Source organism: Platichthys flesus, chromosome 21 (genome assembly GCF_949316205.1).
Source record: "Platichthys flesus chromosome 21, fPlaFle2.1, whole genome shotgun sequence".
Taxonomy (NCBI): domain Eukaryota; kingdom Metazoa; phylum Chordata; class Actinopteri; order Pleuronectiformes; family Pleuronectidae; genus Platichthys; species Platichthys flesus.
This window is the reverse complement of record NC_084965.1, coordinates 19,928,373-20,072,551: the sequence shown is the minus strand read 5'-3', so window position 1 is coordinate 20,072,551 and position 144,179 is coordinate 19,928,373. Positions and strand designations below refer to the sequence as shown.

Sequence of the window (144,179 nt, the reverse complement as noted above, 5' to 3'; positions counted from 1 at the left end):
AACAACCAGCTCTAATAGGCTTGGGCTCCTCTAGAACTCACTCAGTATTGTTTCATAACTTGTAAAGAAATGTTTTTACTTCCAAACCAATGTTCATGGCTCTGGCAATGTTTTGCTGGATTTGATTTTTTTACGTCTTTTCTAGGACACTTTATATACTCAGACCCATATTTTGTGAATGGATCTCAATGGGTTTGGTGGTACATTCTCAGCCCCATCAAGAGGCCAGGCTTTGGTTAACTGATTTGAATGTCCCTCTCATCAATAATTCAGTTTGAGTGAACAAAGTGTTAAGTGGCTTTTTGCGGAGAACGGAAGGGATGGTAAAAAGTGGAGGGGCTCTTTCCACAATCACTGACGGTCTTTGAGATTTACAGAGCTGGCCCCCGCCTCTACAGCACTTGTTATGCAAATGAAGGAGTAGATGCATAATGATTTCCTCCTGTAACTGTTGGTTACCAAGGAAATATGGAAGGCCCACTGTCTTTCAGTCATTTGTGTAGAAAACAAGATTAGTGCTATCCCAAAGTTTTGCAGTGGAGTTGGCAAATTTAGTTTTTCAAACAAATGGCATGCAGAGATACAGAGAGCAGTTAGTACATGATATTGCCTCCTGGTGTCTCATGGGTTAAATGATGGTGATGTAGGAAAAAAGCTAAACGATTCTGGAGCATATTTAATAAATGCACTGCTGCTCCTGTTTATGCTGACCGTGTCTCAATGTCATCTGAGCCTTGCCAGAGAACATTAGTGTGCTGGTTGTTTCAGTTTTGCAGCCTATCTCTCTATTGGCTCTGACTAGACCTTTACTAGTGGCTGTTAATCGAAAATAATGTATTGGTGGTGATTAGTTATGTTTGATCTCTTCCCTCTTTCCTTGGGGTGCAACTTCTTCCCTGCAGTTTTTCTCAGTCAGTGGCAGATTGTAGTGCAGACTGTGCATACTTGCTCTTTATAAGGGGTCCCTATCATGCACACTCAGTTGCCAATTAGTAACACCTAGCTGAAGCTAATGCAAAAATCACACAGTTAAAAAAAAAAAAAGATGGACACTTAAATGAATGGCAATTATAGCTGTACTAATAAACTGGCAGTGTATATTACATGATGCAACTTGTACGTTTGCTTTTGAAATTATGCTTCCCCCATGTTTTGTTTCAGAACACTGCAGAAAAATCATATTGCATCTCTAAACTTGTAAGCCAAAGTCTTGTTCTGCCTTGTTTTTTAGTACGTGTCTCTGTCAGCCATACAGTGCCACACTGGAGACCAGTGGCTGATGAGCAGAACTGATTGGCATGTATACTGCTGATGGGTTCCTCTCAGTAGAGAAAGAAACAATGTTTTTATCCCTGCCTTGTTGAGTCAGGACAAATCAGCTCTTAACTAATTTCTTCCTCTACTAAAAGACTAATCTGAAGCGTCTGTGGCCTTAGTTTTTTCTTGCTGTGACAAGGAGCAGAGAAGAAGGTTCAAAGAGAGAGCTACATGTGAGGGATCCCTCTCCCAGGACGGACAGAAGAGCAGGTGTAAAGGAGGACATCAGCAAGATAAAGGTTTTAGCAGCATTGATAAGGGTACACATTTCGAAGCATAACTGAAGGGCAATTAATTGATGGATTATTGTCAGTAATAGTTAAGTATCTGAGGAGAAATACTGTGAATCAAGCAGACCTATGACCATATTATGTTTGGAAGCAGTCCTCAACTGTTTCAACAATTTGTCAAAGAGGACGGCTACGGATATGCACTCTGCTCTGTTTTGTCTTTGTACCGTGGCAATACAAGATACATTTATTGGTCCCACACACATGCATAGACACATGACATGCAAATGGGGGGAAACTTGTCCTCTGCTTTTGACCCATCTGGTGAACACAGGAGGACACACAGAGAAGTGGGCAGCCATGCCCGGTAACCGGGGAGCAGGTGTTTGGGGAGTAAGGTGCCTTGCTCAGGGGCACTTTGACATTGGGGTAGGGAGAGTCCTCTTGGACTTTTTAACAGATCCAGGTTTTGTCCACCCAGGTATGTTTGTGTTGTCACTCCGTGGAGTCGAACCAGAAACCATCCAGTCTGATTATCTGCCCATAGTCCAATGCCTCTTCCAATGGTTAGCTATAGGCCAGTATTGCAGTGGGGGACAAGTGCACAATCTAGTTAAAGGCTGAAGGAAAGATAAATGTTTTAAGTTTGCTTTTAAAGATATTCACTGAACTAGCTTCTCTGATAGCTAGCAGTAATCTTCTCCACACCTTTGGGCTGTAATTTACTAAATCCGCATCTCTAATTTTCTTTTGGCTGTTGTTGGGAACCTTTAATAGACTTGCTGCAGATGACAAACATGTTGTAGTACCTTGCTTTATAAAAAATATTATTGCTCCAACACATTAGATTGTCGAACAGTCACTTGTAATGAGTTAAATCCAATGTTAACTCAATGTTAACAATTAACAGAATGAACAGAACAGACAGATTTTATTTTGTCTCGATACACAATGCCTAAACTAGCCTGGATGCCAGACGAACTTAGCCCCGCCCACAACATTTGAGGTCGGGAAGTCGGTCTGGAGTCGCTCCGTTGAGAAGAAATTATGTCCGACCGGGCCAATCAGATTGTCAGGGCGGCCTTTAACCTCGATCGGGAAAGCTACCTCGATCTTGAGCGACACCAGCCACCCCGCACACGGTCTGTTCAGCCTCCTACCCTCTGGAAGAAGGTACAGGAGCCTCCGTTGCCGCACCACCAGACTCGGAAATAGTTTCATACACCAAGCTGTCAGGAAGCTAAATTCTCTCCCCTCACTCCCCCCAGCCATACCTCTAGTCTGACTGGAGGCTTAAATCCCCCCCAAAAAACTAAAAACACTCAGGACTCTGCAACAAACTGTCTCTTGTACTTCTTGTACTGTTTGCACTTTATGACTTAAATCACTACGTTTACACTTTTAGAGAACCTTATGCTGCTGTACAAAAATTCTGTATGTTTACTTCTGCAACAAACTGTCTCTTGAACTGTTTGCACTTTATCACTTATATCACTACGTTTACACTTTTAGAGAACCTTATGCTGCTGTACAAAAAATTCTGTATGTTTACTTCTGCAACAAACTGTCTCTTGTACTGTTTGCACTTTATGACTTAAATCACTACATTTACACTTTTAGAGAACCTTATGCTGCTGTACTTAAAAAATTCTGTATGTTTACTTAGTATTAGGAAATGTCTTGTGTTATCTGTTGTGCCTGTGCACTTTATATGTCTCACTGTGGTAGAGTGGGAAACGTTGTATCGATTCCTTGTATGTTCTGAACATGTAAGAAATTGACAATAAAGCTACTTTAACTTTAACTTTAACTTTATACGATGATGGACAGATGATCAACGGTAACGTTATCAACCACGTCATCAAAGTGCCCTTGGGTTGAATTCGTTTTCAACAAACATGCCTGCCGCTGGAGAGCTGAGATGTGTAGATGCTGCCATTGAGTCTGTTTTAGAAGACATCGACAGCGCATTCATTTTGAAAGAGGAACAGAGAACGTGGAGGTGACGCCAAAGCACCGCACTAATCCCTATCGCGCCGGCGCTTGGCTGTTCACACCGGACACTGAAGCGACGCTGAACCGCCGGGCAGCGCTAATAATATCACCCGTTGATCCAGTAGATTAAAAGCATATACTTACTTGTTGCTCCAACATTAAGCAACAGCCTCCAAACATTTGTCTTTCTTGGTGTTGTCTTTATACAACATGTTCCGAGGATCATACAACTCACTGTACTTCTCCACTTCAATTATTAATTTAATGTCATCCATGGTGAAGAACTTCAATGTTTGCTCCGTTAAATGTCGGGTGTCGGGGGTAAATTACGTATTCTCCACTCAAGCCTATGTGGAGAATACGTAGTCCCCCCTCTCTCTCTCTTTTTATCTGTATCACTGCTTGTGTGGCTGTAGTGGATGGGCAGAGGGGGACATTTAATAATGTCATTGGTCAAATTAAAACTCCAGGACAACAGAAGGGGACTTCAAAGTATGGGATGCATATTTGATCATTTATATCATATAAAATATGTCATCAGTATAGTTTAAGATTGTTTTTCAGTGTGTTTCCTGGTGTGATACATTCGAGTCAAGCGCAAAAAATAGACTCGACGCCGAAACGATCGCTGCACGGCGCGAGGCAGCCTTGGCGCAGCGCGGTGCTTCAGCCTCCGGTGTGACCCGCACAAAGTTTTAACATGGGAATGGATGGGAGCCAGCTGTTATTTAAGGCTTGGCGCTGCGCTGAAGGGTCGCTTCGGCATCGCTTCAGCGTCCGTTGTGAACCCTGCATAGTAAATAACTCACAATGCATTGCTTAACACATGTCACATACTACGTTGCTCTGATTGGTTGTAGGTCTATCCAATTGAGCGAAGAGGAATTTTATTTCCTGGTCAGTTGAAACACGCCCCATAATCACAGCCCAATGGAGCGGTCTCAGACTCACATTCTGACTAGAATTGTGAGTCTGACAACGTCAGGCTATGCCTTAACATTTTGGTTGCTCATTAAGATTCCTTGTGATCAAGCCTTTCACACAGAAAACAAAGCAGCATTTGAAAACAAGGCATCAATTTATGAGCTTGTTGGTGTGTGCCTGATTCACAACTTCCAGTGGAGGCTAAGACGTTGTGGCTGGCACAGAGCAGGCAAAGCTTTAAGCCTGTTTTGTCCTAATTGTGTGCCTCCAATTTGCTCATATAGAAACAGACATACTTAGTTCTACCTCACATGATATAAACAGCAAGACAATTCTGTTGTTCATTAAAAATATCATTTTCATTTTCAACAATCTCCATTGTTTTGGAAAAAAGTTTGATCGGGGATATAAAAAATATTAAAGTCCATTTTACTGTTACAGTTTTAGATGCACACTTGTTAAATACTAAAGCAGTGCTTGGTTGAGTAAGTTTTCCTGTTGAAACACTGGAAATGTGAGTAAATATCAGGCACAGCATTTAACATGTAACAGGAAATGTGGAATCAATAAGCCGGAATCGATAAGCAGAATCGGAATTGGAAATCGCTATAGTATAAATGACACCCAACCGTAGTCAGAACTGTCACTTTCTCTTGCAGGTCCACTCACATTTTGTTGGGTTGGATTTGGAGCACTTAAGGGATAATCGCACCTGTCCTGGTTTCACTGTGGTGTTATGTATTGTGGGCGGAAAACAATACTTTGCAAATTTTGGCCTTTTACAGTTTTTTCTCTCAAGACCACATATTCCTTTCCTCATGCAATCTGTCATTTAAATAACATTTGAGAAATGTTTGATTGACTGTCAAACATTTATTAGTCCAACGCATTCACAAGCTACATAAATAGGAATATTGCTTGTTTAAGCTCTAGTGTAGAACATTTTATCTTATTAACACTTAATTATGTGCATCCAGCTGTCAAATAAATAGAATGTTCAATACAAGCTTCCACTGTTTACTGACTGCTAACACATGCTTAATCTTTTTGCTAACAGACACCACCTTTCTTAGAAGTCCAGTCCAGCTCTGTCCATTTTTTCTAATGTACCAAATATTTAAAAAAGTCTTTGGCACTTGAACCACAGCTGTTTTTCTCCTCCTCTGTAATCCAGACAGAAGTCGGCAGCCCGGCCAGAACACGGCCATTTATTTCAGGCCTTCTGAGAAGGCTGGGTTGAGTCACTGCTGCAGCTCAATGGGGAATTCTGGTTTTAGGGAAGCAAACAACATCAGACAGTATACAATTTTAATCAAGCTTTATTTTACTCAGAAGTCCCTGTGTTTGTTTGTTAAAGGACTAAAAGCATTAAGTACATTATCTGGTGATTCAGCATTCAGTGCCCACAAGGTTTGATTTGACTACTGTGTTCAGTGTTTGGTGTTCAGCCTTTTGGCGCCTTGACCACACTGCTTATCTTACCTGTGCATCATGGCTGCCTTACTGAACTGTTACAGCTTACAGGTGTTTATGTCTATACCTCTTCTCTAGCAATGCCACTGTCAGTCTCGACTTTCTACATTAAGTTTGCCTTGGCCATTAGTAACAGACTGTGGGATTAAATTTAATCATCTGAAAAGCAAATACTTATACACTATAGTTCAGAGTTGGAGGGAGATTGTGCACTGAAATACAGCCCTTCAATTTGTGTTATGTTAACTTTAAGACATTATATAACCTATATTGACTGTCTGCCTTTAATTTCTCCTTTAATAACATGCAAATAGCTTAATACGCCAAAAATGGCCTCCACGCTGATGATATGTCACTGCAGTGATGCTGTTCTAGCTTATTAACATAGGCGCCCAAAGGAAAGTCAGAACTTTCTGTGACCATCACACACTTTATGTCATTGATGTTCCCACTGGGGTGCTTCTGGTTGCTCCTTTTGAGTTTCTCTCCTGGTGTTAACTCTGGGCAGGAATCTTTGATCCACTTGTCGTATCTTATGGCGAGTTTCACCTGCATATGTCCATCTTTCTCTCTCCCGTCTTCCTGTACTGTCCTGTATAGTGCTATGAGTGGTCATCAAGACTAGAAAAAGTGCTATATAGACCAGAGGTCTTCATGAGGGGTTCCGCGATCCCTAGGGGGTCCGCAGAGGTACTGCAGGGGGGTCGCAACATTTTTGGTTGATAGACAATTTTTTATATATTTTTTTCAACCAATTTATTTCATACAAATCAGTGTTAATTTCGTTGACGAAAACGATGACGAAATATATTCGTTAACGACCCTTTTTCCATGACGCAGACGAGACGAAGACGTAACGAAAACGGATCTTTGAAAATAAAAACTATGACTAAATCTATTTTTAACTTTCGTTGACGAGACGAGACGAAAATGTTGGTGGTTGACTAAGTCACAATCATTTTTTTAACATCATCGTATCAGGCCGTCATAAAGTATCAGGAGCGGCGAGTGAGTCTGTGTGTCTGTCTGTGTGTGTGTGTGTGTGTGTGTGGGTGTGTGTGTGCGCTCCCAGATAGCGCACCGGTCCCGAGGCTCCGCCCCCCCGTCCCGCTCACTCGCTCAGAGACACAAGATCAGAGCTAGTACATGTGAAGAAGCCTCTCAGTGACCGACTGCTTCTTAACTATGGAAACAGTGAAAACACAGAGTTTCTAAATATATATTTTTCAGCTATTAGGCTGCAGCTATATGTTTTTATAGAAAAGGAGTTTAATGTGGCTATTAAATGTGACTAAAACTAGACTAAAATGGAATTTGTTTTCGTTGACTAAAACTAGACTAAAATGTAATTGTTTTATTAGACTAAAACTCGACTAAAACTAAGAAGGATAAAAATGACTAAATGTGACTAAAACTAAAATGCATTTTCGTTAAAAGACTAAGACTAAGACTAAATCAAAAATAGCTGCCAAAATTAACACTGATACAATCCGAATGTAAATATGTTTAAATACACATTAACATGCATCCAACATATTGCAGGCGAAGCATAAATGGAAGCAGAAGACGTTATCTGTCAGTCAGCAATGCGCACACTGCGGCTCCTATACCTTGCACATGTTTAAAATAAAAACATGAAAATGAACCTGTGTTTTATTTGAATAGCTTAGTATTGATTTCACAATAATAGGGTAGCTATATTTATACCTGGCACTAGGCCCAGTTTCATACCAAACACAATTTTATACAATATTTATAGTATGGGGGTCCCAGCTCCATTTTGCCACCAGTTTGGGGGTCCTTGGCTGAAAAACATTGAAGACCCCTGATATAGACCATTTACCATGCATGAACCATGGGAAAACCTGTCCCCTGGCTCTGTAGCTGCTGCTGCTGATGCTGAGCAGCGTCTCCAGCACCATGGACAACCAGCTGGCTGTGGGCAAAAACTCTGGTCCAGCCTACAACGACAAGTCAGGGAACAACATTTATCGGGCGCCTTCATCGCTGGAACTTCACCACTGGAGGAACCCGTCGACTTACCTGCACAGCCTCCTACTGAAACCATGTTCTTTTGTTTGGTGAGACTTCCTCATCTTTTTGCCTTTTCACACATGGACTCTGTTCTATCTATTGTAGCTTAATCAAAGGCCACAGCATCTGTAAGTTGCTGATGCTCTACTCATAATCACGTAAAAGTAGTTTTTACCATGTCATTATCGATGCAGGCAACAAGTCTGTTATGTGACAGAAGTCATGGGAGCTGTGGTTCCAGTCACAAAATGAAGACCACGTGATCCAGTTATAAGGTTCAGTAGTAGTGTACAGATTTGATATTTTGCTAAATATTGCTCTCAGAAGTCAGAATATCAACGTCATTGTTGAAAACCAACTGTGACCTGGTGCTTTCAACAGTCATCTAGCAGGATATACTTGAATTTGGCATCTATCTAACACAATCAAATACATATTTAATAATAAAATAAAACAAATCAAATCAAACATTTATAATTTACAAAACACACATATAACTCAAAATCATCAGTGTGGTAAAGTAAACTTTTAATGAAGTTTAAGAAGTGGGTGAGAACTGACACCAACTTCGACACTTTGTTCTTTTGTCAAAAAGATATTCTCAAAAACATTCCCCAAAACTGCTACAGTGCTGGTCTTCAGAGCAGTACCACCAGTGTGCTTATGGGACATATTAGTGGGAATCTGCTGAATTTATAAAAGTGAAACGCAGTGATTCGAAATTGTGTCCTTTAACACTTTAGCAGAATAATCAAAGATAAGTGCAGTTTACTATATGGCACAGCAGGGGGTGTTGTTTGTCTGTACCCTTTTTCATCTACCCTGTGTCGTTCTCTGAATGATGTGTCAAATTGATTGATTCCGGACATTTTTTTGACTGGTCACTATAGAAATTGACATGTTAGCCTACATGCTGTGAAGCCTATACGATTTATTATTCAATGATGCTGCTGATTGACAGTTAGTGGTTCAGTGCCTTGTTCATGTTGCTGAACCACAAGCAAGTGACACTTTACAGATGCTGAGTTTTATGCTCCACTGCTACTGCAGAGCCACAACAATAAAAGGAATAAAATAAAAATAAAATACATGATTAAAACATTAAATCACAAAACATACTTGGTATTTATTAATTGGCAGCGAAGGTCAGGTTGGAGCTACAGTACAGTTTATAAAGGGTTCCTCGACAAAAATGTCATGAAACAAGTCTTTAATAACTAGGAGATAATTTGTGGGGATGTCATTGTAATGAAGCACATACTTTAGTTGTGAATTGGTGTGTGCAGGAACACAGGCCCTGCTGCCCCTTTTGTTTTTCACTTCAAAACCTTGGTTACAGGACAGTGGAGTCTTTGTTTCCTCTTTACTGCTGTCGTATCTATAATACTGTGTGAGGAGGACCATGCTTATGTTTCGTGAATTAATGCCTACAGGTGATTTAAAAAAAACCCAGCTGTATAAATAGGCAGGGGGAACATTTCTAGGTTTCATAAAAAAATAAAATAAATAGGAAAGAAGTCAGGGTTCGTGTGCGTGTGTCTCCCACAGTCTCCATGTCCAGAGTTCAATCCATATATAAAAATCAATTCAGTCTCCCCCACAACCCAATCCCAGTTCAGTTTAATCCTGTTAAAACAACGAAATACAGATAATCAACGTCTTGCCTCTTCCTACTGCACTAACATTCACCTGAACACTTTTTTGTTTTAGATTTGTGTTTTGGTGTGAATAGGTCTGAGCTGAGAATTTGGCTGACTCTCTCCGGAGTTCATGTCTAAAGATCAACTATGACATAATTTTCTGGTTCTTTGAGACTTTGTGACCATGATGTAACTTATTGTACCATACAATGAGGAATAATTTCTCATCAAAATAAGCGCTAGGTGTTTCCAAGAGTATTGGAGATATCTTGTTAAATATGTTTTCTAGACTATATTTTTGTTGAGCTAGAACTCTGACCTCCAATGGTTAATCATCTAGAGCAGCGGTTGCCAACCCGTCAAATGGCGATCTACCGGTCGATCTCGCAGTCTTCAGTGTCGATCTGTGTGTCTGTTGGTTACACGGCAGCAGGTCCGCTGCTAATTTATCTACTGCATTGCTTTCAAAACAAGTCGGTTTATGTACTAAACTAAACACCAGGACGGGTCTTCTACGGTAGGAAGACGAGCATCTTCCGGTCTGTCGATAACAATCAAAGCCCCGTAAGAACATTAGATCAGATGAATTGATTCAGAAAGTGAAACGCTGGAGCGCTTTTAATTTGAAATGGGTTCGGGAAGTGTTTTAAATACGTTTGTGTCAGAGACAGATAAACATTGTGTTTTACAGAAGAATAAACAGAGAAAATTATCTTTCACCTGAGTTTTAATGTTCATCTGTTGAAATTATGTTACAAACATAAATGGTTGCCACACTTTCTGTAGGCATTTAAAAATAAAAGCACTCCTGCGTTTCTGTTTACGAAATTAATTATTTAGATTTTATTTTGAAATATTTGCAGGAGCAGAATATGCACAGCTTCATACTGTATAGTACTGTTTGCAGTGTCTGAATAAGATACCCCCCTCTGTAACACTGCTACACAACTATAAATGAAGAGTTTTGTAGTTACCACAACACAACACCCCAACACAGACAGGATGATTTATCTTGTTTTTAACTGATGGCATCATATCAACTTCAGTTCAGTTCTTCTCTCATGTCAAGTTTAATTTCGTCTTTGAACATTTGTAAGTCTTCCTTTAGTTCAGACTTGAGTTCGCTGATCTGCTTACTTATAGTTTCAAGCCCTTTGCGTACCGCTCCCGGAGTTGAGTCGCCGCCATGTTGGCCCTCATCTCCCCGCATGACGTCCTCGGCTTGTTCTACACGGTGGGAATCATTTACCGCTGTATCTTGCGCCCCTTTACCTCTGCCTTTCTTTCCCCCCATCATAATCTTAAAAGAGACCACTTCGTTATATTTTAATTAAGTTAGCGGGGGTTAATAATACGGAAGCCCATTATTTGTTTATAAGTCATTCATGATCCAGTTCGCATTATTCTGGAGAGTTATGTGGAAACCTGAAGACTCTTGACATCACATACACTGAGAATGGACTTTTCAAGTAAGTGTTGGGACAAGGGTTTAAACTTAAGAAATAATATTCACATATTTATATGTTATAGATTTTATAGAAAGGGAGGAGGAGAGTCTTTATGGAAAAACACATGGAGTACATTTGTGTCTTAAAACATTTTTGGACGAACATTTCTTCAGGTCTTTGAACAAACGACCCCTAATCCCAGCACATTTGTCTTATTGGAGATGGCCCTGAATACTAAGTGTGAATTGTGTGGTATAAGATATTGGTACATAACTATAAACCGAGAGGAGAGGCGGTGGACTAGTGGCCAAATAATTGGACTATGGGTAGAAAGTTACGGACATCGGACTGGAAGGTCGCTAGTTCAATTCCTCGCGGTGATAATACAACATACCTGCCAGGACAACACCCGGATCTGTTCCTAAGTCCAAAGAGCACTCTCCCTACCCCCACTGTCTAAGTGCCCCTGAGCAAGGCAACATCTGCTCCCCGGGCGCTGTGCATGGCTGCCCTCTGCTCTGTGTGTCCTGTGATGTTCACCAGATGGGACAAAAGCAGAAAACAAATTTCCCTACTCTGCATGTCGTGTGATTGTGTTTGTGGTCAATAAATGTATCTTAAATCTTAAACCAGAAATTAGAGAGGTAATGCATTAAATATATATAACTTAATCTGGTTCTATACTAAAATAAAATATCAGTGCAGACAATGCTGTGTTGCCACATTGTTAGAAACTGTATCGATTGCCTTACCAATTGCTTACCCACTGCTCCTGACACTAAAGACTTATTTCAGGTAACAGTATTTGCACACTCAAGTTCGACGAGGCAGAACATACTTTCTCCCCCAACAGTAGTGATATTAGAGCTGATAGTTATTATCATTGTGAATATGTCTTTCAGGACATAAGCTGTTTTTTAATTCCTTTTACATTCTGTAAAAAAAAAAAAAAAAGGCTTAATGCACTTCCTAAGTCCAGGCTGCAAATTCATTTCAAGCTCCTTTAACTGGTGGACAGCTGAGTAATGAAATTAGTAATGTATTATTTCTATCCATGTTTTACCCAAGAGATTGAAACTGTTTGTGTGAGGTGTGCGTGCAGAAGGAAAAGCTGGCAAGACTAATGCAGTCTGCAGGGAATCACTTGCAATAATTGGCTGCTGCTTCTTTCCCACACTGTGTTATTGGTATTCCAACCCAGACATCTGGGGCCTGCTTTCAATCGTCCCTCCCTTTGTGTCATGTTTCCATGGTAGTGTCCTCTGGAGGCGAGACTAGCTAGGATAACTGAAAGGACTTTATGTGTTTGTGTTTCTGGATTTAACTCAATGGCAAGATGACTCGTTTGGTGTTGCACTTACTGCACTTAAAGGTTTTGTATGTTGTTCGTATGTCATGGATATCTGATTTTTCACCTGTTGGAGGCAGCAAAGATCAGACTATATCCTGGAACAGGAGGGATCCGTCTAAGGCTGTAAGCCTGCAGTTGCTCCACAAGATCACATGACCAAGCTTGACCCTGGGATGACCAGGACTAACATTGGGTCGGGACACACACACATTCACGCACTCACAGTGAACACACTCTCATTCTGTGTTGAGGAGCTGGTTATGTTATCTTTGTGTTCCCTTTTTTACATCAGCAGTTAGTTGATATTCTGGTATTCTGACTTTGAAATGAAATGAATGAACTGCAGCTCAATAGCCATGTTAGTTTTTGTGATGTTCCTCATGGCAAAGACACAATATTGCCTCTTTAGTCTTGTGTAAGCATTGAATGCATGCCTTTGTTACAAACTGGAGTGCTCTGTTTTTACTGCAGGCTGTGGACAGTCAGCAATGCAAATGAGCTCAGACAAACTCAATGGTAAATGATGACCTTTTCACTTATTCACATTGCCTGACTTAAACAAATCTTCATGAAAGCTTTATTGTCTTTTTGAACATAAAGTAATTATTGTTTCCACCATAACCTTCCACTGCTTCATGAATACTGACAGTGATTTGTATTTAGTATTGGCAGGATTAATCTGGTTCCTGCTGGACAAAACTGAATAACAGTTGACGCCTCTGCTTGTAGTTTTCTGTGCTGATTCAAATACATGTCACAGTGAATTGAAGGATGATAGGATAAAAAACTGCGATTTTACATGTTTTTTTAAATTATCACACAATAAATTAATACATAACATAATGTTGATATTATTAGTTCACATTATTTCTGTAAAATATATATTTATATATACACTACCGTTCAAAGAGTTTTTTTCAATGAAGATAACATTAAGTTAATCAGAAATACACTCTATACATTGTTGATGTGGTTAATGTCTATTCTAGGTGGAAACATCTGTTTTTTAATGAAATGTCTACAAAGGTGTATAGAGGCCCATTTCCAGCAACTATCACTCCAGTGTTCTAATGGTACATTGTGTTTTCTAATCACCTTAGAAGACTAATTGATGATTAGAAAACCTTTGAAAACCCTTGTGCAATTATGTTAGCACAGCTGAAAACTGTTTAGCTGCTGAGAGAAGCTATAAAACTGGCCTTCCTTTGAGCTAGTTGAGTATCTGGAGCATCACATTTGTGGGTTCCATTATACTCTCAAAATGGCCAGAAAAAGAGAACTTTCATGTATGAAACTCCCCAGTCTATTCTTGTTCCTAGAAATGAAGGCTATTCCATGCGAGAAATTGTGAAGAAACTGATAATTTCCTACAACGGTGTGTACTACTCCCTTCAGAGAAAAGCACAAATGGGCTCTAACCAAAGTAGAAAGAGAAGTGGGAGGCCCCGGTGCACAACTCAACAAGAAGACAAGTAAATTAGAGTCTTTAGTTTGAGAAATAGACGCCTCAAAGGTCCTCAACTGACAGCTTCTTTAAATGGTACCCGCAAAACTCCAGTGTCAACTTCTAAAGTGAAGAGGCGACTCTGGGATGCTGGCCTTCTAGGCAGAGTGGCAAAGAAAAAGCCAAATCTGAGACTGGCCAATAAAAATAAATGATTGATATGGGCAACAGAACACAGACATTGGACAGAGGAAGATTGGAAAAAAGTGTTATGGACAAACAAATCAAAGTTTGAGGTGTTTGGATCACACAGAAAAACATTTGTGAGACTCAGAACAGTGAAAAGATGCTGGAAGCTTGCCTGACGCCACCTGTCAAGCATGGTGGAGGTCATGTGATGGTCTGGGGCTGCTTTGGTGCTGGTAAAGTGGGAGATTTGTACACGGTCAAAGGGATTTTAAATATGGAAGGCTATCACTCCATTTTGCAATGCCATGCCATACCCTGTTGACAGCGCTTGATTGGAGCCAATTTCCTCCTACAACAGGACAATGACCCAAAGCACACCTCCAAATTATGCAATAACTATTTAGGGAAGAAGAAGGCAGCTGGTAAGCTGTCTGTAATGGAGGGCCAGCGTAGTTACCAGATCTCAACCCCCTTGAACTGTTGTGGGAGCAGCTTGACCGTATGGTTCGCAAGAAGTGCCCATCAAGCCAAACCAACTTGTGGGAGGGGCTTCAGGAAGCGTGGGGTGAAATTTCTACAGATTACCTCAACAAAATAACAGCTAGAATGCCAAAGGCCTGCAATGCTGTACTTGCTGCAAATGGAGCATTCTTTGACGAAAAGCAAATAAAAATCATTATTTATAACCTTGTCAATGTTTTGACTATATTTTCTATTCATTTCGAAACTCATTCGATAAGTAAAAGAGTGAGTTTTCATGGAAAACACAAAATTTTCTGGGTGACCCCAAACTTTTGAACGGTAGTGTATATATGCATGTGTTTCCTCATGCTTCGGTAAAGATCTATTTACCATAGGTTACTAATTTCCTGTACATGGCATTTCTGCACTGTAGTGTTATTTATCAGCAGAGTCACTGCCTTTGTCCAATAAGCTATTATCAAAATATTTTTTGACCAGGCTTATCAATCTGCTTACTGTTCATCATCAATGAGGATATTGTTGATTACATAATTGCAATTAAATGAGTAGCTGCTGCAACTAAATTAATGGATCGGACCACCATTTAATGAATAAATCCATTAGTTTGAAGAGTTAATAAGTAAGTCCACTCTTACTTAATTAGATCTGATACTATAAGACATACATTCGTCCAGGTGCTCTTGTAAGTATCCACAATATGGCTGCCACCATGTGTATGTCACTTAGCAGCAGCGTGTGGGTTCTGACTCTTATGAATGATTGAGGGGCTGATGTAATTTGAGATGGCTGGCTGGTTTAGATATAGGGCGCCTATATCTAAAGTCTGGTAGATATAAGTCTGGTACTCGTCGTTGTGATGCAATTGAGTGTCCAACATAAATAGTAGGGAGTAGTGAATGATGCCATGTTTGCCGGAATAGCTGGGTTGGGATGGGATGTCATGATGATGTCATACCAATTGACCTACTGCTTCCTCTCTCTGTCCTCCTCAGACTAGGAGTCATCCCCATCGATCTTTGCTGTATTTACAAATTAAGAAAATATGGGATCAGTTCCCCAATCATTGTAGCTCACTTATTCTAGTAACAGTGTTTTGTTATTAAAATAATTAAAATCTTTATTCTGTGGCTGTAATGCATCCTGATAGTTATATATCTTGTTTTTGGAATAGTTTTTTATGGAACCCTTTTATGTCCAGAGGTAATGTGATATGCAGTTTCACTAATGTTGCCACTTAAGACAGCTAAATGTCCCTTATATATTTATCTCATGTCAGTTTTTCAGCACAGCAGAGCTTTAGTGTACACCAAGGTATCATATTCAACACCAGGGACCACCCTTACCCCCCTCCTTTACTCCAAGTACCCTCCAGGACAGAGATCAGGTTCCTCCTCTGAGATACAAGACAGTGGGTGACATTCTGGGAGTGACCTCAGATAGCAGTCAGAGGGAGGAGGGGCAGTGATGGTGATGGAGGAAGTGTTTGACTCTGGGAAGATAGAAGGAGAGGAAAGTGAGAGAACGATAGTGATTCCTAGACTGCCAGCATTAATCCTGCATACTCTGCCAGAGGTAAGTTTTGAATGTGACTTATTTTGAAGCTCTGTAAAGAAACAGCATTAATTATTCATACTGGACAGATTTCAGTTTAATATTGTGTCAGTTAAAATAATAATTAATTTTGAGATATTGATGTATGTAACTGCATGTGAACAGGTGGAGTGGAAGTCAGGTTCAGCTCAGGGTGTGGTGAGGTGAACGCTCGGTCAAAGCTGGTGCAGTAGAACGAAGAATATTGTTCCCTAGAAGAAGAGAAAGATGACCCTTGTTCTTTGAAACAGTGTGTATGTTGGTGGGATGTGTGTATATGTGTGAACTCAGTGGAGCCCTGCTGGCACAATAGAGAGCTGTCCCCAGGGCCCTGACACATCAGGGTGGCTGCAGCACCCACGTCCACATTCCCTCTATGCTGGTGTGGCTGGATCTCTCGACTAGGCCATCAAGATGAAACACTGGCTCTGTGGAGTGTTACAACGCAGCATGTGGTGCTGGAAACCAAAAGAGAAAAGAGTTGGGGCAAACAAGGTTAAAGACATCTATATGCAGGTATCCTGCATGTGTGACAGGTTATTTATTACACGTGTTGGTTCTTGTAGAAGTAAAACCAGTCCTTGTGCTTTCCCCAAGCTTAGTTGTGCAAATAAAAGCACAATGTGCATGTGTGAAGAGAAAAGGGAAACCCATCTGTGTGACTTTCTGTATCGCTACTCAGATTCTCATTCACAGGAATGGGACAGACTTACAATCAGACGTATGTGGGTCAATGACGTTTAAGGATTTTTAACAGGCCAATTTTAAAATAGAAAAAAAAATTATATCTATTATAATTATTCAAAGATTAGGAATGTTGTGTACACATAAAATCATATAACAATTTCAAATGATTGGATTTGACTGTTTTTTCATCTATATTAATAGACCGTGGCCTAAAAACATGTCATGTGGTACGACTTTCATTTATCTTAAATTAATTAATTTCTTTAATATTTTTAATTTTTCAACAATATAAACTCATAAGTAACAAAGTAGTTGCATTTCTTTTGAGTTCTTATAGAGTTCTTGTAGTGAACAGATTTATTTTTCTGGTAAAGTGCAAACATTTATGATAAAAAAGACAAAACAATATTAAGCAGTGATCAGTGATTCATATTTCAGCCACAGAAATGTTATATTTTAATTTTAATTTATTACCGGACTTGGTATTATTGGTCACACCACATGATAAGTGGTCGCTCCAAATTATATGAAAACCTCCTATCGTTTAAAAAGATCAATAAACAATAAATTCCATACAAAAACCAGATTTTTGTGAATGACACACTATCAGTTTGTGTACAGCAGTGGTCACCAACATTTTCAATCCAAAGATCTCTAAACTCTAAACTTAAGCTGAGATCTGACCATCCTGAAATCTTCCAAAAAACCCACTTACGAGAGTAATATTTATTATTTTTTGCAATTTCTGTTAAATGGTTAATGAACGAGCACAATTATACACTAAGAAACTCAGTTGTAAAAGTATGTCTGCTTTAAAATGGTGGCAGAAGTGTCAAAAAGAAGTCTATGGCACCGGTGTGCTTTTAGCTGTCTCTGTATTTGATCGAGTCGTGTGTCTTCTTCATCTCATCTCCTCGGAGGAGTTTACACTCACTCACACACACAGGCCCTGGGCTGGCCCTGTCCCCTCTCACTCATACACTGACACATGGACAGTAAAGCTGAGCTGAGAGAGGAGAGGTGGTGAGTGAATCTGTAGATGTCGAACAGTGAAAATGAAATTTGGAATACAAGGTTTCCACAGCAGACTAATACAAAACTATTAGCCCCTCTGTTTAAGTATCAGAGCAGAAGTAGTGGTTAGTTTGGACCGTGTCAGAGTCCCTGTCTGGGTGTCCTCCCTCCGCTCACCTGCTGACCTGCGCCCACTTTACACTTTAACTATAAACACCAACATTAATCACAAGTTATTAGGACCTGAACAATATTGAGGTTTACTTTGTGTTTGTTCGATTCACTCCAGAGTTCACGGGACACTTATTTAAACACATCTAAAATGTGACGAGCAGAAAACACACACACACACACACACACACACACAATATTCTAGAGGAAATGCTGGAATACTTACCAATACAATACAAAGTTAAAAGCTATTCTAAATCATAACCATCCCATCCTGTTTACTGAGCTGGTGACATTTATCTTGTGCCAAATAGTTAATATTTATTCATGTATAATTTTGGCTAACAGAGCAAGAGATTCCATTTCATTTATTGTTTTGGTTGTGGTTGTTCTTTCATTTGTTTAGTATATTTTCATATTTTAATTCTCATTTAAACATTCGGGCTGAATATTCTTTAGAATTAAGTTAATTGCTCTTGCAAGATGATGCTTTATTAGCATTATACCAGTGGTATATGACAATGATTGCGGGGGCAAAATATTGTCCAACAAAATGTATGCATTATTTGTGTAGGACTCTAGTCTGTTTTATTCTGCTTTTCACAGCAGCTGCAGGAGGGAACCTGCCTGTTCCTATTAACCCCTCAAAGTTGATTTACAGACAATGGTCCATTCTAGAAACAACTTTTTAATCTTGACAGTTAATCGTGTGTTCACAAGTGTCAGTTTCCTATAATAAAATGTCTCGAGGTGGGGAGTATATATCTATTCTAGGAAGCTGCAGACAGACACTGTGCCCAACCAATGATCGCCAATGCATGTGTTCAGTAAAACTGAAATAGGTTTGTTGAAATCCTGTTTAAGTATATCCTACACTCAGGTGTTCACAGGTGGATCAATATTTAAGTAATATTAACTAAATATCCTGAGTTAACAATTGACCCCTCTTTGTTCAAAAGGTCACATCACCTGTGTTGTTTTGAACTCAAAATATTAGGAAGGCCCAAAGGAAATTGTTATAGGGGACATATTATGAAAATTCCACTTTTGTAGTGCTTCTAGACATTATTTTGGGTATCTGGCATGTCAACCGTCCCAAAAACTCTGGAAAAAAACAACTCGAGCGATTTGTTGTGGTTCCTCTATTTCAGAAACTATGTGTTAGAGTGCGTCAAATGGAATTGCGACCGAAATAGACGTCATAGTCGCAACATGCCCATTTAGTACATTCCCCCAGAGCTCTATGCACTCCCCCACTACCACTCGACCCACCCCTAAATGGACCCTCCCACTTTATAGACCGTCGGTCCATCGTTGTACAGCCGCCATTTCATTCTTGCAAGCCTTGGAAACACTTGGATAAGCTAACTAGCAGCATGAATCGGTGGTCGGCTGCAAACATGTCTTCATGTGACTCCAGCTTCAGAAGACACAAGATTGAGATGGATTGAGTTCATATATGATGGCAACGTTCCTGCCACCACTTTGAATCGGACTGTTTTATCAACCTGGGCCAATATAACGCCGGATTCTCTAAAAAGGTTGTTATTGAAAGAGGGGTCGGTGCCATTTTTCCATCGCAATACTGAAGACGAGGGAAATGTAAGTATTTTTTTTTAATAATTAAAGCATGTTGTGCCGTGTGTGTGAGGGGGTGGGGGGGCTAGTATGTAGTGGTGGGGGATAGAGAGAGACCTTACAGGAGTTTTCATTTTCGACTATTAATAACGTTATTGAACAATTAATCGAGGACGGCTGGCGAGTCTTAGCGAGAAGACGGAGTCCATGGTGAACGGTGTTCGCACGGCAGGTTAGTGAGTGTTGTGCATTCCACGGGCTTTTCCCCCCCTCCGCTCGCGTGTGCCTAGTAGTTGCTGTAGCTGGAAGTTAGCTACGGGCGCCGGCCGTAAGTAGCTGCTACGGGGCGCCAGCCGTTAGTAGCTGCTACAGGGCGCCGGCCGTAAGTAGCTGCTATGGGGCGCAGGCCGGCAGTAGCTGCTACGGGGCGCCGGCCGTCAGTAGCTGCTACGTGGCGCCGGCCGGCAATAGCTGCTACGGGCGTCCGCCGTCAGTAGCTGCTACGGGCGTCCGCCGTCAGTAGCTGCTACGGGCGTCCGCCGTCAGTAGCTGCTACGGGCGTCGGTAGTAGTGGCTATTGGCGCTATAGCTAACTTCCAGCCCAGTGCTGCCGTGGGAAAAAATCAGTGAAACAGTACTCCAGGGAGGACATGCAAGCGGAGGGGGGGGGGGGGGGGAGTGTTGAGAGCACAACACACACAAACCTAACTTCCAGCTACAGCTGCTGCTACGGGCGCTCGTTCAAGATACTGGAGGATGTTGTTGTCATAATGTGCGGGTCTAGAATGATTATTCATTACCAGCCCTCAGTTACTTCGTCATGTCATTGATTGGGTCTCCATGTTAAAGTTGTAACAGCATCTCATTTGTTGTGACTCCATGGATACTGAATGTCTGTTTTATCATAGGCACACAGAAAAATGTGCTGCACTGATGTCGGTGTTGGGACCTCAGCTGTAAGAGACCTCGCTTGGAGGAGGGAGAGGACAACCCAAGTTGTTGCAGTATGGACTTCGGAGAGCCACAGGATGCTACCTATGATCCTGATGACTTGATCACAGTCTTGACTGAGTCAGCAGATGTGACGTGATTGACTCAATATTTAATCTAAACATTTCAATAATCAGATGGATTACCATCCTACACTTTTTTAGCTGTTGCAGCCTTTTGGTGAAATCTTTGTCGTTCTAATATAATGGAATCTTCCAACCCTGTTCATAAGACACCCACAATTGTTGTCTATGAAAACTGCCCCCTGGAGCTGTTTGAGGTGTGTCCTGTGTGTCTGCGGGGGGGCAGATGTAATATATGAAGGGCGAGTACACAGCAAAGCCGGTGAAAGCAGATGCAACCTTCCGTGATTCTCACAGGCTCTATTTAAAATCCAAACATACAACAGTATGTGAAACATAAATAACATATCAATTAACTGCTGCCTCCAAATGGTCTTCACGATTAAAAGACAATTTATTTATGGTCTTCACGATAAATAGAATAAAATAATTACAAAATAATTATAAAAAAAAAAAAAAAAAAAAATACAAAAAGTGCAAAATGTCCAACTTTTTTCCCCAATTTGTATTACAGATAACGTGGATAACCTGTTGGACCTCATCTTTCACGAGGTTTTTCAGGACCCGGCCCCATATGTGAATGAGGTGATTAGGATCTCAAAACCTGAGGATCTCTCTGCCAAGTATAGCCTCAACACCAGCTAACAAAGCTTCTGCACGCCAAATACCTGTAACGGCTGAGCAAAGTTTACATTGTATTTAGAGAATAAAAGGTGACACACAAATATAAAGTGTTCCTTTGTTTACAGTATGGCTACTGATGGCACAAAGTGTATTTTTGTAATCAATGTTTTTATTATACTTGGTATTTTTTTTATTTATTACCTCTGTCCCAGCCAGTACATTTAATAACTATTTTTAAAAAGCTCTGGCAATCTTTCTGACAATAAAAGTTTATAGAAGCTGTTGTGTGCTTTTAATGTTTGATATATAACATGTCAACAATTGACACGTGTAAGATGAGCAATAAGCAAAGTAATACACAGGGAAGAGTATGTATTTTATTCCTCAGTCATAATTTTATTGCAGAAATGACTGATATCTCATGCATAAAAAAAAAAAAACGTACTGCTCTATTCCTCTTGGACATAAAGGCCCATAATCTGCCCTATAGATGTTGTATGCATTCTGTAGTGAGAACACATCCAAACACATGTCCCTCACCTCCATGAGAGGGGGGAAGGGTGAGAAGGGGGAGGGATGAGAGGGGTGAAAGGGGCAGGGGTAAGATGGGGCGGGCTGAGAGGGGGGCGGGGCCCTCAAAACAGGTCGATCTGAGGAGGTCTGTTTTAGACAGAGTAAAAAGGTGCTGTTTTAAATGATCCTTGTGGTATTTTTACCAAAAAATGCTACAGACATTTCATTAAGACCCCAAGGAAGCATATCAACTGTGGTGAAATGGGCATAATATGTCCCCTTTAAATGTGGCTGTGGAGCATCTTTCGGGAATTTTCTCACATATGTTATTAATATTAACTTGAACTTGGATTTCAATTATAATTTTTGTAACCGTGAACAAAAAGTTTGGGCATGCGTTTCAAACCAGTCGGCATGTTCGATGGGCTCCCAGCTACATATCCGTTTGCAGTTGCGCAATGGTTGGCATACGGCTTTTGAACGATCCACTTGTCTTTGTCCGCTGTCATTAAAGTGACTGTGACACTGAAGTGTTCACACACAGCATACTTACATGACGAGGGAGGGTCTTCAAACTTCTGTTCGTATGCAGTTGCTATGACCACAACCCTAAAACACCGGTCCTACGTTTCTTGTTTTTGAAGCCCGTCCTTCGCAGATGCCGTCTGATGGTTATTGGGCTGCAGTCAGCACCAGTAATGGCCTTAATTTGGGACGAGGATCGTCCCGTGTCTTGACGGACAGCCATTCGGATCCTCAGGCTCAGCGCCGGTGAGATTTTTTTGGGTCTACCACTTGATATTTTTGTTCCATAACCCTGATGATCTTTTAAGAAATGCAAAAAGACTGTCTTACTGCGTCCAACCTCAGCAGCGATGGCACGTTGTGAGAGGCCTTGTTTATGCAGTTCAACAATCCTACCACGTTCAAAGACGGTGAGCTTTTTTGCCTTTGCCATCAAGAGATCTTCACAGTGTGATTACTTGACAGGAAATAGTGTTGTGTCGTTCGTGAACGATTCGTTCGTTTTGAACGAATCGTTACAAGGACTCGGGAGTAACGAGTCCTCTCAAAGAGTGATTCGTTCATTTTCTCGTGGCCGCGCATCGGGACTGTTGCATAGGCTGCTGCAGGTCACGTGGAAAATGATCCAAAGACTCGTATCCGGCAGATGAACGAATCACTGATCCGAAGACTCTGTTGGCAGAAGAACGAGTCACTGATCTGAAGACACGGTCGTGAGGTGAACGATTCGTTCATCTGCCGGGTACGAGTCTTTGGATCATTTTCCACGTGACCTCCATAGGATCAGAAGAGGAAACAGATACCTCATTCCCTATCGCGGGACCGCTGTTAAAAAGCAGCCCTGACTGACAGCTTTTGTGTGGCAGATCATATTTTTTTCAAGAAAACCCCTCTATTATATACAGTAAAACATGACAGTTTGTATGGTTTTAAATTGTCATTTATAGTCACACTGGCATTTAATTATCACGGGAAATAATTACACTGCACTAAACTGTAAGTGTAAATGTAAAGTGAAAATAACAAAACCAGTCATTATGACTTTTGAATAGGGCTGAACGATATGGGGAAATAATCTAATTGCAATCCCCCCCCCCAAATATTGCGATTAAGATTTAATTTGCGATTCTTTTATTTTATCCTCTCTTTCACCCCCAAAATAACGTAATGAATGATTTAAATATGACCAACACAATATTAGATACTGTACAATATTCTTTCCCACATTTTTATTCAACTGCTCATTACAGAAACCAGAATAACAAATCGGTGTGCATTTAAGTAATTTAATCAAAGTCATTTTAAGTATAAACAAAAGGCATGCACTTTTTAAAAAGTGTGTGCTAATTTACCATCTTGAGAATTTTTTTTTTTTAAATTTAGGTGTCTTACTGCTCTCAAGTCAGTAACATTTCCAGTGTTGGGAAGGATACTTTCAAAACGTATTCTGTTACAGAATGCAGAATACATGCCAAAAAATGTAATCTGTAAAGTATTCCGTTACATTAACTAATCTGAGTAACGTATTCTGAATACTTGGATTATTCCAAATTGAATTACATTTTATAAGTGTAGGAATGCGGCGTTGTTATAGTCAGTGGATCAACAGCAGTTTAAGCTCTGTGTCCGCGGATGCGCCGGGCCAGCTGGATGTGCTGGCAGCGTGCGGATCAGCAGCTCCGTAGACCCCCGTTCATGTCCGGGTGGACGTGCAGCGGTATGGAGGCGCCGGGCCGCAGCAGGAACAGCTGAACACCTCCGTCTCGCAGATGTGCATGTAGGTGACTGGGGGGCTCTGGAGCCCCGCCGCCCCGGAGCTCGGCTTGCTTTTCCGAGGAGCGATTTTCCCGTCCGCCGCCCGCACCGCGGTCACCGGTGAAATGAGCTCTTTCTGTGTGGCCGACACGTTGGCCGAAGACTCTGTGGGCAGATGAACGAAACACGCCAGGAGTTGAGCGATTCGTTCATCTGCCGGGTACGAGTCTTTGGATCGTTTGCAGTAAACGGAGCCCCTCCCCAGAAAGCCCTGCTCCTAAAGCTCCTGAAACTCCACATCAAGTCAAGAGCAGGCTGGGCTAAGAGGGGGGCCTTAAAGAGACAGGAGACAGGAGTGTCTCAGACAGAGGCTGAAAGAGGGGCTGAAGCATGGGAAAGTATAAGGAAAGTACTCATTTCCTGAATTTGAAAGCATATAACCCTATTAGTTGTAAGCATCACAGCAGTGAAGAGAAGAAACTTTAATCTGCACATGACTTACAGGTGTGCATGTAGAGGTAGGTTGCGACCTCTGTCTGTCATGGCAGTTACTGCAAGTGAAGTTGTCTGTAAATTCCTACTGTTGCAGGTTAAGAGTGACTTGGATAAAGGGCATGTTCCTTAAATTCAGTGGTTAGTGACATCACAGAGGGAAAATTTGAACATTGGGTATTAAGGAAAAGATGCATTTTTCTAAATTTTCTGAGTTTTAAGAATAAATATCTCATGGGGGAATTAAAAAAAATCCCAGCATGAGATATTTAAAAATTAAAATCCTGGATGCTGAAGTGCTGACTGCCTCTTACAGAAAACAATTGCATGGCCCTTGTTTGATTAATTGTGGTGAATAGTACTGTGCCTCAATCAACCACTCCACTATGTGGTACAAAGGGAGCCTGCTAAGCCTTTAAGCTTCTTTTAGACACTCAACTCTAATAAATTAGCAGAAAATAACATGGCCACTCTGTGAATGGAGCATGTCTGGATTAACCAATCACTGCAGTTTTTCTTGTTTGGTTGTCATTTGGCCTGATGGGGATCAGACTTTGGACAGACAGACAAGAAAATGTTTTGTTACTCAGTGATATCAGTAATAAGACAGTCTCATCAAAATGGAAGATCACTGGTACATGACACTTCATATTCTTGTTAGAGCAACAGCCCTATTAAGTCCATATCCTTAATTCAATTAAGTCATTTATTGTTTGGGAAATGTTGTCTTTTTTTGTGCCCATTTCCATCACTAACTAAAGTGTGTTTCTGAAGAGTTTAGTTCATAAATGATTCCTCACAGAGCCACTACCTGGCCTGGTTCACTTTGAAGATGAGTTGTGTCATAGTTTTTGTAATTCAACATCATTAACATCATATAACAGGATTTGTATTTTACTGTTGGAGGATTTTGGACCATGTAATAGGTGTGACGGGAATTTTACCATTTGGGCATTGATTGATGGAAGGAACTACTTTGATGTATAGAAAGATGAGCAAATGCAGTCCCTTAGGAATCAGGGTGTTTTGCTTAAGCAATTGATGGTTATATTACTTCCTAACTTACAGGGTCACTTAACAAACACTTCACAGGGAGGGGGATGTAAGTGGGTTGTAAAACACTGATAAGCGATCTTTGAAAACAGATGTTTGACTCGAGGGGCGTGAGACCAAGTAGAAGACAGGATACTGATTACCTATTTCTAAGGATCAAAGAGGTTAATTGATAACATGTGTTCCTCTCCAGGAGGAGCTTGTAACTGTATAAGAGGGATGTGTGTTCTGTATGTCATTGCTCATTGTATGAAATCTTTGCCATGGTCTTGTACAATGATGCCCATCTGCAGATGCTGAATTTAACTACCAGAAAGAACAATTGCAATGACTTGTGCTTGACTATAGAGAAAATTCTACGACATAGGTCAACCTTTATTTGTCCTATTGATAGTCCCAAGCCTACAGAGTATTTGAAAGATTTCACTAATCTTTACAGTCTAATGTTAAACCGCTGTTCACCATTGTACATATACATATTAACGCTTAGTAAACCATTTAATGGTTGGAAGTAGAGTGAGGTTTAGGGCGACCTAAACAGGTGATATCGTGATTTATCAATTCAGAACCTGTTAAATCATACATACAATCTATGGGATAACAATAACACTTAATTTAGATCAGAATAAGACATTTATACAATACTTACTTACAATACTAGTATTATACTATCAAAGTTTGCAGTTTGACGGACAACCTCATTTCATAAGGTATTGTGCAGACTGGGCATCTATTACTGTACAAGCATAGAGCTGTTTCCTAATGTGATTTGGCTTGCATTAAGGTAACTTGTCCTTAAGCTGTCTTGTCATGCGCCCTGCACTGCCTAAAGTTGTAGCTCTGTATTTATAGCAGCTCTTCTTAGTGTCTTCCCTGGATCTGTAATTAAGACTAAGAACTCTTAGCCCAACTGGTGATCATGGAAGATAAACACAGCAACAAAGAAAGAGGAGTACAGGGGAAGCTATGGACATGGAGTATCAGGGAAAAGAAGAACCTGTGAAGAGTGTTTGAACTGTGTGGTTATGTGTGTGAGCATATGTGTCAGAGACGCCATGGGAGCAGTGCTGAGATGGCTTCCCGCTCGTGTCTGTGCTCTGTTGCTGGAAACAGCTGAAGCACTGAGACACTGGAGAGTAAGTAAAGTGCTGGCTTTGAAGGATTTCATTCAAGAATTGAATATGTGCTGGTTTGAATTGTGTGTGTGTGTGTGTGTGCACGCTCGTTTTATGCTGAAGTGAGCCTACCTGTTTGAGGTCATTAATTCTTAATCAAATCAGTAACAAGTTGAAACACACATTTTTATTTCTGTTCAGAAACAGTTTTGTTTGATTACACATGCCCTCTCTGTTTTGTAAGTGTTAAAAAATATAATAAATGCAATACTTGAAATCAGATTAAAATAAAAGAAATTATCCTTGCAAAGACTAGTAAATTCATTTTTTGTTAAGCTTGCAACTACCCACCGTGTGCAGTGAATTTTTGTTTCCAGCTGGAGTTACGTAACTGCGGTTCGGTACACACACGGTACTCATTATACAGTGTGTGGGTGGGAACAAAAAATGGTTCATATGTCACTTCAATCAAAGAACCTAAACCATCACATAATTGAAGACTTGTGTCAATGCTCATATGATACAGTGGAGTTTTCTCCTAGGCACCAAAGAACTTGACTTATTATATTTATAGCGTAATGATCGATTCATTTGTTTAATTTCATTGAAATTATTGGTAGCTTGAATAACACTCTATGTTGTTTTTGAATATTGTTGTAGATCTTATGACTTTTTTTTACTCTAATGAGTAGTTGTTAGGGTTCAAATCAGTGATTTGCCTTCACAGGGATTTTTCCTTGTGTAGCTCTTACTGACTTTATGAGGATTAGCTTTATGTGCTTTCTAGAAATTGACTCTATCCACCATTATTATTGAACTGATTTAAATGTCCCCCCCCCTTCTCTTTACTGTCTCCACAGCCACAGGAAGCGCTTGAAGACTCCCCCCTTCTTTCTGAAGGATTAGGCTTAGAGGAGGGGGATTTGGGTGCTGACTCCTTGAAAGGGTGCGAGAGAGGTAAAGGAGGTGGTGACACATCGGATGAGTATTTTGACTCTCGCTCATGGCACAGTGACACCTTGTCGGATTCAACTGCAGACGGGGAGGACTGTGTTGTTACTCTGCTAGAACTGGAAGACACCTACAATGATCATAAAGGCGGTTTCTTCCAGACTGGGCAAAACAAAGCCAGAAGGAGAGAATTATTGACCGCCAAGGACAGCCACAGAGATGCCACAGAGACTTCGGTTGGACAAACCAGTTGTAGCAAATTGAAAAGCCCAGAGAACCATCTAGACTCTTTTACCTTAGAGCTCAGCACCAGAAACCTGTGCTCAGTTGAGACCCGACCCTATCCAAGTAAAGAGAAATTAAAACTCAACTTGCTCAAGCAACATTCCAGTTTACAGTCTATTTCCACAGACTCTCAACCAAAGGGTTGCACAGAGCCATACAGTTTACATGTACTGAGCCAACACAATAACAAGGTAAATACTCCAATAGACAGCCAGGATGTAAAGCTCCTTGCACAGCCAGAAAATAACAAATCCAACAGACTGAATGAATCCATAGAGTTCAAAACATGTATGATACACACAGATGCAACAGAGGAAGGAACTGTGGAGACACAACAAGACGAACAGCAGGAAAGTCTAGAAATCAGCAATTTTCAGGATGTAGTACATAGTATTGAACAGCTCAGTACAAATGTTGGAGAGAGAAACCCAGGTCTAAATAAACGCAACAGTGATTTTATAGATAAACATCAAATTTTAAAGCATCAGAGTATAATCAATGAAATCAGTGACAATAGGAGCTTGTGTAAGAGTGTGGGGATATTTAATAATCAAACACCTGACAAAATACAGACTCAATATAGCAACAACACAAGCATAGCAGATTCAAATTTCATAGATGGAATTAATGCAAGAAAAACTGACAGTATTTGTCCACCAGCATACCCCCAATCTGAGAATAAATACACAGACTCTCAGATAAGAACAGAAAACTTGGCAGTTTCAAACAGCACTGACGCGTATGGCACAAAGACAAATAGGGTATCACATAACATCAACTCGAATCTCATTGGCAAACTCAATACACAAATCAATGTATTGGCAAACAAGGTGGACATTAGCTGTTCACAAATTCAGTGTGATGAGAGCCCCAACGGAGGGCTGTCGGAGACCCACCCTCAAGTTTGTAATGGTGTTACAACATCCCATGATAAGACAAATGTTTCAGGAGTCTGCTTCAAGGCGGAACAGGGTGGACTTGTTGGCAATGTTGCAGAGGGGAGAATATCACTTGGAACAATAAATGAAATCTGTACCTCCATCACATTTTCCACAGAGACTACAGCCTCTTTGGATACCTGTGCCACTGAGCAGACTATTGCTCCCAAATTTCCTAAAGTAGCTTCACCTGTCCCACCGGTTGAGGTAGACAGGGAGGAGTTCACACGGAGGGAACAAGATCAAAAGCAACCTCAGATGTTACAACTATCGCAAGGTCAAAGTCAAAACCAAAATTTAATCCCCAATAAGTTGGATCAGGGGAATGCTGGATCAGAAATACCTTTTTGCAAGCAGCTCCATTTAGTGGACAAACATTTGAAGAGGGCTCAGTCAGTCTCTACAGAAGCAGTGCCTGACTCAACTCAAATCCAACGTGACACTGTTGACGAGTCTGAGGAATGCCTGTCTTCTCACACATTTTCAAATAATTTCCTGTTTTTATCTGACAAGCAAGAAGCAGAGAAGTTTAGAGGGGAATGGGTGAGGGTCGGATCCCCCTGCTCTTTTCACTGGCCAGCCAAGGAATTGGAGGGGGAGTACAGTTATGTTTGTCCTGACCCGAAAAAAGTGAGTAAAGCAAAGAGTAAAGTCAGTCTTTCACAGTCAAAACTTCGCAAAACTGAGCTCTGTGAACACAGTGAGCTGCAAGTTATTCCAGAAGTCCTTTCCAATGATGCAGAGGTCTACTTTCATACACAACATTTGCCTTGTAAGATAGGGGAGACATCAACACATCCTGGAGAGAGTGAATCTATTGAGTACAGAAGAAGAGAACCCCCAGGTGTAGGTCTAAAGCCAATTTCTCAGACAAACATACAAACCCCTGCAAGCACAGTTTCTAGTCAATGCAAGCAAGTTCAGTTGGATCTGAAGATCCCTGAAACTGTTAGTTGCCCAAAAACACCTATTTTCCTTCTTTCAGACTCTAACAATAACAACAAGGGCAGTAGAAAAGGTGTACAGAGAGGGGAGGGTACAGATTGTTTCTTAGGGCGAGCACAGAGCAAGAGTAATGACAAAATAATTTACCCACTGGTTGAGCCATCAACAAATGCGATCCTTACATTTGTGCGAGGTGTAGACATACCCCAGACAAATTCTGAGATGTCAGTTTCCTCACTAGATCACAGTTTCAACTGGAGCAACGAGGAATCAAAATGTGTACAAGGAAAAAACTGTAATAGCCTTGTCCATTTAAGCCTGGTCCATGCAAATCAGCTACAAAAACCTGAGACAGAGAAGAGTACAGAGAATAGTGTAGTTTTAAAAAGACTAATGCTCAAGCATTCCAGCTCAGAAAGGTATGAAGGCCCTAAGCCATTGAGTTCAAATGTGGACTGTCAAGTTAGAGAATACAAGCTACCAGGGGACCACAGCTTACCTAATACAAGAGGATGCTACACGTCTGAATCATTAGAGCGACATACACTGGCTGTCAAGTGCAGAGGGAACACACAGGTATGCTTGCCAGCTTCACAGCAAGAGGTGAAGGAAGTCAGATTTTCACACCCTGATGTAAGTCTCAACCTACTTGCTGTCCGAAGTTTAGAACCAATTTGGGAGGCTGAGCGTTTACAGGAAAACTGTGGCACAACAGTAGATGAGTTAATAGAAACAGAGAAAAAACATGAGAAAATTAGGCCTGCTGAAGTAGATAGGGATATTGTTACCCTTTCAGAGGACATTTTCAGCCCCTCTGGTCCACAACACCAGGCAGAGCAGAAGGAAATATCCTTGGCCCCTGCTGAGGAAGAGCCTGAAGTGACAACTACAACTCTCCTACGCAGTAGCGAAAAGCACTATAGACCTATGACTGTGGCCTATGATGCTGTGTGTTACACCTCAGGTAGTAGCAACAGTAATATTTCAGACAGAAATGACCATCTAAACAAAATGATAAAAAGAAGAAAAACAAAAGGCTGTCAGACAGAAAATAGAGGCTCTACATTTTCTGTGTTTGCTAAAATGCCTTCTTTTAGGAAGGCTAAGGGCTCTAAGTGTAGCAGAAGTGAAAATATTCCCCAAGAGTCACCAGATGGAGAAAATGATGACCTCATGTCTGAACAAGGCCCAAGGAAGGACAACTCAGATGATGAGGTTTTTGTCAGAGGTGACATCATCAACCAAACAATCCACCAAATTCATTCCTCGGTGGATTACGAGGTAGATGAAGAGAGCTGCGACTTCTTCAACTCTACTCCACAAGCACATCATGTCCGTCATCTAATCGGCCAAGGGAGTAGCCAGGTGGGCAATGATGGATCAAGCCAAGACAGCCCCCTTCTTGGGCAAGTTGAGTCCCCAAATGGGCTAAACAACAAGAGGAGCAAGAGCAATGACAGTTTAAACATTCGTATGCGCTTTGCACAAGCACACAGGTCTCTTTCCAGTCTGTTTGAGTCCCGTTCCATGGATAAAGAGAATGAGGAGCAGGCCACTGTGTGCATTGATCTGGATTCGGTTAAAGCCAAACAATCCTGGAGGAAGCTAAAAATGCCCAAGGAGGCTGAGCTTCTGAAAAGAACTCTGTCGGCGCCAGATGGAGAATGTAGTAACACTTGGCAAGAACTTGGACACTTTATATCTTCTCCACTCCTGGACAGGCTTAGCAATCCAGTGTCACCATCCTCCCTCAGAGCCCTTCGCCACACAGATCCCATATCCAAACGGGGAGTTCCACAAGGGAATGGAAACCTCCATGGGTGCAAATCTGAGGGCCAGAGAAGAAAGTGTTTACCTGGCCTATCGCAATTTTCAAATGACTCTGCAATTCCACATCTCAATAACATCAGCCTTGTTTCACCTTTGAGCCCCAGCTCAATAGCCGCCCTTACCCACCAGCCTTCATATCCTTGGAGTAGGTCCCACCAAGTTGCTAGTGAGGTCTTGACTGAAAGCCCCCTACGGCCAATGAGCCCCAAACCCAACAGTCCTAGGCCAGTAGCTCAACGTAAAAACTTCTGTTATCCTCACTCATCAGGGGCCAGTTCTGTGTGTTCTAAAATTCTGGGTCAGTCAGTGAGCTTGGAAGGGCTGACAGACCCCCCTGAGAGACCTAAAACCCTAAAACCCTCAACTAGCCCTTTAGTTGTCAATCTCAGTCTTCTGGATACGGAAGAGCACAGAATAGACAGCCAGTCACACATCAGCCTGTATTCCTTTGGCTTCATCAGTGAATTAGAGGTAAGAGGAAATCAAATATATTCAAAAGAAATGTGCAACAAAAATGCTACATTTTGAATGATGAATGCAAATGTTTTTCTGTGATCACATTCAAATTTCTGATGATTGTGTTTGAATGTTGTAAATACTTCGTGCTTTTTGTATATTAAATACCTCTACAAAGGTAGAAAGACCAGGCCTTGTTCAACCTCTATCAAGATGACAGCCAAGTTCCAGCTCCTCTGGAAATGTGTTTCTTTTCCACTTTCAACTTACCCACACTAACTCGCTTTGAAGACCAGTAAATCTCTTGCTCTGAATTGAATAGTGTTTGTGTTAATATGTGCCCTAGGGTGGTTGCCAGTGTATCGTTATCTGTCAGTATCTGGGTTTGGACAGAGAAGAAGTCCCTCTTTCTTTGTGGCTCTCAGTGCAGAGGATGACATTGGGTAGAGAAACAGCAGTGTCATTTCTTTCTCCCTCTCGACTTCCAGAAGTGTGGTCGATTCTGTCAGTCAACAGGCTGCCATTATCTTATCCCGCTACCCACTCCCCCCCTCCCCTTGTGGCTTGCATTGCACATGACAAGAATATGGAATATGCCGATGCAGGCTAATTCAACCACTAGGAGCACTAAAACTTTAAGCTTGGTTGGATAAGTAGACTAACCAAACAAACAAGTTGTTTGGTTATCTAATGTTTAATTGACTGACAAACCTAGACTACTGCAAATAGGCATATTTACAGATCTCATTCCTGACACAGCATGTTGACGCTGATGGCATTTCCGACTACGTTGCAATGTAATTGGACAAAATAGAATACTTGGTAGCTTTCTATTACTTTCGGATGATTTGGCATCGGTTTGATGGATAGTTTTGCATTTATGTGAGTTCACTAAATGTTATACCAAACACAATTGTTATGAATCATAAATAATACAAAATCAGTGCCACAGACGAAGAGTGCAGGGGAGACACTGCATATTTGATGGGAGTCATGAAACCAAATTTTGAGATATTTCCCTTGTTTTCATTGTTACACCTCCATCGGTTTGCCACAGGTATTCTTGAGCTAGCGCCCTGCATGTAATATGCAATAAAATTACAACGAAATGGCAGGAATATGAGACTGAAGATGTTAGGATCTCTACAGACTTTACTTACCAGCCTTATTTCAGTGAAAACAAGTATCTGTCAAGTATATTGCATACTTTTCCTCTATCACAAGTTATGATCACAACTTAACCACAGCTGTACACATACCATGAGTCACAAAGGGAGTAGAGTTTGGATAGAAAAGGCGACTTTGACTAACTAGTTAACCGTTGACTCAAAAGGGCTCTCAAAATGTTGGTCGGCCTGCCAGTCAGTCCAGAACAAGAAAGCTGTTGGAGGTGGAAAGCGAAGGGAAGGCCTCTATTGTTCTTGGCAGGCTGAGGAATGGCTGCTGGTTGGATGTGGGCCATGAAAGAGGTGGCCGGCAGCAAGAGCAAAACTCTTCAGATGACCTCTGGATTGAAGAGCAAAAGAAATACAAACGCAAATTGGCCAGAGTCATCAGAGGAAGCCTTGGCCAGCTCAACACACTGATATCTGAAGACATGGACAAAGTAAGATGTGGTCACATTGCTGTTAGCTGCCAAGACAAAGATCCAAACATTGGAAATCTTTGTAATCTTCACCTTCTTCCCACATTGCCTTTCTTTTGAGAGTCTGGTTTTCCTGGATAGTCTGTTTCTCTCTTGTTGCTTCTGTTGGTTTCTCTTGGAAATTAAACTTAATTCTGTCCTCACTTTACCTTCTGTTTTATGCATGAAGTAATATATTTTTCTTTTCTTCTGCCCTTAATTCATGCATGCCAGATCATGTTGTATTATTTTCTCTACTTCTCACTCAGTTATATTGAATAAGTGATTATGTAATACTCGTTTATGTCTAGGTGATCATTAGCCAGAAGGCAAGCGACTATACTGATCGAAACCAATCCTCTTCCATTTACACAGTCTGATGCTGGAGTCACCTCAGGGCCCATCAAGGCTTTCAGGGAGATGCCGCTTAAAGCCCACTTCTTCTCTCAGAGCACTCCCATTGGACTTGACTGCCTGGGCTGGAGAAGACGCATCGCCTATACCTGTAAGTAGCAAGTCTGGTTCAGTCTTTTATTTAGGATTTTGAACCCTTTACTCTTTCCTTGACCTAGGAGTCTAAATGGAAATCAAAATTTGTAACCTTTGACACTCTGCATTCTAGATTATTTCGCCAGTCAGAAGGATTGTCATGCATTTAATTCATGTGGCTAGCTGTGTAAGATTTGCTTTAGATTTGGATTAAACTGATAAACTCAAGAGAAATTACAGAAATGTCTACTTTGTCACAGTTTCCTATTACCTTGTTTTAGCATGAACCATGAGGAGACATTGCTTGGTTGATATTATGTGGGGTCAGTGATCACATATTCAAAATCTAAAGGTTTTTTGTTGTATTGTTTGCTATTTCATTTTAAATGTTAAATGGTTTTGTATTTATATAGCGCTTTTCTAGGCTTGATGACCACTCAAAGCGCTTTACAGTACAGTTTTACATTCACCCATTCATACACACATTCATACAGTGCATCTAATCACAGCACTTAGATATTCTATGGGGGGCCATGAATTGTGTTTTCATGTTTGTTGCATTTTCTGTCTAATTCATTACCATTTGTAATGATACAGTTGACCTCATATATTATTATCAGAGGCAACTTTTTGACATTTTCAGTATAGGTTTAAACTCAAGGGGCAACATCCTGGGCTGAGCGATGAGGCCAATACGGAAGTGTAAAAAGCTGCAGATCACTGGGTGGCCCACAGAGGGCCGGCTCCAAGAAACAGAAAGTCCCATCGACTCCCATGTTAAAAAGGACTTTAGAGCAGAATTAAACCTGTTTACAGCATGGCACAAAAATTGGTTTTAGTCTCATTCGCGAGGTTCTTCCTTCATGACAAATCTGAGGGGGGTGAATTTTGTTGTAACTCCCTTGTTTACGCGATAGAGAGGTTTGAAATTAACGTGACGCCACAGTCAGTGTGCTGACTGCCGCTCCTAGCCTGCTGCCTGCTCGGCTCTGCCGGAGCTAACAGGCTAACCCCCGGTCAGTTAACACCACCTGAGACCATTTAAAGGCTTCCACTCACACATCGGATGAGTAACACGGTTTGATGCTCTGCTTGTTCTCCTGATGGACAAGTTAAAGGCGTCTGCACTCCCGTTTCTGCGGTAAGAACAGTTTAGTATTTTATTTGGATGTACTAGAAGTGATTGTTAGCTTAGCTCCGCTAGCCCGGAGGCAAGATACCATCATTAATGGCGATGCGAACAGTACTTATTACCGACACACACCGACATGAGCAGAGAGAAGCGTTAGAGTTTGATGATGAATCTTTTAAACTGAGAACACTGTGTGTGTCCGGAGAATAAGCTCCTGCACGTAAGATATCTGATGTTATGTAAAGTTGTTTCACTCGCTTACCCATTTGACTTCACTACGTTACACAGATTCTTATTCTGCAGAAACAGATTTACTGTGGTCAGCAGAAACCCGAGTATTTAAAGTCATATCTGCATTGTAAGAGCAGCTGTTAAAAGTAGCATTACGTCTCCTAACGCTCTTTATTCAGAGTAATGGTGTTGATGTGTTGTAACGTGTTACAGTGAAAACTAAACTTGTCTGCTACCTTCAGTGTTTACATCGTTAATCTCGGGCAGACTTCACTAAATTATTGTGTTAAATATAAATCAATTATAGAAAGTGTAACTTTACTAGAATGGACAGTCTCATAGAGAACCTGAGGCTGATGTCCACCACATATTTCCTAAGCTGAAATGATTTTGATCTGATGTACTTTGAAGTAATACACTTTTATTTTTACCAACCTGGCACATGTATGACTTTCGATATCTGTGTATTTGCATTGAATGTTCCTCTAGGCTGTCCAACATGAGACACAACTGGAATCCAACCAGACTGAACCCTGAGTCATCACTTCAACACTGACTCCAGGTACAGACCTGTTTTCATTACTTACAAACAATCAAAGCAAAGTATTGTACATAATACATAATGGATAAAATAATATATGCAATACTTTTAATGTGATAGAACTCCATTCTGTACATTCATTGTATTGGTAGTGCACAGTTTAATCCAAAAGCATATTCAAATACATAGTTGAATATCCACAGAAAATAAGGATACACTTTGTTCTTAAGTAACACTTCTTCTAGAATAATGCCATACTTTTATGTTTCCTATCATTTTATTAGGGACGGACGAGCCTGAAGGACACAGCTGTGATGACCATGTTCTGTCTCTTATGGCAAAGAAGAAAAATAAAACACTGTGTTCTTATCTAAAGTGTATCAAATCATAAAGCAAAAGATAAACGTTGTTCTAATAAGTGTGAATTTTTTTAACAAACCATAATGAATATAGAAATTTACTATTATCCATGACACTTAGCAATGAGCCAGTTCTAAACAGTTGCAGGCCATCTTTAGTGAAGGAAGGAAAACATGAAGCTGGTGCTGTCGTCCTCATGTTGATCAGCCTGAAGCTGCCGATCTCCATCATGTTGCTTTTTTGTGTTGTGTATGAAGCTCCACAGATTTCGGACAGAACCGATGTACTGCGCTCTGGGTTTGTACCCTCATGGTTAAATGCACATATTTTAAGTCGCTTTGGATAAAAGTACTGAAATAAATAAAACATTGTACGAATAGACAAAATGTCTTTCTACCTCATCTGTAATATTCAAGGTGATAATCTCCCACAGAGCTGGAGATTATAATCATATCTAAACTATCTAATTCACTTGAAAATTCCATAACAGGCTAAATAAACGAGTTGCAGTAGTAATGGTGGATATTACAGCCTGTATCAGAATATTTGTGAAACATGGTTTCTATCACATGCAACTTACACATGTAGCCTAATGATATTAACTTTTTAAAATAAAAAATCAAGTTACAACCAAACACACGACTCTGTAGTTAACTTGCTTCAATCTGTTCATTAGACATGTTAAATAAATAATACAATTTATAACAATTACATATTAAAAACCACTTGAAAGCATATGCTTATGATGATAGATAAAGCAATAGGTTTTGTTGTTGTATAGTTTCAAGGTTACTTACCTCTAGTTCATGGTAAAGATCGCGACCATCCGGCTGGGCAGCGCTAGCCGTTAGCACCGAGGGTTAGCATGTCGCCGGTTAGCCGTAGCCTAAGCTAACCAGGCCACTAGAGCTCTGCTGCCGTCGCTCAGCTGTCAGTCTTCACTCACGCTCCTCGTCCTTGCCCATTGATTGGTTAGCCAGGAACTAGGAGGAGTCAGCATCGGCAAGATGGCGCAGGGGGAACGCCTCCTAGTAGCCTCATTCTCACTCTGCAGAAACCAATGGGTGACGTCACGGACCCTCCGCCCATTTATATATACAGTCTATGGTTTGAACACATAACAACTCCAGTTCCTTGTTCAACCTGCTGGCTGCAGTACATTCTAACTTTAACCCAAGGCTCAGACAGCCCCTCCTGTTATACAGATTCATAAAAACATATTATAAAAGGGAATCAGGTTATTTCAGGAACATTTTCATTTTAATGGGCCTTTTATTACACAGAAAGGACATACATTTCTATATTTATCAGACTAAATAAAACAAATAGTAAAGTACCTCTCATCAGCACTATGAAACATGTCTCTTGCACATATTTTGAGTAGTTGGTTGTTGAAAATTCAAAAATACTGGCTAATACATTGCCTGGTTTTTTATAAAAATTCAAAAATATATGATACATTTCTAAATATATATATATATATATATAGTATATAATATTTTTTAAATAAACACAATCGTCGACTTTTTTAAATACATTTCCTCACCTTTTCTAAACTTAATGTCCGTAGTTTCAAATTGATAATGTTTTATTTTTTCATCATTAAGGTGGAGTTCTATCCACCACTGCTACATAGAGCTGGTCACTGTTGATTCAAAGTTTAGCAAGTCACGTTTAGCAATGTGCATTCCCCGAACATACAGACAGACATCTATTTTCTGAAATAATAGATGGATTCAGCAACCAGGTACTGCTGCATTTGACCAGTTTGTACCATTCTTCTTTCTAGATTTTGTAAAGTTTCATCAAGTTAAATTGGAAGAGTCTATGAACTACCATCTTTAGGTCTCTACACATATGTTTTACCGGGTTTAAGTCTCAGCTTTGGCTGGGATAGTCAATGACAGTCAAGGCTTAGTATACACAGGTGGCAGGTGTTTCTTTCTAAACTATGTCTTACCAATGTTAACCACAGGTGGACTCCAGTCAAGTTTTATTCATGTCTCCAAGATTAAGTAAAGACAGTACTCTAAATTGTAGACAGGTGCATCAGCAAAAGTCAGTATTTACTTTATACTTGTATATACACGTAAATGAGAGATTGAAATATTTGTGCATGTTTGAGTGTGTGCCCTCAGATGCATGCACAGAACTTGTTTTGCAATTGAAAAGTGAAGTAAACACGTCACACAAGACACAGGGTGTAAGGTCCAATGTCCATCACAATATGGCATAAAATCGATCCTAAATCTATATCCTATTGCTGTAACATCACTAAGATTCTGTTTGCAAGCAGTTGACAGTTTATTAGGTCAACCTAATTAAAACTAATGCATGGGGAGCCTTGGTAGGGATGGTTGGTTGTTTCTGAAACACTCTTCACGTCTGGCATTGTTTATTTGGACGTTGCTTTGATGAGAAGGCCGATGGGAGGAGGTGGGACATATCGGTTGCAATGTCGCCTTCTCTTGCTAGCTTCTCCAGGTTAGGCAACCCCACCTTACATTACATTACATTTAGCTGACGCTTTTGTCCAAAGCGACTTACATATTTAGAACACTCAGCATTTATGAGGGGCCATTTTAGGGATTCAGTATCGTGCCAAGGACACTTAGGCATGCAGATGGGAAAGAGTGGGATTCGAACTGGCAACCTTCTTGTTGCAGAACACCCGCTCTATCCCCTAGTCCACGCTCTCCCCGTAAGAGACTGTGAAGTGTTGATTCAACTCAAAGTTGATTTTGAATGCTATCATTTGTACAGTTATTTAATTGCCGTGTTGTGCTGAAAATATGTTTCCACTCTTTTGTTAACCCACTTTTTAACATTGATAGCACACCAGGCTAAACCTTTCTTATATTTAGGCCAAGTAATCTGGCAACTGATTGCGCTTGGTATCCAAGGGGTGCAGAAGTTATAACCACCTTGCTAACACCCACATGTCCTGCTACAATACATCAGTATGTGCTGCTAACTGGACTGCATTTCTAGAGCACTTTCTTGTCTTCAAAACCACTCAGAGTGCTTTACATTACAGATTACATATCACCCATTCACTTACACATTCATACATACTCGCAATCTATGGGAGTCATGCACATTAGGTCATGCACACTAATAGCCTCAGCCGCAGCTTTGGATTCAGCCATCAGTTGTTCTTTGATAGAACTTCATGGGCATCACTTGAGAAGGAGAGAGAGGATGGCGCCGAGGAAGGCTGCCGTGTCTCGCGCTCTCCCACCTCTGCTTTTTTTTAACTTTTTTCTATCTTGTTGTTATTTATTCTACTTTATTTTGCATTGTGCACTCCGGTAAAGCGAGCCCTATCATCATATATGATAGAGAACAACTTCTGTCCATCGGGTTTACGGTAAAAAACAATTTTTTCACCGCCACCAACAACAAACAAAGAGACTACCCATGGCGCTGTTTACCTGCGGTACCTGGAACACGGAGGCGACGACGAAGGAAACGAGGGTCGCGGGCAGGCGTCCTGGTCCGGCTGAGGAAACGTGAGAACCGGCCTCCTCTACCAAGAATTCTTCTGGCCAACAAGCTGGACGAACTTCGTAGCAGGATGGCTTTTCAACGGGACATTACGTTTTGTAACATGTTGGTTTTCACAGAGACTTGGCTCGACCCCTCGATCCCGGATTCCGCCATTGTTCCTGAGGGGGTCTCCATTCACCGCCAGGATCGGACAACAAACTCGGGGAAGAGCAACGGAGGAGTTGTCTGCTTCATGGTGAACAATCTGTTCGGGTTGGATGTGTAGATTATTTCATCGGGCTGTACTCCGGACCTGGAGCACCTCATGATGCCTTCCTATAGGCAGAAACTCAAGCGTGACAGACCGGTGACCATTCAGCGGTGGACCAAACAATCAGACTCGACTCTTCAGGACTGCTTCAGCATAACGGAGTGGTGTGTGTTCCAGGATGATGACATCAACACGTACACAGACGCGGTCATCTGCTACATCAGCAAATGCATCGATGACGTCGTACCCAGGATTACAGTAAAAACATTTCCCATCCAGAAGCCCTGGATTAATGGTGACTTCCATGCTAAACTCAAAGCACGGACTGTTGCCTACATCTCAGGGGATCTGGAGGAATACAAGAAATCCAGGTACGCGCTCCGGAGTGCCATTAGCAGTGCTAAGAGACTCTACACGGACAAAGTGGAGTCCCATTACAAGGGCTATAATACTAGGAACATGTGGGCCAGACTGAGAACCATCACAGACTACAAAGCCAAGACCAGCAGTACTGATGTAGTGTCTGCATTTCTCCCAGAGGATCTGAACACTTTTTATGCACGCTTTGACAGTAACTCCCCGGCTGTGGAGATTGATGAGGCCCAGGAGGATCGCTGCCCCCCGTCATATCTAGGGCAGACGTGTGGAGATCTCTTAACCGGATCAACACACGCAAGGCACCTGGAACTGATGGCATCCCTGGCCGAGCTCTCAAGGTGTGTGCAGATCAGCTGGCAGATGTGTTCACAGACATCTTCAACCTGTCACTGCTCCAGTCTGTAGTCCCTGCATGCTTCAAGAAGACCATCATTGTCCCTGTTCCCAAAAAAACTAAAACCCTCTGCCTGAATGACTACCACACCGGTAGCACTAACTTCCATCATCATGAAGTGTTTGAGCGGCTGGTCCAACCATTCATCACCCCCTCCCCTGAATCTCTGGACCCTCTTCAGTTTGCCTACAGGTCAAATAGGTCGACTGCAGATGCCATATACCCTCACCCTCCACACTGCCCTCTCCAACCTGGACCAGAGGGACACATATGTGAGAATGCTGTTCATCGACTACAGTTCAGCATTCAACACCATTGTGCCCCTGAAGCTTGTCACCAAGCTCAGAGACCTTGGGCTCAACATAGCCCTCCGTGAGTGGATCCTAAACTTCCTGACGGGCAGACCACAGGCGGTGCGGATCGGCAGCACCACATCCTCCACCCTGACTCTCAACACCGCCAGCCCCCAGGGCTGCGTGCTCAGTCCTCTCCTTTACTCCCTGTTCAAGCATGACAGCGTGGCCACCCACAGCTCCAACACCATCGTGAAGTTTTCTGATGACACCACTGTCATAGGCCTGATCACCGGCGATGATGAGAAGGCCTACAGAGAGGAGGTAGCTGCACCGCCCTGAACCATAAGGCTTTACAGCGGGTGGTGATGTCCGCCCAGCACATCACCAGGACGGCACTACCATCCATGGAGGACCTCTACACCCACCAGTGCAGGAAGAAGAGCAGCCGGGTTACAGATCCCTTTCACCCCAGCCATAACATTTTTTGCCTGCTGCCGCAGCATCTGGGCATGCACCACCAGGATCAGAGACAGTTTCTTCCCCGAGGCCATAAGACTTTTAAACTCCTCTGAACTGCAATAACGCCATCAAACCAGCACCGTGGCATATTTGCATATTTGCACTATTGCACAAATTGCACTATTGTTGTGTTATTTTATTTCTCTCTTCATCTGTAATTATATATATTTATATATATATATATATTTTATTTTCTATTGTAAATTTCGATATTCTATTTTATACTATTTCTATTGTATTACTTGAGCATTGATAGAAGGGAGCCTGTGACTCAAGCATTTCACTGCCATTAAACAGTTTGACAAAAAAAATCTTGAATCTTGAGATTGTGTACTGAATTTTAGCAGCTAAAAATCTGGTGTTTGCTGACCTCTGCTGGCCTAAGAAATTGAAAACCGTTTTGATACACGTATTCATTCATACAAGTTTCAAAATGTAAATATTTTCTAATTTTGTCAACCATCTGTCACGGTATAGATGTTTTGACCTAAACACACGGCCACTTAATCTAGGTAAAAAAACAATAAAATCTAATAATTATAATTTTGTATATGATTTTATATGTACACAACATCCCTAATGTTTGAATTATCATAATAGATATTTTTTCTATGTTAAAATTGGCCTGTTGAAAAAATTATACGTCATTGATCCGTCAATAAACCATTATTATTTATAACTGCTCATTACAGTCAAATATCGAATGATTATGTCCATTAACTTCATCTGAAAATATGCTATGTACAGTAACTCGTTGTTGATGCTTTAAAAACCAACATACTGTGTGTGTGTGTGTGTGTGTATGTGTGTGTCAGCGTGTGATTGTGATGGGGTGGTGGTGGGGGGGGGGGGGGGCTGGACTGAGGGAGGAGGGAAGCTTGTTCTACCAAGTCTCCACCTTAATGGATCCTGCACCATTAGTGAGCTGTTCACACTGTCGCTGGAAGGCAAATGACATGGTTGAGCTGCACAAATCCCCCAACAGGACCCCCACTGATGTCAGCCGAGAGCGAGAGCAGGAGAGAGAGAGATAAAGAGAGAGAGAGAGAGAGAGAGAGAGAGAGAGAGAGAGAGAGAAAGAGAGAACTGTGTGAGTTAATGTGAGAAAATGAAGCAGTGTACAAATGGGTAGAGACCCAGAGAAACAGGAGCGCGGAGGCAGGAGCTGTATGAGAGCCTTATCCAGAGCAGAGAGATGACGGGAAGAGTGGAGCTCTGTTAGAGCTCTCCTGTTCTGTGCATGGGAGGAGGAAGCAGCAAGTTGACAGCTTAAGCTTACCTCAGCGAATAATGCAGCAGATATCAGCCAAGAGGCCACCTCCTCCTCTTCCTCATCTTTTTCTGCATTCTCTCCCTGCCTGAGGAATAAACCACCTGCCATCCGCTTTGCGTCTTCTTTATTTCCACTTACCTCTCTACTGTCCACTTCCATCTCCCCCACTGTTGTCGTGCATCCAGATTGGGATGCGGACCCAACCGGGCTCGGAGGGGGGCGTGCCCCTGCCTGGGGGTAGCTGTGGCAGCAGTGGCAGCTCAGGACTGTCGCCAGGCTCCGACTCAGACGGCGGAAGCCCAACAGGCAGAGTGGTGGACAGCATGTTGGATGGAGGTCATGGGGTGGGTGGATGTATGGGTGGAGGCGGCAGCTTAGGCGGCACTTTGAGGGGGGTCCTGTCGCGTTATTGGAGCTTGGAAAGTCTGCACTCTACCACAGGTAAGTGCTCTGCATAGATAATACAGGTCTTAGCTGAGCTGCTTCAAAATCAATAGATTTCATAATGTATTTTGCTCGAAATATCGTCACCTTTTTGTGCTCATGGAATGAGCACATAAGTCCACTGTATGCGACCACGCATGCACCCCAGTAGATTGACAAAATGCCATAATGCTACTCAGTTATTCAGGGTAGGATTGAATGTGTGTTTGTGTGTGTGTGTGTGTCTGTGTTTGTGGATGCGTGTATCATACCAGCTCGTCAGCCGACACCATGTGTTTGTTTGGGTTGGTTACTAGTCATTCACAAATAGACATATCAACACTTTCCTATGGTGGTAATGTACACCCTTGTTCTCCAATGTTGTACTGATGGCCATCTGGTTGCATGTGGGGGGGCTGATGGACAACCCTGAGCTCTAAGGACTAGAGCTGGTTATCATTTGTAATCTTTTTGAAATTAGGGCTGAGACTTTTGAGTTAGTGTTTTTTGCTGAAACAATATTGTGAGTTGGTTGTTTGAAACTGACTGCAAAGAGATGGTAGGAGAAAGAGAAACAAGGAATGACAAGTAATATTGTTTCACAGGGATAAAAGTTTGCAGTTACTGTAGTTAATTCCTGGCTTCATATTGAATCCATCTCTTCACCTTAATTCATTGATTTGGGGGAACAAGTAGTGAGTGGCCTTGTTTTTTGCTTTCAGATTAGCTGGCGTGAATAGAACAGGATGACATGTGTTGCTAAAGTTGTTGTCACTTCCTTGTTATGTCAGTATATGTCAGCAAATAGCTGTAAATTCCAAGGGGACCAGAGTTAGTGGATGCGGAGTCGCTCTGGCTCATAAAGCATATAACTACTGACAAGGAAACAAGACACTGTTAAAAACATATTACAACAATGATTCCGCTCTAGCGATCACGTTTTTGTTTACAGCACTCCGACACAAGCATCAGCTTTATCACCACAAACTCACTTGACGTCTTCTACACATTAGGCACCGCTTTTTCATTCGAATATATTTGTCTTCTTTTCCAATCTTGGGTCTGCTGCATGTTCTCACATCGACTTGTACCAGGGGGCCAGGTTGAAAAAGTCCACAAACTCTGGATGCTCTCCCTTGGATATTTGCGTTCAGACGTTCAGGTTATAACAGAAATAAATAACTATTTCAGTTCTGTTCAGTACAGCATCTTTAACACTTGGGTACATAAGATTAAATCAGTATAACCCTCATTACATCATACACTCATTACCCACCAGTAATGCATTAATAGATTATGTGGTTTCCTGACTTTGATCTACCAAGCCCTTAAGCACAAAAGCTGCCAACATAGTATCAATATATATAATTGATTGTGACAACATTTTATAAAACCCCTTTACTTAGACATAAATATTCCATAGGTATTATGTCAAAGATTACTTTGTTCCACCCAACTACTGTTGGACGATGGACACAGTGGAATTTTGTTTAGTTAAAAGCCAAGGACATCTGACCCTGCTGGACATTGTGTACACACAGTGGATGTACACTTTGTCTGTGTAACATTGATGCAGTAGCAGTGAGTATATGGCCCCCTCCTCTAACTTTCCAAATTAGAATTTTTTAAGATTTTCTTTCATCCCTTGTATTATTAAAGTGTCTTTGGAGTTGCATCTAGCTTGCTTGCACTCAGTAGCCCTAACTGTCAGCCTGCTTTTCTGTTGCTGCCATGTGACTTTTTTCATTGCAGCATTCTGATGTAGGACCAGGCTGAATGGAAGACAAATTGGCCTTCAGCTCAGGACTTTGTGCAGCTGTGAAATGTTAAGCTGGCAGCAGCAAAATCAGTGGAGGGGAGACATATAAGCTCATAAAACTGTGGCATTAAGCCAGGATCTGCCTCGTTGAAAAGGCATCGCATTAGCTTTAACATGACTCCTAGTTGTTGTTGTTGCAGCTTCAGGGTATGTGTATGTGTGTTAAGCTATAGTGTTCTACTTGTTAAAGATTATAAGAGTATGTATATTTCAGGGAGGAGGGGTGAAGATGTACAGTAGAGTGGGAGTAGGCTTGACTACAGCACTGTATATTCCCTCTTGAATATAAGCAAGTGTTTGTTCAGTCAGAGGTGGACTAACACACATACTTGTTGGTATATGGTAAGTATTACACACTTGTAATGAAATGTTGTTGTCACACGTAGCTGTATCCTTTACCAAGCACAGTTTTTTTCCCCCGGGCAGCTACACTCTTGTTTACTTACAGTAGCAGCAGAAACATAAATATGAGCTCATAACACAGAACTCATGGTTTGCCCCAGTTGTGAAGGGGCAAGGATGGAGACTGTCCTCTTCAATAAACTATATCACTGGCCAACGGTTCATGTGTTTTTGGGTTGAGCTACAGCTGAATGTCTTTCATGCCATGGTCCATCAGGAACAGCGACAGAAGGATGATGTTATATCAATGTAAAACCTTAGGGCGAGTAGGTCAGAGTGGATGGTTGGGATTATACAAAGCATGTGACTACGACATTAAGGACCTCTGTTCACAGCCTGTCTCTAACAGTGACTGTTGCCTCCTGAAACAGGATAATGGTTAAAGCCATTATGACTCCTGGTTAAAGCCATCATCATGTTGCTGGAGTCAAATTTTTTCAGCAATATGATATCTGATGATCTGATGATATATATGTCAATAGGCAAATATAGACAAAATTACAATAGAAAAAAAATGTATAATTGTCCAATGCAACACATAAGTCAGGAGGGTTTGTTGAAGGCAAGATTTTTCATGTTGTTAGATGATTCAACAAAAACTTTGTTTAAAGAAGACTATAGGTTCCTGTAACTTAACAAACCTAACTCAAAGTGGTGCTAGAACAGTAAAAATAAAATAACAGTCATCACAGACTCATCCTACTACATTTATCACCACTGTATGTTTAATATAGTATCCAAAGAATGTCTGTAATCAATTTAGTTTATTTTGAAAGTCTTGGTTATATTGATTACAACTGATTAGCACATTCACATTCACATAGCACATGCACATTCACTGAATTCTTCACTTACAGTGAAGAATTCAGTGAATGTGCTGAAAAGATATTCGTTAGTTAGTAAGCAGATGAATTTTAAAATGTTTAGCTCATTTTGAATCGCTTACTTGTATCCTATATCTGAATCATTACTATCGTTGACTGTTTTAGAACCACAGTAACCATCACAAAATGAAGGCTGCTGAATCATTGACATTATATTAATAAAAAATTCATCTAGTGAATTCAGTAAGATTCTGAATTCCAACCCATAGCTCCTCATAGTTCAGGTGTTAGGCTTTCTCAGAGTAAGGATTCAATCGCAGACCAAGATGCAAAAAATACTTATATACAAAATAGAAAAAACAAGGATCCAAAAAGGCAAAAACACAAGTGCAAAAAACAGAGATTCCAATTCAAGAACAGAATTCCAAAAGGGAAAAAACACAGAGGATCAAAAATCAGAGTCTAATACCATACCAGGTAAAACAGGGCTCTAAAACGGTAGAATCTTTACGTAGCTTCTCACAGACAAACAATAACAATCCAACAGTGGACAACTGAAAGACTCGGCTTATATAGAAGGGAGAACAAAGACAAGACATAGGTGAACAAATCAGGCAAACACTCAGGGTGACGATAGGGAACAGGTGAGGGAGAAAAAGGCTCTCTTCTAACAATGCTCAAGTAATTACACACTATACAATAAAATAAGAGAAATAGAATAAAATAGAATATCAAAATAGGAAATAATGTATATATATCTAAATATATATGAACAGCTGAGGAGAAAATAAAACAACAGAAGTGCAAATATGCAAATATGTCACGGTGTTAGTTTGATGGAGTTATTGCAGTTCAGAGGAGTTTAAAAGTCTTATGGCCTGGGGGATGAAACTGTCTCTGAAGCAGAAGGCACAAGGGAAAATGCCTTAGATTGCCGGGATCTTAACACCCGGGGTATTGTGATATAGCCTCTGGGGACTACCAGTGGTGCTTTAGTTTTGTGTTATATCTATACAGTATGTTTATGTTCAAAAGAAAACCTGAAAAAAAGCACATCTTGTTCACCAAAACATTCTTTCAGGAAGGAACCAAGTGGTCAGTAAGGATCAGCATAACATCTAATATTAATATCGGTTGAGTAACTTTTGTATTATATCTATCAGTATAGAGTGTAACACACATGAACAAATCTAACATCCTAAGCATTGTGAGTGTACAGAGCTTGGTGAGAGATGAGAGTATGAGCAGCATCCAGTCGTGTTGTTTTGGCCCTTGACAGATAGGAGAGGGAGTAAAGGGGGGTTCTGGTTTGAGATTTTCACTGATGCAAATTAGAAGAAAAGTTTAATCTGATTCACATTGTAAGATTTTTTTTCTGTTGGAAAGAGCTAGATCAAATGGAAAGTCTCCTATGGCTGTGAGACAGGGGGATGTTTGTCTCCTGCTTAACGCTGAGTTCCTGTGACAGATATTAGAACACACACTCTCTCACCCATTTGACCATCCTTTGCCTTAAAAACAGTGTCAGTTCTCTATAGTATTGGAAGGTTGTTTCTTGAAGAACTTGCCACAACATCATGATTTTAAGATCAGGGCTCTGAGAGCGCCAACACCGTTTTAATTGAAAAAAAAATTAAATAGCCTTTGACTGTCTCAAGACAGCAATGATTCAATATTGTAGATGGTCTGAAACGAGGTAAGACACTTTGCTCTAAATGTACAATAGTGCCTTCAGTCACTAAATGTGTCTCGCAGTAGCATTAATTAATATGTTTATTTCCAGTTATAATAGTCTGCCAAAGCTGTCATCTTTAATGACAATTGTTGCGTTACATTCAAAATAACTAATGGGTTAGCTCCCATTCAGAAGCAATCAGTCAGTCAATCAATCAAATGTATTTGTATTGCCCACAACTTGTCTCATTGGGCTTTAATAAGGTTCGACAACAAGAGTAAGGAAAAACTACTAAAAAACATTTTAACAGGGTAAATAGAACGTAGAAACCTCAGAGAGCCACACGTGAGGGATCCCTCTCCCAGGAGTATTCACAGCCTTGGTTAGAATAAACAGTTTGTAGCATAATGGAAGGTAAATTAATTGATGGATTTTTGTCAGTAATGGTCGAGTATCTGAGGAGAAATATTATATATCAAGCAGTCTTGTTGTAGGCCACCATTAAGATCGGATGCAACCATAGTTCACAATCATGATGCATTGCCGCCATCAGGATTCACCGTCAGCTGCTACCTAGATCGTGGTCAATCTAGGTATCTAGTTACCATCTTTCATCATGAAGCAACTCCCTCAGACATCCAGCAATGATGCATCATGTTCCTTGCAGGGCTTTGTCCTCCCTGACCGAAAACCATTTCCTCGTCTTGCTCTCGGTGCAGCACAGCCCCAATAACAATCAAATATTTCAAATAATGCTACAGAGGTCACATATATGAACATGTTTGTGACTGGCACGTGCTTGTTTTACCACTTCTCTATGTTTGCGCTAGTGAATTAAAGTAAGGCCAGCTGGCAAGTGTGCAGCACACTGGGCCTCCCACCTGCACTCAGACACACACACACTCAACTGTCCGCATCTGTGTGGCAAGAACGGTAAGGGGAGGAGGGAAAGATGTCTGAAAGCATCCATCACAAAAAATGGGAGACAGGGCTCTCTGGGAAATAGGTCGCTGCCGAACAGCAATTCAGCCTGAGGCATCTTCATGTTCTACCTCTGCAAAAGTTACTCAGTCGTGATGGGACAGTGGAAACAAAGAGCAGTGCAATGGCAATGATTTCCACAGTTTCATCCCCTACTTTGACATCCAATCCATTATTATACCTAAGTCTCAGTCTGAATCAGACCAAAGAAATAAGTTTGAATATCATTCAGAGAAATTTGTTCACTGCGGGTAAAGATGTGTATAGTTCTTGAAACTGAGATACCATCAGAATGAGCTCCTGAGTAATTTTCCTTAAAGAGGTTTCTGTGGCTGCCATGGTCACAAGGCATTGCATCACACTTATAAAACATCAGCCATCCAATCAGCTGCAAACCTGTTGTCAAGTGCAACTACCTGCTGTCATGGTGCTGAAACAGCTGCTTGTTATCTGAGAGACCCCTGCATGGATATATTTAATATGTAAAAACATTCAAGATTTCCATGGTAAATTATAGATTTTTCTTATTTCTTAACCAAAACTAATGTTTTTGTTTAAACCTAAAATAATGTGTATTTCACAACAATATTGTTTTTTGTATTCAAATTGTAAAACAAGAGCCAGGGTTATAACATTTAGGGGCCCTTTCAAGACAGGTCTATGGATTTCTTCTGAGATTAGCTTTTGAGAAAATACCCAGATTCCTTTTGCATTCATTATTTCTCAATGTCCAAAATATTTAACAGGCCTCTTCATTCTTTAACTGTCACTTTTATTGGACAACTGACAATTTTCTGGCAGAAAAATATTATAGTAACTATTTATCATGTCTGACTAAAACAGGTGCATATGACATGGGCACATACGCCTTGTGAAGTAGCCTACGGCTGGGCTGACCCGTTTGACATTCCCCTGTATACTGTCTCATCCTGTTTCCTGTCTCTCTTTCAGTGGCACTAGCCAAAAAAATAAACTAAATAATATCTTGCTGACATATGCTGCGACTGATGCTCAAACGTGTTTTTGCCCTCTAACTTGATGATACTATAACAAGATAGAAATGGATTCAGGTTTGATAATATCCCTTTAAACTTCAACCCTTTGCGGGACAATCACCCTAAAGAACATCTTGCACAACATATTCCCTCCAGATTCTGATAATTTACAGCTGAAGTTGTCTAAAGACAATCTAAAGTACGACGATCAATGAAGTCTACTTAACAGCATTGTTGTCTCCAAACAGCTCATTACATCATGTGTGAGGCGCATGTTGTGCTCCATAAAGAGATAGAACGCTGTGGTGGCTGGTGTTCAGGGGGAAATGATGTCATGCTGCAGCCGTAGTGAAAGGTTTTTCCACAAATCAATAGTCTTCAGTGAATTTTATGATAAATTAAAGCGCAAATTAAAACTGAAATATTGGAGCGTTGTTTTTTTCTTTTCATTTCTTAATTATGAGCACTTGAAGCATTAGAAGTGGATTTTTACAAGATAAGGATAAAACTGTATTTACATAATGTCCATGGTTTATGAACAATTATAAGGTATTGTGTATTTCTTTTAGTTTAATTTTCAATCTTCGTTTCTGTTAGAATAATTTGAGGACACCTGTACGAGATAGTGTCCATTTGGTGTAATGGAAGGTATTAAACTGTTTCAGTTATTGCATCTACCTCACCTAACTCATAATTAACCAGCCCTTTTTTTAAATTTCCAACTGGTACAAAGCCATTTTAACAGCATGGACATGGGAAGTGAGCATGCTGAAGATGCTTAAGAGTGTCCCTTGTAACATATGTATAGTCCTTTATTTGTTGAGTAGTAAAGTAGTAATACATCTTGAAAAATATCAGTTATCAAAATTGTATCTCCAGTAATGGTAGATCAACTGCATCTGGACTTTTTTTGCAGTCATCAACAAATCAACAGTTTAGTGTCCACACGGCATATGTTCTTGGCAAAGCCTCCAATCATCCAGTGATTATGAAGTTTGTGGATCAGGAACAAAGGAGGCAGCATAGTGATATTGTTGCAGAGCAGAGGATGTGAAAGTGTGCGGTGAACATTACTGTAACCATAGCAATCAAGATATTTGATCTCTGGTGTCCTGCCTAAAAACAGAAGGCAAGCAGACTCTGAGAATGTCCGTTATGTCAGACAAGATCCTGGTCATTTCAGACTCTAGGAGATCACACCTTGAACTTGCTGAGACTTAATCTGAGAGCCAGGAGTCTCTGACGCGATATCGATACTCAATACCATTTTTGTTTCCACAGAAAATTGCAAAAAATGAAGACAATAACAATTACATCACTGTTTATGAATAGCAGCTGGTAGAGAAACGTCAGACTTTTCAGACACAAACAATTGTGTTATCCCATTAAATTAAGAATATTTGTTACGGTTAAAGACGGGCCGGACTGATAACGTTTGCTGCCTAGCTCCCACATTAGCAGCTGTTCTTTGTTGTGCATGTAAAAGTGGCCATAGTCCAGAGCAATCTGCACAGCTAATGAAAGGATTGATCTCTTCAGAAAGATTTGACTTCTGTTGGCTGTTTAAAACCTGGACATGTCAGCAAGGATGTAAAAATCGCATCACATGCAGTGTGTGCAACCCAAAGCATCCAACAATATTCCACATTACAGCTAAGCTCAAACAATCTGATGAGCAACCAACAGCAGTGCCCTGGTATCTCAGCAGACTTGTGCTCATATTTGGGCCGGGAAACAAGACTGTGTTCTCTCAATTGTACCAGTACAAGTCATGGCAACGAGTAGAAACAACATCTTGGAAACATATGCTTTCTTGGACCCAGGTAGTTCAGCCACCTTCTGTACAGAACAGCTAATGAGGAAGCTGAATTTAAATTGCACAAAAACCAACATATTTCTTAGTACCATCGGCCGGGAGAACACTGTGGACACTCTTATACTGACTCAACTGGAGGTCTCAAATATAAACGAGGAAAACATTTTGATCTCCCAGACGGTAATACTAAAAGGGCATGCCTGTGACCAAAGACACCGTTGTGACTCAAGATGACCTCAGAAGATGGCCTCATCTTAAATAGATCAAAACTCCTTATATTGATGCTGAAGTGGATTTGCTGATTGGCACCAACGCCGCAAAGCTTCTTGAACCATGGGAAGTTGTCAACAGCTGTAACAATGGACCCTATGTCGTCCAGACCCTACTGGGGTGGGTTGTGGAGGCTCCACTTAGGGGAGATGAGAGTGATTCTAGGAAGAATAGTTGCCCTACAGTCACTGCCAACAGCATTTCCACTGCCAGAGTGGAGGAGCTGTTGATTGCTCAGTACAATCAATACTTTAATGAGAAGTATTCTGATGAAGTTAGGATGTCAAGGGAGGATCTTAGGTTTCTACAGATAATGGAGGAATCCATTTAACTCATAGAGAACCAAAACTGCACCGACCTGCCTATCATCCCAAAAACAAAACCCTGAGGGTAGTGTTTGTCTGTGGAAACAGTTTCAAAGAAACATCCATGAACAATCAACAACTACCAGGACGGACCTAACCAATTCCCTGTTTGGCATCCTTACAAGGTTTAGACAGGAACCAGTTGCTTTAAAGGGGACATATTATGAAAAATCTACTTTTGTAGTGCTTATACACGTTAATTTAGGTATATGGCATGTCTACCGTCCCAAAAACTCTGAAAAAAAATCCACTCCCGCAATTTGTTGTGGTTCCTCTATGTCAAAAACTATACACTAGAGTGCGTCGAATGGGATTACAACCAAAAAATATGTAATTTTCCTACCATGCCCATGTAGGGAGTACATGGCCTTGGACCATCCCCAACCATCATCTTACCGGCTCCAGGGAGAGACGGCCCGGCTCCCCGGGACGACAGGTCAATCTGAGGAGGGCTGTTTTAGACAGGGTGAAAAGGTGCTGTTTTAAATGATCCTTGCGGTATTTTTACCAAAATATGTTACAGACATTTCATTAAGACCCCAAGGAGCCATATCAACTGTGGTAAAGTGAGGATACGATGGGTCCTTTAATGTCAGACATTTAAGCAATTTTCCATCAGGTGAAGGTGAAACATGTCAACTTCATCCGCTTTCTCTGGTGGCCCAATGATGACATGAAACAATGGAATGAATTTCATTGGAGCCGAAAGGGAACTGAAAGAAGCCCTTGAAAACTTGAATCACAACAAGATTCAGAGTGTTTCAACTGCAGAAGGGAATAGACCAGAGCTTTAATTTCCCTGCTGGATCTCATCATGGCAGGGCATCCAATCACAAAGTTTTCTGATGATCCAAACAGCTCACTCCCAACCACATCTGTTGTGCAATAGTAGGAGAAGATTTGACGTTGGCTAATTATTAATAATCATGAAATATGATTATTAAAATAAAAATTATTAAAAATAATTAAAAATTTTAAAGCTATTAATTAAGAATAGTAAAACAATTAATTAGAAATGATACGGTTATCCATTAATAATAGTTAAAATAATTAATGAAAACAATAAAATTATCAATTAAGAATAATACAATCTGTAATCATTGCTTATTGTCGCGGGGCACCACCCTGGTTACAGGGACCAACAATTCAATCTTTAAATATCAGTCTCAAATGATATAAGTTACATTAATAATCTCAATATTTAATATTAATGATTATATTATAAACAATGGTTTAAGTTTGAGCACAGGCTATACTAATCCAGCTGTATTCACATACATATGCACAAATAATCACAGAAATAGGAATACTTTCATTATAAAAGTATTTATTAAAAAGGGGAAATAAAGTTAATGTTATTTCAATGATTCTTCATTTAACAAACTCCAATATTTCAAAGATGGCAACAACAGCAGCAGCACTTATCACAATTGGAACCACACAGGTGATACTTAGTATCTGTGTATGTGTGTCTGCCTGTCTGTGTCTGTGTGTGTGTGTGTGTGTGTGTGTGTGTGTGTGTGTGTGTGTGTGTGTGTGTGTGTGTGTGTGTATAAGAAAGAGAAAGGGGAGTGGCTATGGCGTAATGACGAGTTCACGTGGTGACGTCGTCTGGCCGAAATCAAGATATTACGTTCAAGTAATTTCAAGATGGAGGTTTTATGACCTTTGGGACGACATGAGGTCGAAGACAAGATGGCAGTCGGTCGCCAGTTACACAAAGGACTATTTCTTTTATTATTTCAAATAATTACTAATTTCTTAAACTGCACTGTTTTATTTTTGTATTTAACGCCTAGTAATTTCTTTTAGAAGTTTTTTGTATTGTTTTATCTTGCTTTACAATTTGTCACGATGTCTTGTATTTTATGAAAAGCACTTCGAATTGACTTGTTGTTGAAATGTGCTTTACAAATAAACTAGCCTTTCATTGCCTTGCCTTCATGTGCCCATCCCCCTGTTCCACTCCTGTTCTCTTTCTCACCCCCCATTTGTCTGATAATAATGCAAGGTGTGCAGCAGCAGGAGGGGGAGGAAGTGGGAATGATGAGGTATACAGACCTGAAAACAGAGTAGGAGGTTGTGTGTATGTGTGTCTATGCTTGTGCCCTTGTACTGTATACATTGTTCTTATAGTTCCCATATATGGCTGTTAACACAGACCCAGAGGAAGAACGCGGCTCAGCCTGGCACTCCCTTGCACACTCTCTCCGACCCCCACCCCACCCACTCTGTCATCCCTCTTCATATCACTTGGTCAGAGCCTGGACATCCTCATCAGTGAAGATCAGTCACAGTTGCAGAGTCCTCACTCTCCAGTGAAGGCTGTAAATGTTACTCTCGTTCTCTCTGGAATGATGTGACCAGTGATTCACACAGTTATTTCAAGACACAACTGACTTTTGCTTCATGATGGACACAATTTGGTTGTGCCAACTGAAAATAATACATTTTGAAATTTTTTTTTTTGGAAGTTACTGCTTCCTTTTCATACCTTTGCATCCAAGGGCAGCTGTGGCACAGGAGTTACACTAACCAGAAGGTTGGTGGTTCGAGCTCCATCTCCTCAATTCCAACTGCTGAAGTGTCGTTGTTCAAGATACTTAGCACAAAATCGCCCCTGATGGTTGTGCTGGCCCTGTATGAATCTAAGTATGAATGAGTGGATGTCAAAACATATTTCTGAATTGTGTCGATATTATTTCCATTTCTGTGCAGTCTGCTCTTTTGGCTGATCTAGTCTGTTTGTCATTTACTAAATGCAAGCTCAACTATTTCTGCACTTCAAACATCTTTTTTTATCAGCTTGGTAGGTCACATTTGAAGCAAGGCCCTATCTGCTTAATAGCAGGTTTAGGGATTTTAGATTTATTTATACAATTTCCTAATTTCAGTTTAACATATGATTGATTATATAGCAAGACAATACTTTTCAGGACAATAGATGGATGTTGGTTTTACTGACTATATATGCAAAGATGTATATGGATTGATTACAGTCACATGTTGTGTCTGTTTATTCTATGACATCAGCTCTGGGAGGAAATTAAACTTTAACGTAGCACTTTAGTCTGACCTCAATAGGATGGATTTGAAAGAGCTGTTCTGTTATTTGGCCCTAGTCACAATTAACATGGAGAAGGACTCTTGTTTTTTTTAAATAAATTAATCTAGTATTTCAGATGTTAGGGTGGCTGGCCATCTGCCTGTCTTTTGGTTGAGATTGATACATTTAGAGAGGGAGAGGCAGGTTAGAGAGAGCAGGAGAAAAGACAACATTGCAAGTTCAGGATGTAACATGTTACTGATGTTATTTGTAATTCTAGCAGCCGGTGTTGAGCATGGATATAGGGGCATTGGGAGACTTGCATTCACAGACTGCAGAAATACCTGCAGAGAGTAACAGGAGGAAATGAGAAAGGTGAGAAAGTAAAATCTATGGTAAAGAGAGCCATGAAAGTAAGGAGTAGAGAGGAGAAACCTCACATTGCTGCTTTTCCACATGCAGCAGACACACTGCCTGTGTGTACAACAGACATACACGACACACAGCAGATCTGTAGCGCAACCGTTAAGTGCTGGTCACACAGGCACTGTTGCTGCTAACATTGGATCTAAAATGATAACAAGACGTTTCGCGACACACATGCACCCAGGAGGGCATGCTAAAATAGTTTGTAATGTAGTCAACATTTTTATATTTAGCAGCATTCTGCAAAGATGTGAATTACGATTTTGGCATCTGCAGTGGAAAGAAAAGTTTAGCTGTAATGTAAGTGAAAAAAGATAATGAGAAATCTTACAGTTGCCAAGAGTAACAAACTAATGCCTGTCTGGCATCAGCCTTTATCGGCACATATAGCTGGATATCATATGGAAATGAAATCCTTAATTAATTCAACTGCACACAATTTGGCCAAGGAGTCAGATATAATGATAATAAGAGAGGGTCAATTACAGAACCCTGGGGTACTCCCTATTTTGGATGAACATGTTGGTACACACAACATATCCCAGCTCAAAAACCTCATTAACGATCTTGTTTTAGTAGGTAGACATGCAACTGAAACCAGGGGACTATGTTTAATTGATTGGTGTAATTTTCAACGGGACCTATTGCTGCAGTGAGAGAAGCTAGGATCACTCGTGATTGCTTGCAAAGAGCAGTTAGAATTAAAGGATCAGTGGGTTGAGTGATAAATACATTTGAACCAATGTTAAGAGGACAGGCTAGTATCTCCACAGGGTGGATAAGAAAGTGGTCAAAGATAATTTAAGTGATGGGAGAGACAGTCAGATTAGACACCTTTATCCCACAAGAAAGAATCAAGTCAATAGTGTTGCCACTGTGGTAAGTTCGTTCACAAGAAAACTAAATGAAAACCAAACTATCAAGTAAGAAGGGAAAGGGTCTCGGGGGTTTGGTGAATATTGAAATGGTTGAAGTCTGTTTAATGGTGGAGGTAGTTTATGATAAAAATAGTTTTCATTCTACTGCCTCAAAAAAATCAAAGGAAACATTAAAATTGTCCGTTGAATTGAAAATATACATATAGATCAATCCACCCCGCATCTTATCCAGTATCCAAAGCAAATAGTTTAATTATATTTTCAGATGGGAATGCTTAATTTTGTGATAAAATAATATTATGTTTTAGCCAGTGTTAATTTTGGCAGCTATTTTTGATTTAGTCTTAGTCTAAGTCTTTTGACGAAAATGCATATTAGTTTTAGTCATATTTAGTCATTTTTATCCTTCTTAGTTTTAGTCGATGAAAACTCAGAACATTTTAGTCTAGTTTTAGTCGACGAAAACTAAATTACATTTTAGTCTAGTTTTAGTCACATTTAGTAGCCACATTAAACTCCTTTTCTTCCCTTCTCAGGCCCAGAGACCCTGTGTTGTGTCTACAACTGCCAAGCTTGCAGTACTTAGGTTGTCCATTAGATATCCCTACCAGCATAGGTCTATAGCAGGGGTCGGCAACCTTTACTTTCAAAAGAGTAATTTTGCCCCCTCTTCCCCCAAATAAAATTTGTCTGGATAACAAAGCTAATAAAGTTTAATATAGTTATACTATACTAAATTATAGTTAGTTGCATTTACGAAATTATAGAACGATAATAAAGAAAACTCTTGACACTTTATTGCTATTTGTTACAACAAAGGAAAACACCGGACACTTATGAAGAGAAGAAAATACACAGGCAGGTGTATGCCTAATTTGAAATAAATTAAACACAGACCTTTGTAGGGCTATTTGAATAAGAAGTACCCTATTTTGAAATAAATAAAAACATATTGCTGCAGCCTAATAGCTTAAAAAATATATATTTAGTTTTAAATGTGAAAACAAAAAGGGAGAGCAGGTCAGACTGGAGGCACACAGATACCGAAGCTCGGTACAAAGCAACTGCAGCTTCTGCTCCGATCAAGAAGCTGCTGCGCTGCTCTCTGAGCAGCTGAGACCAGAGAAACTCTGTGTTTTCACTGTTTCCATAGTTAGGAAGCAGCCAGAGAGCAGCTCCTTCACGTCAACGAGCTCTGCTCTCAACGTGTCTCTGAGACAGTGAGCGGGGCGGGGGGCGGAGCCTCGGGACCGGTGCGCTATCTGGCGCACACATACACACACATCCAGACACACACACTCACGTGCCCGCTACTGATACTTCATGACGGCCTGATACGATGATGTTAAAAAAATTATGAGACTTAGTCAACCACCAACATTTTCGTCTCGTCTCGTCAACGAAAGTTAAAATAGATTTAGTCATAGTATTTATTTTCAAAGATCCGTTTTCGTTACGTCTTTGTCTCGTCTGCCTGAAACATGCTTCTGCGACTGCGTCTGCGTCTATTCACGCCACTGTGGCGCAAGACTCGTTGTCATTCATGCTTCCCCAACCAGGGCCGGCCCTAGCACATTTACGTAAACGTATTATAAAATGATTTATTTCTTCGTCGAAGTTGCTTGGACACGCACACTCTAACCATAAGCCTTAATGTGCTAGCATGTTCTGACAACAACTTTTGACACTTTTTTATGTCAAAGTATTGGTTTGAGATATATGTTATGGGTGAAAACGTGAAAACAAAAAGGGAGAGCAGGTCAGACTGGAGCCGGACACAGCAACTGAACATCGGTACAAACCAACCGCAGCTTCTGCTCTGATCAAGAAGCAGCGGCGCTGATCTCTGAGCAGCTGAGACCAGAGAAACTCTGTGTTTTCACTGTTTCCATAATTAAGAAGCAGTGAGTCACTGAGAGGCTGCTCCACGAGAACGCGCTCTGCTTTCACTGTGTCTCTCTGAGCGAGTGCGCGAGGCGGGGGGCGGAGCTACGGACCGGAGCGCTATCTGGGGCGCGCACACACACATACACAGACACACACAGACACACTCACTCGCACGCTCCTGATACTTCATGACGGCCTGATACGATGATGTTTTAAAAATTATTGTGACTTAGTCAACCACCACCATTTTCGTCTCGTCTCGTCTCGTCAACGAAAATTAAAATAGATTTCGTCATAGTTTTTATTTTCAAAGATTCGTTTTCGTTACGTCTTCGTCTCGTCTTCGTCATGGAAAAAAGGTCGTTAACGAATATATTTCGTCATAGTCTTCGTCAACGAAATTAACACTGTTATAAAGGTGCTCATATTTTCGGACCTCTTCCGACAGGAGTTCTTCGCGGTTGTCCATTCTTCTTTTTAAAATCTTCCGTTGTTTCTGCCTGTATCATGGGGCATGAAACCGGAAATGCAGCTCCAGAAGGGATGTAGAGCAGACCAATCACAGCCTTGCGGGCTGAGTGAGCTTGCGGAGCTTTGCCGTAAATTTTAGAAAAATGGGGCGACGCCCGTAAGCACGTAAGAAGGGATACATAAGCAAAACTAGTAGATGTATCCCCTGCTACATTTCAGTAAGTTCTAAAGGGATAAATAACACAAAAATGAAAGTTCACTCATATTCTCTCACTCCAACGCCGATGGAGGGTTGGGTGAAGTATTTGAGTCCACAAAAAATGCTTTTGGCGTTGCAGCCCAATCAGATACAGTGGAGGATAGATAGAAGAAAAAAACTCCATACTGCTCCTGTGTCGTCATCCAAGTGTCTGTAAGACATTCAAATTCGACTGGAAACAGCATTATTTCCCCCATTACTACAGTTACTGCAGCAGAAGTTACTGCAGCAGTAACTGGGAGGAGGACAACAGCAGGCATTTAGACTGAAAACATGGTGCCGTGGGGCCTGGTCTTCTGGGAGTTGCTACAGGGATTTTGGAAACATCTATTTTATAATAATAATATTATCATATTTGTCAGATTCTTCCGCGTACCACTACAGAGAGCTTGCATACCACAGTTGGAATGTGTAACATAGTTTGAGAACCACTGGGTTAGAACATCTCCAGAATGGCCAGTAATGAACAAAATTAAATCCCTGCTCACAACAGTGAAATAAGCACTACAGGAAAAGCCAGCTGTTCAAAGATGTAAAAGAAAAATTAGAAGAAAGCAGTTGTCACTCTTACAGAAAACCACATGCATCACAGGAAGCATCAAGCAGGGACAGATGCCTAACCACAACTCCCTAAACCTTATTCTAAAATAAACCCTTTAACAATTCCTCAACCCCAAAACAGCTCTTTAAAGTTATCAGGCCAAAATCTTCTCACTTGCCCAGAATATCCACACTACTAACATCTGACACTTAAACTGGTTCTGATAATGATCAGATAAATTAGAGTAAATGCACTGCTACCCCACATAATCTGATGGCTTACCAAACTTGGCAACGTTCAGGACAACATTATGTGGCAACACAAACTGACCTCAGTAACAAAAAATACCTAAATTCCTTACTTCACACTTAGAAACCAAACTTAAACTCTGGACCTGCCCTAAATATTATGTTTTCAATTTCATAGTAGTAGGTTTAGGTTGTTTTCTACTGTTTTCTTCCCTGGATAAGTCAATTGTGCTTCAAATGAGCCTGTTGATAGGACAGACTCTTTAAACCAATATAATGTGTGTAACTGGATAGATGAAGGTTTACCAGAGAGAGATGCTTTGGGTTGTCCAAATGATGCTCAGTTAGTTGTTACCTAGCATGTTGGGGATGACTCCATGATAACAATTGGGACATTTTCAATTACATTTTTGCTTGCACAGTCATTTGCACACAAACCAGATATATTTTGATAAAAATATGAATTCTGGTTAGTGGAGCAGAATTTATCCACTGCTGGAGCTGATCCTCACATTTAGAGGTGAATTGAACTATTGAAAAGATTATCGGTTGAGTTTGGAAATCTAAGCTGCTTTATTCTGCAGTGTTTTAAGGTGATGTCATTCACTGGCTGTAATTAATCCTCTCCGGCCTGTTAATCCCAGTGAATGTGAGGATGTGTGCACACACCGGCAAACCAGCTTGAGGTTAAGCTGAGTGGGGATGAAATCCTCTCGACTCAGATAACTCGGACAGTGTTATCATCAGGTCCAAAACTCCAACCTGCCACATGCTCCGATCATCCACTTCATTATCCACTGTCATAAGAAGAGCACAAATAATCCTCACATAAGACAGATGCACTGAGCTATTCTGCCTCAGTTCAGTCAGTCACAGTCTGAAAAGCTGTTTTTAACCAACATTGAATCGCTTTCTCCCTTAGCATTAAAGACATTTGTCCAAAATTTCTACCTATTGTTTGAATCATTTACTCACCAAAGTAACTGCAAAGCTCTGGAGCAGTTGTAGAAACGGACACTTCTACTTGCAAGAGAAAATTAAAGAGATGCTTGTTTATTTGGCATATTTGCAAAAAAAATAATTGATGGGGTAATGTGTTCTAATTACAACACCACAGAGCGACATTCAGAGATTGCACCCCATTATCAAAGTCACTTTCTGTCACACCCATTCATTATAAGTGCACTATACTAAAGAAGTGGTTTAGGATAAGGGTTACAAGCGCTCATCCAAAATGCTTCTCAAAGTCCCCAGCAATACATCAGCTAAGTTTGACATCAATCAGCTAAGAGGTCGCAAGAAATATGCAGGACAAACAATAAAGTGAAACTAATCAATTTGCCAACAATGTCTCCACACCTATTACTTCCAATTATTTTCAAGCCTTCCATGCATAAAATAAGTGTTCTACATTTCTGACAAAATGTTCTTAATATCCTGCAAGACCACATAGCACTGGTCTTAAACTGGGTTGGCTGATTTGGGGCCTTGGGGATAGAGGACAGTTAAAGGGTCATCACGCTTCCCACCAGTTATCTGCCCTAAGCTAGATTGAAGGGGGTGGGGGGGGGGGGGCAGGGCTCTCCCCCAACTCAAGGAGGACAACTTGTCCCACTGTTACTCTTTATAACAGCAAAAATAACACAACAGAACTGAGACTGCTTCCACCCCTTGGTGGAAGCAGTCTTGGTTCTTTTGATTAATATTAATTTGGGGTGTTTATGAAGCTACAAAGTGTAGCCATTAAATCCACCATCAGTGTAGTCTATGTGCATGAGGTCTGAATACTTTAGATTAGGGTTCTTAAGGTTCCTGAGGTTTCTAAGGTTTCAGGAAAGGAAAAAAGTCGAGCGAAGATTCTCTCTCTTAGAATAATATAAGCATGAGACATAGGCTAATTGGAGATGTTTTCTTTGTCAGAGATTCTCTATTTCCTCCTGTGTTTACTTGTGTTCTGTTGACTTACCATATAAGGCATGCAGTGACGCCTGGTAGTCATCACTTCATCATCCTTATAATTCTTTGGAACTGGAATGCTCACAGTGAGCTGCCAGAAACAAGCCAGTAAGTTTTCTCATTCAAGATTGATGGAACGCTTAGTGCCTTACATCACAGCATGTTGGAGTTTTGAATGGGTCACTACTGCACTGCATGTGCAAACGAGTGAATTTGGGACTTCATATAAACCTGATAATTAAATGTTATGGTTAAACAACTGTCTGTGTTGTGTAATCTAATGTGTGTATAAAGTATTTAGCTTAGACAGACGTCAGTATTTCAACTGCTAAAAAAAAAAATGTACAACCAAATGTACCAAAATCAGTGACAAGATCAATATATCACCCATTGATAAAGTACATAATGACTCATGATAGCGTTTATAATTTAGGATGATCCAGTATTCTCTCTGCCTTGGCTAATCAACAGTTTGAGTCAACAGAAAGCTTTGTACAATGTTATCGAATAAAAAGCCTCTCCGAAAATTACAACTTTATATATTAACAAAGATGGTGTGCTATTTTCATTTCGACAACAAATTCAGATTGCTGGGATCAATAAACATTTCTCCTTTGAGCATTGTGAATTGAGATTCCACTTCTGGCTTGGCCAAAGCCAAATCTTAACTTTACCTAAGTTACCTTAATTTCTAGAAAGAGACAATGCTCTTTTTATTTGAAAAGAGCTATGGACCTACAGGGGCAGGTTAAAGAATGGTAATTACTCTTAATAATTGTAATATATCTGATCCTATTTTAGTAGGAGGTTTCCTTGTTTTGTGAAATGCTTCAGTTTTAATTTCCTTTTGATTTAAACTCCAGTCCTTCCTTCACATTTAGCCGTTGTCTCAATTAATTCAAGAGTATTTAAAGGTATATTAAAGATATATATTATAAATACACATATATATAATTAGTTTTTCTTGACTGAGAGCAACATGTTGAAATGTCAGCTGAGTCCTTTAGCTAAGGGAATGGAGTTGATGTTTGGCCTGTTTCTAAAATAGTACACAAGCCCCAATGTGTGAAAGGAAGACCTAGAAGAGAGTGCTGTGAAGAGTGAACGTACAGAAGTGAGTCAGACAGGGAGGATCTCTGCTCATGGGCAGAGTATGGAGGGTCGAGGAAATGTTTCAGGGGCAAAGAAGCCAAAAGGTCTGGAGGTAGAGTGAGCAATCTCATCAGGATGTTGAATACAGACATGTTGGAAGAGGCTTACAGGATGAGGAGCTATCCCTCTCACTACCACCATGTATGGTCAGAAGTTGTTTAGCAAAGGAAAAAAGGGAGGGTGACGTGATAGGAATCCAGGCTTCCTATGATTGACAGATGTGTATGAAGCTGAAGCACCTCTGGGAGTTTCCAGTATTTGACATTGGGTTGAAAGGGCGAAGACAAATCAGCAGCGCTCACAAAACAAATTCTATTCAAACTTTCTATTGTACTCAGTATGAATGCTTCTTATAGTATTATTACAAATTTCTATCACCGGATGACTGAAATGTGCCCCTAATGAGAGATTTCACCAAATTGTTTATACAGAGATATCTATACTCTACATATCACATCTCTGTATATATTTGGGCATTTTATGATACGTAATTTGATGTCAGGTATCCAATTCTGCCAGAAAGGGTCTTACCCATTTTAACTTTCAATCATTTAAATTTCCAAATAAAAAGGGGTATTGTTTCATGTGCATCTAGTGTGACAGTATCATTTAACTATTGTGTGGCAATGATGGGCTCTGTTAGTAGTAATGACTTCTACTTAATGCAATCTAGTTTGACAAATTTTTTAAGAAATGGCTTGTGGTATCACCAGGGGTTTAACCACTAAGAAGGGTGTAGGGCAGTGCGTCACAGAAGCATGGAGAAGTCAGAAAAGGGTTTCAAACAAAGTCTGGTTTATTAAGTAGCAAAAACAGTCTCTCCGGAAGCAAAACATAAAGTTCATCAAACTATAATTACATGTCCTCCATCCACTTGCTTCTCACGTGGTTCCTTTCCAAAGTCTTTTCGTCCACGTCTCCTGCTGCTTGCTTCCTAGTTGTCTCCACTCCTTTGTTCTCCCCCCCACACCTGAGCTCAAGCTTTAATGAGGCCAGAGATCTTGGCACCTCCCCCAGCAGTGCCTTCTGGGAGATACAGTCCTCCCAGCAGCCATCTTGTGGGGAGGTAGCCTCTGCCAGAGAGAGGCACATAATTGTTCTCTATAACACGCCCTCTTGTGATGCCACAGGCCATAACATAGTAGTTGAAATACTTGAAATAGTGATAGTCTCATGGATTATAACTGTGGGTTATGGGTCTAATACATCTGACACAATCTTTACTTCACCTTGGTATTTTCTATTGTGTCCACCCTGGAACAGCATGATTGGTTTGTGTGTAGCTCCTCGCTATCATATCTTTTAACAAAAGAAATACAAACAAAATACACTTTATTTACTAATTTAATGAATGTCACGGCTGGGGATAGTCTGCTTGGTTAACAGTTGATCTATTCTTGCTGTGCAGTTTGACTATCTCTGATATAGTATGCCATTAAACCTGCTATCTGATTATGTTTGAGCCTATGGACTTAACATTTTATATGTTCCCTGTTTGGTGTTTGATTTGAGTTTGTGGACTGGAAGTCCCATCAGAATCCAGGCAAACTCTAATGAGGCAAAAATGCTGACGACAATGCTTCTCCCCTGCAAACATTTGTCATTCTGCTTGTTACAGACAGAAAATGATGTCTTTGTCTTCATACTGATTCAGATTTCTCTGGAATCAAGTAAGGGTCAAATGCTTTTAGCTTGCAGTTTTATGCCACCTTTTTTGAGCCTGTTAAAAAAGCATTTGTGTGTATTTGTAAAACAAAAGAATTCTCACAAATTCAACTTTGTGGATGTGTATTAAAGTTTTGCCGCTGTAGAAATATAGATTTTGCAAAAGGATTTGTCTGAGGTACAGTATAAGGCTGTATTGGGCACTAGTAGAACTGTTTGAGTAGTTACATTACTGAGAATGTAGATTTCTTGAAGACATTTCCTCTCTGACCCAAATGGCCTTTTCTGTAATTGACTGCTAGGGAAATCCACTCACATTTCCTCATCATTCCAAAGGTTTTCATCCATGACCACAGCATTTCTCTGAACATTTTCAGTCATCCATGTCATAGGATACAAAAGGTCAGATTATTTTCCAGCAGCCCGTTAATTGAAGAGGTTATTACATTGCTTTGTGCACTAAAAAGCACTGAATTGTCCCTATCTGTATCCTGGAAACCTGAATAAAAGAAAGCTGAATAGAATGAATGTTAATTTTTTTCAAAAAGGATGCCTATTTCTCTTGTCCTAACAAAAGAGTAGACTTATTTTATCTGCAGCCGCAGAAATATCCTTTATCTGTCTTCATGACACTTGCATTACATATGCATACAAGACTGTTGAGGCATTCTGCTTTAGAATTAATTTTGTTAAACGGTAATAAAATGACAGGTAGTAAATAATTGTCTCTGGATGACACCAGTCAGTGTAAAGCATCATGAACATGATAGCCTATACTGTTCTGCAGTCACACCTCCATATCTGTCAACACTGCAGAGTGTGTGTTTTCTCTCCCCGCATCTCCCTCTGTAATTCCACCTCAGAAATCACTGGCTGAATTCTCCCCAACACAATTTATACAAAGTCTGCCTGGAATTTCAATAAGCACCAGTGTGACACACTCAGCTAGTTTTCTGTACTGCACCATATGGCTACAGAGCAGAGAAACGTGAGTGTTTGTGTGTCTCTGTGTATCTCACTTCTGTTGTGCGTTCAGTGCTCTCGGTGACAGTGTCACCTGATAACCTCACAGTGGTGTCTGTGCTGTGGCTTCAAAAGCAAAATAAATTTTAGTGGAGATCAATAAACAGAGAGAAACTGGTGCTTGTGCTGCACATCGATCCCATCTCTGTAATTCATGGCCAGACAGACAACCTCTTAGCTATCTAAAATGATGCTGAATGAATCTACTTCTTCAGATACCTGTGTCTGTACTATTATCATTTAGATTTGAAAGTTCCTGGAAGTAGAAATTCTGTTCAGTGACAAGTTACTGTGCTGTCTAATGTATCGTCACTTTCAATTAGGCCTTATTGCTGCCTGTAATTATTTGAATCCTATTGACACAATTAGCATCAAAATACATGCTGCCAGAATGAAAGGGGTTCTAAAATGTTATTTATGAATAATGTTGGAGTCTTTTTGCAGCTGTCAATAGTAACAGTTTTAAAAGTCTGATAGATATTAGCCTGCTGATGAGAGTAAAATGCTGTGGTCAAAGTCTAGACGTTAAGAAAACAGTAGGGAAGACATAGTGCTCAGATGTAATCCTTTCACTGACATTATTGACAGAATAGAGAGCATATCAACAAGGTTTTATTTTCTCTTGGCCCTCTGTCCACTCAGATATATCTGGTGTTTTGAATATCAGTGGCTGTACAGGTTGGGGGAAAAAGATAAATATACTGGCACTTAGATGCCAAAATCTGCCATCTCGTGGTGTATCCAAAATGTGACAGCATTTGACATGCTCAACTCCAATGACAAAAGCTTGTAAACACACTGCGAAAACTGAGAGAATCACAGGGTCAGAGGGTTAAGTTTCACTGATGCTGATTGTGGCATCAGATTCTTCAGTGGTCAATGTGTCCTCCATGGCTACCATGGTGTGAACGACCCCAAAACCTAGCCCTCAAAGCCGGACTGATATGGATTTATATATATACTAAACACAAAAGCAACTAATTATGTAGAATATTTGAAATATGTACTTTTTTTTCTGCAAGAAAAATCATATTGATGCATAATAGTCATTTTTTCATCCTCCAGACAATAAATGGGACTCTATTTCAGTTAGAGTTCAGTGAGAGATGGTTCCTCACTAATGATAACAGGATGCTTTGTGTGGGTATTTAGCTCTGTAACCGGGTGTCATCCTGGGCAGCTGTGGTTCAGGGGAGCGGATCGTCCACTAACCAGGGGGTTGGTAGTTCTATCCTAGTATTTCTGTTGAACAGACAAGGTTACAGTTGGTCTTTGGATCAGCCAATTTTCCCCCCTTTTTTTTTTAACTTGGCTCACTCTGTCACTGGACCTGCCTGGGTATTTTGCTGTAGGCATTGTAGGAATTGACATCCTGCTGTTCATGTTGTGCATGAGAAAAAGCTTAACAGAGTCTGTGGAAAAAATATTCATGAGGAAAAGATAAATAATCTTTTAGGCAATTTGTTTGTCTGTTTGCGCTGTAATTAAGGGTAGGTCCTGACACACTAAGCCCCGAGCCGGCCCTGTGTAGCTAAATGTCAAGAGTGTTCAGCACCATTGGTTCTATACAACCAACATGGTAAATTTGGCCAGAATCCTGAAATAGTGGCAGAGGCAGCCTAGTAACCAGTGGTACCCATTTTATGTTTCTCTTTTTTTACTTATGTGAACTTTTACCCATGTTATTTTTTTTGTATTTCTTAGTTGTGAGCATTTATTTAAGCTAATGTTTATGTTTGTCTAGTTATCCCCTCAGGATGAATTTGCAATATTTCATTGAGTCAGAATATCCATTTGTTTAGGGTCCAAATACATGAAAGACTAATTCCCCTAACCTCAGCTGATTGCCTGAGTACAGGTTCTGGCCTGGGGGAAGACTGGTTTAAGAGGATATGATCTTTAATAGAATGACCTGACTTGCTGCCTCATCTTTATTGTATTACTTCCATTCTGTTGTCCAGTAAAATATTTTTTTATTATTATAAGTGACCTAGATTCACTTCTGACACTGCTGCTGGTGACTTATGAGTGAGAGAATACTAACAAGAAAAAGTATAACAAGTTCCCCTAAGAAATTGTGGTGATAGTTCCATCTTTGAGAGATACACATGAGTCTAATTAAGTGGGTTTCTCCCAAACCACCACCAAGAAATTTTCAACATTCAATGTGGGTGGACAGCTGATTTTAAAATAGTCCTCCTTCATGTAGCAAAACATTTAGATCGTGAGAAGCCCTCCAAGGTCACCCTGAAGGATCCAATGAAGGTGTGTTTGTGTGTGTGTGTGTGTGTGTGTGTGTGTGTGTGTGTGTGTGTGTGTGCGTGTGTGTGTGTGTGTGTGTGTTTGCGTGTGGTTGTGTGTGTGTCTTTTGGCAAATTCTGCTGCCGAGCTTTTGTTTTTTTTTGCTGTGCACAGATGCTCAGGCTGCAGGTTTGCTGAATAATCACATTCAGAATGAAAATTTCCCTAATTTCTGACACATTATTTCCAAATTCCAGAGTCTGATATTCTTGTGCAGTTTTGTTCTAGCACACTTTGAGCTATACGGTAACAAGCAATTGATTTTGATGATTGTCTTTTGTCCACGTTGGCAAAGATGGATTAAAGAGTACAGCTGGGTCCCAGTGGAGGGCTAGACTTGTAACAATCAGTACTTAAAAAATCCTCCTCCACATCCATTAGTTGAGGCGAGAGATTCAAAGCTTGAGGTATCAAAGAAAATTCAATCTATGAATGTGTGAGTGTGAAGTCTAAATATCTGCCCACTGAACTGTAGGGAAGTCACAGCTGAGGTTCTGCCCACTAGGCGTCTCTGTCACCTTGAGGAGAATTTGGCAACATGCTTGACTGCAATTCGTCACTTCCTATAATAGAGGAGAAAGGCAGTGGGAGTGTCACTATGTGCTGAGGGGATGGTACAAGATGCACTTCATCTGCTGAGCTACCCTTATGTATACAAAGAAAATAAAACCCCATATAAAGCGATTGTCACTTAGCTAATTGAAAGGAGAGCAATATGTCATTTTAAAGGATAATTCAGGCTGATTACTAATTGATAATAACTTTAAAAGAAAAATTCCATCAGTTATGATAAAATGCACAAGCAATTACAGTACATGCTGAACACAGTGAAACGACTGTAACAAGGGCTTACATGTTAAGAAAGCAGCTAGACGACCTGTCAGGTCAGAAGCCGACCTTCATTTGATCCACTTCATTAAAACCACTTTCAGTGTTGTGCAAGTTCAAACTTGCTTAAAGTTAATTTTCTAAAGATGAAAATAAACTATAGGTCATGTTCATAGTTCACATTCCCAAAAATAAACTAGTTTACATTCATATCTACCATTTTTTTACGCCTTTAAGGGGCAGATACAGAAAAACACCCCTCTCGCTTCCTATCTGGGCACTTTATGCTGGCCAAGTGGTTGAAAGCATTCAGCGGTATGAGGCTGGCCAGTCACGTGGAGCCGCTAGTAGACACGTGGCACGCTGCAGTACAAACACTAATGAAAATGGAACCATTACGCTTGAATTCCTCAGTCATCAACGCGCATATATAAACACACTTGTGCCATTGAATGCTCTATATGCAGACAATTGTGATCCACTAATGTGGCTAACCCACATCCAGAGGCTCAGGATAATTAAATGCTACAACCCAAATTCATCCACTAACAAGCTTTGCCTCAGCTCCCTGCAGTGACACACAAATTCACACAAAATCCACTGTTGTGTGGTGTCATCAGCATCTCAGCCATAACCCCTACTCTGGCTTAAGGACATGTTGACGAGTCAATGGAGGAGCAAAAAGGAAATCAAGCAATAAAGTTTACCCTCTGTGCTGTGAGTGACTTGATGGTCTCTGGGAGGCTGCTTTCATACAAATGGTGACACTGATTGATTTGTATCTCTGTGGATAATAGAATAGCAGCAAGTCACCATTACATTCTGCCCAATTTGTCAGTTTCTATTAATCAGATGATTTACTCATGCAGTTACTGTACATGGCATGACATCAAATAATAAATCATTTGAGAAATAGAGGACAGTATCACAGTGATTGTAACAAAATGTAGTTTTAACCCTGTCAGTAAGGAAAGAAACAAGAAATGTCTCTCTTTAAATAAATTGAACCAGCAGCTCATTCTCTGAAAATATTAGTTTGAATTGGTGTTAGATGTTCAATTATTCAATAAACTAGGAAATGTCAGTCAAATCAGATGAACCACCAATCACTATAAGATTCACGAAATGAAAAGGATTCGAACAAATTAAGTGAGACCAATTAATTCTGAGTAATTGTTTGGCTTTGTGGTCATGCAATTTTGGATTCATATTCTTATTTTAAAGTGTGTTTATTCAGCAGCATTCCTGTGTAGAGGAAACTGCCACAAGGCCCTGACCAATAAGCGACTACATGTCTGATGATATTGGTCATTTGACTAATTGTAATTTTTCGTAATTTTGATTTACAAAAATACAATATCAAAATTAATTAATGTTATTTATAGAATGCTTTATTGTATTCGAATGATAAGCTCAATCAATAAAATGGTTTTCCAGCTGCATACTTTTAAAAACTTACCCACCAAGAGAAATTAAAGTGTTTATTTGTTTATTTATTTGTTTATTTAGAAGGATCCCCAATAGCTCTACCCTAAGACAGAGCTACGTTTAGTGGGGTCCACATTTAGAACATACATTCAGATATCAAACATTTAAAACAAACATTAAATACCAATATCAAACATTTAAAACATACGTTACATTACAAATATCAAAAGTTAAAATAAATAAAAAATAATGATCATATAATATTACAGATGTAAATAAATTATTTAGTGGTTATGCAATTTTACCATTGTCATGATATAAAACACTGATATATCTACTGATATATCCCATTACATAGAAGCGAACACTGCAAACCATGTAGTGAGTGTTGATAAGAGCAAGGGCTGGAGGTAGAGGTCTGTGTCCCACAGAGCTTTGTCTCAACATCAAGTCTGTCTGGGATCACATGAAGTGACAGAAACAATAAATAGCCAAATGTTCTCAGAGATGTGCTGTTTCAAATGAATGCTGGTCATACTGAACATTTGATTTCGTTTTTATTTCTTCTCACTTTAGTGAAGATACTAACTATTTGTGTTACTGGGTATTACTGGTTAGGAACTGTTAGGCAATATTGTAAACCCATCCAAGCTTTTTTTTCTTCCTGGGGCCCCACAATGTCTAGTTCAGACATTTATGGCGAGGTGCTTTAATGTGATGACAGTGAGTTGTTTTACGAGTCATTGGTTTTCTGTAGATTGACTTAATTTCGCTGATTTACTTGAGCTATAAAATACCTTTTCCACTGCAATAGCATGACTCGGTAGACGGAGTTATACTGCAATTATTGTCCTTCTGTGACAATTATGTTTTTAACTCTTTAATCACCCTTGTTACTCTTGTGTCTAAATGTTTATCTTGATTCTCTTATTCAACGTGTTTAATATAATATGAAATTCAAGCCATTTCTATTTAAAGAGTCCCCGGTTAGCAGTGTAGAGCAGTGTTTTGTTGAAGAATTAATGTGGTGTCCCTCCTTTCACCCCTCCGTGCTACTGTAAGCCAGACTGCAGAATCCCACTGTGCATGAATAAAGGCCAGTCAAACCTGTAGCTTCTCCATGTTTCTACATCACATACAACCAGTCTGGGTGTACCACACTGCCCCCATGAGGGCAGCACCCGTAATTACCATGATTCCTATGGCAGCAGTGAAGGTAATGTTAAATACGTAGTGTTACACATTGTGTAGGATTCTGTTGTAAGTTTTCACTAAAGAGGACGCCTTCAGTATGCTGTGCCATATGTTAACTGTACAGGACTGCTTATTGTCCTCTACTTCCACCTGAGTGTATGTATGCATCCTCAATAGCTGAGTCGAGTTTCCAACTGCATCTTTTTTTATCCACATTGCCCAGAGGGCTGTTATGTGTTCTTTCATTATATCTGTCTCTGTCTCCACGGAGATTTGTCACCACGGATACATCCTCTGTGGCAACAGCTGTCGGAGAGGCAGCTGAGGGTGACGCCTATGATGAGGTGTGACAGCAAGTGTATTTTTAGCTTCTCAGCCAGGTAGCCAGAAATGGTGAGTTCAGACACTTCACAGGATGTTTGTAGAAAGGGAACAAGCACAAGGGCTGCTTTGTAAAAGACTTACATTAGTATGGAATGAGGCTGGAGATTGTGCCCATTTGATTTGTTTTAACAATGTTTCAGTGTGCCAGCATTCATGTGGTTTTCATCATATACTTCATATGAGACATTCGTGATTTCCTACTGGACAAGGTTGGACTGTCAAAAACAGGCCAGAACATGTTTTTATTGCAAAACTGATTTCCAGTGCCCATTGTACACCCTGCTTTTGTGTGCTACCAGGGATAATGTTATGTTCATGTGGGAATGCAGCGATGGGAAAGATCTCCATGGTTACGACTTATAAGTCATTGACAGGGTGCTGCTAGGCCCCTGAGTTCTCTGATAACAGTTGAGTAAAAACAGAAGTTACTGAATGCATATATAATAGTGATTAATCCATTGATTGATTTTTTTTAATGTGTTTAAAATTGTCAAAGATAAGTAAAGGCTCCCCTCATGAGTGATGTTTTCATGGCTCTAATTATAATTCAACTAGTAAGAGACAGTTTACAGTGATGGACATATGTATTAAGAATAATGGAAAAACCCAATCTGTACCATATATAGCAGGCTTGTTTAATTCAATTAAATTAAAGTGATTAACTGATACTCTATTCCGCCAAGGGGATTATGTTTTTGTATGTGTTGGTTTGTCTGTCTGTAGACAGAGGACAGATTACCACAAAATTTGGTGATAGGGTGCAGTATAACTCAGGGAAGAATGCATTCAATTTTGGTTAAGATCTTCATTGGGATGGGTCAATAGGTTTGTGGTGTTGGCAGGCCGTTTTTCTAAATTTTAGTTAAAATAATTCATGAATCTTAATGAAAATTGGCATATTATATAAATTACATATTTGTGAGGCAGTTGTGTGCAATTTGGTGCAGATCTAAATAAAAATCTGGATCTAGTGAATGTATGTACGGTTTCATAAGGCAGAGGTATGTGCTCTTCTCCATGCTATTCTAGTCATTACGCTTTTTCTCATCATTAATTCTTGTGTGGTTTGTTTTGATGAAGAATATCAGTCAACTAATTTAGCAGCCACAATTTTAGGCTTGAATTAAAAACTCAGCAGATCCTTTGCAAGTCAATTAATCATATTATCTTGTCATTGTTTCTTCTGCCCCTGCCACCTTTCCTCCATGTTCAAGCGGTGGTTATTCCTGACGGCGCTTCAGAGAAGGCAGGATTTGGGGATGAGCTTGGAAGCGAAGATGATCTCCTGTATGAAGACTTTCGCAGTTCTGGACATCGTTTTGGACACCCAGGAGGGGGCGGAGGGGAGCAGCTAGCCATCAATGAGGTAAGCAAAATTAAGATGCAAACAGTTATTCTGACAGTGCAAGTATTTGTCCTTGATGTAACTACTTTAGGGTACCATGATTTAAAATAAATAATGATGGCTTTAAAATTGTTAATTATCGTGTTTAGGTGAAGATGTCTACATGTGCCTTAGGCCGTAGAGCGGATCTTCTTAATCCCCGTCCCCAACATTTCGCATATTCTTGAAATATTTTTGAAGTCCAATCTTCCCCTGATGGCAGTATGTGCTGTGACTAAATGCTATGATTGGTCTCCTCTCGCCAAATGTAGTGGGGAAGTGTCTGTAACCAGATCATACACTGTATTTTTACATGGACAACATGACATCACCATAAAAGTGAAGCCAAAACATCCTGATTGCCCCATGGTTGTAGTATAGGTCAGAAACCCCACCTCTTCCATGTTAGCAGATGGGACAGTGAACAGAGACATTTCTCAAAGACGGTTTCCGTCATTTTAGGTAGTCCTATTACAATTATGGCTGGGCTGTCCGACATCATGTTGCTGTTGAATCTATGAATTATTAATATTGCAATTACTATATGAAACTCTCTTGCTGATTTATTGTCACATCCTGTCTGTTCCAAATGTTCTCATTGCATATGAAACAGCCCTAGTTTAGACTAAATATGGCCGGACTTCCTTTCTTCCTATGACGTACTTTCTTATTAGGTACTAATAGCCATAAAATACAAATAAAATGTTTATCCAAGTAAAAGAAAGAACTTGTTGAGTGTATTTACAATATGGACAAGTATGCACAAATTGTCTATGGCTTTACAATTCCAAGCTGTATGGAAAAGGCAGTTTTGATTGCCTAGAAATCCCAGAAAACCCGATCAGTACTGGTAGCTAGAGTGAATTGTTTATGGCAATGTTCAGGTTATAACTAAAACAACATAACCACGCCATTTGAATTGCCTGATAGCAGGCACAATTTGGCCCCATTATCAGTAGTTATGCAGGAGATTATTTTTCCTCTATCTTCCAGTCAGGTATGGTCCCATGCAATGCCTCTTCCAAGTCGTCAGCTTTTTTGTCAACATTTCGATTCCAAATTCCACTCTTTACAGACAAAATGTGCTGTCAACGACATGCAAGGCATAATGTGGCAGGTTGACCATATGTCAGTTGCAAGGGCCCATATTTTATCATCCAGCACTGCTGAGATGTTGTTTTGCGATTTTGGGACTGTGGTCTTAAATAAAAATGTTCCACCTGGCAGCTCTGCTTGTCAAATGTCTGCTGAAAGTTAACAAGTTACAGCATCAGTACACTGCTTCCGTCTTTCACTGTCACACTTGTACTTCGTAATTTTTGCTAACATTAATAATTAGTGTTATATCTTGTTTCTACATCACGATCACTACTGCACAGACTGCACCCTTTGGAAGCCGCATTTGTAGATCAATTACATCAGCAGCGTGACTAGGCTGTCTCGATTCGAAGGCTCCTCCAAATGCACCCGACAAATGTGTCCTTCCACCCCAGAGCAACAGAGGCTCCACCAGGTGGATCATTCCCGGCCCAACACATCCCATAACTGATTGCGCTTCAGTGATTAACTGTTTTTCAAAAAGAGGTAAGGGAGGCAAAAGGCGAGACAAAACTGCAGAAGAATTTAATTTAACATTCAAATGGTAGAACTCAACCAAACAGCTTACGGTACACATGTTAAAAAAAAAAAAAAAAAATCTTTTATAAACCAAGGAAAATGTTCTTCTTTGTTGCTTGGTAACGGCTGTAAGGGTGGGATAAGCCAGTGACGTAATAGGAGGACCAGACTGTCTCATTCCGGTTCGTCTGATGCTGTCTATGCGGCTGTTAGAGGATCCCGGGTTACCTGAAGGATGCAGCCGCTGAATTGAGACACACGCCCTTCTGATTCAGATATCTGCCTGATAAAGTAGAGTATATGGACTGATCTTTAAACTCCAAGTTGTTTACTGTTGTAAGTGAAACAAAGCCTGGTCACAGCAGAGGATTGTAAAGAGCGCTCTTGGCCTCTTCACAAGTGCTCTGACGTTGCTGGATTACTGGTTGTCATGGATACCTACTCTGGTTCTGTTTATGCACAAATTCAGTAAAATGTGATTTAAAGAGACAATCTGTTTACTCACAGTGTGACACTGACAATAAATATTTGATCTCTGTATATATTTGTCATGTTGAGGCAATCTGAGTTTCCTGTTACCAAGCTAGATCTTGTTTAGGTTTTATACAACCTGAAATGAACACAAACTAAAATAAACAATTGAATATCCAAATACTGGTAAAATAATCTCTTACAGATTTCAGATACAAAATCTCTTTTTACATCTGCACTGCATTCACTTGGTTGACAGTGACTGATCAGATCATTTCTCTTCTTCTCCTTGACAACCAGAGAGAGTCAGCCCTTTGCTGCCATCCAGTGGGTTAATGGATGGTTGCTGTCTGTTATATAGGAACTTGAAGATTGTGTCTCAACAAAAAGGTGCTGTGTGCTGTTAATAAAATGGCTTCGTTGCTGTGGAGAGGAAGGCTCAGTCAGTGGAGATGGGTGGGTGTGTGTGTTTTGTGTTCTCAGATTCTAGCTACCTTAACATGGCTCTTTTCTCCCTTTTATATTCGATTCCATTTTATGTTTAACTCTGTATCTTTGGATTTAACCTTTGGTTAAAACCGACAATTCAGGAAATTTATCTTTTTATACCTCCATGCCCACAACAGCTAGTGGCTGGAGGCATTATGTTTTTCGATTTTTGTGTCAGTCTGTCCATTTGTCTCATTCCCTTGAATACAATAATCAATAATGCCTTGACTGAGTTTCCTCCAATTTTGTACAAATATTCCCTTTTACCTAAGGATGAACTGATTCGATTTTGGTGATCAAAGGTCAACATACCCAGGAAATGTTTTGCTATCTGGTTTCACTGAGTCTAACCTTGGTTTGCCCTGGATAACCTGTACTATACCGTTCATTATCAACAACCTCAGTTAAAGCTTGCTTTACCATCCAGCTAAGTGTGTTCATATTAAAGCTATGGCCATTAATTACAAGCAGTGTAATTTTAACCATGAATTAAGTTCTTAGTACGATCTGAGGATACATTTTCATACTAGAGGTTTAAAGCGATATAGAAGTACACACACACACACACGTAAACACAAGAGCTATTAGCCTTTTCCCTTGAGGTCTAGACATTATTCTGCATGGCCTCCATCATCCCTCTCCCTCTGTCCCTCTCATCCAAACAACCCCCCCCCCCCCCCCCCCCATCAGTATCCCAGAGGTTGCTATGGTCCTGCCCCAACTAGTCTGGTATCCAGGATACGCTGACACATCTTGCATTCCGATTGGCTGTTGGCTATGCAAGGGTGGGTACACAAAAAAGATAGGGAAGGAAGGGGAAAAAAGGGCGATCCTGGTATTCGATAGATGGCTGAGGCAGCACGGCTCCAGGGACTACAACGAGCACCATTTTATCAGGAGCTTAAAGGAAAGAAAAGGTGTTCAGAGACTGAGCGATAGGTGAGAAAAAAAGCGAGCCAAAGGGAGAACAAATGGCTGGTTGTTTCTGGAGGTAGAACGACTGAGCATATGTGTGGCTTGAGTGAGAGAAGTACAAGCCAGTAAGAAAAAAAGAAGAGGGAGGAGGATAGAAGGAGGAATGAGCACGAACCGGAGAGATGCAGCTTCACGTATTTTGTCTTTCATCCTGACATCCTGACCGTGAACGAGAGAAAAGGAACGAAAAGGAAGAGAAGGACAAAATTGCTGGAAGACGGAAAGAAGACAGAGAGGGGAGGGCCCCTTTCCTCAAAGAGGAGAAAGGGAGTAAAGGAGGAGAGAGGGATGCTCAGCACGTAACCCACAAAAAGCTTCGCAGAGCATACAGCCATACAGGCTGACACAGATAAGCACCCAGCCTCCACCGGCAGGCTGGGGCCAGAGGCATCGGCAAAGTGGCAGGAGAAGCAGAGGAGGAGACCGCTAGACCTGAGCGGAGGAGGAGATCAGCAGAGGACAACAACGGAGATAGTCGGGGAGGAGGACGAGGTGACACTGTGTGGTGTGGAGGCTCAGCACTGAGGGAAAGGCGTCGGGGGAGGGGCGGCGGTGCTGAGCAGGAGGAAGAGGAGGAAGCCAGGGGACTGATGGCTTGCGGCACTGGCTCGGGGAGGTGGAGCAGGCAGAGGTTGGGATTATTAACCACCATGCTGCGCTGCAACCTCCCCCCAGAGACCCAGAAGGTGGTGGTGTTCTTCATCATGATGCTGCTCATCATCATCAACGTAGTGCTCATGTTCCTACTGGCCTTCCAGTAGAGAGCATAAATATATAACTCTCTGAAACACAAACGCACGCACACACACAAACATCACACACCAACACAAACACAAATACGCACACACGGTTCGGAATAGAGTAAGCAAACAAATAAACTGAAACACAGAGGGACTTGAAGCAGAAGACTGCCCTGTTGATGATCAGAGCTGCTGGGATTGATGGGTGTCCAGCATGGCAGCAGCAGAACACAGGTACAACCAGGAGGAGTACTTTACTGAGAGAATGGATGATGCATGTACATGTGTGTCCTCAGAAACGTGACGACAAGGAATTTCTTTCTGGATGAGCATAGGAACATAATCGATTTGTAGAAAAGCAGAGAGTTAGAGAGTATTTTCTCTAACATGGTAGCTTTAGTTATGATAATCAGTGCCAATCGTTTTGGGTTGATTTGTCCACATTTAAACATATTTGTCTTTGTAGATTCAGTCTCCATCCTATCCTAACTGCACTGATGGATTTCAGGTTGTGTTATTAACAAAGCCTATGAATAGTTGGAAACCAACAATGTGATGCTATGTCTCAGTGGGCCTACTTACTAACCTCAAAACTAAAAAGCTGGTCAGTGTTGCACCCATTACTCCACTAGGAGAATTTGATGGGGACTCTTTATCAGCGGATTGATACTCATTTGTTGTTATGATTATTTCAGGATGCATGAAGCTATATGTGGGATTGAGTCTAAATGAACAGTGTGTTAATGAAAGAAATTGTCATACAATGCAACAGTGTATCTCCTTGAAGTATTTGGAAATGAATGGAGCTCTATGGCACAGAGGAATAAACATCTCTTCCAGAAACTGGCTGCTGGGGAAAACACATTTGTCTTTGTTATTTCTAGTTTAAGATGATGCGTTGTTAGTTAGTTGTGTTTGTTTGTTTTGTAGGAACCTAAAAAGCAACAGTAGTGTAATAGAGGGCTTTCAGGTGATGTAACATACTCCTGATAACCCTGTTAGAGATCTTCTTAGCTAACCATGGCTGATTGTGTTGTGAACATACAACCTGGCTGTTTCTTCAGAACTGGACAGGATTCCTGTGTGCGCTAAACTGACCCGCTCTTTTTGATCACAAATTTTGGTACGATATATCATAACCGATGCCATCAAATGTAACATATATAATAAAATATAATGCTCTGGAATTCTTCTTTTTTGTGAATACAGAAGATAATATTCAGAGTGTAGAGCACTTGAAAATTTACATTAGTTGATGTTGTTTAATTGTTCAAGTCTTTAGAGTGTTTCAGGTAAACAGGGATGACTCATGTGACAATATTTGAAGTGAAAGAATAGAGCCAAAAGATAGAAACATAATATTACAATAATCTCCATATGGATATATTACATGGATCGATCTTCATAGATCATCTCGACACTTAAACACATGGATATTAAAATTGACTGTGTACTGTTACAGGAATTAATCCAAATAACAACTGACTATACCGCGGTTACAAATGAGAAATACAAAAAATTATATCAATTTTATCTGTCAGAATTACTTTACTTTTACACATACATGAAATATGAGAGCAAGGATTTTCATAATTTTTTTGAATCGTTCCGAATCAGATAACAAAAATATCATGTTTGTATCAACTGTGTAACTGGAACACAGATCACAGATTACAGATTCACTTCCAAAAGTTGAGCATCACTTTCTTTTTATATTTTCTGTCAGTAACCCGGGTCTTTTTCATATTTACATTGAGATATTACTTTGGGGGAAAGGCCTTTATTAACGACAACTTGTATCTTAACAGGATTAGTTTGCTGTGAATGTGAGCTAAGCATTTATTTTTTACATTTTCTTCATTAATTCAGTGCATATTAATTCGAAACATTTGTGTGGAAATTGTTAGGTTTCACTAATGGTAGCAGCTCCTGTGAAAACTATAATTTATGAGCAATTGGAAATATTTAACCAAAAAAATCTATATTTTTTATTAAATATGTATCTACAATGTGAGCCAGCACCCTACCTAACAGTAAATGTTTTAGAAGTCTTGAATAAAAACTATCATTTATATATTTACTATATACCAGCTTCTGTTTTATTATTTACAGAATATGGAAAAAAATAAAACTGAACATTATTTATCTTGATTGACAGCTCAGTGACTTGTTTCCTTGCAGCATACACAGAACTGCAGATCACTGCCACAGGTGTCAAATTATTCTGCCAACAGCAGAGGTTTAGCATTTAAATTCCAAAAGGTTCTTAATGGCTTAATCATTAGTTTGTTATTCTGGGAAAATATACAGTATATGTATAACTGAAATTTAGATGAATAACACTGCTTTATATTTATATTTAGGATCTTGAAACCTAATTAAGGATGCTTAGTATACAGTTTAGTAGTGTGATAGTGATGGCAAATAAATTAAGTGCCTGATGTTTTGTTGTTTTTTCTTTGCATCAATCTATCACAATTATGTTTATTTTAAGTATCAAGTAGAAGGTACTACTAATCTTTTCGTGATTATGTCACCACCTACCAATGACTCAACCAACATGTGCAGCCTTGGGAGGTATTTCACGATTCAAATCTTTTTTTATGACAAACATCAAAACAGTACTTAGCAGTCTTATGAATATCAGTCATACTGTTATCTCCTTGAAGGGGTCATTTATGGGAACTTTCTACTTCACAGAGATACTGAGCTTCCAGTTTCCCCTCTATTAAAATCCCTCTTTATGTATCTGATAAGTATTGGAGAACAGTGAATTAAAAGTGTAACAAGAAGAAGTCACTTTAAATTTCCAGAAATAAATACGCAATCAATGCACGTTTCTCTGTAGCTCTACAGGAGTGATGAATAGCATTCTTTTCATATTCCCTCATTTTGTGTTTAGATGAATGTGGTTTAGAACACTGTCCAACACATCAGTCCAAAAGCTTTAAATTTTTTATCATAGGTTGAAGGTGATCACTAATAGCAATAAACTTTCTTGTAAAGATATTTAGAGCTTTTCCTCTTGCTTTACACGAAAATCAGCAGGGTCTGCTCACTGTTTTCATACCTGCCAATGAGTGGAAGCATATATATTTGATGTGTTTTCCTCACAATAACCAAGTTTTTCTTTGAATTCGTCACCAGCCTATATATTATTTTGTCTAAAAAAAATTAATAATCATTTTAAAATCTAGATTTAGAAAACAATCTGAAGGAGGAGTACAATTTGTAAACTGACTCACATTAAATTCTTAACATTCGTATATCGTTGTGGATGATGGAAACGGGTTGCCATTGAGGCTGTGTTTCTGATGCTTTATGATCATGAGCATAGGTTGTTTATTTTTACAGGTATAATTTAGGTCCCTCATGTGTGTTTATTGTATATGTGCACAGAAAAGGCTTGTGTGTGTGTGTGTGTGTGTGTGTGTGTGTGTGTGTGTGTGTTGTGCGTGTGTTTGCCGGTTAACCAGCTACTGTTGTAATGTATGATACATACAGACAATAGTCTGGCCTGTACGTAGTGGTTTGCTATCTCAACATTTAATGAAAGGATATAGTGTGAATCTAGAGAGAAAGAGAGGCAAGATTGTGTGGGTGTGTTGCTTAGCAACAGCCACATCATCTGTTTTCTTTGTCGCCATGATGGATCAGTAGAGCAGAGAGACTGATCACTTAGAGAAAAAGGAGGCCAGACTTTCTGCTCTGTCCCTGAAAGAGACCCAGTTGGAGAGGGGAAAGATGCAGGGATGATGTGGTCCAGCAAGATCTTTGTTGCCTCTGCAGGAGTGAGAAGCTGAGTAGCATAATGGATGGCCTCTGTGGAGCTTGGGACCATGTTGACGCAGTAAAACTGGTGGTTCGTATGAGACGGTGTGAAATATGACCACTGCAGTGTTTATCGGTATCACAGACTCCACCTCCTTCTGGTCCTCCCCCTGTTCTGCCTCCTCTTCCTTTATCTCATGCATTTTAACTTCCCTCTACTTTATCTCCATCTAAATCCTAATAAATTCCTATTCAGCCTATGTTAGGTGAATGGCACATACATTCATACATCATAGTGCCACAGGGTGACCTTTGTGTGCTAAATGTCTGCTTGTTCCTCTCGGTGTTCCAACACCCATTATCATATCACAAATGTGCCAAATGTTGCCTGAAATCTTTGAATACTTCATTTTGTGTTTGTTTTATTTCCAAACATTATATCCAAAGTAAAATTGTATTTTATGCATAACTATATTATTTAATGTTTCAGCCAAGTGTTGGATGTAGGAGCAGCTCGTAATCAGCCCTCTCACCTCAATTGTCGGAGTCAAACAATGCTCAGCTTGTGAGAAAGGATGGCAGAAGATAACTGGTTCAACTTACAAAGTTCGAAGAATGAGTTGTACTGGAATTATGACATTTATGGTGGCTGGTAGTTGACCCTTGACTTTCACTGGATGACTAACAAAGCCCTGTGGCAAGTCCTTACTATATCATGTCATTTAGTTCCATATGTTGGAACTATAAATAAATGAACACAATCCTGACCTGTGTCCTCTCTGTGCTGCTTCCTCTGCAGCTGATCAGTGATGGCAGTGTGGTGTATGCTGAGGCACTCTGGGACCATGTCACCATGGACGACCAGGAGCTTGGCTTCAAGGCCGGTGATGTCATCGAAGTAGTGGATGCCACTAACAAGGAGTGGTGGTGGGGCCGCATCATGGACAGCGAAGGCTGGTTTCCTGCAAGCTTTGTGCGGGTAAGAAATTCTGTCCTTGCTGCTGGAAGACACACGTCATTCAAACGCTCTGTTTGATTAATGACTGCAGCTGCTGCAGTAGTGGCAGATTGAGTAATATGAATCCTCAACCTGTAATCTGTATTCCTATAATATGCTACACTAGACCTAAGTTGTTTTTTTGTTTTGTATTTTTGTGTTCTTCTTATTTTTGAGGAATTTCTGACCATCCTCACATATAACTGTATATGCCACTATATATTATATATATTGTATATTTCACATCATATCTGTACAGGAGAATGTTGTCTTATTCATCAGATATTCCCTTCTCTCTCTAGGCAGTACCAAAGTTCTGGTTATAGATCAAGGAACAACCAACACAACATTGTAGTGTCTACGCTTAGCGACTTTCATATCTAACTCAGATGCTCCAGACAGAGAGGCAACAAATTCAGCTCCCACCTACTTTCGCTCTTTTGTGTATTTCACCAGTGGCAAGATGTAAGCACACAATGTGATTTAGGAATGCATACTTTAGACTTTAAATCGAAGAACATGAAGTGTTGTGTACACCCATGCATTTTCTTAGGAGAGAATGGAAAATAAAAGATGTGTTTAACCCTAACCCTAACCCTGTTAAAGTCACATGTGTTCTCCTCAGTTGCGTGTGAATCAGGACGAGCCGATGGAGGAGTATCTGGCCGACCTGGAGGAGGTGCACACCGGTGAGAAGGACCAGGCGGGTCTGGGCCTGTTATTGGGACCTGGTTTACCCTGCAAAGAGCAGATGAGGACCAACGTTATCAATGAGATAATGAGCACAGAGAGAGACTACATCAAGCACCTGAAAGACATCTGTGAGGTCTGCATTACATCAAGTGGAAATATGATATGTCCTTTAGAGTCTTGTTAATACATCTGCTCCACCAAACATTGCTTTACCTTGGACATAGAAAACACTTGTCTGATTGACTGACCAGTCTTAGTTCAAGTCCAACCTTTTTCACAGCTCAACATTATTAGATAAAATGCTTCATTATTCATTACCTAACTGGTGAATCTTGCCTAACCAACAATTTTAGTCTCATTTGAGGTCATGTGATGTTTTCAGGAGAAGGAGGAGATCGAATAACACACCTTAAAGGATGCCACAATAAAATCCTCAAAATACTTTGTTAATGTAAAGATTCAAAAGATGCAGGAGGATATCCTGTACTGATTTGGTTTAGATTAAATTACCAAGTCAAACATTCAAAATATAAATGATGACATACAAACATACATACAGGTATGGTTGGTCAAGCTCTCCAAAAATAACGTATTCCAATTCTTGATCGTATAGAATCTAAAGTAGCAGAGGCCAGTGTTGTATTACACTTTGTCAGGCCCATGTGAGCAGCAGGAGCTCTGCGGTAAAGTGGTCATAAAGATGCCCGAAGTGGTAGATGGTTCTTATAACAATTGAGTTTTTACAGTGCAGCTCTGTCTTCATAGTAAACAGCAATGAGGCTTGCCCACACAAGCTCCTGAGTTCAAAACTGAACACGACCCTGACTAACTTGTACTTTGAGATCTGTTTTTGGTGTTTTTTAAATCTTTGAACTATGAACATTTTGAGTTGTGATGATTGTCAGAGATGTGACAGTCTTCTGCTTCTTCCATCACATAAATTAGCTCTTCCGCACCAAACCCTGGTTTTATAGGTCATACTCCACAGAGCTTAGTAGATAGTGTTATCTAGAAAACATCCTGAAAAGCTAACAGGGGTTTTGGCAAAAAACTGAAGAAGAATACAGGCCTAATAATAATCTAGTTTTTAAACACAATCTTTTCCCGGGCATTCTGAGATTATGTAAATAATACAGTGGCCAGTATGTAATGCCACGTTGTGTATTACTTCTTACACAGGTATAGCTGAAAATGTAACTGACCTCATTTAACACAATGAAATTAAACAACCTGAACCATTGACCAGATAATTTCACAAATATTGTGTCAAGGCTGTGGTTCGATTGGCTCACTCTGCTTATGATTGTGCAAGGATAAATATTCACATTCTCCTGTCTTAAGCAAATTTATTTACATGGAAATGAAGGCCATCAACAAAACACATAACTTTGCAAACTTTGAGTAACATATACAATCTTAACGAAAATACCCAAAAATCTGCAATCTATGTAGATGGCTTTTGAAGACTGGAGTGAGCAGCTTATAAGAACCTGTTTCTGTTTTTTTCAGGGTCACATCAAACAGTGCCGTAAGAGAACAGACATGTTCAATGAGGAGCAGCTTCGAGCCATCTTTGGCAATATTGAAGAGATCTACCGATTCCAGAGGAAGTTCTTGAAAGGCCTGGAGAAGAAGTTCAACAAGGAGCAGCCGCACCTCAGCGAGATTGGCTGCTGCTTCCTTGAACATGTAAGCTCAGTCACGAAACAGCTTGAATCCAGAGACCCTGCGAAATTAAATTAAATTAAATTTCAACAGTAGTAATAGGAATTGTGCTAATAGAGGGTTACCACTGTATGAGAGAAGTAACACACAAAAATGTCTTGCTGGAACAGGATTATCTTTTGAGCTCAAGATAATATCAATATTAACTCAGTTGTCTGTTTATTAGAAACACATAGCCTACATAGTCTAATACAACCTGCAATAAATTCCTCGTGAAGATGGTAATGTTCCATTTTCCATTTTTGTGTTGATTCATTTTGGAGGATACAGTGTGTGGTGCTGTTGAACTAGTTGTTCAATGCAGTGCAGTTGCACAGCATTACAGAATTCATACTCCACACTCAGTTGAATCAACAACTCTTAAACAAAGTTACAACAATCTGAACATTATAATCCTTATTGAGGATTAGTGTAGGCTTATATTCAACTGCATTGGTCCTAATAAAGTAACAACTGAGTGAAAGATGCGATCAATTTCCATGTAAATATTTAGTTCACTGAAAAATTAAAATTCACTCATTATCTACTCACCACTATGCCGATGGAGGGGTGGGTGAAGTGTTTGAATCCACAAAACACCTTAGGAGTCTCAGGGGTAAACAGTGTTGCTGAATCAAAAACCAATACAGTTTAAAAAACATAAAATACCTAGATACTGCTTGTGTGCTTTTCATAAGTGTCCATAAGCCCGAACATTCAAATTTGACTTGAATCACCATCATTTACATCGTGTTTTAGGCCTAAAAGTCTTCTACCGGAAGAAGTGATGCTAGCGGATGTAGCGTGTACCTTTGGGCCAGACCTTGTGTGCAGTGATATTGAGTGAGTTCGAATTTTTCTATGAACCTTCCCTTTAAACTGTCTGTCTGTCTGTTCTGTGTTTTGTTTTCCGTGTATAGCAAACAGATTTCCAGATCTATTCGGAGTATTGTAACAACCACCCCAACGCCTGTATCCAGCTCTGTAAGTTGATGAAAGTCAACAAGTACGTATTCTTCTTTGAAGCCTGTCGACTACTCCAGAAGATGATTGACATTTCCTTGGATGGCTTCCTGCTCACCCCGGTTCAGAAGATCTGCAAGTACCCACTCCAGCTGGCCGAGCTGCTCAAATACACCAACCCACAGCACAGGTGCCTGCAAAATCTCTCTGTGACATTCACTGGCACACAGGTGCAGATGTCACCTTTTCTTTTTTCTAAGAGAGGGCCACATAAGAGATACAGATACAGAAACAAAGAGTTTGAAAGTAAACATTTGTTATGCCTGTTATTATTCATGTTGCAGGATGTCTGTCCAATATGGAAGCCCATTTCATGAAGAAAAAAATAGTTTGAATCTCATAATTATGACTTAGCATCTCATTATTCTGAGATAGTATCTCATTATTATGACTTAGTATCTCATAATTATGACTTAGCATCTCATTATTATGAGATAGTATCTCATTATTGTGACTTAGTATCTCATAATTATGAGATAGTATCTCATTATTATGACTAAGTATCTCAGAATTATGACTTAGCATCTCATTATTATGAGATAGTATCTCATTATTATGACTTAGCATCTTGTATTTACGAGATAGTATCTCATTATTATGAGATGGTATCTCATTATTATGACTTAGAGATACTAATTCATAATAATGAGATACTATCTCATAATAATGAGATACTTTCTCATAAATACAAGATGCTAAGTCATAATTATGAGATACATATCCTGGAATACATTAGTTTGACGGGAAAAAAAAGGTGTCTTAAGACAAACTCCAGAGGTATATTTTATCAACTTATATCTCACTTTATTTTTCAGAACACAAGAAAGGTGAAAATAACTTTGAAAGCAACATGAAGTTAGAAAATTGAATATTAATATTAATATTTTTTATGCAATATATCGATAATCTTTGAACTACAAAATAATAATAAACCTTGCTAATTGGCACGTACTACTGGCATCTATTGCACTTCTGTAATGGGATAGATCCCTCAGATGTGACTTTCTCTAAGGTTTATAGATATTTTTCCACCTGTCACTCTTGATAACGGGTTAGGGACAGAGGATGTTGCACATTGTTAAACCCTATGAGACAAATTGTGATTTGTGAATAACATTTGATTGATTGGTCTCTGAAATTCTAACTTTTACACATTTATCATGTTTTCAAGACATAAGACATTGTGTATACCCAATCACTTATTTTTACCTGAAAATGTATGTTGTCCCTATAACATCAAATGTTATTTGATTCTGTCTTGGAGGATTAGGGTAAGGATTAGCGTCTGCTTCAAGGACTGCTGTTTTCTGTAATAAATATCAATCTTTAACAACTTTCATTTTTTTAATGTGTGTAGTTCACATGTATTATGTATCATTTGGTAAATTCCAACAAATATATTTGATATAAATTATCTTGTGGATTTCAAGTTCATGTTGTAGTTGGTTGAGATTTTTCTAGATTAAGCATTGGTTAAAAGCCCAACTAAAACATATTTTATTAATATTATTATTATTTTGATCTAAAAATATAATTTTCCTGAAACAGCCAGACACTGTAGTTCCTTTCGATTAATCCACAATGGGTGAACATTTTGTGTTAAAAATGTAAACTAAGATATACTTCAGGGTTTGGAAACACAACTCATCCTTGATCTTCAATTTCAACTATAACAGATATACATAATACAACTTTTAAACGTCATGTCACTCTATGATCTTTAGAGACTACCAAGATGTGGAGGCAGCCTTGAACGCCATGAAGAACGTGGCAAGGCTGATCAATGAGAGGAAGCGGCGCCTTGAGAATATTGACAAGATCGCCCATTGGCAGAGCTCCATAGAGGACTGGGAGGTGTGGCACGAAGCATCTGTGTTGCCTTGTTCAGAAATGGTCTCTCGCTGATTGTACTAACAGTGTATTTTTTGTGTTTGTGGATTCATGCAGGGTGAAGACATCCTCAGTAGAAGCTCTGATCTGATCTTTTCAGGGGAGTTGACCAAGCTGTCTCAGCCTCAGGTCAAGAGTCAACAGAGAATGTTTTTCCTTTTTGACCATCAGATGGTGTTCTGCAAAAAGGTGCCTCAACATTTGAAACTGTATTTTACTAAAGGTTTTACTTTCCGTTTAGAATACTAGAAAGTTCTCAGCCAGTTTTTCACCTTACATTGTTTTGCACTGCGTACTATTTACCATTTGCACTGCTGTCTTGGCCTCAGTATTGCTTCCAGGGATTAATGCCTGCAAAGTGGGTCGGGGGAGATGTGCTACTTTTGCATTAGTCTAACATGTATCAACTAACTTGGTTATGAGAGGACAGTGAGTCCACTGGGACAATTCCCTGTTAGCTTATACAGACATGTAGAACTGCTGTGTAATCACGCAGCTCAGTTCCTACAGGTGACTTTTACAGTCACCGAAACGCATTTTCAAAACGAGCACTGAACTCATCTGGCCGATGATAGAAAATCCAGGAAATGGATGGCTCTATTAAACAGCTGACTTACTGTTATATTTTCCATTGAATGATTTCTCTGGTCTGTCTCACTTTACCCCAGCTAAGGGTTAAAGTGAGACAGACCAGAGAAAGCAAGGGGCTAAAGTGATCCACTTACTTTTTCCACTTCAGAACTACCATAACAACACATGTTGTATTAGTTAAAATCCTGACAGCTAGATTGACAACCACACATTCCAAAACTAATATTGGACTAGTAACAGAATCATGGGGATTGGTCAATTAAGCACATTTATGATTGTTATGATTCATGTGATCTTTTGCACACCCTAGCTTACCTGCACATTGTTTCTCTGTCCATTTGGCAGGGACAGGGATATTGTTTTTCTCTGCGTATTCAAATGCCAGTTCACGGCACTTAACTGGACCAAGGTCATGGAACTGGTCAGCTAGTGTTTGGCAAGCTCCTCCTCCATCTCATCTGTGAATATTCTCTTTGCCTCAGCTACTTCACCCCAGGCTACTGATTTTACTTCCTCTTTCTCTTTTTTCTTTATGAATCTTTTGAGGGTTGTCTTGTCAATATTTCTATACCTTCCAGCTTTTCCTTGCATGACCTCAGCGGCTGCACTCTCCATCTCTGCGAGGGGTGTTTAGTCCCAGTTAGTCTTCCTGGTGTAGTTTCTTGGCATGATGACTTTTCTACAATGTTTATGACATTAAAAAATAAAACATATGTAATGTAATATCACACTCAAATATGTTTAAGACTAAACTTAACTTGTGCTTCATGTCTCACTTTACCCCACAGCATTTGTCTCACTTTACCCTACAGCCAACATCTTAGAAAAAACAACCCAACAGTTGATTAAGTTCAATACAAGAAAATTTACTTTTACATGCAAAAAACACATTTTTGTGAAAATACATAATTACCACAGCACCAGCACCAACTTCTCCTTCATGGCAAGGGGAATGGAAGGGGCTTGAAAACATAATGGTCACATGACCACAAATGTGTACCGTTGCCTTGATACAGGGGGTGTCTCACATTACCCGATGTCTCACATTACCCCGCTCTCCCCTATTAATAGTTGATTGTTTAATTGTTTGGGATGGTGTGGCTGTGAAGGTTGAGGAGGTTGGCGGTTTGATCCAAATCTCCCCCAGGCCCTGGATGAATTTGCCATTCTTATCATTGCAGGACCTCCTACGGCGGGACATGCTATACTACAAGGGTCGGATGGACATGGACAACATGGAGGTGATGGATGTGGAGGACGGCAAGGAGAAAGACTTTAACATCAGTGTGAAGAACGCCCTGAAGCTGCGATCAGTGGATGGTGATGAGGTCCACCTCCTCTGTGCCAAGAAGCCTGAACAGAAACAACGCTGGCTCCGAGCCTTTGCCGATGAGAGGAGGCAGGTTCAGCATGACCGTGATACAGGTCAGATATAGGCACCGTTCAAAACTTTAGTGATCCTTTAAGCATCATGAACCAATTATCAGAAGCACTGTAAAAGTTCTGAAATCAAACCTGTCACCCTCTGGTTAAGTGCCATTGTCTCAAACCTCTCGCTTCCTTCTGTGCAAACCACAGAGCTGTTTCCATAAACTAAACCTGCGTTAATACTGTATTATCCTCAATGGGCTTCGTGTCAGGAGCTGCCAGCAGTAAATGGATTTCACTAATGTATCAAGAATATCTCTCCACTTCACCACACACCGCACATTGGTTACAGCATCGTTACCAGTTACCTGTTATTTAGTTGGGTGTCTGTCCTCGGCTAGCCTCCCTGTATTGCTGTTTCCCTCATCTGTGTTTCTCTGTTTTTCTCAGAAGCTCCTGGCGGCACAATTCCTCATCCTAGCATATTGCTCACAGTGTCATGAGCTGTTGCTAGGCTAGTGTCCCCATATAGCTCACAGTACACAAGGGAGAACATTTACATGTTACTACCCAGCCCTGCCCCTATAAGTCGACCATCAGTCTTTCAACCCCTAGTTTTGGGTGAAAGTCTCTGTTGAAACATAGCAGAGGCCCATCAGTGAGAGCTTTTATTTATATAGGCTGATCAAGTGCTATCAATATGGGCAATTTATTTTTACTGATTAACTTATGCAGCCCTTCTAACCCCAGAGCTTGGCCTTTGTGTAATTTAGGTATTTGTCACATGTGGCTCAGGGTTAGAGCGGGCGTCCTCTAACCAGAAGGTTGGCGGTTCGATCCCACTACTTCCTTGTCCAGATGCTGGTTCAAGATACAGAACCCCAAATTGCCCCCTTTCATAGAGATTGTGACACACATAGATGAACTGCATGCATGTGTGAGTGTAACAAAGACAAGACAAGCAGAGTGTTTGAGATTCCACCTCAGCTCCCTCTATGAAACACCACTAGAGTTCTGCCCTGTGTTGTCAGTCTGTAGGCAAGGTTAAAGATTTGGGAAATTAGAGATTATTTTCCTTGTCTTAGACTTGTGTTGAGTCCTTTACATTTCCATCCTTTAAGTTGACTAAGGTTGTCTTATTACCGGATTCATCATCAGACAACAGACTGATGTCACATTATACTACTCCTTTAGCCTACAGCAGACTTTCAGAGGTTAATGTAGCAATATTTTTTGGATGGTCAAAGATTTACTGCACATGCATTTTGGATACCGATAGACTTGTTTCATTTTAGTGAGTGTTTGCAAGATGCACCTCACACTTTACTGTATGTTCAAGAGAGGATTGTGGGTCGATATTGATCAGAGAAATGTTGACAGAAAATGATTGGATTCACAGTTATGTTGAACCAGATTCAGGAAACAGGTGACTTTATCATAACAACATGACAAACCTGTGAGTTGCGTGCCTTGAGGCGATCTTGCGTCTCTACACGGCTACATAGCTTCATAATCCCAAGTCTTACTTTATTTTACCTGGATGAGTGAGTCACTTTGCGTGCCACATTTTAAACATCTATCTAATGTGCTGATATGATACTATTTTGTCTCTACTAAAGTATGTTCTCATCATTAATTTATACCGAACTAAATATACATGTTAACTAGAGGTCATTTTACATATATGAGTTGTAAACATTCCTTCTATTTATCATTTGCATTCACCATTCCAAGATCCAGAGAACTATTCCATTTATTGGTAATATTGGGTAGAATTCTTCATTACGCTCAGCTTTGGTTAAAATGTTACGTATAGCACCTATTAATTGTCCATTTTGTCTCTTTTATTGAGAATTAACCTTAAATCAGGTGAAACTTTTTTTCTATGGTAAAGGTTTTTGTTTTTCTGTTTTTGTTTAGTTTGCATTACTTGAAAAATGTATTGTCTTTTAGTTGGTATTCATTAGTTGCAAAAATGAGAGTGCCATGTTATGGTAAATGGTATCTGACCATTGCTGAAGCTTAATCACTTCTCCCAGTATAGGGCATGACAAGTTAGAGATTTGCATGTGCCTCCTATTTTCTGTTTCTTGAACATTTAATTGACTGTTTGGTTTGTCTTTCATGGCTCTAAGTGTCACTTTATCCTTATTTAATTTCCTACACAGTCTTTTCAATGACTCCTCTGGCATTACTTATAAAGCACATATAAAATGTATATAAATTTATCTCACCTATGTAGCTCATCCACCACCAGTAGCCTACTGTTCTTGAACATTTGAAGGGAAACAGTAAACAACAGTAGAATCCCTTTTTTTCCGCACATTATAGTTATCAGACAAATATTAACACAGATGCTACATGTCCAGCCAATTTCATGTTAAAGAAAAACAAGAGTAGCAGTTATCAATCATGTTTTTCCCAAGAAAGAATATTTTGAGAAAGCTCAATAGTTACAGTGTTTCTTTTTCTGTTTGCAGGCTTCTCTCTCACAGAGGTCCAGAAGAAACAGGCCATGTTGAATGCCTGTAAAAGCCATCCAGCTGGGAAACCCAAAGGTAGAAACCCAGGGGCTCAGAGAGCTTTATCAGTTGATCATATTTGGCTAATGCATTTAATAAATCATTGAATTTTCTGTTCACAGCGGTGACCAGACCCTACTATGACTTCCTTCTGCGACAGAAACACCCCTCCCTCCCCACAGCTTTGCCCCAGCAGCAAGTTTTCATGTTGGCTGAGCCCAAGCGCAAAGCCTCCACCTTTTGGCACAACATCGGGAGATTAACACCCTTCAAGAAGTAAAAAAATGATGACAGAAATAGAAAGCTGTGGAGACAAAGAAGAGGAGAAAGAGAAGAGCTCTCTGCTCGTGCCTGAACAGACCCTTTTTAATTCCTCCCCCTTCCTTTCCTATCGGTATCATTGCCCTAATTGATATACTGATTTAAGGTATAGATAAGGATGATTATGATGATGGGGAGATTATTTTTGAAAGCACTTTATAGGTTGGTTAACAATCAAACTAGAGAATTGTCTCCTGGAGACACTGAGTCAAACAGGGAGCATGGACTCTTGCTTAACTTGCTACTATACCTTCAGTCACGCGCAAACTGGTACTAATACTATGACTGTACTGCTGCAAGCGAGCATGGGACTTCTGACTGTGCTGCCTCTATAAAGACATTGCCTGTCGACAAATCCGTGTCGTTCATTTCCAGTGTTCTTATGTTTTATGATTTGACAGATGCCAACAGTTCGCAGTGCCAGATTATTTTCTTTTGTATTTGTTTGTTCTATGTCAAAAAAAGGGAAAATGAGGAGGTGGATAACGATTGATGTGCATTTCTCTGTGCAAATCTATAGTTTCAGGATCATTGCAGCTGGGTTTTGATGTGTTTTGTGATCTCCATCCACCAGGATATCTTTCTGTATTTCCCTGGTGCATTTGTGGTATATCGCAAACAATTTATTAAAAAACAACATAAATGCAGCCCAAAGAAGATTGAACTCATCCCAGATAAGGAGCTTTTTTATTGAAACAAACAGCAGCAACCCACACTTTCCAGCAACAGACATTCCTCGAGTGTGATCCTCGACTCTTCCTTATACCTACCATGTCAATGAAAGTAAACAACCTATTCTTTCTTTATTTTTTATTTTTTAAGTGCCATTTGAAGTGTGCCATGGATGACTTACAATGACATGCATGGATGTGATGAAAAATACTGTGAAGATAATTTTTTGTATCTTTGAAGAATCCAGCTCTATTTAACCAGATTCAGGAAACTGATGACTTTATTGTACTACTAGGCTGACGGCATCTTTCTCTCTCTCTCTCTCTCTCTCTCTCTCTCTCTCTCTCTCTCTCTCTCTCTCTCTCACAAACACAAACACAAACACACACACACACACACATACACAAACAGACAGTTATTTATCTACCTGTACTTCAGATATCCAGTATCCCTGCTCTGTGTGTCTTATCTCCGGTATAATCTCTTTTCCAATCAATGCAGCCCAGTGATATGACTTTGTAAGTGCATTCAGTGAAATTTACTCCTCTCACCTTTATGTTCAAATGTTTAAGCTTCTGACAATATGGAATATTAAACATTCCTAAGCTGACAAATATGGCTGTGAACTGAAGTGATTATTTATTCTTGGTATTCTTTTTTTGGTAATTGTTTATGGTAATGGAACAAAGAACGACGATTGTGACACCAATAAAGCTTGTCTACAGAATTAACATATTTCATCAAGATGCCTGTGGTTTGCTCAAGGCAGATCAAGCCTCCGACCTCCTGAAAGGGGTAAAAATCACACCAATCTGTAGTTTCGGCATTTTTGGATACAGCATTTTTTTCAGTCATGTGTAGTCTGTGTGTGAGTGTTGGTCAAGGTATGGGGTTCATTTGGTTTAAATATATTATTAACAAAGGCAAATTTGTCTTATGATACGGGCCATGCTAATATTTTATCAAATTATTATATTCGATGAACAGTTAGGGTTAGGGTTAGGGATTTCAGAGTGGATATGAGTATGGGTTGCTAAATCAATCAATCAATCAAATTTTATTTGTATAGCCCATATTCACAAATTACAATTCATCTCATAGGGCTTTAACAGGGTGTGACATCCTCTGTCCTTAACCCTCAGCAAGAGTAAGGAAAAACTACAAAAAACCCTTTTAACAGGGTAAAAATATGTAGAAACCTCAGAGAGAGCCACATGTGGGGGATCCCTCTCCCAGGACGGACAGAAGTGCAATAGATGCCACGTGCAGGAAAACATCATCAATAATCAAAGTCTCTAGCAGCATTTGATGAGAGTAGACATCCCGAAGGACAACCCCAACATGACATGCCAAGCAGTCCCGCTGCAAGCACAGTCCATGCTCAGCAACCATCTAGACCAGTGATTCTCAAATGGGGGTACTTGAAGATACTCCAGGGGGTACTTGAGATTTTTTTTTTTATATATTTAAAATTAGCATCCATTCAAAAATCCTTGAAAAATTGTTATTTAACAAATATTCAAAAAAATATAAGTGTAAGTTCATGAACTAAATTTTATATTCAGTAGGCTTTTCAATTTAATTATCCTGAAAAAACAGGGTCTCCCCCATACCGATGGTTTGACCCAACCTGGCACACGCCACCTGTCATCACCTGTCATCACCTGCCTTGAAAATTTCAACAATGGAGTCGAATTGAAGTGCAGCAGCAATACTGCTGAAACACGGAGGGACAAGTTCTTAAGAAGGCGAAACCAGAGCAGAGAGCCTTCCCTAAACAACACCGTGAGAGCTAGTGCCTCTTCGGAGGGGCGCTAAAACGTAAAAGTTTTCCGTTGTGAAGTTAATGATTCATAACAAGAAGTCCGCGTCTCTACCGGTACCCTTTCAAAATAAAAGCATGTAATACAAAAGCGGAAATGAAATTGTATGACCTTAAAGCGAGCAAATATTTCACAATAAAATAACAGAAAGACACTTCAATAATATTAACAATAACATAGATTGGGTTATTTAGACTTTTTGTTTTTTCTGTGGGGAGAGATTAGCCAACAGTGGCATTAAGCCACCACATCTTCAGCGGTATCTTTAGTTATTTTCATATCTTTTTATTTCCAAATAGTTCAAGAGAGACCACTACAAATGAGCAATGTTATGGACATTGATGGAGTTTTAAATTTGAATGTGTCTAGTTACAAGGCTTAATAAATCACATTACATCTTTCTTTCAACCAAAAATGCTTTGCGCTGGTTAGGGGGTACTCTGCAGAATTTTTTCTTCGAAGGGGGTACGTCACTGAAAAAAGATTGAGAACCACTGATCTAGACCACCATCCACCATCCAGACCAGACGCCACTCCAGTCCTCAGTCACCGTCCACCGCCCCCCACCAGGAGGACCCATCACAAGCCACCACCGCGGTCCAGCCCACATGACTCAGAATCCGCCACACTGGATCCAACACCGCGACCCCCGGTGCTTGATCCACAAACCGCAATCCATGGTGCGGCCACAGAGGCCCTGGATCTGCGGGTGATAAAGCAAAGGGATTCCGGGGAAGGGGGATAGGGATGGAGAAGAGGAAGGAGAAGCTGGAAAGAGAAGCTCTGTGTGTCATGTGTCATAAAATAGAACAAGTAACGTTCTGGCGCACTAATTAGCTCTAACTATAAGCTTTATCAAAAAGGAAGGTTTGAGCCTACTTTTAAACGAAAAGATGGTGACTGCCTCCTGAACTGAAAGTGGTAGATTATTCCACAGCCGAGGGGCTTGATGGCTAAAAGCTCTGGCTCCTACTCTACTTTTAGAGAATTTAGGGACGACAAGTAGGCTTGAATTCTGGGAGCGGAGTGCTCTAGTGGGTTTATACGGTACTAACAGCTCTTTAAGGTAAAAAGGCGCTATATTATTAAGGGCTTTGAAGGTGAGGAGGAGAATTTTAAATTCTATTCTAGATTTAACTGTAAGCCAGTGTAGCGATGCTAATATTGGAGTAATGTGCTCTTTGTTCTCGTCAGGACACGTGCTGCTGCATTTTGGACAAGCTGTAGAGTCTTTAACGACTTACTGCTGGAGCCTGATAATAATGAATTACAATGTCCTAAAACATTCACAGTAAATATTGAGTAAAAATATTACATGTTCTTTTGTGCTGTCGGTCAAATCAGTTAACTTTGATTTACTGTAAACTTGCAAAGAAAAAAAACACTTCATAGCCATAGTTTCAGTTTTAGTCGAACGACTGGGGGATATGCCCATGATGTGGAGCAGACTGGAGATCTTTAAACATACCTGACAAGTAGGTCAGTGGGAGGAGACTTTGATATAAGTTAGTTTCATTTGCACAATGGGATGTAGGTGTTCCTTCACTGATTATTATGATTATTATTACTGCTGACGGATAAATATTTTATTGCTCACAGATAAAACTATTTAAAACCTTTTCATTTCAAATTTACAATATAGATGTGCAGTAACAGAAGTATAAGAACAAAAACCTATTTCACATCGTATGCAAAGCTACAGTTTCCTGATTTATCTAAGAATGAAAGCAAAGCATTCCTCAAAGTTCCCAGTGTGTACCTCAATATAGTAGTGCTTACTTTTTCATACTGTGAAAACCCTTCTCTTAATAATGTCATCATGACGTCATTTATACCATATGATGACAAATGATTGGTTCACCTAAAAAATCTGTTGATTATGTCTCTTATCATTTTGGTTGAAAAAGTTAATGGATTCCCTATAAAATGTAATTTCCTGACATCATAGATGACTAAAATTCCTACAATAAGACTATACAGTACTTGTAGATGAGCTTTCATATCTATAGTCCTAATTTACACAGAAATACCCAAAAAACGATTATTTTGAACAATCCACAACATAATTTTCTACTTTATTTTGATATCTTTATGACATCAAATTATTTCATAGAGGATCATTCTCTGACTAAGCCATAGATAACGCTTAAATGTTTTGTGAAACGTTTTGTGAAATGTTTTGTGTTTTGTTTTTTAGAAAATATTTTCTTAAATATGACCTTTAACTGATCAGCTACAAAAATTCCCCACCCAGGTTAATCCATCTGCGTAATACTACCACCAAGTTTGTTGAGAATCCATCACCCTATTCTTATTTAGTACACACACACACATTCACAGGTACAGACAATACCCTGCTTGTATGGTGATGCTGTTTCACATTATGTACTATAGTTAACCAAGTTTAACCACAGTGCCAGTTATGCTGCTCAATCAGAACTGATTCAATATTTAGGGCCCGAGCACCGAAATCGGTGGGAGGCCCTAATGAATTCTTAAGGATTTTTATTAGGGCCCGAGCACCGAAATCGGTGGGAGGCCCTATTGAAATTGAAATGATTATTAGGGCCTGAGCACCGAAATCGGTGGGAGGCCCTATTGAAATTGAAATGATTATTAGGGCCCGAGCACCGAAATCGGTGGGAGGCCCTATTGAAATTGAAATGATTATTATTATTATTAGGGCCCGAGCACCGAAATCGGTGGGAGGCCCTATTGAAATTGAAATGATTATTATTATTAGGGCCCGAGCACCGAAATCGGTGGGAGGCCCTATTGAAATTGAAATGATTATTAGGGCCCGAGCACCGAAATCGGTGGGAGGCCCTATTGAAATTGAAATGATTATTATTATTATTAGGGCCCGAGCACCGAAATCGGTGGGAGGCCCTATTGAAATTGAAATGATTATTATTATTAGGGCCCGAGCACCGAAATCGGTGGGAGGCCCTATTGAAATTGAAATGATTATTAGGGCCCGAGCACCGAAATCGGTGGGAGGCCTTATTGAAATTGAAATGATTATTATTATTATTAGGGCCCGAGCACCGAAATCGGTGGGAGGCCCTATTGAAATTGAAATGATTATTAGGGCCCGAGCACCGAAATCGGTGGGAGGCCCTATTGAAATTGAAATGATTATTATTATTATTATTAGGGCCCGAGCACCGAAATCGGTGAGAGGACCTATTGAAATTGAAAAGATTATTAGGGCCCGAGCACCGAAATCGGTGGGAGGCCCTATTGAAATTGAAATGATTATTATTATTATTAGGGCCCGAGCACCGAATGGTGAGAGGCCCTATTGAATCTGTAAGGATTTTTATTATTATTATTATTATTAGGGCCCGAGCATCGAATGGTGAGAGGCCCTATTGAATCTGTAAGGATTTTTATTAGGGCCCGAGCACCGAAACGGTGAGAGGCCCTATTGAAATTGAAATGATTATTATTATTAGGGCCCGAGCACCGAAATCGGTGAGAGGACCTATTGAAATTGAAAAGATTATTATTATTATTATTTTTCTTCGCTCAGTGAATTGGCTTTTTGAGGGCTTTAACATGCTCAAAAAGTTTCTAAAGTGTACAGTAAATTACAAATGTGCGCAAGTTTACGTTTTCTGAAGTATTTTGAAAAGGGCGTGGCAAAATGGCTCAAGAGCGCCACCTACGGAAAAGCCCCTCATTTAGCATTCACCGATCCTCAAAAAAAACATAGACTATTGTGTCTCATGACAAGATGCACAAAAAAGTCCATCAGTGCATTATGAATAACGCAGCAGGAAGCCCGCCAGTTTGACTTTAGTGGCCATTTCGGTCATATTCCATATTTTTTCTTTGATGTACTTGTCGTACAGCTTTCATCAGATCAACTTCAAATTTAGACGATCGTCATCACAACAAATTGGAGATCTAAAGTTATTGAAGGATTACGTTTTAGCAAAACCGTCTGACCGTGGTGTGGCGTTAAAGTTTGATGAAACGCCATCAAAACACAAGCTTCCATATTTCAGACATATTTTGTCCAATTGAGTCCAAACTAGACACATACGACAAGAATCGCGACCAGAAGACATCGGTGCAGAAATTGTGACTTACAATCACAGCGCCCCCTGGGGGCAACAGGAAATGTCTTGTTTTTAAGACGTGTTATGTTTTTATGTACTACTCGGAGAGCTTTAATCAATCAACTTAAAAATTAGATGAGACTCTACAAAACAAGATGAAGATCTAAAGTTATCAATATTTAAACTTTTCATCACACCGTGTGACCGTGGTGAGGTCTCAAAGTTCGACTAAACGCCAATATAAGCAAGCTTCTGTAACTTAGACATATTTTGTCCAATCGACTCCAAACTACACAAATAAGACAAGAGTCGCGACCGGAAGACATCTACCTAGAAATCATGACTTAAAAGGAAAGCGCCCCCTGGTGGCATCAGGAAATGTCTTGTTTGTGTACATCGTGCGCTTTGATTTATTTGTCGGAGAGCTTTCATCACATCAATTTAAAATTTAGACGGGTGGCATCACAACAAGATGGAGATCTAAAGTTATCAAAGAAACAACTTTTCGACACACCGTCTGACTGTGGCGGGGCGTCAAATCAGCTCACCATGACACACGAAACCGCTTAAAGGGGACATATTCGCTTTAAAGGGGACATATTATTTCCATTTCAACACAGTTGATATGGTTCCTTGGGGTCTTAATGAAATGTCTGTAAAATATTTTGGTAAAAATACCCCAAGGATAATTTAAAACAGCACCTTTTTACTCTGTCTAAAACAGACCTCCTCAGATCAACCCGCCCCCATCTTACCCCACCCCCTTTCACCCCTCTCATCCCTCCCCCTTCTCACCCCTCCCCCCTCTCATGGAGGTGTAGGACATGTGCTTGAATGTGTTCTCACTACAGAATGCATTCAACATCTATAGGGCAGATTATGGGCCTCGTGAAAATTTACGTAATCTGGGGTATTTGGAAATGGGTGTGGCAAAATGGCTCAACAGCGCCACCAACAGTGCTTTCCCTCATTTACGGAGAAACACCTCATTTAGCATTCACTGATCCGCACGAAATTGAAGACAGTTGTGTATCATCACCAGATGCACAAAAAACGCGCCGGAGCAATATGAAAAACGCAACAGGAAGCACGCCATTTTCGATTTCGTGGCCATTTTGGTCATATTCCATAATCTTTTACTTTGATATACTTCTCGTACAGCTTTCATCACATCAACTGAAAATTTAGACGAGCGTCATCACAACAAGATGGAGATCTAAAGTTATCAAAGAAACAACTTTTCGTCACACTGTCTGACTGTGGCGGGGCGTCACATCAGCTCGCCATGACACACGAAAATGCTTTAACTTCCGTGTTCATGGGTCCATCTCCCTCAAACTACATGTGTGTATCATCAGCCCCCCTCCCTTGAAGATATTCAGATGGTTTTAAAGAATGGGCGTGGCAAAATGGCTCAACAGCGCCACCAACGGAGCTTCCCCTCATTTATGGAGAAACACCTCATTTAGAATTCACTGATCCTCAAGAAATTGAAGACAGTTGTGTATCATCACCAGATGCACAAAAAACGCGCTCGGAGCAATTTGAAAAACGCAACAGGAACCCCGCCATTTTCTATTTGGACCATATTCCATGTTTTTTATTTTCAAGTACTTCTTGGAGAGCTTTCATCAGATCAACTGAAAATTTAGACGAGTGTCATCACAACAAGATGGAGATCTAAAGTTATTGAAAGATCAATTTTTCGCCACACCGTGTGACCGTGGCGAGGCGTCAAAATGTGACTAAACGCCATCAAAACACAAGCTTCTGTATCTTGGACATATTTGGTCCAATCGAGTTCAAACTACACATGTAAGACAAGAAGCGCGACCTGATGACATCAACAAAGACACCATGACTTAAAATCATAGCGCCACCTGCTGGCTACAGGAAGTGAAGCGTTTATATCGCAGCAGTGCGCAAATGCATGCAACGCTGAGACGAGCGCTTGGTCATCGAACGTTCTCTCTTCCCCGACCGCAACAGACTTGAAATTGCCTGTGCTCGGGCCCGTTAGTGCTACAACGTAGCCCTAGTTATTATTATTATTATTATTATTTTTTTCCGTCCGAATGAATTGGCTTTTTGAGGGCTTTAACGTGCTCAAAAAGTTGCTAAACTTTGCAGTAAATTAGAAAGTGGTGGAAATTTACGTATGCTGGGGTATTTGGAAATGGGCGTGGCAAAATGGCTCAACAGCGCCCCCTGGAACCCAGCCCCTAGGTTTCCACATAACCCATTTTCACCAAAATCTGGCAAAAGGTGTATCGTGACTAATCATACAGAAAAGCCTCTTGGAGCATTGTGAAAAATGCAACAGGAAGCCCGCTATTTTTGATTTAGTGGCCATTTTGGCCATATTCCATAATTTTTGTTTGATTTACCTCTTGTAGAGTTTTCATCAGATCAACTTGAAATGTAGACGCGTGTCATCATAACAATATGGAGATTGAAAGTTATCAAAAAAATCAACTTTTCGTCGCACCGTCTCACTGCGGCGTGGCATGAAAATTTGATTAAACGCCATCAAAACACGGGCTTCTATATCTCAGACTTATTTTGTCCTATCGAGTCCAAACTACACACATAAGACAAGAGTAGAGATATGAAGACATCTATACAGAAATCGTGACTTAAAGTGACAGCGCCCCCTGGTGACAGCAGGAAAAGTCTTGTTTTTGTCACGTTTTATGTTTTTATATACTAGTCGTACAGCTTTTATCAAATCAACTTAATATTTAGACGACTGTCATCACAACAAAATGAAGATCTAAAGTTATTGAAAGATCGACTTTTCGTCAAACCGTGTGATTGTGGCGTGGCGCTAAAGTTTGATGAGACTTCGGTGAAACGCACTAAAACACGAGCTTCTGTATCTTGGACATATTTTGTCTAATCAAGTCCAAACTAGACACATAAGACAATAGTTGCGATATGAAGACATCTATACAGAAATCGTGACTTAAAATGACAGCGCCCCCTGGTGGCAGCAGGAAATGTATAGCTGACACTCTGATGTATTCCTGCTCATCCAATATGCAAAACCATGTCAAACTTTGTTTAATGGGTCTCAAGACATTGATAATGTAGCCATAAGATTATTGTGACTTTTTATCATGCGGTTTATTAATGGCATGGCTTGAAAGTTCATCAGCTCGTCGGAGAGAGTCCCATTGAATCCCATGTTAAAATGCCCAATTTTAGAGTAGAATTAAACCTGTTTACAGCATTATTCAAACTTTGGTTTTAGTCTCAATCGCTATGTTCTTCCTTCATTAAAACTCTGAGGGGGTGAACTTTTTCGTAACTACCTCTATATCGCTATAATAAGCGATATAGTGGTTTGAAATTTACGTGACGTCACAGTGAGCTGCGCCCTCCCTTCTCCTTACTTTTTCCTGTGTCATTGAACACAACTCGAGACTTTCGAAACCTCCCACTCAGTATCGGATGAATAACACAGTTTGATGTTTTGCTTGTTCTGCTGACGGACACGTTAAAGACGTCTGCGCTCCCGTTTCTGTGGTAAGTCAAGCTCAGTATTTTATTTAGATGTGTAGAAGTGATTCGCAGGGTGTTTTAGTACCATGCATTCGAGCTAACGTCCGTTAGCATGGAGGCTAAATACGAACTCCGATCTGGGGCATTAACTCCTGTTTAATGCGAACGGCACTATTACCGACACACACCGATATGAACCGACATGAGTAGGTCCGCCCAGCAGTGGCATGCGTTAGTTTATGAGGTTAAATCTGAGACAGGAGACTGTGTGTGTCCGGTGAATTAGCTCCATCAGGATATCTATTGCTATAAAATGGTTTCACTCGCCAAGGCATTTGACTTGACAATGTTACACAGTTAGTTATTCTACTGAAACAGACTTACAGTGATCAATTGAAACGTGCGTATTTAAAGTCACATCTGTATTTTAAGAGCAGATGTTTAAAGGGGAATTCAACTTCCAAAGCTCTTTATTCAGAGTATTGTTATGATGTCTTACAGAGAAAGCTAAACGTTCTGCTGCCTGCACTGTTTACATTGTAATCTCAGGCAGATTTCACTGAATTGTTCTGTTAAATATAAATAAATTATAGCCTTGTATCTTTATTAGAACAGACAGTGTAATAGAGAATTTGATGCTGATGTACACTAACTATTTCCTAAGCTGAAATGATTATGATCTGTTTAACTTTGAAGTAATACACTTCCTTTTTTACCATTTAAAGTGTGTTAAGGACTTAACCTGGCACATGTATGACTTTACACATTTGTATATTTATGTTGAAATTTTCTCTAGCATGTCCAGCATGAGACAACTGGAATTCAACCACATTGAACACCGACTTCAGGTACAGACCTCTTTTCATTAATTACAAACAACCATGGCAAAGTACTGCACATAATACATTGTGTATTAAATAATATATGCAATACTTTGAATGTGAAATAACTCCATACTGTACATTCATTGTCATGGTAGTGCACAGTTTCATCCAAAAGCATATTCGAATACAGAGTTGATTGTCCACAGGAAATAATGATACACACTTTGTCCATAACTAACACTTCCTCTATATTCTTTTATGTTTCCTATCAGTTTATTAGGGATGGATGTGCCCTGAAGGACAGCGCTGTGATGACTATGTTCTGTCTCTTATGGCAAAGAAGACAAATAAATCACTGGGGTGTTATCCAAAGTGTATCAAATCAGAAAACAAAAGATAAACATTTTTCTAATAAGTGTTTATATTTTTAAACAACCATAATGATTACAGAAATTAACTCTATTATCCATGACACTTAGCAATGAACCAACTCTAAACAGTTGCAAACCATCTTTAGTCAAGGGAGGAAAACATGTAGCTGGTGCAGGTTGTCCTCGTGTTGTCCAGCCTGAAGATGCAGATGTCCACCATGTTGCTGTTGAGGACATCATGTGCTGCAGTTCATCATGTATGATGAGAAGAAAGGCACTGTTAAAGAATGTTTTGTGTTGTGTATGAAGCACCACAGATTGCAGATAGAACCGATTTACCAGGTTGAGGGTTTGTACCCTCATGGTTAACTGCACATATTGTTGAATAGATAAAATGTCTTTCTATTTAATCTGTAATATTTATGTTGATAATCTTCCACAGATTTGTTGATAGCAGTCCTAATCAGGTCTCTCCACTTTCCTCAGTGTGAAAACATAACTTGAATTTAATCAGGCAACTGTTTACAACACTGATGTGTCAAGATTATGATTATATTTAGGGCCCGAGCACCGAAATCGGTGGGAGGCCCTATTGAAATTGAAATGATTATTATTATTATTAGGGCCCGAGCACCGAAATCGGTGGGAGGCCCTATTGAAATTGAAATGATTATTAGGGCCCGAGCACCGAAATCGGTGGGAGGCCCTATTGAAATTGAAATGATTATTATTATTATTATTATTATTTTTCTTAGCTTAAATGAATTGGCTTTTTGAGGGCTTTAATGTGCTCAAAAAGTTGTAGGAGTTTGCAGTAAATTCGAAGGCGGCGTAAAATTACGTATTCTGGAGTATTTTGAAAAGGGCGTGGCAAAATGGCTCAAGAGCGCCACCTACGGAAAAGCCCCTCATTTAGCATTCACCGATCCTCAAAAAAAACAAAGATTATTGTGTATCATGACTAGATGCACAAAAAAGTCCATCAGTGCATTATGAATAACGCAACAGGAAGCCCGCCAGTTTGACTTTAGTGGCCATTTTGGTCATATTCCATATTTTTTCTTTGATGTACTTGTCGTACAGCTTTCATCAGATCAACTTCAAATTTAGACGATCGTCATCACAACAAATTGGAGATCTAAAGTTATTGAAGGATTACGTTTTAGCAAAACCGTCTGACCGTGGTGTGGCGTTAAAGTTTGATGAAACGCCATCAAAACACAAGCTTCCATATTTCAGACATATTTTGTCCAATTGAGTCCAAACTAGACACATTCGACAAGAGTCGCCACCAGAAGACATGGGTGCAGAAATTGTGACTTACAATCACAGCGCCCCCTGGTGGTAACGCGAAATGTCTTATTTTGGTACGTGTTATGTTTTTATGTACTACTCAGACAGCTTTCATCAGATCAACTTAAAAATTAGATGAGACTCTACAAAACAAGATGAAGATCTAAAGTTATCAGAATTTAAACTTTTCATCATACCGTGTGACCGTGGTGAGGTCTCAAAGTTCGACTAAACGCCAATATAAGCGAGCTTCTGTAACTTAGACATATTTTGTCCAATCGACTCCAAACTACACATATAAGACAAGAGTCGCGACCGGAAGACATCTACCTAGAAATCATGACTTAAAAGGAAAGCGCCCCCTGGTGGCATCAGGAAATGTCTTGTTTTGGTCATCTTACTCTTTGATGTATTTCCCTCCAGCCACTTTACTAAACCATGTCAAACTGTGTCAAATTGGTCTCAAGATATTGATAATGTAGGCATAACATTATTGTGACTTTTCATCATGCAGATTGTTAATGGCGTGGCATCAAAGTTCATCAGCTCATCATGACCTATGAAACCCATTTTAACAGAGTTACCCTGAACGCAGCATGAGACCGCTTTCGGTTTGTTACGTCTCACACTTGGATGTATTTCTCCTCATTCACTTTGCTAAACCATGTCAAACTGTGTCACATGGGTCTCAATATATTGATAATGTAGGCATAACATTGCTGTGAGTTTTCATCATGCGGATTATTCATAGCTTTGCAGCAGACTTCTTCAACTCGCCATGACAAACGAAGCTGCATTTAACACAGCTGCAAGTGAACGCCTCATGAGTTACGTCGTCACAAGCTGCGGAGCTGTGTATCACGAAGAACCGGAGAACGGTTGGCGAGTCTGGATGAGAGGACGGCGGCGGAGTCACTGTGGACGTTGTTCGCTCAGCAGGTTAGAGTGTGGGACTCAAAGCTTTTTTCCCCCGTCCGTCGTGTCTTTTCCTGTGTGAACTCTGCCGCTCTCAACAGCAGCACTGGCTATGAGCTAGCTCCTGCTACCTCCAACGAAGCATCTCTCAACTGCTACGTAAGTTAAACGGACACTTCTGACTGACTGTGATGATAAGCAAAAGAGACACTGTGGATGTGTGATGTGTTGTACTGCATTTGTTTGATCTGTTTACTAATACTAGCTCTAATAAATACTGTATAAATTATATTTTGCTCCTGAATTGAACTGTGTTAAAGGGGTTCACATGGAAAATATATGTTCAATTATGTAAAGGGTGATTTTTGTTACTATTATACTAATGGAGATTTAGCACTTGCTACACATTGTAAGAGCAGCTGTTCAAAGGAGCACTACGTCTTTTAAGGCTCTTTATTCAGAGTCACGGTGTTGATGTCCTGTCACGTGTTACAGTGAAAAATAACCGTGTCTCCCACCTTCAGTATTTAAATCGTTAATCTCAGACAGACTTCACTGAATTCTTTTGTTAAATATGAGTAAGTCATAGCCTTGTAACTTTACTAGAACAGACAGTGTCATACAGAGTTGTGGGTTTATATGCACTACCTATTTCCTAATCTGAAATGATTATGCTCTGATTAACTTTGAACTAATATTTTATTTTTACCATTTAAAAGTCTGTTAATTACTTAACCTGGCCCATGTATGACTTTACATATCTGTGTATTGGTTTCATGTTCCTCTAGAAGGTCCAACTTGACACACAACTTGAATCCAACCAGACTGAACACTGACTCCAGGTACAGACCTGATTTCATTACTTAAAAACAATCAAAGTATTGCACATAATACATAATGTATTAAATTATAATGCAATACTTTTAATGTGAAATAGCTCCATTAAAAACATTCATTGTCATGGTAGTGCACGTTTTAATCCAAAAGCATATTCAAATACACAGTTGAATATCCACAGAAAATAAGATTACACACTTTGTTCATATGTAACTCTTCCTCTACAATAATGACGATCACTTTCATGTTTCCTATCATTTTATTAGGGACAGACGAGCCTGAAGGACACAGCTGTGATGACCATGTTCTGTCTCTTATGGCAAAGCAGAAATATAAAACACTGGGTTCTTATCTAAAGTGTATCAAATCAGATCTCCACCATGTTGCTGCTGAGGACATCAGGTGCTGCAGTTCTTCATCTATGAAGAGAAAAAACGCACTGTTAAAGAATGTTTTGTGTTGTGTATAAAGCACAACAGATTTCAGATAGAACTGTTGTACTGTGGTCTTGGTTTATATCCTCATGGTGAAATGTACATATTTTAAGTCCCTTCTGATAAAAGTGCTGAAAGAAATACAACATTGTACAAATACATAAAATGTCTTTCTACCTCATCAGTACTATTCAAGGTGATAATCTCCCACAGACCTATTGATAACAGTCCAAATCAAGTCTTTCCACTTCTCTCAGTGTGAAAACATAATTCTATAATTAATTTGAGAACTGTTTACAACACTGATGTGTGGAGATTAAAATCATACCTAAACTGTCTAATTCACTGTAAAACTCCATGACATTCGCAGGCCATCTGTAGTTAAGGGAGCAACGCATGGAGTGATGTGTAGATTACTAGTTTGATGATGCATGAGGAGAGGCGGTGGTCGAGTGGCAGAAACTTGGACTATGGGCAGAGAAGGTCTCTGGTTCGTCTTTGGTTCGACTCCATGGAGAGACAACAAAAGTCGCACCTGGATTGATCTGTCCAAAAATCCAAGAGTCTCCCTACCCTCTCTAGTGCCCATGAGCAAGGCACCTCACTCCCCCAACATCTGCTCCCCCGAGTGCCGTACATGGTCGCTCACTGCTCTGTGTGTCCTGCACCAGATGGGTAAAAAGCAGCGATTAAATGTCCCTACCTGCATGAGTGTGCCTTTGCATGTCTGTGCATGTGTTTTGGATGAATACATGGATTTTAATCTTAATCTTTTAATCTTAATCAGTTGTCTTCCAGTTGACCAGCATGAAGCTGCAGATCTCCACCATGTTGCTGCTGGGGACATCAGGAGCTGCATTAATGAGGAGCAGAAGCGTACTGTTATGAATGTTTTGTGTTGTTTATGAAGCACTACTTATTTCAGCTAGAACCGATGTACTAGGGTCTGGGTTTGTATCCTAATGGTTAAATGCACATACTTTAAATCGCTTTTGATAAAACGTGACAAAGAAATACAACATTGTACACATAGATAAAATGTCTTTCTACCTCATCTGTAATATTCAAGGTGATGATCTCCCACAGAGCTGTTGATAACAGTCCACATCAAGTCTCTCCACTTCCCTCAGTGTGAAAACATAATTATATAATTAATTGGAGAAGTGTTTACAACACTGATGTGTGGACATTATAATGTTATCACTACTGTCTAATTCACTCTACAACTCCATGACAGACTAAATAAACGATGTGAAAATAGTAATGGCGGATATACCATCCTGTATCAGAATATTGGTGAAACAGTTACTATCACATGAAACGTACACGTGTAGCGTATTGATAGTAACTCATTAAAAAAAATAATGTCACAACCAAAACAAGACTGTCGAGTTATCTTGCTTCAATCTGTTCATTAGACGTGATAAATAAACGGTAACTTTTATAACAATTACATATTACAAAAAACTTGAGGCATGTAAGCATATGATGATAGATAAAGCAATATGTTATGTTGGATAGTTTCAAGGTTACTTACCTCTAGTTCAGCACCAGCGGCTGGCCAGAAGAAGTGGAGCGATCTTCCTTGCCGCACAGGGCAAACGCAGGCAATGTGGAGACGAGCGCTTGGTCATCGAACGTTCTCTCTTCCCCGACCGCAACAGACTTGAAATTGCCTGTGCTCGGGCCCGTTAGTGCTACAACGTAGCCCTAGTTATTATTATTATTATTATTATTTTTCTTAGCTTAAATGAATTGGCTTTTTGAGGGCTTTAATGTGCTCAAAAAGTTGTAGGAGTTTGCAGTAAATTCGAAGGCGGCGTAAAATTACGTATTCTGGAGTATTTTGAAAAGGGCGTGGCAAAATGGCTCAAGAGCGCCACCTACGGAAAAGCCCCTCATTTAGCATTCACCGATCCTCAAAAAAAACAAAGATTATTGTGTATCATGACTAGATGCACAAAAAAGTCCATCAGTGCATTATGAATAACGCAACAGGAAGCCCGCCAGTTTGACTTTAGTGGCCATTTTGGTCATATTCCATATTTTTTCTTTGATGTACTTGTCGTACAGCTTTCATCAGATCAACTTCAAATTTAGACGATCGTCATCACAACAAATTGGAGATCTAAAGTTATTGAAGGATTACGTTTTAGCAAAACTGTCTGACCGTGGTGTGGCGTTAAAGTTTGATGAAACGCCATCAAAACACAAGCTTCCATATTTCAGACATATTTTGTCCAATTGAGTCCAAACTAGACACATTCGACAAGAGTCGCCACCAGAAGACATGGGTGCAGAAATTGTGACTTACAATCACAGCGCCCCCTGGTGGTAACGCGAAATGTCTTATTTTGGTACGTGTTATGTTTTTATGTACTACTCAGACAGCTTTCATCAGATCAACTTAAAAATTAGATGAGACTCTACAAAACAAGATGAAGATCTAAAGTTATCAGAATTTAAACTTTTCATCATACCGTGTGACCGTGGTGAGGTCTCAAAGTTCGACTAAACGCCAATATAAGCGAGCTTCTGTAACTTAGACATATTTTGTCCAATCGACTCCAAACTACACATATAAGACAAGAGTCGCGACCGGAAGACATCTACCTAGAAATCATGACTTAAAAGGAAAGCGCCCCCTGGTGGCATCAGGAAATGTCTTGTTTTGGTCATCTTACTCTTTGATGTATTTCCCTCCAGCCACTTTACTAAACCATGTCAAACTGTGTCAAATTGGTCTCAAGATATTGATAATGTAGGCATAACATTATTGTGACTTTTCATCATGCAGATTGTTAATGGCGTGGCATCAAAGTTCATCAGCTCACCATGACCAATGAAACCTATTTTAACAGAGTTACCCTGAACGCAGCATGAGACCGCTTTCGGTTTGTTACGTCTCACACTTGGATGTATTTCTCCTCATTCACTTTGCTAAACCATGTCAAACTGTGTCACATGGGTCTCAATATATTGATAATGTAGGCATAACATTGCTGTGAGTTTTCATCATGCGGATTATTCATAGCTTTGCAGCAGACTTCTTCAACTCGCCATGACAAACGAAGCTGCATTTAACACAGCTGCAAGTGAACGCCTCATGAGACTCTGAAAAAAGTTACGTCGTCACAAGCTGCGGAGCTGTGTATCACGAAGAACCGGAGAACGGTTGGCGAGTCTGGATGAGAGGACGGCGGCGGAGTCACTGTGGACGTTGTTCGCTCAGCAGGTTAGAGTGTGGGACGCACTCAAAGCTTTTTTCCCCTCTCCCGTTGTGTCTTTTCCTGTGTGAACTCTGCCGCTCTCAACAGCAGCACTGGCTATGAGCTAGCTCCTGCTAGCTCCAACGAAGCATCTCTCAACTGCTACGTAAGTTAAACGGACACTTCTGACTGACTGTGATGATAAGCAAAAGAGACACTGTGGATGTGTGATGTGTTGTACTGCATTTGTTTGATCTGTTTACTAATACTAGCTCTAATAAATACTGTATAAATTATATTTTGCTCCTGAATTGAACTGTGTTAAAGGGGTTCACATGGAAAATATATGTTCAATTATGTAAAGGGTGATTTTTGTTACTATTATACTAATGGAGATTTAGCACTTGCTACACATTGTAAGAGCAGCTGTTCAAAGGAGCACTACGTCTTTTAAGGCTCTTTATTCAGAGTCACGGTGTTGATGTCCTGTCACGTGTTACAGTGAAAAATAACCGTGTCTCCCACCTTCAGTATTTAAATCGTTAATCTCAGACAGACTTCACTGAATTCTTTTGTTAAATATGAGTAAGTCATAGCCTTGTACCTTTACTAGAACAGACAGTGTCATAAAGAGTTGTGGGCTTATATGCACTACCTATTTCCTAATCTGAAATGATTATGCTCTGATTAACTTTGAACTAATATTTTATTTTTACCATTTAAAAGTCTGTTAATTACTTAACCTGGCCCATGTATGACTTTACATATCTGTGTATTGGTTTCATGTTCCTCTAGAAGGTCCAACTTGACACACAACTTGAATCCAACCAGACTGAACACTGACTCCAGGTACAGACCTGATTTCATTACTTAAAAACAATCAAAGTATTGCACATAATACATAATGTATTAAATTATAATGCAATACTTTTAATGTGAAATAGCTCCATTAAAAACATTCATTGTCATGGTAGTGCACGTTTTAATCCAAAAGCATATTCAAATACACAGTTGAATATCCACAGAAAATAAGATTACACACTTTGTTCATATGTAACTCTTCCTCTACAATAATGACGATCACTTTCATGTTTCCTATCATTTTATTAGGGACAGACGAGCCTGAAGGACACAGCTGTGATGACCATGTTCTGTCTCTTATGGCAAAGCAGAAATATAAAACACTGGGTTCTTATCTAAAGTGTATCAAATCAGATCTCCACCATGTTGCTGCTGAGGACATCAGGTGCTGCAGTTCTTCCTCTATGAAGAGAAAAAACGCACTGTTAAAGAATGTTTTGTGTTGTGTATAAAGCACAACAGATTTCAGATAGAACTGTTGTACTGTGGTCTTGGTTTATATCCTCATGGTGAAATGTACATATTTTAAGTCCCTTCTGATAAAAGTGCTGAAAGAAATACAACATTGTACAAATACATAAAATGTCTTTCTACCTCATCAGTACTATTCAAGGTGATAATCTCCCACAGACCTATTGATAACAGTCCAAATCAAGTCTTTCCACTTCTCTCAGTGTCAAAACATAATTCTATAATTAATTTGAGAACTGTTTACAACACTGATGTGTGGAGATTAAAATCATACCTAAACTGTCTAATTCACTGTAAAACTCCATGACATTCGCAGGCCATCTGTAGTTAAGGGAGCAACGCATGGAGTGATGTGTAGATTACTAGTTTGATGATGCATGAGGAGAGGCGGTGGTCGAGTGGCAGAAACTTGGACTATGGGCAGAGAAGGTCTCTGGTTCGTCTTTGGTTCGACTCCATGGAGAGACAACAAAAGTCGAACCTGGATTGATCTGTCCAAAAATCCAAGAGTCTCCCTACCCTCTCTAGTGCCCATGAGCAAGGCACCTCACTCCCCCAACATCTGCTCCCCCGAGCGCCGTACATGGTCGCTCACTGCTCTGTGTGTCCTGCACCAGATGGGTAAAAAGCAGCGATTAAATTTCCCTACCTGCATGAGTGTGCCTTTGCATGTCTGTGCATGTGTTTGGGATGAATAAATGGATTTTAATCTTAATCTTTTAATCTTAATCAGTTGTCTTCCAGTTGACCAGCATGAAGCTGCAGATCTCCACCATGTTGCTGCTGGGGACATCAGGAGCTGCATTAATGAGGAGCAGAAGCGTACTGTTATGAATGTTTTGTGTTGTTTATGAAGCACTACTTATTTCAGCTAGAACCGATGTACTAGGGTCTGGGTTTGTATCCTAATGGTTAAATGCACATACTTTAAATCGCTTTTGATAAAACGTGACAAAGAAATACAACATTGTACACATAGATAAAATGTCTTTCTACCTCATCTGTAATATTCAAGGTGATGATCTCCCACAGAGCTGTTGATAACAGTCCACATCAAGTCTCTCCACTTCCCTCAGTGTGAAAACATAATTATATAATTAATTGGAGAAGTGTTTACAACACTGATGTGTGGACATTATAATGTTATCACTACTGTCTAATTCACTCTACAACTCCATGACAGACTAAATAAACGATGTGAAAATAGTAATGGCGGATATACCATCCTGTATCAGAATATTGGTGAAACAGTTACTATCACATGAAACGTACACGTGTAGCGTATTGATAGTAACTCATTAAAAAAAATAATGTCACAACCAAAACAAGACTGTCGAGTTATCTTGCTTCAATCTGTTCATTAGACGTGATAAATAAACGGTAACTTTTATAACAATTACATATTACAAAAAACTTGAGGCATGTAAGCATATGATGATAGATAAAGCAATAGGTTATGTTGGATAGTTTCAAGGTTACTTACCTCTAGTTCAGCACCAGCGGCTGGCCAGAAGAAGTGGAGCGATCTTCCTTGCCGCACAGGGCAAACGCAGGCAATGTGGAGACGAGCGCTTGGTCATTGAACGTTCTCTCTTCCCCGACCGCAACAGACTTGAAATTGCCTGTGCTCGGGCCCGTTAGTGCTACAACGTAGCCCTAGTTAGGGCCCGAGCACCGAATGGTGAGAGGCCCTATTGAATCTGTAAGGATTTTTATTATTATTAGGGCCCGAGCACCGAATGGTGAGAGGCCCTATTGAATCTGTAAGGATTTTTATTATTAGGGCCCGAGCACCGAATGGTGAGAGGCCCTATTGAATCTGTAAGGATTTTTATTATTATTATTATTATTATTATTATTATTATTATTATTATTATTTCCCTTTGGGGGGCTTTTTCAGGGTCTAGACATGCTCAAAAAGTTATGAAACTTTGCAGGAAATTCAAGGTCTGCGGATATTTTAGTATTCTGGAGTAATTGGAATTGGGCGTGGCAAAATGGCTCTACAGCGCCCCCTGGAACCAGCCCCTAGGTTTCCACATAACGGATTTTCATCAAAATCTGGATATAGGTGTATCGTGACCAGTCATGAAAAAAAGTCTCATGGAGCATTATGAAAAACGCAACAGGAAGTCCGCCATTTTGCTTTTAGTGGCCATTTTGGCAATATCCCACATTTTTACTTTTACGTACTTGTCCCAGGGCTTTCATCAGATCAACTTCAAATTCAGATGAGTGTCATCACAACAAGATGGAGATAAAAAATGATTGAGGGATTTTTTTTTTATCACACCGTGTGACCGTGGCATGGCGTTAAAAATTGGTTACACGCCATCAAAACACGGGCATCTGTATCTCGGACATACATGTTCCAATCAAGTCCAAACTAGACATGTAAGACAATAGTCCCCGCCTGATGACATCTATGCATAAATGATGACTTAAAACCGCAGCGCCCCCTGGTGGCAACAGGAAATGTCTTGTTTTTTGCTTGTCTTACACTTGGATGAATTTCTCCTCATCCACTGACCTCAACCATGTCAAACTGTATCAAATGGGTCCCAAGACATTGACAATGAAGACATAAGATTACCGTGACTTTTCGTCAAACGCCATATGAATGGCGTGGCATTAAAGTTCATCAACTCGCCGTGAAACACGAAATTGCTGTAACTTCAGTGTTCATGATTCTATCTCTCTCAAACTACATGTGTGTAACAACAGCCCCCCCCTGAAGATATTCATATGGTTTTAAGAAATGGGCGTGGCAAAAAAACTGACCAGCGCCCCCTATAGGGCAACCCCGGCACTACGATGGCCGACATTTATACAAATCTATCGGGACATGTGTCGTTTCATAACAAACAAAAAAATATCTTGGATAGGTATGCTTGACCAAACAGGGAGGCCGCCATTTTGGATTAAGTGGCCATTTTTTTTCCATATTCCACATTTTTACTTGATGCACTTGTCCCAGGGCTTTCATCAGATTAACTTCAAATTAAGATCAGTGCCATCACAACAAGATGGAGATAAAAAGTGATTAAGAGATTGACCTTTCGTCACACCGTGTGACCGTGGCGTGGCGTCTTGAGTTTGATTAAACGCCATCAAAACACGAGGTTCTGTATCTCGGACATACATTGTCCAATCGAGTCCAAACTACACATGTAAGACAAGGGTGCCATCCTGATGACATCTACACAGAAATTATGACTTGAAATTACAGCGCCCCCTGGTGGCTACAGGAAGTGACATGTTTTATACTTTGATGAACTGCTCCTGGCTGATTTACAATATACAGCTCAAATCAGATCAGTCAAGTCATTAGATCATGGTCAGAATTGTGACGTTTCCTCAAACCGTGTAAACATTGATGTGCGGCGAAGGATTTTCCTTCGCCAAAGGACACGATGTTATCATAACTCCACTGTGCATTGTCCTATCACTACCAATCTTCTGTCACATGATAAGAGTACAAGCCTGAACAGCTCTATGTGTCAATATTTCCTCAGTGTCATAGCGCCACCTACTGATTCACCAGGAAACAGGAAGTACTTTGTTAATCCACTCTGCATTATCCAACCGGCTCCAAACTACTGACCTATGATCACAATACTGATCTGAACAGCTCCACATATAAATATTAGTTCAGGGTCATAGCGCCACCTACTGATCAGTGTGAAAATTAAGTTGTGTTAACATTGTCCAATTGACACAAAATTGCTCACGCTACATCAGAGCGCCTACATGAACAGATATATATCTCTGTGCGTAATAATAGTGATGGCCCCACCTACTGGCAAGCCTACTGCCGCAGAGCGCAAAACGCATGCAACGTGGAGAAGTGCATGCTCGATCGATGATGTGCGCTTGGTCATCGATCGCTCTCTCCACCGACCGCAACAGGCTTCAACGTGCGGGTGCTCGGGCCCGCAAGTGCTACAACGTAGCCCTAGTTATTATTATTAGGGCCCGAGCACCGAATGGTGAGAGGCCCTATTGAATCTGTAAGGATTTTTATTATTAGGGCCCGAGCACCGAACGGTGAGAGGCCCTATTGAATCTGTAAGGATTTTTATTATTATTATTATTATTATTTCCCTTTGGGGGGCTTTTTCAGGGTCTAGACATGCTCAAAAAGTTATGAAACTTTGCAGGAAATTCAAGGTCTGCGGATATTTTAGTATTCTGGAGTAATTGGAATTGGGCGTGGCAAAATGGCTCTACAGCGCCCCCTGGAACCAGCCCCTAGGTTTCCACATAACGGATTTTCATCAAAATCTGGATATAGGTGTATCGTGACCAGTCATGAAAAAAAGTCTCATGGAGCATTATGAAAAACGCAACAGGAAGTCCGCCATTTTGCTTTTAGTGGCCATTTTGGCAATATCCCACATTTTTACTTTTACGTACTTGTCCCAGGGCTTTCATCAGATCAACTTCAAATTCAGATGAGTGTCATCACAACAAGATGGAGATAAAAAATGATTGAGGGATTTTTTTTTTATCACACCGTGTGACCGTGGCATGGCGTTAAAAATTGGTTACACGCCATCAAAACACGGGCATCTGTATCTCGGACATACATGTTCCAATCAAGTCCAAACTAGACATGTAAGACAATAGTCCCCGCCTGATGACATCTATGCATAAATGATGACTTAAAACCGCAGCGCCCCCTGGTGGCAACAGGAAATGTCTTGTTTTTTGCTTGTCTTACACTTGGATGAATTTCTCCTCATCCACTGACCACAACCATTTCAATCTGTATCAAATGGGTCCCAAGACATTGACAATGAAGACATAAGATTACCGTGACTTTTCGTCAAACGCCATATGAATGGCGTGGCATTAAAGTTCATCAACTCGCCGTGAAACACGTAATTGCTGTAACTTCAGTGTTCATGATTCTATCTCTCTCAAACTACATGTGTGTAACAACAGCCCCCCCCTGAAGATATTCATATGGTTTTAAGAAATGGGCGTGGCAAAAAATCTGACCAGCGCCCCCTATAGGGCAACCCCGGCACTACGATGGCCGACATTTATACAAATCTATCGGGACATGTGTCGTTTCATAACAAACAAAAAAATATCTTGGATAGGTATGCTTGACCAAACAGGGAGGCCGCCATTTTGGATTAAATGGCCATTTTTTTTCCATATTCCACATTTTTACTTGATGCACTTGTCCCAGGGCTTTCATCAGATTAACTTCAAATTAAGATCAGTGCCATCACAACAAGATGGAGATAAAAAGTGATTAAGAGATTGACCTTTCGTCACACCGTGTGACTGTGGCGTGGCGTCTTGAGTTTGATTAAACGCCATCAAAACACAAGGTTCTGTATCTCGGACATACATTGTCCAATCGAGTCCAAACTAGACATGTAAGACAAGGGTGCCATCCTGATGACATCTACACAGAAATTATGACTTGAAATTACAGCGCCCCCTGGTGGCTACAGGAAGTGACATGTTTTATACTTTGATGAACTGCTCCTGGCTGATTTACAATATACAGCTCAAATCAGATCAGTCAAGTCATTAGATCATGGTCAGAATTGTGACGTTTCCTCAAACCGTGTAAACATTGATGTGCGGCGAAGGATTTTCCTTCGCCAAAGGACACAATGTTATCATAACTCCACTGTGCATTGTCCTATCATTACAAAACTTCTGTCACATGGTCAGAGTCCAAGCCTGAACAGCTCTATGTGTCAATATTTCCTCAGTGTCATAGCGCCACCTACTGATTCGCCAGGAAACAGGAAGTACTTTGTTAATCCACTCTGCATTATCCAACCGGCTCCAAACTACTGACCTATGATCACAATCCTGAATAGAACAGCTCCATATATGAATATTAGTTCAGGGTCATAGCGCCACCTACTGATCAGTGTGAAAATTAAGTTGTGTTAACATTGTCCAATTGACACAAAATTTCTCACGCTACATCAGAGCGCCTACTTGAACAGATCTATATGTCTGTGCGTAATAATAGTGATGGCGCCACCTACTGGCAAACCTACTGCCGCAGAGCGCAAAACGCATGCAACGTGGAGAAGTGCATGCTCGATCGATGATGTACGCTTGGTCATCGATCGCTCTCTCCACCGACCGCAACAGGCTTCAACGTGCGGGTGCTCGGGCCCGCAAGTGCTACAACGTAGCCCTAGTTATTATTATTATTATTATTTCCCTTTGGGGGGCTTTTTCAGGGTCTAGACATGCTCAAAAAGTTATGAAACTTTGCAGGAAATTCAAGGTCTGCGGATATTTTAGTATTCTGGAGTAATTGGAATTGGGCGTGGCAAAATGGCTCTACAGCGCCCCCTGGAACCAGCCCCTAGGTTTCCACATAACGGATTTTCATCAAAATCTGGATATAGGTGTATCGTGACCAGTCATGAAAAAAAGTCTCATGGAGCATTATGAAAAACGCAACAGGAAGTCCGCCATTTTGCTTTTAGTGGCCATTTTGGCAATATCCCACATTTTTACTTTTACGTACTTGTCCCAGGGCTTTCATCAGATCAACTTCAAATTCAGATGAGTGTCATCACAACAAGATGGAGATAAAAAATGATTGAGGGATTTTTTTTTTATCACACCGTGTGACCGTGGCATGGCGTTAAAAATTGGTTACTCGCCATCAAAACACGGGCATCTGTATCTCGGACATACATGTTCCAATCAAGTCCAAACTAGACATGTAAGACAATAGTCCCCGCCTGATGACATCTATGCATAAATGATGATTTAAAACCGCAGCGCCCCCTGGTGGCAACAGGAAATGTCTTGTTTTTTGCTTGTCTTACACTTGGATGAATTTCTCCTCATCCACTGACCTCAACCATGTCAAACTGTATCAAATGGGTCCCAAGACATTGACAATGAAGACATAAGATTACCGTGACTTTTCGTCAAACGCCATATGAAAGGCGTGGCATTAAAGTTCATCAACTCGCCGTGAAACACGAAATTGCTGTAACTTCAGTGTTCATGATTCTATCTCTCTCAAACTACATGTGTGTAACAACAGCCCCCCCCTGAAGATATTCATATGGTTTTAAGAAATGGGCGTGGCAAAAAAACTGACCAGCGCCCCCTATAGGGCAACCCCGGCACTACGATGGCCGACATTTATACAAATCTATCGGGACATGTGTCGTTTCATAACAAACAAAAAAATATCTTGGATAGGTATGCTTGACCAAACAGGGAGGCCGCCATTTTGGATTAAGTGGCCATTTTTTTTCCATATTCCACATTTTTACTTGATGCACTTGTCCCAGGGCTTTCATCAGATTAACTTCAAATTAAGATCAGTGCCATCACAACAAGATGGAGATAAAAAGTGATTAAGAGATTGACCTTTCGTCACACCGTGTGACCGTGGCGTGGCGTCTTGAGTTTGATTAAACGCCATCAAAACACGAGGTTCTGTATCTCGGACATACATTGTCCAATCGAGTCCAAACTAGACATGTAAGACAAGGGTGCCATCCTGATGACATCTACACAGAAATTATGACTTGAAATTACAGCGCCCCCTGGTGGCTACAGGAAGTGACATGTTTTATACTTTGATGAACTGCTCCTGGCTGATTTACAATATACAGCTCAAATCAGATCAGTCAAGTCATTAGATCATGGTCAGAATTGTGACGTTTCCTCAAACCGTGTAAACATTGATGTGCGGCGAAGGATTTTCCTTCGCCAAAGGACACGATGTTATCATAACTCCACTGTGCATTGTCCTATCACTACCAAACTTCTGTCACATGATAAGAGTACAAGCCTGAACAGCTCTATGTGTCAATATTTCCTCAGTGTCATAGCGCCACCTACTGATTCACCAGGAAACAGGAAGTACTTTGTTAATCCACTCTGCATTATCCAACCGGCTCCAAACTACTGACCTATGATCACAATACTGATCTGAACAGCTCCACATATAAATATTAGTTCAGGGTCATAGCGCCACCTACTGATCAGTGTGAAAATTAAGTTGTGTTAACATTGTCCAATTGACACAAAATTGCTCACGCTACATCAGAGCACCTACATGAACAGATATATATGTCTGTGCGTAATAATAGTGATGGCGCCACCTACTGGCAAGCCTACTGCCGCAGAGCGCAAAACGCATGCAACGTGGAGAAGTGCATGCTCGATCGATGATGTGCGCTTGGTCATCGATCGCTCTCTCCACCGACCGCAACAGGCTTCAACGTGCGGGTGCTCGTTATTAGGGCCCGAGCACCGAATGGTGAGAGGCCCTATTGAATCTGTAAGGATTTTTATTATTATTATTATTATTAGGGCCCGAGCACCGAATGGTGAGAGGCCCTATTGAATCTGTAAGGATTTTTATTAGGGCCCGAGCACCGAATGGTGAGAGGCCCTATTGAATCTGTAAGGATTTTTATTATTATTATTATTATTATTATTATTATTATTATTATTTCCCTTTGGGGGGCTTTTTCAGGGTCTAGACATGCTCAAAAAGTTATGAAACTTTGCAGGAAATTCAAGGTCTGCGGATATTTTAGTATTCTGGAGTAATTGGAATTGGGCGTGGCAAAATGGCTCTACAGCGCCCCCTGGAACCAGCCCCTAGGTTTCCACATAACGGATTTTCATCAAAATCTGGATATAGGTGTATCGTGACCAGTCATGAAAAAAAGTCTCATGGAGCATTATGAAAAACGCAACAGGAAGTCCGCCATTTTGCTTTTAGTGGCCATTTTGGCAATATCCCACATTTTTACTTTTACGTACTTGTCCCAGGGCTTTCATCAGATCAACTTCAAATTCAGATGAGTGTCATCACAACAAGATGGAGATAAAAAATGATTGAGGGATTTTTTTTTTATCACACCTTGTGACCGTGGCATGGCGTTAAAAATTGGTTACACGCCATCAAAACACGGGCATCTGTATCTCGGACATACATGTTCCAATCAAGTCCAAACTAGACATGTAAGACAATAGTCCCCGCCTGATGACATCTATGCATAAATGATGACTTAAAACCGCAGCGCCCCCTGGTGGCAACAGGAAATGTCTTGTTTTTTGCTTGTCTTACACTTGGATGAATTTCTCCTCATCCACTGACCTCAACCATGTCAAACTGTATCAAATGGGTCCCAAGACATTGACAATGAAGACATAAGATTACCGTGACTTTTCGTCAAACGCCATATGAATGGCGTGGCATTAAGGTTCATCAACTCGCAGTGAAACACGAAATTGCTGTAACTTCAGTGTTCATGATTCTATCTCTCTCAAACTACATGTGTGTAACAACAGCCCCCCCCTGAAGATATTCATATGGTTTAAAGAAATGGGCGTGGCAAAAAAACTGACCAGCGCCCCCTATAGGGCAACCCCGGCACTACGATGGCCGACATTTATACAAATCTATCGGGACATGTGTCGTTTCATAACAAACAAAATAATATCTTGGATAGGTATGCTTGACCAAACAGGGAGGCCGCCATTTTGGATTAAGTGGCCATTTTTTTTCCATATTCCACATTTTTACTTGATGCACTTGTCCCGGGGCTTTCATCAGATTAACTTCAAATTAAGATCAGTGCCATCACAACAAGATGGAGATAAAAAGTGATTAAGAGATTGACCTTTCGTCACACCGTGTGACCGTGGCGTGGCGTCTTGAGTTTGATTAAACGCCATCAAAACACGAGGTTCTGTATCTCGGACATACATTGTCCAATCGAGTCCAAACTAGACATGTAAGACAAGGGTGCCATCCTGATGACATCTACACAGAAATTATGACTTGAAATTACAGCGCCCCCTGGTGGCTACAGGAAGTGACATGTTTTATACTTTGATGAACTGCTCCTGGCTGATTTACAATATACAGCTCAAATCAGATCAGTCAAGTCATTAGATCATGGTCAGAATTGTGACATTTCCTCAAACCGTGTAAACATTGATGTTTGGCGAAGGATCATCCTTCGCCAAAGGACACGATGTTTTCATAATTACACTGTGCATTGTCCTATCACTACCAAACTTCTGTCACATGATAAGAGTACAAGCCTGAACAGCTCTATGTGTCAATATTTCCTCAGTGTCATAGCGCCACCTACTGATTCACCAGGAAACAGGAAGTACTTTGTTAATCCACTCTGCATTATCCAACCGGCTCCAAACTACTGACCTATGATCACAATACTGATCTGAACAGCTCCACATATAAATATTAGTTCAGGGTCATAGCGCCACCTACTGATCAGTGTGAAAATTAAGTTGCGGAAACATTGTCCAATTGACACAAAATTGCTCACGCTACATCAGAGCGCCTACATGAACAGATATATATGTCTGTGCGTAATAATAGTGATGGCGCCACCTACTGGCAAACCTACTGCCGCAGAGCGCAAAACGCATGCAACGTGGAGAAGTGCATGCTCGATCGATGATGTGCGCTTGGTCATCGATCGCTCTCTCCACCGACCGCAACAGGCTTCAACGTGCGGGTGCTCGGGCCCGCAAGTGCTACAACGTAGCCCTAGTTAGGGCCCGAGCACCGAATGGTGAGAGGCCCTATTGAATCTGTAAGGATTTTTATTATTATTATTATTATTAGGGCCCGAGCACCGAATGGTGAGAGGCCCTATTGAATCTGTAAGGATTTTTATTATTATTATTATTATTAGGGCCCGAGCACCGAATGGTGAGAGGCCCTATTGAATCTGTAAGGATTTTTATTATTATTATTATTATTTCCCTTTGGGGGGCTTTTTCAGGGTCTAGACATGCTCAAAAAGTTATGAAACTTTGCAGGAAATTCAAGGTCTGCGGATATTTTAGTATTCTGGAGTAATTGGAATTGGGCGTGGCAAAATGGCTCTACAGCGCCCCCTGGAACCAGCCCCTAGGTTTCCACATAACGGATTTTCATCAAAATCTGGATATAGGTGTATCGTGACCAGTCATGAAAAAAAGTCTCATGGAGCATTATGAAAAACGCAACAGGAAGTCCGCCATTTTGCTTTTAGTGGCCATTTTGGCAATATCCCACATTTTTACTTTTACGTACTTGTCCCAGGGCTTTCATCAGATCAACTTCAAATTCAGATGAGTGTCATCACAACAAGATGGAGATAAAAAATGATTGAGGGATTTTTTTTTTATCACACCGTGTGACCGTGGCATGGCGTTAAAAATTGGTTACACGCCATCAAAACACGGGCATCTGTATCTCGGACATACATGTTCCAATCAAGTCCAAACTAGACATGTACGACAATAGTCCCCGCCTGATGACATCTATGCATAAATGATGACTTAAAACCGCAGCGCCCCCTGGTGGCAACAGGAAATGTCTTGTTTTTTGCTTGTCTTACACTTGGATGAATTTCTCCTCATCCACTGACCTCAACCATGTCAAACTGTATCAAATGGGTCCCAAGACATTGACAATGAAGACATAAGATTACCGTGACTTTTCGTCAAACGCCATATGAATGGCGTGGCATTAAAGTTCATCAACTCGCCGTGAAACACGAAATTGCTGTAACTTCAGTGTTCATGATTCTATCTCTCTCAAACTACATGTGTGTAACAACAGCCCCCCCCTGAAGATATTCATATGGTTTTAAGAAATGGGCGTGGCAAAAAAACTGACCAGCGCCCCCTATAGGGCAACCCCGGCACTACGATGGCCGACATTTATACAAATCTATCGGGACATGTGTCGTTTCATAACAAACAAAAAAATATCTTGGATAGGTATATTTGACCAAACAGGGAGGCCGCCATTTTGGATTAAGTGGCCATTTTTTTTCCATATTCCACATTTTTACTTGATGCACTTGTCCCAGGGCTTTCATCAGATTAACTTCAAATTAAGATCAGTGCCATCACAACAAGATGGAGATAAAAAGTGATTAAGAGATTGACCTTTCGTCACACCGTGTGACCGTGGCGTGGCGTCTTGAGTTTGATTAAACGCCATCAAAACACGAGGTTCTGTATCTCGGACATACATTGTCCAATCGAGTCCAAACTAGACATGTAAGACAAGGGTGCCATCCTGATGACATCTACACAGAAATTATGACTTGAAATTACAGCGCCCCCTGGTGGCTACAGGAAGTGACATGTTTTATACTTTGATGAACTGCTCCTGGCTGATTTACAATATACAGCTCAAATCACATCAGTCAAGTCATTAGATCATGGTCAGAATTGTGACGTTTCCTCAAACCGTGTAAACATTGATGTGCGGCGAAGGATTTTCCTTCGCCAAAGGACACGATGTTATCATAACTCCACTGTGCATTGTCCTATCACTACAAAACTTCTGTCACATGGTCAGAGTCCAAGCCTGAACAGCTCTATGTGTCAATATTTCCTCAGTGTCATAGCGCCACCTACTGATTCGCCAGGAAACAGGAAGTACTTTGTTAATCCACTCTGCATTATCCAACCGGCTCCAAACTACTGACCTATGATCACAATCCTGAATAGAACAGCTCCATATATGAATATTAGTTCAGGATCATAGCGCCACCTATTGATCAGTGTGAAAATTAAGTTGCGGAAACATTGTCCAATTGACACAAAATTTCTCACGCTACATCAGAGCGCCTACATGAACAGATATATATGTCTGTGCGTAATAATAGTGATGGCGCCACCTACTGGCAAACCTACTGCCGCAGAGCGCAAAACGCATGCAACGTGGAGAAGTGCATGCTCGATCGATGATGTGCGCTTGCTCATCGATCGCTCTCTCCACCGACCGCAACAGGCTTCAACGTGCGGGTGCTCGGGCCCGCAAGTGCTACAACGTAGCCCTAGTTATTATTAGGGCCCGAGCACCGAAATCGGTGGGAGGCCCTATTGAAATTGAAATGATTATTATTATTATTATTATTATTTTTCTTAGCTTAAATGAATTGGCTTTTTGAGGGCTTTAATGTGCTCAAAAAGTTGTAGGAGTTTGCAGTAAATTCGAAGGCGGCGTAAAATTACGTATTCTGGAGTATTTTGAAAAGGGCGTGGCAAAATGGCTCAAGAGCGCCACCTACGGAAAAGCCCCTCATTTAGCATTCACCGATCCTCAAAAAAAACAAAGATTATTGTGTATCATGACTAGATGCACAAAAAAGTCCATCAGTGCATTATGAATAACGCAACAGGAAGCCCGCCAGTTTGACTTTAGTGGCCATTTTGGTCATATTCCATATTTTTTCTTTGATGTACTTGTCGTACAGCTTTCATCAGATCAACTTCAAATTTAGACGATCGTCATCACAACAAATTGGAGATCTAAAGTTATTGAAGGATTACGTTTTAGCAAAACCGTCTGACCGTGGTGTGGCGTTAAAGTTTGATGAAACGCCATCAAAACACAAGCTTCCATATTTCAGACATATTTTGTCCAATTGAGTCCAAACTAGACACATTCGACAAGAGTCGCCACCAGAAGACATGGGTGCAGAAATTGTGACTTACAATCACAGCGCCCCCTGGTGGTAACGCGAAATGTCTTATTTTGGTACGTGTTATGTTTTTATGTACTACTCAGACAGCTTTCATCAGATCAACTTAAAAATTAGATGAGACTCTACAAAACAAGATGAAGATCTAAAGTTATCAGAATTTAAACTTTTCATCATACCGTGTGACCGTGGTGAGGTCTCAAAGTTCGACTAAACGCCAATATAAGCGAGCTTCTGTAACTTAGACATATTTTGTCCAATCGACTCCAAACTACACATATAAGACAAGAGTCGCGACCGGAAGACATCTACCTAGAAATCATGACTTAAAAGGAAAGCGCCCCCTGGTGGCATCAGGAAATGTCTTGTTTTGGTCATCTTACTCTTTGATGTATTTCCCTCCAGCCACTTTACTAAACCATGTCAAACTGTGTCAAATTGGTCTCAAGATATTGATAATGTAGGCATAACATTATTGTGACTTTTCATCATGCAGATTGTTAATGGCGTGGCATCAAAGTTCATCAGCTCACCATGACCTATGAAACCCATTTTAACAGAGTTACCCTGAACGCAGCATGAGACCGCTTTCGGTTTGTTACGTCTCACACTTGGATGTATTTCTCCTCATTCACTTTGCTAAACCATGTCAAACTGTGTCACATGGGTCTCAATATATTGATAATGTAGGCATAACATTGCTGTGAGTTTTCATCATGCGGATTATTCATAGCTTTGCAGCAGACTTCTTCAACTCGCCATGACAAACGAAGCTGCATTTAACACAGCTGCAAGTGAACGCCTCATGAGTTACGTCGTCACAAGCTGCGGAGCTGTGTATCACGAAGAACCGGAGAACGGTTGGCGAGTCTGGATGAGAGGACGGCGGCGGAGTAACTGTGGACGTTGTTCGCTCAGCAGGTTAGAGTGTGGGACTCAAAGGTTTTTGTCCCCTCTCCCGTTGTGTCTTTTCCTGTGTGAACTCTGCCGCTCTCAACAGCAGCACTGGCTATGAGCTAGCTCCTGCTAGCTCCGACGAAGCATCTCTCAACTGCTACGTAAGTTAAACGGACACTTCTGACTGACTGTGATGATAAGCAAAAGAGACACTGTGGATGTGTGATGTGTTGTACTGCATTTGTTTGATCTGTTTACTAATACTAGCTCTAATAAATACTGTATAAATTATATTTTGCTCCTGAATTGAACTGTGTTAAAGGGGTTCACATGGAAAATATATGTTCAATTATGTAAAGGGTGATTTTTGTTACTATTATACTAATGGAGATTTAGCACTTGCTACACATTGTAAGAGCAGCTGTTCAAAGGAGCACTACGTCTTTTAAGGCTCTTTATTCAGAGTCACGGTGTTGATGTCCTGTCACGTGTTACAGTGAAAAATAACCGTGTCTCCCACCTTCAGTATTTAAATCGTTAATCTCAGACAGACTTCACTGAATTCTTTTGTTAAATATGAGTAAGTCATAGCCTTGTACCTTTACTACAACAGACAGTGTCATACAGAGTTGTGGGCTTATATGCACTACCTATTTCCTAATCTGAAATGATTATGCTCTGATTAACTTTGAACTAATATTTTATTTTTACCATTTAAAAGTCTGTTAATTACTTAACCTGGCCCATGTATGACTTTACATATCTGTGTATTGGTTTCATGTTCCTCTAGAAGGTCCAACTTGACACACAACTTGAATCCAACCAGACTGAACACTGACTCCAGGTACAGACCTGATTTCATTACTTAAAAACAATCAAAGTATTGCACATAATACATAATGTATTAAATTATAATGCAATACTTTTAATGTGAAATAGCTCCATTAAAAACATTCATTGTCATGGTAGTGCACGTTTTAATCCAAAAGCATATTCAAATACACAGTTGAATATCCACAGAAAATAAGATTACACACTTTGTTCATATGTAACTCTTCCTCTACAATAATGACGATCACTTTCATGTTTCCTATCATTTTATTAGGGACAGACGAGCCTGAAGGACACAGCTGTGATGACCATGTTCTGTCTCTTATGGCAAAGCAGAAATATAAAACACTGGGTTCTTATCTAAAGTGTATCAAATCAGATCTCCACCATGTTGCTGCTGAGGACATCAGGTGCTGCAGTTCTTCATCTATGAAGAGAAAAAACGCACTGTTAAAGAATGTTTTGTGTTGTGTATAAAGCACAACAGATTTCAGATAGAACTGTTGTACTGTGGTCTTGGTTTATATCCTCATGGTGAAATGTACATATTTTAAGTCCCTTCTGATAAAAGTGCTGAAAGAAATACAACATTGTACAAATACATAAAATGTCTTTCTACCTCATCAGTACTATTCAAGGTGATAATCTCCCACAGACCTATTGATAACAGTCCAAATCAAGTCTTTCCACTTCTCTCAGTGTGAAAACATAATTCTATAATTAATTTGAGAACTGTTTACAACACTGATGTGTGGAGATTAAAATCATACCTAAACTGTCTAATTCACTGTAAAACTCCATGACATTCGCAGGCCATCTGTAGTTAAGGGAGCAACGCATGGAGTGATGTGTAGATTACTAGTTTGATGATGCATGAGGAGAGGCGGTGGTCGAGTGGCAGAAACTTGGACTATGGGCAGAGAAGGTCTCTGGTTCGTCTTTGGTTCGACTCCATGGAGAGACAACAAAAGTCGAACCTGGATTGATCTGTCCAAAAATCCAAGAGTCTCCCTACCCTCTCTAGTGCCCATGAGCAAGGCACCTCACTCCCCCAACATCTGCTCCCCCGAGCGCCGTACATGGTCGCTCACTGCTCTGTGTGTCCTGCACCAGATGGGTAAAAAGCAGCGATTAAATTTCCCTACCTGCATGAGTGTGCCTTTGCATGTCTGTGCATGTGTTTGGGATGAATAAATGGATTTTAATCTTAATCTTTTAATCTTAATCAGTTGTCTTCCAGTTGACCAGCATGAAGCTGCAGATCTCCACCATGTTGCTGCTCGGGACATCAGGAGCTGCATTAATGAGGAGCAGAAGCGTACTGTTATGAATGTTTTGTGTTGTTTATGAAGCACTACTTATTTCAGCTAGAACCGATGTACTAGGGTCTGGGTTTGTATCCTAATGGTTAAATGCACATACTTTAAATCGCTTTTGATAAAACGTGACAAAGAAATACAACATTGTACACATAGATAAAATGTCTTTCTACCTCATCTGTAATATTCAAGGTGATGATCTCCCACAGAGCTGTTGATAACAGTCCACATCAAGTCTCTCCACTTCCCTCAGTGTGAAAACATAATTATATAATTAATTGGAGAAGTGTTTACAACACTGATGTGTGGACATTATAATGTTATCACTACTGTCTAGTTCACTCTACAACTCCATGACAGACTAAATAAACGATGTGAAAATAGTAATGGCGGATGTACCATCCTGTATCAGAATATTGGTGAAACAGTTACTATCACATGAAACGTACACGTGTAGCGTATTGATAGTAACTCATTAAAAAAAATAATGTCACAACCAAAACAAGACTGTGGAGTTATCTTGCTTCAATCTGTTCATTAGACGTGATAAATAAACGGTAACTTTTATAACAATTACATATTACAAAAAACTTGAGGCATGTAAGCATATGATGATAGATAAAGCAATAGGTTATGTTGGATAGTTTCAAGGTTACTTACCTCTAGTTCAGCACCAGCGGCTGGCCAGAAGAAGTGGAGCTATCTTCCTTGCCGCACAGGGCAAACGCAGGCAATGTGGAGACGAGCGCTTGGTCATCGAACGTTCTCTCTTCCCCGACCGCAACAGACTTGAAATTGCCTGTGCTCGGGCCCGTTAGTGCTACAACGTAGCCCTAGTTATTATTATTTCCCTTTGGGGGGCTTTTTCAGGGTCTAGACATGCTCAAAAAGTTATGAAACTTTGCAGGAAATTCAAGGTCTGCGGATATTTTAGTATTCTGGAGTAATTGGAATTGGGCGTGGCAAAATGGCTCTACAGCGCCCCCTGGAACCAGCCCCTAGGTTTCCACATAACGGATTTTCATCAAAATCTGGATATAGGTGTATCGTGACCAGTCATGAAAAAAAGTCTCATGGAGCATTATGAAAAACGCAACAGGAAGTCCGCCATTTTGCTTTTAGTGGCCATTTTGGCAATATCCCACATTTTTACTTTTACGTACTTGTCCCAGGGCTTTCATCAGATCAACTTCAAATTCAGATGAGTGTCATCACAACAAGATGGAGATAAAAAATGATTGAGGGATTTTTTTTTTATCACACCGTGTGACCGTGGCATGGCGTTAAAAATTGGTTACACGCCATCAAAACACGGGCATCTGTATCTCGGACATACATGTTCCAATCAAGTCCAAACTAGACATGTAAGACAATAGTCCCCGCCTGATGACATCTATGCATAAATGATGACTTAAAACCGCAGCGCCCCCTGGTGGCAACAGGAAATGTCTTGTTTTTTGCTTGTCTTACACTTGGATGAATTTCTCCTCATCCACTGACCTCAACCATGTCAAACTGTATCAAATGGGTCCCAAGACATTGACAATGAAGACATAAGATTACCGTGACTTTTCGTCAAACGCCATATGAATGGCGTGGCATTAAAGTTCATCAACTCGCCGTGAAACACGAAATTGCTGTAACTTCAGTGTTCATGATTCTATCTCTCTCAAACTACATGTGTGTAACAACAGCCCCCCCCTGAAGATATTCATATGGTTTTGAGAAATGGGAGTGGCAAAAAAACTGACCAGCGCCCCCTATAGGGCAACCCCGGCACTACGATGGCCGACATTTATACAAATCTATCGGGACATGTGTCGTTTCATAACAAACAAAAAAATATCTTGGATAGGTATGCTTGACCAAACAGGGAGGCCGCCATTTTGGATTAAGTGGCCATTTTTTTTCCATATTCCACATTTTTACTTGATGCACTTGTCCCAGGGCTTTCATCAGATTAACTTCAAATTAAGATCAGTGCCATCACAACAAGATGGAGATAAAAAGTGATTAAGAGATTGACCTTTCGTCACACCGTGTGACCGTGGCGTGGCGTCTTGAGTTTGATTAAACGCCATCAAAACACGAGGTTCTGTATCTCGGACATACATTGTCCAATCGAGTCCAAACTAGACATGTAAGACAAGGGTGCCATCCTGATGACATCTACACAGACATTATGACTTGAAATTACAGCGCCCCCTGGTGGCTACAGGAAGTGACATGTTTTATACTGTGATGAACTGCTCCTGGCTGATTTACAATATACAGCTCAAATCAGATCAGTCAAGTCATTAGATCATGGTCAGAATTGTGACGTTTCCTCAAACCGTGTAAACATTGATGTGCGGCGAAGGATTTTCCTTCGCCAAAGGCCACGATGTTATCATAACTCCACTGTGCATTGTCCTATCACTACAAAACTTCTGTCACATGGTCAGAGTCCAAGCCTGAACAGCTCTATGTGTCAATATTTCCTCAGTGTCATAGCGCCACCTACTGATTCGCCAGGAAACAGGAAGTACTTTGTTAATCCACTCTGCATTATCCAACCGGCTCCAAACTACTGACCTATGATCACAATACTGATCTGAACAGCTCCACATATAAATATTAGTTCAGGGTCATAGCGCCACCTACTGATCAGTGTGAAAATTAAGTTGTGTTAACATTGTCCAATTGACACAAAATTGCTCACGCTACATCAGAGCGCCTACATGAACAGATATATATGTCTGTGCGTAATAATAGTGATGGCGCCACCTACTGGCAAACCTACTGCCGCAGAGCGCAAAACGCATGCAACGTGGAGAAGTGCATGCTCGATCGATGATGTGCGCTTGGTCATCGATCGCTCTCTCCACCGACCGCAACAGGCTTCAACGTGCGGGTGCTCGGGCCCGCAAGTGCTACAACGTAGCCCTAGTTATTATTATTATTTCCCTTTGGGGGGCTTTTTCAGGGTCTAGACATGCTCAAAAAGTTATGAAACTTTGCAGGAAATTCAAGGTCTGCGGATATTTTAGTATTCTGGAGTAATTGGAATTGGGCGTGGCAAAATGGCTCTACAGCGCCCCCTGGAACCAGCCCCTAGGTTTCCACATAACGGATTTTCATCAAAATCTGGATATAGGTGTATCGTGACCAGTCATGAAAAAAAGTCTCATGGAGCATTATGAAAAACGCAACAGGAAGTCCGCCATTTTGCTTTTAGTGGCCATTTTGGCAATATCCCACATTTTTACTTTTACGTACTTGTCCCAGGGCTTTCATCAGATCAACTTCAAATTCAGATGAGTGTCATCACAACAAGATGGAGATAAAAAATGATTAAGGATTTTTTTTTTATCACACCGTGTGACCGTGGCATGGCGTTAAAAATTGGTTACACGCCATCAAAACACGGGCATCTGTATCTCGGACATACATGTTCCAATCAAGTCCAAACTAGACATGTAAGACAATAGTCCCCGCCTGATGACATCTATGCATAAATGATGACTTAAAACCGCAGCGCCCCCTGGTGGCAACAGGAAATGTGTTGTTTTTTGCTTGTCTTACACTTGGATGAATTTCTCCTCATCCACTGACCTCAACCATGTCAAACTGTATCAAATGGGTCCCAAGACATTGACAATGAAGACATAAGATTACCGTGACTTTTCGTCAAACGCCATATGAATGGCGTGGCATTAAAGTTCATCAACTCGCCGTGAAACACGAAATTGCTGTAACTTCAGTGTTCATGATTCTATCTCTCTCAAACTACATGTGTGTAACAACAGCCCCCCCCTGAAGATATTCATATGGTTTTAAGAAATGGGCGTGGCAAAAAAACTGACCAGCGCCCCCTATAGGGCAACCCCGGCACTACGATGGCCGACATTTATACAAATCTATCGGGACATGTGTCGTTTCATAACAAACAAAAAAATATCTTGGATAGGTATGCTTGACCAAACAGGGAGGCCGCCGTTTTGGATTAAGTGGCCATTTTTTTTCCATATTCCACATTTTTACTTGATGCACTTGTCCCAGGGCTTTCATCAGATTAACTTCAAATTAAGATCAGTGCCATCACAACAAGATGGAGATAAAAAGTGATTAAGAGATTGACCTTTCGTCACACCGTGTGACCGTGGCGTGGCGTCTTGAGTTTGATTAAACGCCATCAAAACACGAGGTTCTGTATCTCGGACATACATTGTCCAATCGAGTCCAAACTAGACATGTAAGACAAGGGTGCCATCCTGATGACATCTACACAGAAATTATGACTTGAAATTACAGCGCCCCCTGGTGGCTACAGGAAGTGACATGTTTTATACTGTGATGAACTGCTCCTGGCTGATTTACAATATACAGCTCAAATCAGATCAGTCAAGTCATTAGATCATGGTCAGAATTGTGACGTTTCCTCAAACCGTGTAAACATTGATGTGCGTCGAAGGATTTTCCTTCGCCAAAGGCCACGATGTTATCATAACTCCACTGTGCATTGTCCTATCACTACAAAACTTCTGTCACATGGTCAGAGTCCAAGCCTGAACAGCTCTATGTGTCAATATTTCCTCAGTGTCATAGCGCCACTTACTGATTCGCCAGGAAACAGGAAGTACTTTGTTAATCCACTCTGCATTATCCAACCGGCTCCAAACTACTGACCTATGATCACAATACTGATCTGAACAGCTCCATATATAAATATTAGTTCAGGGTCATAGCGCTACCTACTGATCAGTGTGAAAATTAAGTTGTGTTAACATTGTCCAATTGACACAAAATTGCTCACGCTACATCAGAGCGCCTACATGAACAGATATATATGTCTGTGCGTAATAATAGTGATGGCGCCACCTACTGGCAAACCTACTGCCGCAGAGCGCAAAACGCATGCAACGTGGAGAAGTGCATGCTCGATCGATGATGTGCGCTTGGTCATCGATCGCTCTCTCCACCGACCGCAACAGGCTTCAACGTGCGGGTGCTCGGGCCCGCAAGTGCTACAACGTAGCCCTAGTTATTATTATTTTTCTTAGCTTAAATGAATTGGCTTTTTGAGGGCTTTAATGTGCTCAAAAAGTTGTAGGAGTTTGCAGTAAATTCGAAGGCGGCGTAAAATTACGTATTCTGGAGTATTTTGAAAAGGGCGTGGCAAAATGGCTCAAGAGCGCCACCTACGGAAAAGCCCCTCATTTAGCATTCACCGATCCTCAAAAAAAACAAAGATTATTGTGTATCATGACTAGATGCACAAAAAAGTCCATCAGTGCATTATGAATAACGCAACAGGAAGCCCGCCAGTTTGACTTTAGTGGCCATTTTGGTCATATTCCATATTTTTTCTTTGATGTACTTGTCTTACAGCTTTCATCAGATCAACTTCAAATTTAGACGATCGTCATCACAACAAATTGGAGATCTAAAGTTATTGAAGGATTACGTTTTAGCAAAACCGTCTGACCGTGGTGTGGCGTTAAAGTTTGATGAAACGCCATCAAAACACAAGCTTCCATATTTCAGACATATTTTGTCCAATTGAGTCCAAACTAGACACATTCGACAAGAGTCGCCACCAGAAGACATGGGTGCAGAAATTGTGACTTACAATCACAGCGCCCCCTGGTGGTAACACGAAATGTCTTGTTTTGGTACGTGTTATGTTTTTATGTACTACTCAGACAGCTTTCATCAGATCAACTTAAAAATTAGATGAGACTCTACAAAACAAGATGAAGATCTAAAGTTATCAGAATTTAAACTTTTCATCATACCGTGTGACCGTGGTGAGGTCTCAAAGTTCGACTAAACGCCAATATAAGCGAGCTTCTGTAACTTAGACATATTTTGTCCAATCGACTCCAAACTACACATATAAGACAAGAGTCGCGACCGGAAGACATCTACCTAGAAATCATGACTTAAAAGGAAAGCGCCCCCTGGTGGCATCAGGAAATGTCTTGTTTTGGTCATCTTACTCTTTGATGTATTTCCCTCCAGCCACTTTACTAAACCATGTCAAACTGTGTCAAATTGGTCTCAAGATATTGATAATGTAGGCATAACATTATTGTGACTTTTCATCATGCAGATTGTTCATGGCGTGGCATCAAAGTTCATCAGCTCACCATGACTAATGAAACCCATTTTAACAGAGTTACCATGAACGCAGCATGAGACCGCTTTCGGTTTGTTACGTCTCACACTTGGATGTATTTCTCCTCATTCACTTTGCTAAACCATGTCAAACTGTGTCACATGGGTCTCAATATATTGATAATGTAGGCATAACATTGCTGTGAGTTTTCATCATGCGGATTATTCATAGCTTTGCAGCAGACTTCTTCAACTCGCCATGACAAACGAAGCTGCATTTAACACAGCTGCAAGTGAACGCCTCATGAGACTCTGAAAAAAGTTACGTCGTCACAAGCTGCGGAGCTGTGTATCACGAAGAACCGGAGAACGGTTGGCGAGTCTGGATGAGAGGACGGCGGCGGAGTCACTGTGGACGTTGTTCGCTCAGCAGGTTAGAGTGTGGGACGCACTCAAAGCTTTTTTCCCCTCTCCCGTTGTGTCTTTTCCTGTGTGAACTCTGCCGCTCTCAACAGCAGCACTGGCTATGAGCTAGCTCCTGCTAGCTCCAACGAAGCATCTCTCAACTGCTACGTAAGTTAAACGGACACTTCTGACTGACTGTGATGATAAGCAAAAGAGACACTGTGGATGTGTGATGTGTTGTACTGCATTTGTTTGATCTGTTTACTAATACTAGCTCAAATAAATACTGTATAAATTATATTTTGCTCCTGAATTGAACTGTGTTAAAGGGGTTCACATGGAAAATATATGTTCAATTATGTAAAGGGTGATTTTTGTTACTATTATACTAATGGAGATTTAGCACTTGCTACACATTGTAAGAGCAGCTGTTCAAAGGAGCACTACGTCTTTTAAGGCTCTTTATTCAGAGTCACGGTGTTGATGTCCTGTCACGTGTTACACTGAAAAATAACCGTGTCTCCCACCTTCAGTATTTAAATCGTTAATCTCAGACAGACTTCACTGAATTCTTTTGTTAAATATGAGTAAGTCATAGCCTTGTAACTTTACTAGAACAGACAGTGTCATACAGAGTTGTAGGCTTATATGCACTACCTATTTCCTAATCTGAAATGATTATGCTCTGATTAACTTTGAATTAATATTTTTTTTTTACCATTTAAAAGTCTGTTAATTACTTAACCTGGCCCATGTATGACTTTACATATCTGTGTATTGGTTTCATGTTCCTCTAGAAGGTCCAACTTGACACACAACTTGAATCCAACCAGACTGAACACTGACTCCAGGTACAGACCTGATTTCATTACTTAAAAACAATCAAAGTATTGCACATAATACATAATATATTAAATTATACTGCAATACTTTTAATGTGAAATAGCTCCATTGAAAACATTCATTGTCATGGTAGTGCACGTTTTAATCCAAAAGCATATTCAAATACACAGTTGAATATCCACAGAAAATAAGATTACACACTTTGTTCATATGTAACTCTTCCTCTACAATAATGACGATCACTTTCATGTTTCCTATCATTTTATTAGGGACAGACGAGCCTGAAGGACACAGCTGTGATGACCATGTTCTGTCTCTTATGGCAAAGCAGAAATATAAAACACTGGGTTCTTATCTAAAGTGTATCAAATCAGATCTCCACCATGTTGCTGCTGAGGACATCAGGTGCTGCAGTTCTTCATCTATGAAGAGAAAAAACGCACTGTTAAAGAATGTTTTGTGTTGTGTATAAAGCACAACAGATTTCAGATAGAACTGTTGTACTGTGGTCTTGGTTTATATCCTCATGGTGAAATGTACATATTTTAAGTCCCTTCTGATAAAAGTGCTGAAAGAAATACAACATTGTACAAATACATAAAATGTCTTTCTACCTCATCAGTACTATTCAAGGTGATAATCTCCCACAGACCTATTGATAACAGTCCAAATCAAGTCTTTCCACTTCTCTCAGTGTGAAAACATAATTCTATAATTAATTTGAGAACTGTTTACAACACTGATGTGTGGAGATTAAAATCATACCTAAACTGTCTAATTCACTGTAAAACTCCATGACATTCGCAGGCCATCTGTAGTTAAGGGAGCAACGCATGGAGTGATGTGTAGATTACTAGTTTGATGATGCATGAGGAGAGGCGGTGGTCGAGTGGCAGAAACTTGGACTATGGGCAGAGAAGGTCTCTGGTTCGTCTTTGGTTCGACTCCATGGAGAGACAACAAAAGTCGAACCTGGATTGATCTGTCCAAAAATCCAAGAGTCTCCCTACCCTCTCTAGTGCCCATGAGCAAGGCACCTCACTCCCCAAGCATCTGCTCCCCCGAGCGCCGTACATGGTCGCTCACTGCTCTGTGTGTCCTGCACCAGATGGGTAAAAAGCAGCGATTAAATTTCCCTACCTGCATGAGTGTGCCTTTGCATGTCTGTGCATGTGTTTGGGATGAATAAATGGATTTTAATCTTAATCTTTTAATCTTAATCAGTTGTCTTCCAGTTGACCAGCATGAAGCTGCAGATCTCCACCATGTTGCTGCTGGGGACATCAGGAGCTGCATTAATGAGGAGCAGAAGCGTACTGTTATGAATGTTTTGTGTTGTTTATGAAGCACTACTTATTTCAGCTAGAACCGATGTACTAGGGTCTGGGTTTGTATCCTAATGGTTAAATGCACATACTTTAAATCGCTTTTGATAAAACGTGACAAAGAAATACAACATTGTACACATAGATAAAATGTCTTTCTACCTCATCTGTAATATTCAAGGTGATGATCTCCCACAGAGCTGTTGATAACAGTCCACATCAAGTCTCTCCACTTCCCTCAGTGTGAAAACATAATTATATAATTAATTGGAGAAGTGTTTACAACACTGATGTGTGGACATTATAATGTTATCACTACTGTCTAATTCACTCTACAACTCCATGACAGACTAAATAAACGATGTGAAAATAGTAATGGCGGATATACCATCCTGTATCAGAATATTGGTGAAACAGTTACTATCACATGAAACGTACACGTGTAGCGTATTGATAGTAACTCATTAAAAAAAATAATGTCACAACCAAAACAAGACTGTCGAGTTATCTTGCTTCAATCTGTTCATTAGACGTGATAAATAAACGGTAACTTTTATAACAATTACATATTACAAAAAACTTGAGGCATGTAAGCATATGATGATAGATAAAGCAATAGGTTATGTTGGATAGTTTCAAGGTTACTTACCTCTAGTTCAGCACCAGCGGCTGGCCAGAAGAAGTGGAGCGATCTTCCTTGCCGCACAGGGCAAACGCAGGCAATGTGGAGACGAGCGCTTGGTCATCGAACGTTCTCTCTTCCCCGACCGCAACAGACTTGAAATTGCCTGTGCTCGGGCCCGTTAGTGCTACAACGTAGCCCTAGTTATTAGGGCCCGAGCACCGAAATCGGTGGGAGGCCCTATTGAAATTGAAATGATTATTAGGGCCCGAGCACCGAAATCGGTGGGAGGCCCTATTGAAATTGAAATGATTATTAGGGCCCGAGCACCGAAATCGGTGGGAGGCCCTATTGAAATTGAAATGATTATTATTATTATTATTATTATTTTTCTTAGCTTAAATGAATTGGCTTTTTGAGGGCTTTAATGTGCTCAAAAAGTTGTAGGAGTTTGCAGTAAATTCGAAGGCGGCGTAAAATTACGTATTCTGGAGTATTTTGAAAAGGGCGTGGCAAAATGGCTCAAGAGCGCCACCTACGGAAAAGCCCCTCATTTAGCATTCACCGATCCTCAAAAAAAACAAAGATTATTGTGTATCATGACTAGATGCACAAAAAAGTCCATCAGTGCATTATGAATAACGCAACAGGAAGCCCGCCAGTTTGACTTTAGTGGCCATTTTGGTCATATTCCATATTTTTTCTTTGATGTACTTGTCGTACAGCTTTCATCAGATCAACTTCAAATTTAGACGATCGTCATCACAACAAATTGGAGATCTAAAGTTATTGAAGGATTACGTTTTAGCAAAACCGTCTGACCGTGGTGTGGCGTTAAAGTTTGATGAAACGCCATCAAAACACAAGCTTCCATATTTCAGACATATTTTGTCCAATTGAGTCCAAACTAGACACATTCGACCAGAGTCGCCACCAGAAGACATGGGTGCAGAAATTGTGACTTACAATCACAGCGCCCCCTGGTGGTAACACGAAATGTCTTGTTTTGGTACGTGTTATGTTTTTATGTACTACTCAGACAGCTTTCATCAGATCAACTTAAAAATTAGATGAGACTCTACAAAACAAGATGAAGATCTAAAGTTATCAGAATTTAAACTTTTCATCATACCGTGTGACCGTGGTGAGGTCTCAAAGTTCGACTAAACGCCAATATAAGCGAGCTTCTGTTACTTAGACATATTTTGTCCAATCGACTCCAAACTACACATATAAGACAAGAGTCGCGACCGGAAGACATCTACCTAGAAATCATGACTTAAAAGGAAAGCGCCCCCTGGTGGCATCAGGAAATGTCTTGTTTTGGTCATCTTACTCTTTGATGTATTTCCCTCCAGCCACTTTACTAAACCATGTCAAACTGTGTCAAATTGGTCTCAAGATATTGATAATGTAGGCATAACATTATTGTGACTTTTCATCATGCAGATTGTTAATGGCGTGGCATCAAAGTTCATCAGCTCACCATGACCAATGAAACCCATTTTAACAGAGTTACCCTGAACGCAGCATGAGACCGCTTTCGGTTTGTTACGTCTCACACTTGGATGTATTTCTCCTCATTCACTTTGCTAAACCATGTCAAACTGTGTCACATGGGTCTCAATATATTGATAATGTAGGCATAACATTGCTGTGAGTTTTCATCATGCGGATTATTCATAGCTTTGCAGCAGACTTCTTCAACTCGCCATGACAAACGAATCTGCATTTAACACAGCTGCAAGTGAACGCCTCATGAGACTCTGAAAGAAGTTACGTCGTCACAAGCTGCGGAGCTGTGTATCACGAAGAACCGGAGAACGGTTGGCGAGTCTGGATGAGAGGACGGCGGCGGAGTCACTGTGGACGTTGTTAGCTCAGCAGGTTAGAGTGTGGGACGCACTCAAAGCTTTTTTCCCCCGTCCGTCGTGTCTTTTCCTGTGTGAACTCTGCCGCTCTCAACAGCAGCACTGGCTATGAGCTAGCTCCTGCTAGCTCCAACGAAGCATCTCTCAACTGCTAAGTAAGTTAAACGGACACTTCTGACTGACTGGGATGATAAGCAAAAGAGACACTGTGGATGTGTGATGTGTTGTACTGCATTTGTTTGATCTGCTTACTAATACTAGCTCTAATAAATACTGTATAAATTATATTTTGCTCCTGAATTGAACTGTGTTAAAGGGGTTCACATGGAAAATATATGTTCAATTATGTAAAGGGTGATTTTTGTTACTATTATACTAATGGAGATTTAGCACTTGCTACACATTGTAAGAGCAGCTGTTCAAAGGAGCACTACGTCTTTTAAGGCTCTTTATTCAGAGTCACGGTGTTGATGTCCTGTCACGTGTTACAGTGAAAAATAACCGTGTCTCCTACCTTCAGTATTTAAATCGTTAATCTCAGACAGACTTCACTGAATTCTTTTGTTAAATATGAGTAAGTCATAGCCTTGTAACTTTACTAGAACAGACAGTGTCATACAGAGTTGTGGGCTTATATGCACTACCTATTTCCTAATCTGAAATGATTATGCTCTGATTAACTTTGAACTAATATTTTATTTTTACCATTTAAAAGTCTGTTAATTACTTAACCTGGCCCATGTATGACTTTACATATCTGTGTATTGGTTTCATGTTCCTCTAGAAGGTCCAACTTGACACACAACTTGAATCCAACCAGACTGAACACTGACTCCAGGTACAGACCTGATTTCATTACTTAAAAACAATCAAAGTATTGCACATAATACATAATGTATTAAATTATAATGCAATACTTTTAATGTGAAATAGCTCCATTAAAAACATTCATTGTCATGGTAGTGCACGTTTTAATCCAAAAGCATATTCAAATACACAGTTGAATATCCACAGAAAATAAGATTACACACTTTGTTCATATGTAACTCTTCCTCTACAATAATGACGATCACTTTCATGTTTCCTATCATTTTATTAGGGACAGACGAGCCTGAAGGACACAGCTGTGATGACCATGTTCTGTCTCTTATGGCAAAGCAGAAATATAAAACACTGGGTTCTTATCTAAAGTGTATCAAATCAGATCTCCACCATGTTGCTGCTGAGGACATCAGGTGCTGCAGTTCTTCATCTATGAAGAGAAAAAACGCACTGTTAAAGAATGTTTTGTGTTGTGTATAAAGCACAACAGATTTCAGATAGAACTGTTGTACTGTGGTCTTGGTTTATATCCTCATGGTGAAATGTACATATTTTAAGTCCCTTCTGATAAAAGTGCTGAAAGAAATACAACATTGTACAAATACATAAAATGTCTTTCTACCTCATCAGTACTATTCAAGGTGATAATCTCCCACAGACCTATTGATAACAGTCCAAATCAAGTCTTTCCACTTCTCTCAGTGTGAAAACATAATTCTATAATTAATTTGAGAACTGTTTACAACACTGATGTGTGGAGATTAAAATCATACCTAAACTGTCTAATTCACTGTAAAACTCCATGACATTCGCAGGCCATCTGTAGTTAAGGGAGCAACGCATGGAGTGATGTGTAGATTACTAGTTTGATGATGCATGAGGAGAGGCGGTGGTCGAGTGGCAGAAACTTGGACTATGGGCAGAGAAGGTCTCTGGTTCGTCTTTGGTTCGACTCCATGGAGAGACAACAAAAGTCGAACCTGGATTGATCTGTCCAAAAATCCAAGAGTCTCCCTACCCTCTCTAGTGCCCATGAGCAAGGCACCTCACTCCCCCAACATCTGCTCCCCCGAGCGCCGTACATGGTCGCTCACTGCTCTGTGTGTCCTGCACCAGATGGGTAAAAAGCAGCGATGAAATTTCCCTACCTGCATGAGTGTGCCTTTGCAAGTCTGTGCATGTGTTTGGGATGAATAAATGGATTTTAATCTTAATCTTTTAATCTTAATCAGTTGTCTTCCAGTTGACCAGCATGAAGCTGCAGATCTCCACCATGTTGCTGCTGGGGACATCAGGAGCTGCATTAATGAGGAGCAGAAGCGTACTGTTATGAATGTTTTGTGTTGTTTATGAAGCACTACTTATTTCAGCTAGAACCGATGTACTAGGGTCTGGGTTTGTATCCTAATGGTTAAATGCACATACTTTAAATCGCTTTTGATAAAACGTGACAAAGAAATACAACATTGTACACATAGATAAAATGTCTTTCTACCTCATCTGTAATATTCAAGGTGATGATCTCCCACAGAGCTGTTGATAACAGTCCACATCAAGTCTCTCCACTTCCCTCAGTGTGAAAACATAATTATATAATTAATTGGGGAAGTGTTTACAACACTGATGTGTGGACATTATAATGTTATCACTACTGTCTAATTCACTCTACAACTCCATGACAGACTAAATAAACGATGTGAAAATAGTAATGGCGGATATACCATCCTGTATCAGAATATTGGTGAAACAGTTACTATCACATGAAACGTACACGTGTAGCGTATTGATAGTAACTCATTAAAAAAAATAATGTCACAACCAAAACAAGACTGTCGAGTTATCTTGCTTCAATCTGTTCATTAGACGTGATAAATAAACGGTAACTTTTATAACAATTACATATTACAAAAAAATTGAGGCATGTAAGCATATGATGATAGATAAAGCAATAGGTTATGTTGGATAGTTTCAAGGTTACTTACCTCTAGTTCAGCACCAGCGGCTGGCCAGAAGAAGTGGAGCGATCTTCCTTGCCGCACAGGGCAAACGCAGGCAATGTGGAGACGAGCGCTTGGTCATCGAACGTTCTCTCTTCCCCGACCGCAACAGACTTGAAATTGCCTGTGCTCGGGCCCGTTAGTGCTACAACGTAGCCCTAGTTATTAGGGCCCGAGCACCGAATGGTGAGAGGCCCTATTGAATCTGTAAGGATTTTTATTATTAGGGCCCGAGCACCGAAATCGGTGGGAGGCCCTATTGAAATTGAAATGATTATTATTATTATTAGGGCCCGAGCACCGAAATCGGTGGGAGGCCCTATTGAAATTGAAATGATTATTATTAGGGCCCGAGCACCGAAATCGGTGGGAGGCCCTATTGAAATTGAAATGATTATTATTATTATTATTATTATTATTTTTCTTAGCTTAAATGAATTGGCTTTTTGAGGGCTTTAATGTGCTCAAAAAGTTGTAGGAGTTTGCATCAAATTCGAAGGCGGCGTAAAATTACGTATTCTGGAGTATTTTGAAAAGGGCGTGGCAAAATGGCACAAGAGCGCCACCTAAGGAAAAGCCCCTCATTTAGCATTCACCGATCCTCAAAAAAAACATAGACTATTGTGTATCATGAGTAGTTGCACAAAAAAGTCCATCAGTGCATTATGAATAACGCAACAGGAAGCCCGCCAGTTTGACTTTAGTGGCCATTTTGGTCATATTCCATATTTTTTCTTTGATGTACTTGTCGTACAGCTTTCATCAGATCAACTTCAAATTTAAACGATCGTCATCACAACAAATTGGAGATCTAAAGTTATTGAAGTATTACGTTTTAGCAAAACCGTCTGACCGTGGTGTGGCGTTAAAGTTTGATGAAACGCCATCAAAACACAAGCTTCCATATTTCAGACATATTTTGTCCAATTGAGTCCAAACTAGACACATTCGACCAGAGTCGCCACCAGAAGACATGGGTGCAGAAATTGTGACTTACAATCACAGCGCCCCCTGGTGGTAACACGAAATGTCTTGTTTTGGTACGTGTTATGTTTTTATGTACTACTCAGACAGCTTTCATCAGATCAACTTAAAAATTAGATGAGACTCTACAAAACAAGATGAAGATCTAAAGTTATCAGAATTTAAACTTTTCATCATACCGTGTGACCGTGGTGAGGTCTCAAAGTTCGACTAAACGCCAATATAAGCGAGCTTCTGTAACTTAGACATATTTTGTCCAATCGACTCCAAACTACACATATAAGACAAGAGTCGCGACCGGAAGACATCTACCTAGAAATCATGACTTAAAAGGAACGCGCCCCCTGGTGGCATCAGGAAATGTCTTGTTTTGGTCATCTTACTCTTTGATGTGTTTCCCTCCAGCCACTTTACTAAACCATGTCAAACTGTGTCAAATTGGTCTCAAGATATTGAT

The 144,179-nt window shown here is 40.3% G+C and overlaps 1 protein-coding gene and 2 long non-coding RNA genes across 5 annotated transcripts; all 3 read left to right on the top strand.

The window, feature by feature from the left end:
- Nucleotides 1–31,460: 31,460 nt before the first annotated feature.
- On the top strand, nt 31,461–94,019 carry arhgef4 (Rho guanine nucleotide exchange factor (GEF) 4). 3 transcript variants are annotated; one of them, XM_062379865.1, is made up of 13 exons: nt 31,461–32,138; nt 33,457–33,729; nt 34,123–34,252; nt 73,592–73,743; nt 82,624–82,803; nt 83,447–83,647; nt 85,024–85,203; nt 86,139–86,371; nt 87,966–88,095; nt 88,189–88,320; nt 89,904–90,147; nt 92,571–92,648; nt 92,735–94,019. In XM_062379865.1, the coding sequence occupies exons 1-13, from the start codon at nt 31,866–31,868 to the stop codon at nt 92,890–92,892; spliced, it is 2,364 nt and encodes a 787-aa protein (XP_062235849.1). In that variant the 5' UTR covers nt 31,461–31,865; the 3' UTR covers nt 92,893–94,019. The 3 variants fall into 3 exon arrangements, with proteins under 3 accessions (XP_062235849.1, XP_062235850.1, XP_062235851.1); XM_062379866.1 differs by lacking the exons at nt 31,461–32,138; nt 33,457–33,729; nt 34,123–34,252 and adding an exon at nt 42,849–43,561; XM_062379867.1 differs by lacking the exons at nt 31,461–32,138; nt 33,457–33,729; nt 34,123–34,252; nt 73,592–73,743 and adding an exon at nt 77,159–78,287.
- On the top strand, nt 34,963–36,996 carry LOC133932949 (uncharacterized). The gene is made up of 3 exons (XR_009912009.1): nt 34,963–35,377; nt 36,089–36,161; nt 36,425–36,996. It is a non-coding gene; the product is annotated as an uncharacterized LOC133932949 (long non-coding RNA).
- Nucleotides 94,020–102,907: 8,888 nt separating the features above from the next.
- LOC133932902 (uncharacterized) lies at nt 102,908–104,246 on the top strand. The gene is made up of 3 exons (XR_009911998.1): nt 102,908–103,023; nt 103,796–103,847; nt 104,096–104,246. It is a non-coding gene; the product is annotated as an uncharacterized LOC133932902 (long non-coding RNA).
- Nucleotides 104,247–144,179: the final 39,933 nt, after the last annotated feature.

Bases quoted from the DNA above. Each gene is read 5' to 3' on its own strand.
- arhgef4 (XM_062379865.1), top strand. From the start codon at position 31,866: ATGAGCCCCAAACCCAACAGTCCTAGGCCAGTAGCTCAACGTAAAAAC. The intron at 34,253-73,591 runs GTAAGTAGCAAG...TCCATGTTCAAG, and splicing joins AAGACGCATCGCCTATACCT to CGGTGGTTATTCCTGACGGC. The intron at 88,096-88,188 runs GTGTGGCACGAA...GGATTCATGCAG, and splicing joins GCTCCATAGAGGACTGGGAG to GGTGAAGACATCCTCAGTAG.